Here is a 144,179-nt window from a genome sequence, read left to right on the forward strand (position 1 = left end):
AGCAAGGTGCCCACACAGGGGAGGGGGAAACCATACTCCAAAGCTCAGGTCAACAGAGCTCATCAAGAACCCTTTTCCTTTCTGTCCAAAAGTTCTGAATGGAAAAACATTCTCTGAAACACTGCTTCTGGCTGGATATTTCAAAGCAGAATGAAAAATTTTGTTTCAGCTTTAAAAGTTCTCTTTGAACTGCGATTTTGAGAGAACTTTTTCTTCTTGAAAACTGAGATTAAATAAACTCATCAACTGCAGAAAATTTTCAGTTGAGGAATCTAACAAAAAGTGCAAAATACTAGTTTGAAAAAATTCCCCTTTTGAGGGGAGAAAAAAACCCAAGATTTTTAACAGCTATGTTTTTCAAATGGAAATTTTTCTAGTCAGAAAATATCAAAATTGTGTTTCCTTCTGCTTGTTCACTTCTTTTTTTTCCCTTATTTGGGATATCCTGCAGCAACTAAGAATCCAGAAAGTTTTTTTTCACCAAAGGTTTGCAAACCTCCTTGATGTACAAGCTTCAGGCTCGTCATGAAACCTGAACCCAAGGAAGGTTTCCTGGCTTCAGCTTTCAGTCTGATGTTGCACATGGCTCTGGCTCAGAGGATTGCTTTGCTATTGGAGCAGGGATGGGAAATCCACTTGTGCAGAGGAAAAAAACATGGAAAATGTATGGCCTGCAGTGTGGAAAAGCCAGCTGCAGGACAGCCTCTCTGTCCCTGCTCCTAAGCCCCAGACTGGTGGTGTGCTGCAGTTCTCACCAGCTTTGGCAGCTGAGCTGGACTGCTGTGGACCACCTTAAATGTTTTCTATGCCAGCTGAGCACAGAAAGCTGCTGAAATGGGTCTCTGCTGTGTAGTGCTGCACTCTCTCTTCGCAGTGCCCTCATGGTGACTCAGTCCCATTCCCCACTTCTTTTAACCCACAGCAGGTCAAGAGTTTAACAAAGTGACTGGGGCTAGGAGCCAAGTCCCCAGAGTTGCAATCTGCAGCCAGCATGCCAGCATCTGGAAAGCGTTTGTGACCAATAAAAAATGAATGTGCAGACTCCGCCAAAGCAGCAATCATTTGGCATCTCAGGCCCAGATCTTTACAAGATGATTCTTCTGAGGCTTGGAAAGGCTTGCCTTAGTGTTTTCTAATAAAAACAGTTCTGGGCTGGGCCAATAGTCGGGTGAATAGTGCTATGCGTCGCCACATGGGAGACAGCCAGCCGGGAACGGGAAGACGTTGCTGGAGTCTAACCTCTCTGGCTGGCTGGGGCTGGATGCCTCATGTCAGCGGTGCTCTCGCTCAGGCGAGGGACAGGGCACTGTGGGTGCTACAGCAGCCGCCACTCAGAGCACACTCTGACCTTGGACTGTTTTATCTGGTGCCACAGGACTCCAGGGGAAGGACACATGGAGGAGCGCAGGGCAGAGAATTCCCTACCATTAGGGCATGGAGCTTTTGGTCAGTTTGATAGGAGCTGCCTTAGACTAAACCATGGACAAAGCAGTTTCCAGTATTCAGCAGTCACTTTTCCAGCTGGTACAGCTTAAACACGGCAGGCTGTCTCTGCAGGGTACAGTTGCATTCCCACCTTTTTGTCAGTTCCTGACTGCAAGAGATCAGTGGGATTGTAGGGAGCTGCTTCTCAGGTACAGGTAACAGCGTAGGTCCATGTCCAGCCTTGAAGAGACCAAAGAGAAGACGTATGCGCTTGGTACCTCGGAGTGGTACAAGCCTGCTAGGGGCATTCAAGAAGGGGGAAAGAGCTGCATAACATGTGTATGCTGCCATTGATTGTCCTTGCCAGCAGCTAGCTCATACTGCTGTTGTTGAGCACATCCAAGAGTCCTTCCATTGCTTCCAAGTTCTGTCCCAAAGGGTGCGCTAAACTCGCCACCCTGCTCCTCCTTGCAATGCTCAGTGGGATGGGTTTGTCCGTATGCATGTTCCTTCCTCAGCTGGATTCTTTCCTTTCTGTTGCTTTATCTCTCTTCTCTGGAGTGACCATGACTGGCAGTCGTGCACAAGCCATCTAGGGCTGTTTGGACTCCACCACCACATACCCTGACTTCCACTGTGAGGAAACAAACACAAATGAGTGGAAGCTTAGTAATTGTTTTGCAAGTTGCCAGAATAATTTTTGCTGGAACTAGATGGATGTTGTTCCTATGGTGTCATCCTTCTGACTGCAGAATCCGTACAGTGCCATGGCTCAAGCAGTGCAGCCAGGGTGCAAGAAACCCCACAGCTAAGCCTCAGTCTTAACTCTGAACACAGTGAAAAGACACTCATGGTTGTTTGTTCATCTGCGGAGGGAGTTCCACCACAGAAGAGGAAGCTGGCATCTCAACTGAGGGATTAGAGCACAGATACAATCCAGATTCCTCAGTTTCCTGCATTTGATCTTGCCTTTGAGGGGCATCAAAACTGATGATTGGGAGGATGTTTGGAGGATGAGAAATCATGAAAGCGAAGGAATTGTATTTTATGCATTCACATTTCAAACTGCAGATATTTGAAGTCAGGTCCTCTGAGACTCACAGAGTTGTGCATTAACACTGCCATTTCACTAAGTTTGGTTTTGACTCAGCACCATTTGTTCTCACCTGGGTCCTGCCTGCAATAGGAAAATGAGACAGTTAGCCAGTGCCCGCTACTGCATGTCAGTGTGCTTTTCCATATGTTTACAAAGGGTAGGTTCGGGTGGCTGACCCAGGGTAGGTAAAACCAGCATCGTTTGAAGAGATGTTACTGGTCTGGGTCAACCTACAGTATTGCTAGAATCTCCCCTTGTGTTCCTACTCTTGGCAGGATTAACAAAACAAACCACCACTACCCCCACCCCCAACACCTTTCGCTTTGAGTTTGTGTCACACGTGCAAAATCCTTCCAAAGGAAACTCTGCCAAATCCACTTTTATCTGCCCTGGTTTGGAAACTTTAGATTGGGCAAAGCTGGCTTTAAAAGCTGAGTGACTCTTGGCCAAAACCAGCCTGAGTTCAAATCTCAGAATAAAGAGAAATCCAGATGCATATTTAGTTCTGCTTTGGGACATTTCTTAGAACCCTAAAATTATTGTTACTTAATGCCTGTAGTCAGTTTAAAATCATTCCCTGGGAGATGGCTGGCTCATGTTGGCCGTGTTCTCCAGTAGTGCCAATTATTTTTCCTTTTGTTACTTTTCATGCTTTTTTTTTTTGTGAGAGGTGCCTTATGAGCCCCGGTAAGAGGTTATTTAGAGCTTGCAAAATACGTCTTATGACTACTCAGCATTTTCCATGCATCCCTGAACACTGCTTCTATTTCCTCTTGATGGAGACTGGCCGGTCTCTTTGCTTCTCTCACCACGAAGCAGTTTCCTCACAGCATTAAAAATGTTCCACTTCCTACATATGCTTAAATGTGCTGGACTGGGGTCGTGTTAACCCTAGCAGTGCTGCTGCACTGACAGGGCCTGTTGGGCCTCCCAGGGATAAGGAGATGCTTTGTTTACGCCCCGACTGCCCCTGGGATGTAGTGGGGCACTAGGCAGGCAGATCCACAATAAAGCAGCAAGGAGATACAGGGCTGTGGCATGTCCTGGGCACCTGGGCAGTGCAACTAGCACTGGTTTGGATGCTGCATCTGTAGGATGGCAGCTGTAAGGCTGGAGCCCTCTAGACGACAGTCTAGACAGCAGTGGGGTGCAGGATAGCCGTGCGGTAATGCAGAACATACATATCTCAGACAGTAGGTACTGCGCATGCTAGTGAGCAACAAGCAGACAGTGTGCGCAAATCACAAGGTGACAGTTCACAAATGAGTCAGTTCTTGCGATGATCCTGGGGCTGGAAATCTTTCACCATTTTAATTTCTGCTGGATTAATATCATTATCCCTCTTGCACATAGGCTGCTATCTGAGTGGTCACTGAATACTTCTGCTGTTTATCCTTAAACATATTCAAACAAAGGCTGCTGCGTTATATCTAAGCATTCTCCATGGTTGCTGCGCCGTTTTGCTCTTCCCTGCCTCTCTGACAGTGAAGGGTTAAATCTCCCTTTTCCATGTGCCTGCTGAAGAACTGTGAATATGCAGCTAGGACCTGTTTTCACGCATATGTCCCTTTCTGTAATCCAATCTTCTCCACTGTGGCACAAACCTGGAGGCTCTTCTGCAGCCTAATATGGAAGGTCTGCTGCCATGGGATAAGAAGCAGTAGATTGATTTACATAATCACATATGCAAATAAGCCGAATCAGGGTCCTTTCATTCAGCTTTGGTTTTAAGAGGACTCTGTCCATGGGCTGAGAGCAAAGAGATTTGAAAAGGTGGATTTCTTCTCTTGAGCGCTTGTGAAACAGAGCACACCCTCAGAAAAGTACTGCTGTTGCCAGACATGTAGAGCCCAATGGGCATTAATGATTAATTGTGCAAAAACACCTGATAACCCATCCCTTGCAAATGCACCCTTACCCTCTAGGCCTCTATCATCTGTTCTCTCTACTAGAAGTGTGGACTGCATCCTTATGCAGGAAATGAAAGAAACTCCATCTCCGAGGAACAAAGGGAATTCGTCTCTTCATCTTGTGGAACATTTAAAAGATGTTAAGAGTAGCAACAGCCTCACACCTGTGGCATACCAGATGAGTGCTAGCGGACACACGTGGGGAGGTCATTTCAATGTGTGCCCTTAAAAAGGCTACAGAGAATAAATCAGAGCACAGCGGTGTCTGTCAGCACTCGGAACGAGGACTCCAAACATTTGTGCTTCTACTTGGTTCAGTTTCTCTTAGTCCTGTGTATTAGCTCCGTCCTGCAGGGATGCTGGCCAGCCTGGTGTGGACTTCAGGAAAACTCTCAAAGCGCCAGAAGAGGAAGGTGTGAGCCATCCATGACAAATTCATTGATCAGTTCAGTGATCTTGTTTCCAGAAGTGACCTTTGTGGGGGTTCCCAAGGAAAACTCCAAAATCAATGAGGCTAACAAGGTACCTTGTAAGGCAGTAACTGCTCTTGACTTTTGAGGACAGGAGAGGTACCAGCAGCATTGCACGTTTTCGCCTGGCTGATGGAGTGCTCTAACAATCTAATGAACGAATGATCGAAAGATACTATCTTTAATAAAATTTCTTTAATCCTTAAAACCCCCAAATTTAGTAAGCTATTCAGTCCTCTCTTGCAAAGTGGGATTAGAGGTAAATTGGATGTGTTAATTAAACATGGAGTAAAAAATAATGACCTTTGTCAATTTTAAGCGTTTTGCCTTTGGAATTCCACTGACCCTAAGGGAATGTATATCTTGCTATGCTGTTCTGCCTGAGTGATCAGCTCTTGCTTGAACATACATGGAACTTTCCAATTTGCTTTAAAGCTTTAGATGAGGGAAAATATGGGCAGGTACCCTAGCTAAATGCCACAGATTAAGAAAAAAAAAACCAAACCCAAGAAATGCAGTAGCTGTGTGCTCTTGACTCTTTTGTCCGTTACAAATTCTGATGGCATGAAGCATAACAGTGGGCATTCACAGGTAGGTAAAGCTGTGTCTTTAGCTTTAGCCAGGCTCCTTAGTGAGGGAAATATATTTTGATTTAAGCCTGATAAGTAGCTTCTTCATCCTGGAATTTATAGCTGCAGATTCTTGGCTGCTCTAGGGGTGCAGTGCAGTGGCCCCTGTCATACCCTGCTACCCAGAGATTGGCAGAGCTCTGTATATAGCTACTGCCACATCCACTATGCCAAGGGCAGTCAGAGGGAATGAAAAAATGCCAAATGGATTGCTTTGGTGGTGTTAGGAGACTCCCTGACATCTGGTTAAGTCATCTCTGCAGTCTCTTTACCCCTGGAGCAATACAAAGTTACCCTAGATAGGATCAGAGTTGGCTCATGAGCAGTGTGTAAGCTGTTCTGCCCAACTGCCTTCCTTGCACGCTCATTGCACCCAGCAGGTCTCTCAGTTCATCTAATCAGTATCTACTGCAGACTACCAGCAGCACCATCTACACTAGCAGGACATCTCAGAAGAGCAAAGAAACAAAGATTTTGTGGTTCTTTAAGAATTAGCTAGTACTGAAGAGAAATACATCTTCTCTGCATTGCTGGGAATGTTGACAGAGACAGTAAGGAAGCTGTGTCCATCTTTTGCGACTAACTGTAATGCTCATCAGCAACTGTGTTGAGGGTATCGTGTGTTCTTTGAGGCTTACTCCCAAAATGAAGCTGAGCACAGTGTTACTGGTAGGAAACAGGGCTACCGTAGCACTTGATCTGAGTTCAGGTTCCGATGCCCAAGAGATACGTCCTTACTACTGAGATGTGTTGAGTTTATACAGCATTTTGCAGCACGAGTGCACACTGGGTAGAACTAGTTAAGTCAGGCAGTGACCTACTTGAATTGATGCATCACAGACAAGAAACTAGTACAAGCTCTCCTTGTCTGGAGTGGATAAATTCAGGTGGTAGCTACTGCAACCACTGCCTTTCTTTAGCAAGCCTGTTAGCAGCTGAGGCACGAAGAGTAGGGGATTAAAGCAGAACTGGTGGCTTGTTTCCTTGAACGGTGAGCTTTTGAAATCTAGGATGAGTTTGCATGTCAGGCAGAAGCTGTGGGTGCCTGACACAGCCTTTCCTGTGGTCTCATGGAGAGTCTGGGTCTGGAAAACTGGGCCTGCAGCTTTAAAAAGTGCTCATCCGTGTAATTTGATGATGTGTTTTGCTTCTACAGTCAGGAGGGATGTCTTTGCCATCTCTTGATCCTTATCCTAATGATAAGCCTGACCTGGACCACAGGTGTCACCCAGCATTCAGTTTCTCAGTTCTGACCGAATCCACGTTGGGTGGGATGACTGAACAGCTCTGCTTTTACATGCAGAAGTATTTGCCATGGCAGAGAATCTTGCGGGTGTGAGCGTGTGTATTTATAGGGAGGCAGATGTAAACCACATTTGTCCTGTGTTTCTGGCAAAGAGAGAGCGTGAAATATTTGTGACCCGAGTCATTGGCTTTCCTGCCATTTGTATAAAAATTTCCAGATGTGATTGTTGATGCCTCACCTGGGACCAATTAAAGAAAGAAGGAATATCCAGAACCAACTGTGTTCATGTGGATACTTGACTTGTTTGTGTGTGTGCGTGTGTGTGCGCATCTCTGTTGGATTGTGTGTGTTTTAAAGGAAAGCAGAATTTCAGTTCAAAGAACTTCTGTCCTTCCAGGGCCTTCCTTTTGTCTACGTTATTCTTTCCTCCTCAGATTGTCCCTGTCTCACAAAGCATTAGCAATTTGGATTTTTTAGACACTTTCTCTCCTCATATTCATCCTCACACCCTTTCTGTTATACATCCTAATAGCTGCTTGTGGCTCACCTCGATCCCAGGGCTCTTCCATGCAGGCACGGCGAGGTTACTGGAGAAGGTTTCTGAATGCTATAAACTTCTAGAAAGACAGTGTGAAATCCCTAGTAACACAACAGCAAGTAACCAGAACAGGGTGCAGCACAATGCTTGCACTGCTGACCACCAAGTGAGCCCTGATGTCCGGTCTGCCTCCTGCCCTCACTTTTCTCATCTATTACTTCAGCTGTCAGTCTACTACGTCCATATTAGACTGTGCCTGGACATTAACGTCCTGGCTCTCCCTTTCCAGGCTGTTTCCACAAAACTTTTCTCCTGATTGCCCGTTTTGTCTCCGTTTTCTTCACTGTGCTCATGACTGGAAACTTCTATCCCTCTTGCTTGTTTTCTGTTGAGTTTCTCTGTACTTTTTTGTCCCTACCCATGGTCCTCCCTGAGTATATTTACCAAACTACCTCCCTGCATTAGTCATACTCTGCTGGAAAGCAAATGTGAAGTCATCCAATCTTCTTTCCTTCTTTTGTTGTTGTTTTTGCAAGGGGAGTTCAAACAAATAAACACCACCACCACCCCCCCCACCACCACCACCCCCAACATCTGGTGCCTTTCAGGAGCCTTAAACTCATGGCCAGAATGAGCATGTGGAAGGATAGGATGGGATTCCAGCTAGCTTGCAAAAACTAGGCATGGACCCAAAGACACAGATGTATTCTAATTTAAAGTAACCAAGAACAAAATTAGTACTTTTCTGCTTATCAGTCATCCCCTTCAGCCATGATCAAACCCATTTTCTGTACTTCCCTCCATGCCTGCTGGTGTCACCCACTTTGTTGTGTGGGCACAAGGCCTTCCCTGTGCAAGCATTTATTCTAAAAAGGGAGGAATGCAGGGTCCTCTCTGCATCAGGATTCATTGAACAAAAGGTCTGGAACCAGAACAGTTGCTGGAGAGGCTGTTCCTGTGTAACCTCAAACCCAGCGTGGCAAGTATCAGGCCCAAAGTGAATTCTGCTTTCTTCTGTCTCATTTTTTAGTGTTCCCCAAGTGGAATTGGATATGTTTATGCTTCTTTTCAACACGGAGGATAATTAAAATACAATTGTGAATGTTAGTGTATGTTTTACACAGTCATTTGTTCATTAACAAGACATTTCCAGGGTAGTTATGTTTTAGCACTGGACTTTCAGGTAGGGTTTTTTTTCCTCTAGCAACAAATATTCATAGCTAGACTAGAATTGACAGTCTTATTAGATGACATGTTAAAACAGGACTATAGCTCAAGTGTAGATTTATCTTTTCTGTGTCTGTTGGGGAGATATATACACGTGCTCTAAACAGCTGATTATAGTATTTCTGAAAGGTTATTTTTGTTTCCATGGAATATAGTGAAGGGAAATTATTCAGCGTATTGTTGTTCCCTGGAAAGCGTCTTTAACAGTTAAAATTGTTCTGTCTCATTTTTTATGGTTTCAAAAGGGACAATCATTCAGAAAATAAGGACGTGGCATTTACACAGTGAAGCTTTTAGGTGTCTGTATGTATTTGAAGTGGTATTGTTCTCTTCTCAAAGTTCTAGCTGGCACGGGTGTAAACCTCTCAGACTTTGCCCATAGCTTTATGCTGGCACCCCAAACCCTTAACACAGTCAATTTTCTGCAGCATGGATAGCTGTATTTTAACTTCGTTGTGATACTGAGGGTGTCAGGCGCTCCAGCTGCGCAGTATTGAGTCTCTCACTCTCCTTCTGTGTTGAAATCAAGTAAAAAAATAAATGTGGTGCTATGTTATTACGCTATCTGCTCTGTTTCCTTGCACACATTCCGGCTGCCCTGGGCTTTATACCATGCTGTGCCATGGGGTGTGCTGCATACAGCTAGTCCTGGAGAGGAAGGGTAAAGATAAACTGGAGCAGTGAGTTTAGCAATGCATCAGCCAGGTTATCTCAGCTTCCTGCCTGGTGCCAAAGCTTCCCTGAGTTGGCTCTTTGATGCTTGGCCTCTTTGTCTAGGAAGACCAGAGTGGTGGTTTTCACCCTTCCATGTGCTATGAGCCATAGGCCTCTCAAAGGAGGGGGTGAGACGACAGGCCCAAAGGGCAAGTGTAGGAGGAATGAAGGTGGGCAGCTGGAAGGCAGGGGGATGGGACACCAGCGGCTCCTGGTGCAGTGAGCACTGTGATGGCCCTGAGGCAATGCAGGAAGACTGGGGTTAGAGTGAAACGGTCTAAAAAAGATCAAATGGAAGATAGAAGTGCATGAAGAAGATTCATGGCTATATTAGAGCAGCAGAGCAAAGTGCTAATACACTGGTAGCATGATCGGGTATCTGGCAGGGTTTGTTTGCAGTGAGGCCAAGCTGAATATTCTGCTGCAGAAATGATTCGTCGCTTTGCAGGGGAGTTTCTGCCAAGTCCCTTCCTCTTCTGGCTCCCAGGTCTGGGTGTCTTGCTCAAGTCGTGGGGCTTCCAACCAATTTCCTGGCCACTGCAGACTAAGGTGGTGCCAGTACTTCTAAAAACAGCCTGGGCGCTCTCCTCCTCCTCCTCCTCCTCTTCACTCTGGTGAATTCCTGCCTCCTCCCTTCCAAGCAATGCTTATTCAGCTTTCCTTGCTAGATTCTCGCCCGCTCTGGACCATGCTGAGCCCTGACCTGAGGAGTGGAGTAGGTAATGCAGGAGGGGCAATTTTAGGAAATATTCAGCCTTCCCTGCTATTACGAGACAGGTCTGACTACTTTGAGCTGCTTTCTACATTCAGCATTTGCTTGTTTGTGCCAGCAATGCTTAAATGAACTCTTTTAAAGCTTTGGTTTCTCCCCCTCCTCCATCTGAAGGGAAAATTGTATTGATCTGTTGAGGATCTGTCCCAGTTCCTGTGTACAGTCAACACTTGGCTGTGCTTTAAACTGGAAGGACTGGGGGGCAAAGACTCCCGCAGGTCCGTAGCACCCACTGATGGGTGCTGGTATGGAGGGTGCTAGGAAAAGGGAACCTCAATGGTGGCTGCAAGCTGGGAAGGGCTCATGCCCCACTGCAGCAGGGCCACAGGCAGCCTCTCTCCCCCCACGTGAGCAGAGCTATTGCACTGGTGCAGCAAAGGTCGCAGGAGCCCTCCAGGCTGGTGGGAGGAAGGGGCTTCGCTTCACCCTCCCGGGGCTGGGGGCTGCTGCGTGCCTGAACAGAGGTGGGTGCCGGCCAGGAGCAGGGCCCGGGGCCGGGCTGCCTTCGGAGGCAGGGATGGCGCCGTGCGGCTGGCGTGAGCTCTTCCAGCAAGGCGGCCCCCGTGTGGGTCGGGGGGAGGCCTGTGGGCGAGGAGGAGAGGCGAGGGGTGCCTAAGGCAAGCTGCTGTCCGCCTTGTCTTGTGTGTCAGACTTGATTAGATTTGGCTGTGGCGAAGGCCTCCGCGCTGCGAGGGGTGGGGTCTGGCTGGAGGGGCAGGCCCAGGCCCTCCTTTTATGTGCTGCTGAAAAGTGGCCTTTGTTGTGGGGTTTGCAGGCTTTGTCCCCTCCTGGAAGCAGTGCCCCTTTCTCCCGGCTTCAGCCCCCGGCAGAGGTGAGCCACCCTGTCTTTTTGTGTCAGAGCTGAGCTCTGCCTTGTGCCTTTGCTTGGGTGTCACACTGACCCCCCGGGGGCCGAGAGAAGCATTTTTCCTGCTAGTTTGGAGTTGTTAATTTGAAACTGTATTTGGCGAGGATCCAGCAAGGTGTTAAGCTACTTTCAGTCGGGACTTCCCCCCAAGTCCCTCCCCTGTTTCTTCAACCATTTGTGAAAGGTTTAGAAGAAAACTGGAGATAGAAACGCAAATCGAATGTGCTGGTCCGGGCCTTTCTACAAACATGTCCCCCTCAGCCTGAGTGATCTGCAGTCAGCAATTTCCCATAGGGGTTTCCATCTTGAGGTTTTGGTGTGATAGTATTAATTTTAAGCAACATAATAGACTGGGGTAAGCAGCCCTTAGTTGACTTTACAGATCCCTGAGCTCAGGGATGGGTAATTGTCCAGCCCCTACAAACTACCTAACAAAATCTTCCCATGTCAGACAACCGCAAGATATATACCCCACAAACCAGAGAGCTTGGTGAGCGGGAAGGCAAAAGGTGGGTGTTCCAGGGAGTGATTTTCAGACTGTGGGTCCCAAGGGTCTTGCCTCTCTGCTGTGGGATAGAGCTGGACTGGACATGCAGCTGTGTCCAAGGGCGGTGCAGTCCTGTTGCTGAACTGCTTCCCAGTACGGAAGGCTTGGGTTGCCCAGCTGTCCTTGTACCACTACAGTCCCCTTGCTGTAAGTCATCTGAGCTACATGTGAACTGCTTTTGGGGTGCGTGCTGCTCAGAAGTGCCACAGTTTACCTGCTTATGCTCCAGTGTATATGCTGCTGCGTGCTGTGGGTGCTTTATTTTCAAAGCTGTGTAGAAAATACGGCCCTTCAGATCACTTCCTGGACATAACCTGCATGATGGCTAACCAAACATTGGGTCTCAAGGCTGAAGCGGGGAACCCTTCCTCAGGCTCCCCACACTGGCCATCCATACTCACCAGGGCAACCCCAGAAGAGCTACTTCGGCTTCTGGAGAGGAGTGAGTAGGTTGCCATCTTCTTGCCCGTTGCACCTGCAACACATGGGTCCCTATTCTGTGCTCTTCAAAGGGTTTTCAAGCATTATTTTAGCTTGTCCAAGGCCAGGTAGCAGAAAGGCAACGAAACCATTTCAGATGACACTGGTTTTATGATATTTACTATGTGTTTTCATTACTTTGGTTAAAATAATTTTCAGAGTAGAGTAGCTGGAACGCTGGCTATCTGTCTTTAGGCAATGGATCTTTAATATGACACGTCCCTCCTGTGGTGCCTTTGGGAATGATGATTGACCTAAAGATTTCTTCTCTGCAGACTAATGCTCTTATTGCCCTGGGCATGCATAAAAGTTTGGCACTGCAGGGGTTAAATAGCTCAGGAAGGGTGGAGGATTCTTCAGCCAAACCCAAACTGATTGCACCTGGTTTGCTCAACCTGTGTGTAAATGACACCATGGTCTTCCCGCCCCCACCCCAGCAAATGCCACAGGGGCTGCCAAGGAATACGTGCAGGTAGGGCTGTGGGAGCAGGTGTGGGGCCTGCAGCGGTAGGAGGCTCCTCGCCCCGATGGGGAGCAGCCGTGCCAGTCACACGCACACAGGAGCTGTGTAAGCTGTAATCGCCATAAGCCACTGAAATGACAGCAAGCCAAAGTGAAAACTTCCCTTTGTTAAAATTTGCAGCCTCCTGTTAAACATACGTGTCAGTTACTGACAGGGTGCAGTAGGTCTGTTCCCCCTGAGCAGGCAAAGTGCACGTTTTGGAAAGCATAGGTCAGGCAGCCTGCTCAGCCCTTGGGTGGCTCTGTCGGGGCAGTGCATGTGGCTCCGAGACCCCCGCCAGGCTGGTCTATGGCAAGACCCGCTCCTGTCCCTCTGGGACAGCGCTAGCTGAATGTGCAGAGGAATTGGAAGCAGGGAGGTTGCTCATGCATGTGAGTTGCTTTGCTGTCCTTGGGGAGGTAATGAAGGGTTTGGGGCCATAGACTTGGGACTCAGAATTTAGAGTCTTTGGGACATCTAGAGTCTTTGGGAATTGCTAAGGAGGCAATGAATTTCTTGCAGGAAAGTTGTCTGGAAGTGTGTTCTGGGAAACTATGCTTCTTTTAGTGTGGGTGCCTCGTGCAGCTCTGAAAATTATCACTGTCATGCAGCAGAGAGGATGAAATTATTCACGTTTATTGTCTCTTCCTTCACCCAGACTTGAGGCAGTGCCGTTCATTCCTTTTCCAGTCCACGCACAGAGATGATCATCACTGGGTCATCCTGCTCTGCAGTAGCGCATGCTTTTTTACATGTCAAGCAAGATATTGTTAATTTCTTGCTTCTATGTCCACCATCAAGACCTAGCCTAAATCTGTGGGTGTAAACAATGCCGTTCTGCTGATTTCAGTAAAGTTCTACCCAGCTTCAGTGCAGGGAATTTGTCCCAGAGCTCCAAGGCTGACCTGCATATGGGTTTTCTTTGGCATTGTATAAAGGCTCTGAGGTGAGTGCTATGGGATGGGGAGGTTCCGTGTTGTGGCCCAGCTGGCGTGTGCAGCCACAAATAATAATTAATTGGCTCTTTAAGAAGTCTTGCAAACTCTTTTTTTTTTTTTTGTCTGTCTGTCTTAAGCTCCTTTTAATTAACTTCAGTCATGTCCCAACACATCATCTTGGCTGAATCATAGACCTCACTGTGCCAGTTTTTCACATTCCTGAAATACACAGGCCGCCAGTGTTGCGAATGCAGCTCGGAGGCAGCAGCTCTGAGGAAGTCAGGCAGCTCTCCTGGAACTCAGAAATTTTCAGGAACTGTTGTGAAATTGAGAGGCTAAGCAGACCAGCCTTTTTGCTTCAAACTCCCGTGCTGCCCAATTCCCAACAGTGTTGCTGTCTTGCACTTTACCACTGACTCCAGGAGCAGCAATTGTAGCAGGCACCTGTGTAAGAGCATCTTTGTTCCTTTAGAAAGCACCTTATTCGGGTTACAGTGCTTGGGGCATACAGCCTTTTTTTTCCCTATTCAAGAGCTTGTTTCTTTGTCACACTTCTTACTGCAAAGGGTCAGCTTTCGAGATGGTAGGGCATGTTAACAAGATACTCAGGCATACTTAGTCACCAAACAAAGTCTGTGTGGCAACAGGACAAACTTTTGTGTCTCTTCACTAGAAAGCTTCAAGCCTGGTCTAAGTACCATTGTCCTTCTTTAGAGGAATTTGGGGTTCAGGAGTGTCTGTATTGCATTATAACCTAGCTGTGCTCTCGCCAGTGCTGGTGGAAATAATCCCAGTGTTTCCATTGACTCGAAGATGTATCAACACTTATCCCTTGGTCGGTGTGTTTTGAGTTGGAGACTTTTGCATTTGATAACTCAGAATCAATTTTAGCACCCCATTTAGCAGTATGTTTAATGTACTGAAAAGAGGGGAGGTCTTATTGTAATCTCTTGTTTAGAGAGTGCAGCTTTGATAATGGAGTTGTCCAACTAGGTAAAAAAAAAAAAAAAGGTGTTAGTATTCAGTGGTTAAAAGCTGGAGCTCAGTAAATTTAGGTGAGAAAGAGGGTGCAGCATTACAATGGTGAGAATCTTCATCCATTTGAATATTGTACCACTATATTCTTCATTCCTAATCATTTTTGAAGTCAAGTTTGGAAATAGTCTCCAAAAGAAATTAACGTATTGGAGAAAAAAAAAAGGAATTTATTCAGGATACTTCTGTGCTGAGGAATAAAGGATTGCAGTTTACCTTCTGCCCTTAATGAGATAGGAAACAGGGCATTGGGATAGGAGCTTCAGGTGGCGTGCCTCCAGGCTGCAGGTGAGGAGCCCTGAGTTGCCCAGAAAACTCTTTTCCAGCAATGCTTGTGTTTCCATAGCAGCTCAGAGATTGTTGCTGTGACACAGTGGTGGCATGTTGGATTGCTATGGTGGTGAATTTCGAATAGGTGTGACGAAAACATATATGGTAGCTGAGGAAAAAGTGCCTCAGCCTTTTGGGAAAAGGGTAGGAAAACCAGGAAAGGTAATTACAAGCAAGCACCAGGTTGGAGCACGGGAGCAACACCTGGATTGCTGGGGACTGTACGGAAACTCTTAAGACATAGGGACATTTCAAATGGATAAGAAGCAGAAGCATGCCGGTTCTCCGAGTAGGGGCAAGGCTTCAGAAGATCACTGAGGAGCGTGCTTAAATCATATCGTGATGTAATATTTTCAGCTATGAATTTCTTTCAACAGACTGCTTTTGCCTAGGAAAACTTCAAGTGTTGATAGTAAGACTGTTTATTCTGAGGATCCGGTGTCATGCATCTGTTTATAAGCAAAAATATATGCACATTTGTCGCAGCTTTTACACTGCTCATCATTGCTTTTTTGAAGCGATACTACTTTTTCTAAGTGAAGGAGTTAATATAGCTCTCTTTCACACCAGGTGAAGACCCCATGCCTCTCAGTGATGCAGGAAGAGAAAAAGATCCTTGTGCAGAAGTTTGGGATTACATAATGTGAAAAGTAACCAGTGGTAGGGAAAAAAGAAAACAGCTCAGATAGCAGCACTCAGAACTGTGGTCTGCTGACTAGCCACTAGTTGCCTTGGAGAGCTGACAGGGCGGCTACAGGCTTGCTGACCTCTTCCAGTGAGCCTCTTCCATAAAAAAATTAGCTTTGCTTCCCTGTGTTTGCTATGGCTGTAGCTCCCGTAGGGATTCCCCAGCACTGTGTGTGCATGATGTGCTTCGCAGTACAAAGGCAGCTGGGAAGCTCTGCTTCCCAATGTTACTCTCTCTGCTTCCATCTCGGGAGGGTGGTTCTCAGATGTTCTGCATGATTGCGTATCAGGCTTTTTCAGCCTACGTTTCCAGTTCCAACAGATTTCAAAAGAGGAAGATACTCCCATTAATGTTTTGCATGATAACGAGTTAGGCAAGCATCATTTTTGGATGCAGTTGATGGAAGACTGGTTACTGCCCGTGCCAAGTGGGCGTCTTAGTTGAGACTATCAAATGATGTCTGTTGTATTAAATGCTTTGTTGGATTTCCTGCTTGGAAAGTGATGCATGTGCCAGCCAGACAGAGTTTTCTATTTTGGCATTAAAGCAATCTTGGCACCCAGTGCAAACTGTTTACTTTAAAAGCTTAATTTTAAATATAGTTTTGGAACACAATTGGAAATGTCTGCAAATCATCCGTAACAGAGAGGAAACTAGAGCATCATGTCCTTATCTCCTGTGTCTTTTTGAAATACCTTAGTCTACTCTGCTTTATGCGAGCCCCTTCTGGTTTGTGCATGATTTATTCACGCATTGTCTTGTGCTGAATTGGACAGTAGCTGAAAGACAGGTAGGAACTGAGAACACAAAAGAACATAATGCACAGCAACATTTAAAGTCCTTTTAGTATCGTTTAACCCTTTCTTGTGATTTACCACTGGTGGAAGGAGAACATACTCCATCTTGCTGAGCAGTCAACAGAAGTAGCCTGTGTTAGGATCTTGAAGGGCACTCTCCAGTCTGCTGCAAAGCCAGTGGACATGCTGACATGCAGTGCCATTAATTTCCACCAGAAAGGTTCTTTAGAGTGCCAAGCGTGACGCCAGAATACAAAACACTTCATTCATCAAAGCCGTAAGTAAGAAACTCTGTGTTTTTGGTTTTAGAAGTAACTTTTGTACATTTATGACTTTTTCCACATTAAACATCATTTATGGTTTGGAAATTGTTCAGGCAAGAGGCATGTGGTTTCTGCTCCTGAATATCGGCAGCAGTTTTGCTAGGTTTAGTCTCTATTTTATGTTGACATTTTTTTGGCTTTTCATTTATCTTTTGGGTGGACCTCTTTGGAGCAAGTTGCCTCAAGGAGAGCCCATAACCTTCTTTCTAAATGAAGACTAAGTGATCTGCTTAAGGTGAAGAAGATGACATTGGTATAGGGAATTTGGGTTTGGAGCCAGACTTCTGCATAGTACCTGGTGAAGAAATACCTTTACTGCAATGTTCCCTCATCAGAGCAATTGCTGGAACAAATTGAGAAATAGGAATTTCACACCTGGACTTTGAGACATGAGTTGATAGGTTTTTCCATAGGCAATGTGAGAAGTTATGGAGTAGCTGTTGAATTTTCAGTTAATTCTATTTGGGCTGAATAAATGGTAAAGGGCTGATGCAAGATCTTGGTTTATGACCTAGGAAATTTTACAAATTTTGCTGAGATTTCAAGAGCCTCCTTTTGCAGGCCTTTCTGTGCATAAGTGCCACATTTCAAGTGAGGGTGGATGGAATTGCATAAATATGTTCCCTGTGTGTATTGAAACAGAGGAGACTGTGTGGGTCAGATGTACTTTCGTTCCTGCAGCATTTTGGATTCTGGTGCTAATTCTTTCTTTAGCTGACCAGGCAGGACAGGATTTAGAAACGACCACTAGTTTTTGCCTTTCTATATTCAGTGCACTGTACAAGAGCAGCAACATTTCTTTCCCCTGTCTAAACGCTCTGCGAGGGCCCAGTTCTGCTCCATGCCGAGTCCAGTTACTCCACTGACTTACTCTTGACAAATAAATGCTATGGGGTGCTATGCCGCTCTAGTGGGCTGGTTCTGTCCAACCAAGGGGTTTGTCTCTGGCAGCGGTAGCAGGAGATGCTATTTCAAGCCTGGCCACTGTCAGGGCTACGGTCACCATAGACTCCCCAGACGGTGACTCACGTCTGCTTCTGTTGTCCTCTCCCTAGAATCTCTGCTTTGGAGCTCTGTGCCCCACCTGCTCCTGAGGATTAGAGCCCCCTTTTCTGTGAGGAAACCAGTGCCATTGTGTGGGATCCATCCTGCAGAACTAGCAGTGGTAGAGGGAATCCCTGCTGTCTCTCCTGAGGAGTGTTATCAAGAAAAATAGCACTGAATCTTATTTTCTTTCCCTGCTCCTGCCTGAATAGGGAATGAATAAAGACATGTCCTGGGATGTGTTAGGGGAGTTTCTTTCACTCTTTGCCCCTTTGCTTCACGGCCCAGCCACCTTTGGTGCTGGGTATCTCTGTCTGTCCTCTGGCAGAATGATCGTTGAGACTGGCATTTGCAAAAGTTCTCTCCGGCAATAGCCCATGTAAAGTTGCCTGGAGCACAGCAAATGGTGCCTAGCGCCTCTAGAATTTGGCATAGAAACCTGCTTGGAGGGGAAGGGTGTTGCAGCTATATTTTTACATTTGTTTCCTCTTTAAAGTTTGATTGTATTCTTCCATTATCTGACCATGTTTATCCATCTGTCTGTATTGAGGAAACAGCAGTGCTAAATTTCAAGGAGAGAAAACAAAATTTTTGTTTTGTTTCCCTCACTCGGCCAAAGTTTTTGTGTGCGCCTACTTTGTATGCCAGCTGTTTCTGCAAGTCTAACATGCCCCAATTTCTAAACCCAGTTTCTCCTTCCTGGTGCCCTGGGGTAGGGGCTTGGAGCGTTTATCTCTGGCCTTCCATAGCAGAACAGCCTATAACAGTGGAGTTCCATCCCTGTCCTCCCTGGGTCAGGACTACAAGCCTACACGTGGTGGTGCAAGCTCTCCTAGCTTAGTCTGCATCTTGATTTGTGATTGTTTCCCAATAATGGGAAGAGGTGATGAAAGCAAAGAAAGATGCACAGATGGAGAAAGATATCTCAGGGCTGCCAGGGCAGCTGATTGAGATCTCTGAATCAGATGGAGACAGCACTTCACCACCCTCAGCTTCCCCACCCTCAAACAAGCCATCTCCCATGTGTAAAAGCAAAACCAGCCCCACCCCAGCCGTGCCATTTTAGCTAATGGCCAAGTTAATAAATGGCAAGTTCCAAGGGTAATCCTGTCAAAGTCGTCCTGACATCCCCATTGACAATATTAACCACAAAGTGCTCCCCTGCTCATCTGATTAATAGCAGAAGAATTCTACTTGATTAGATCATTGCTGAGGGGAAATGTAGGAAGACAAATATTCCAGGGAAAAATCAGGCTTTAGACAAGGGGAAAGGTCACAAGTTCCGTAAAGTTTTTTCACCTGGTGGAGAGGGGAATGGTTTGTGATTGATTGTCTTCTGCCCTGTGACAGCCCTTGCAAGAGTACGTGTGTCCCAGCCTTTCTTCTTTGCCTGTAGCTTATTCATATCATGTTGATATAAGCCAAGCAAGTACATACATCTTTGAAGGGTTGGAGACTTTGAATGTAAAGTCCCAAGGGCAGAGACCTATGTAATTGTTACCTTGAAAAGTCTGGCAGGATCAAATTAGTGCAATTTGGGATCTTGTCATACCACTGAGAGGGGAGGGAGGAGCAGAGTTCTCTATCTCCACCCTACTGTACTCTTTCCCTGGAAAATCTGGGATAGTAGTTTGGAGGCTGGGTAAGAAATCCAGTATTTTACGAAAGATACTGGGCTGCTGCTCTCTTATCCTTTCTTATCCTTTCCGCACTGTGGTTCTTAGTTATCTTGAGATAAGTGACAGCTATTCATGCTTCTCAGGCTGCCTGCAGATTCAGGTAGGCATCACAAGATTCCTTACACATGGGCTTTTAAGTATTTATCACTTCGCAGACACAGGGAGTAGAGCAGTTCTTCATCCCTTTCTTCGATACCTATGGTGCCTGCATCCTTGTTTCTTCGTCACAAGGTTTGGTCATGTACATATGATCAGAACAGGAGCAGACAAACACTTGGGCACACCTGAGCGGTTGTTAGCAGTGTGTGTCACCCTGGCAGCTCCCTAAAACCGGAATCTGCTTTACTGACCAGAGCAAGTATTAATGGGAAAAAGATGTTTGGAGGAGAGAAAAGAGCAGGTGTTTGGAGTTGGGTATGATTAGTTGATGTGTATAAATACTTGATGGGAGGGAATAAAGAGGATGGAGCCAGACTCTTCTTAGTTATTTCTACTGTAAGGGTGTTTGAACATAGGAACAGGTTGTCCAGGGAGGCTGTGGAGTCTCCATCCTCAGAGATAATTCAAAAGCCAACTGGACATGTCCTGGGCAACCTGCTACACTTGACTCCACCTTGAGCAAGGGGGTTGGACTAGACGATCTCCAGAGGTGCCTCCAACCTCAGCGATTTTGTGATTCTGTAACTAAACTTGCAAAATACCCGTTAGAGGGTAGTTGTGATAAGCTGGCTTGGGAGGTGAAATTAGCTTCAGAAGTTCTCACAGATCCCTGGAAATATCCCAGTTAAAACCAGCTCTCCATATTTTTTTAAAAAGGTGGTTTTTTCCAGGCTGTGTTGGAACATAGCCTGCAGACTAATAGACAATCACAACTGGGGAAAGGGGTGAACTGTAGTACCGTAGCAAAGCCAGTGGAAAGAAGACATTTTTAAGCTGGCTCAATATTAGACAATCTGGTGTGTAGCTACACTTCAGTCCCTGCCCCCCAAGTGTGGGGCTGTGCCATTCTCTGCTAAGACAGCAAACTTGGCATTTGCCTTAAGGTATGAGAATAGGATCTAGGAGGTCTAGAAGAGGAGAGATGAGAGACCCTGCGGCTCGTAAACAAGAAGAATGGAGAAACGTGATAACATCATGAAGTAGTAAAGGGCTGAAGGGACAATACAAGTAATACAAGTAATACAAGGAGAATGGGTATAATTTGTTCTCCATATCTAGGGCACATAGGACAAAATGTCAGGGTTCTTAACTACAGCAAGACATTTTCCCACTCTGCTCAGTGCCTCTCAGGCCACACCTGGAACACTGTGCAGTTTTGGTTCCTGCTATACAAAAAAGATGTGGAGAGGCTGGAGAGAGCCTACAGAAGGGTCACAAAGATGATCAAAGGACTGGGAAGCCTGCCATATGAGGAAAGGCTGAGTGAACTAGGTTTATTCAGCCTTGAGAAAATAAGGCTTTGGGGAGACCTTATCACCGTGTTCCAGTGGCTACAAAGAAGATGGAGACTCCCTTTTTACAAGGAGTCACATGGAAAGACAAGGGGTAACAGGTATGAATTACTACTGGGGAGATTCCCATTGGACACAAGAGGAAAATTTTCACAATGAGATCAATCAGCCATTGAAATAATCTCTCCAGGGAAGTGGTGGATTCCCCAACATTGGACACTTTTAAGATTTGTCTGGACAGGGTGCTGGGCCATCTTGTCTAGATGTCTGTGCTTTTGTCAAGAAAGGTTGGACCAGATGATCCTTCAGCTCCCTTTCAAGCTGGTATTCTATGATTAGGAAAAAATCTTTATAGCACTAAAGCTAATGAAGCCCTGGAATAAAGTGCAGAGGTGGCTGCAGGGTCTATGAAGGAAATATTTAAAACATAGTGTACAAATTTCAGTTGAGGATGGTAGTCTGAGCTGACCTGCCTTGGAGAAAGCAGACAGATGGAGCAGAAGGGTCCTTTCTGTTCTCAGTTTCTGACTCCCTGGACAATGGGAGTTAATATGCATCTGGGAGCTTGTCTGTAGGAAGAGGCTCCTCTTACTTTCCCTCAATTAAACTAAAACTCACAGGGGAGAACAACAGGGATCCATTTTACTCTGTGGTTTAAGATTTACCCTTGGACCTTCTCAGAACGTGAGATGCACCAACTTGTGTGGCTTTTCACATTTGCTGATGTCACCAAGTTCAGAGGTAGTCATGAGTCCAGCTCCCCTCTTTGCAGAAAAGCTCAATACTAGAATTGGCCTTTTTGTTGTGCTGAGAGCTTTCCAGTCAATCGCCTTTCTAGAAGACCTGTGCACTGAATAGTTTAAAGACTAGCACTCATATAACTTGCTGCCAATGTCAATGTGTGTAAAAACGTCGTTATACCCTATGGTGGCGCCTAACATGGAGCAATTCCTTAGGAGAGGGAGTGTGGTGGAAAGGCAAGCAATCTAGCTGGACTGAGAGACAACGACCACTGCTTGTTAACTGATCTTGTCGGAGGAGGGGAAGTAAGCTGATAAAAATAATAAAAGGTCATAATGCACAGTAATTTGGCAATCAGTTCTTGTACAAGAAACATCTCTAATCCAGTGAAGGACCTTCAATTCTGATCTTACACATCCACAGGGAATTCCCCACCAAATACGTCTTATTCCCTTCTTACCTGCACCCTCCCACAGCCCGTCCCAGACCACAGAGAATGTTTTTTAGGCATGCTCTGAGTAAGCACAAGGGACTGGATCCCACTGGTAAAGCAGTCTGTTGGGGAGATGAAGTTTCTTGCTTTGAAACGTCTTCTCCAGAACCTTCCTGGCTTCAAAATTGGCGTTGGGAATTCACTGGCAGCCGAGCAGGGTTTTTCTGGCTTTCGCTGGGTTCTAAAGAAACTGAAATCCCTGAAGAAAAGAAGTGTCCAAGTCCCTCTGAGGCTCCAGTCATAGTACCTTTTCAGACTGTCTTCCATTTGTCCCTTCAGTGGAAGGCACTGGCCTCAGCTGTCTTCTGCTTTTTTGCAGCCTGTGCTTTAGAGGGGGCTTCTCAAGACAGCGTGGGTTAGGGTCACGCTGCCCTGAAGAGTGAAAAGCCTGTAACGTGCTGAGAGAGCACACTCTCCAGTCCTGGCATTTCTTTCTATTCCAGCTCACAGCCATTCCCTTTCTGAGAAACCTAACCACTTTGTCTCCTTTATTCCCTCCCTCTCAGCTCCCTGGACGCATCTACTGCCATGAGATGTCTCAGCCAAGGATTTTAAGCCAAGATATGAAGGAAATGGTTTAACCAGATGTGTACCCATGCCTGTGACATTGAACTTTGAGATGCTGATATTTAAAAAGCTTGCCATCTCCCCTGCCTCACAGCAGCAAGGTAAGTAATGGGTGGGACAGCAGCATATCCAGAAAAACACCTCTTTTTCAACGGGAAGGAGAGGAGGTTATAATTCGACTGTAAAAATTTGCTCCAGGCTGAAACCTTGGCAGACAAAAGCTTTAGGAGTGATTTAAAAGGAAACAACAGAAAAGCATAAAATAAATCAGGGCAGTCATTTTGGGTGGAGATGAGGGTCCAGAGCTTAAAGATCATTCTGTAGTGGGGGAGAAGGAATGGCTCAAGACAGAGTTGCATTTGGCTCTTAGCCCTACTATAACTAAGCTTTTCAAAGCCAGGAGAATAAACTGAATACATGTCCAGTCCCTTGCCTCTCCCTTCACCCATTTGTCAGAGGAAAGCAAGGCCCTATGTACTCTTTAAAGCAGAGTGGATGCAGTGGTGGCATTAGCTGAATTCCTCCTATTGCCGCTTTCTAAATACGGATTTCCGTGTACCTTAAATTGTAAAAGCACATAAAGTTCTCAGAACAGGCCTTCTTTGAAGGGCAGCACAGCTTAAACCCCTCTGGATTTTCTAACAGACTTCGTAGTTTGCTCGCACATATTTTTGTGTGTATTCACAGATCCTCCCTTCAAGCACCTCAAGGTTGTCTGAAGAACTTAGTGCTCTCCAGCAGCAGATAGTGCAAGGCTTTGCTTCATATAAAAGAAAAGCACTTTTAATTCTATCCTTTCTCCAGGGCTTAGCGAGACAGGTAGAACCAGCCAATACAGAAACTTTTAGGACTAGATCTTTCTGTTAAGAAGGCTTGGAGAAGCTTTGCTTTGTGCTTCTGGAACTGTTCTTGCAGTATTAAGAGATCTCTTACCTATATTGGTATACTGCATAATTTGAGATCAGGTTGTCAAAACATCACTTTTCTGAATATCTCAGTAGAGTCACCTCTACTGAGATGTGGAGGAGGGCTGTTCAAGAGATCTTGTTAAGGGGAAAGAAGCCCCGTCTTTTAGTCTGCTCTTATGTTTCAGTGCTCCCACTTTAGTGTATTGTATTTCTAGGGAAGACTGAAGCCACTGAGCATGGAATCCGGCCCATCTTCTATGTCCCCATGTGCAGTAAAACCATTTATGGACTGATCTTCTACAGCTCCTCTCAAGCACTAGAATTTCCAGGTGTATATGTTTTCAGGGCACAAGCAACCCCAGGAAAGCTGCTTTTCAAAAGGTATGTCATCTCTTGTTTAGACTAAAAAAACTGAAAAAGAAAAGGGGGAAAAAGAAATTTTAAAAAATTACCTTTGGCATCAAAACAAAGCAAGTCTTTCTTTTCCCTAAGCTTCTTTAACTGTGCCTCATACAAAAGAACACGAAACTGTAAAAATGACTTTACAAAGTGGGGTTGTCCTTACAGACAAGATACTGGCATTGGAGATAAAGTTAAATCAGAGGCCATCAGAAAAAGCATGGCAGTGGAAGAAGTTTAACAAGTTCATTTTATGTGCCACCGTGTCATGCTTCCCATTGTTGCTCAAGAATGTTGCTTCACTGGTTCCTAGGGTGTGAAGGGGCCATGCTTCTGGGAGGATGTGCCCCACAGACCATGCATCAGCCACTGTTGGGCTACCTGATGCTGACGGAAAGGGTGATCCATCTGAAAATTGTCGGTTTACTTGTATTACAGTTTTGCAATGGACCAGGAACTGGTCTGGACTTTGTGGTCAGAGGTCTTCTGTAGTATGATAGTTTGCAGAACAGTACTATGCAGGGCCAAAGTGTGAGAGTAGGCAGGCCCTCCAGCCAAATCAAGGGAAGTTAATATGTCTCTGCAGAAAGTATTCATAGTGGTCGGGAGGTTTGGAAGATGCCCATCGTTCAGGAGTTCGGGAGATTAAGCAAAATGCTCTCTAAAATAATGGAGATCCCCTCTCGCCTTTGCTGCCTTCAAAGCAAAGAGGCAGGACAAAGCACTCATAGACTGTGTTGTGTGTACACATATAAAGCAAAGCTCATGAGGAGCCTGACAGACCTTGTCGGGAAGGGTAGAGTACACTGTGAGTGTGTGACAAGCCCTGGCATATATACACCTCACCACTGCGGTCAGTGGCGTGAAGCCAGGCTCGGTCAGAGTTTACACCAAGGACTGACATCTCTCCCTCCTGCCTGTGTATGTACACATCCTAAACTGCTATTGCACAATCTGGTATGAGTGGCATGCTCTGCTCAGAAGAGACCTGAGACTGGAAGAGCAAGCTACATCTGTCTGTTGGGCAGGACTGCAATGCACTGCTAGGGACATCTGAGCCTGATTGCTTTCCTTCCTCTCCTCCAGTTCCCACTTGCACCCCCAGCCCTGGAACAAAGACTCCCACTAAAAGTGAAGAAGTAGCTATAGCAGAAGATTCCCTAGTTGCTGACCATGTGTCAACTGCTGCTGCAGGCTGCGGCTTGTGCGATGACAGCAATGATTCCGTTAAGTGATTTTTGAATCCTTCCTATTATGGCAGTAAGTCCTTTGTGTAGACACTCTTAAACCAGTTAGAGTGGCGAGGAACTGATCAAATGTAAATTTGTAAAAGAAAAGAAGGCAGAACTCTGACTCCTCTTTTTCTGTCTGTTGCCTCTCTCTACCTACATGCACAGCCAGGCAGTTTGGGGAGGGCGTCCTGCTGCTTTTCAGCTCTGCCCCTATGGGAGAAAAACCCAAACAGAAAAAGTGATCAGCCCCCTTCATTTCTTCTGCTCTTGGTGATCTCAAAGCCCGCTCTGGAGCACATCTTTGTGAGCTCCAAGGCCATTTATCATAACTGCCCCTTCTACCCATTCCAGCCTAAAAGACCATTTACAGGCCTTTGCTCTAAAGGACCACACTTCACACGTAAAGGACTCGGAAACGCCAAGGTATGACTCCTGTAACAGCTGTAACTCAGACCTTATTGCACACATACTATTTTATTTAATTTAGATGGTGTTAACATTAATGCCCGCATGCTTGAGGAAGCTAGCTAATTTCCAGGTTGATATGACCAGGGACCTGGCTAATTTCCAGTGTTTTGGGGTGAGAGCCAAGAAGTGCAATGCCAGGGTGTTTTTGGCTGCTGGTGTTCCTGAGTGGAGCACATCCGGGTCTGCACTTTATCCTGGGGTTCCACCCACTGTCTGCCACCCCACTGTCTGCCACCCCATCATCCTCTGCTTGCACTGTGGGCTGTGTGTCTTTAATGGCAGGGCTACAAGTTACTGAGCTGCAGCTGCGTGTCATGATACCATCAACCAAAACACCTGGAAGGGGACAAACTAGTAGCTTATTAACCTAGCCATACAAAACTGGTGGCTTAAGAAGAGACAGCCACATTGGTCTAGGGGTTTTGTGTAAGATACAGCAAAAAAGTGGCACCATCACCCGTGCACTCGCAGTTGTTACTGAAATGTGAATCTAACCAGGAAAAGACCGTGGCAAGTGGGCAGGAGAGGAAAAGGAAGGGGGGATTTCAAACACCACAGCCCAGAGAAAGAAATCCCTGCGTTTGTGCTTGCGTCAGTAGCCTGTCTGTGTGCTGACCCCAGGCTCACCTGAGCCTTGGCAAAGCTCCCCTTTGTTCTGTGTTGGCGTTCAGAATCCAGAGTTATCCCACAGCCACTTTGTGACCTGTTCCACCCAGACAGCCTGCCCATGATTGCTTCATAAAGCAAGACCCAGGAATCAAAACCAGGGCATGTTTCCTGAGCAGAGATGGAAAACAGCTGTGCTGGAAAAAAGGAGGGGTTTGCTGGCTGAGCAGTGGAAAATACAGATCAAGGCCTCGTAGTGCAATCTTCCCTGGCTGGCCTTTGGCTGCTATTGTGGCAAAGGGACTAGCTGGAGTTGGCAGGAGGCTGCTGCCAGGCTATGCCCTGGGTAGCAAGAGCCTCCGGTGACAAGGCTAGAAACCCAGAGCTTAGTTCTGTACGTTTTACAGATGCCTGGGAGGCTAAGTGACATCTGGCGCTGCTCCCTCTCCACTGTCCTGTGGTCAGATCTGTCCAGCCAGTTCGAGATGGCGTTTGAATGGCCAGGCTCATGACTGCGAAGGCACACAGATCTGTAGGACTACAGCATCATCTTGCCCATGTGTGGAGCCACGTTCCTGTCTAGTGCTCATAAAGTGCTTGCTGTGCGGCTGCAGCCAGGGGATGTGGTTGTGTAGTCTGGCCAGGTTCCTGCGTCTGAGTCCTCAGTGCCCGTACTGGGGAGTAGGTGCACACCCAACAACTAGGCAGCGCACGCATGTGCTGGGCAGGGAAGCTGACCAAAAAACCTCAGCATCTGCTCTGCCGCTGCTGTCCTCTGAAATCAAGGGAAGGCTATGTCATGTTTTTACTAGCCTTAAGTGCTGCTTGCTTCAGGTTGGGCTTCTGGACGAGTTCTTGATTTTTATACAATTCAAAATCTAAGCACTAAGTAAATGAACTGTCTGAGTCTGAATCCAGAGGCAAGGGGTGCAGGATTCTGTCTGTTCTTTTAAAATGTAATTATTGTGTACAAGGAGAGGATGGACAAGAACAGAGAGGGAGAATTAGGCCTCTGCTTCCGAGCCAAATTAGCAAAAAAAAGTACCCTCCCCTGCTGAGAGAGCCCCACAACATCTCTCCTCTCCCAGTGCTCTCGGTAACTAAGCAAGAAACTAAGGTAAGGGGCAAAATGGTGAGAAGGCAGAAAGCAAAGGAGGTAGGCAGGACCATCAATCACCTCCTAGGCTGATACATACCAGCTACGTTGGCCTCTCTTCTTAGCACCTGGAACAACAGAAGACAGTATGATGAATGTTTTTCACTCTATAGTATTGGAGCGATGGATGCACGGTAATTGCAGGGAGATTGTACTTTCTTATGACTGGCTCAGCGTACCAAGCTGAAACATATGGATTCAGACCTTGCTCTGCAGCAGCTTCCAATAGTGCTTATCACTAAGACAGCACAGCTGCAGAGAAAATACCCCAACAAACCCTGTCACTGATACAAAGCCCATGAAGGGAAAGCAGGAAGATGTGGTGTGGTGACCTGTTGGAGGGAGGAAACTGCAGAATTGAGGCAAGAGCAGCACCAACAAGAGTTGTACAGGGAAGCATTTTTGGTCTACATAGCAAACTCTCGAGTATTTTTGGCCCTCTGTGCCAGGTTTTGTAATCCAGGTACCTCAAGATGAGGGATAGGATGGGTGTCGGCTTCAGATGCTGGAAGAACAGTCTTAATGAAATTAACATCAAGAAACTATGTGTTACTAGCAGCACGGCCTGACCTGAGACAAACAGTAATATGCAGAGATGGATGAATGCAGCATTACGTTTGCAGTCTAGGGGCTAGGCTCCCAGCTGGATGCAACCAGGGCATTATTTGCATCTTAGGGAGTTTGTTTCCTGCTGTAAAGGATCCCATAGTCCTGAGTTGGGACCTGAAGAATATATATACACCACAGGGAAGGAGTGAAGAACTTAATGGCTCTGCTGACAGCAGCGTCTCCTGTGGGAACCCCTTCAGTGGGATTCTCAAGGTGCAGCTTCCGGGGGGGCTGCAGGAGGTGGCTCCCACTGCGCAAGAAAAGAACAGGACAAAGAACGATGAGTTTTGCTAAGGCAAATGCACTAGCTTTAGCTATTACTGGTTTAAGCCAGGTCACGCTGAACTTGATACACAGCAGGCTTTGCACAAGTGCACACAAAATCAGTTTGTTTAAACCCGGGCAACTTTATAGTGCATCCAGACAAAGAAACCCCAGATAGATGCACAAAATTAATAGCTGGTAACAGCGTCAGCATTCTTAGAGTTTTTGAAAATTTGGCATTACTTGCAGATAAAATCTCCAGTGCTTTGAAGTTTATTTTCAATACAAAACAGGATGAAGGCATATTTTAGAAATAATTTGCAAAGTGAGGTGCTTGTGTTTTGGCTTTTACTGACCTGATATATATATATTTTTTTAAAACTGTCCTGCCCTTTTAAGTTCTTAATGCGATATCAGTCATCAGAGTTCTCGTGAAACAAACAGACATTCTGCAACCGTGTCTACTATGCAGGGTCCAAATGGGACCTCAACAGTGGCTGAAACAAAATTTCATTTAAAAAAAATTACAAGTTTTGTTCCCATAGAAAAGTTCCAATTTTGATGAAATTATATTTCCTGCAGAAAAGCAAAAACCAAACCTGTCATTCAAAGGTTTGACCTGATGTCTGTTTGCCCCTCAAGAGGGAGAAGGGTAGTGGAGAAAAAGCAAGTGTGGTTTTGAGAGAAAAGAAGTTCTACCAATAAATGGGGGCAATGAAAGCAGAGGGAAGAAAATACAAATTCCCAAGCATTCCAGACATATCTGGTATCCTTTACATCCTGTGCTCGGCACTTCAGTTGTACATATTTCAGTGTTCCACCACAGAGGCAGCTGCGTTTCGGTTGTGAGTTATTATATGAAGAGTTTTGTATAGTTGTCACAGACTCTTAAGAGATAAAAAGGAGCTGACCACGACAAAGAAAGTAAAACAGAACGTGCAATCTATTAACTATGCTGGAAACCACTTATGCCACAGAGAAATGGGTGCCAGGAAGCAAAAACTTCCAGAAGAAATTAGAAATAAAGGGGAAAAAAAAAGGAAAAGTCAAGTCACCGGTAGCTAGGAGAAGAGTACAGGCTCATTAGCACATCTGAGCTGTTGAAACACAGCCTCTGGTTTTCTGTGGCTCTTCATCTGTTTTTCTGTTCATTTTTGTCCTTCTCTTTAACCTTGCTGGGTAAAACACATCTCCAAGGACAAATAAAAATTATTTTCTTACCAATGCTGCTGACTTAGCAACCTGTCAGAAAACTGACTAAACTTGAAGCTCCTTCAGTCAGTCACTTTAAAATATAGTCAGCATTGTGTTTAAAAAAAAAAAAAGGGGGAGAAGCAGAAGAAAAAAGAAATATATGAATTCAACGCCAGGATTACTCTGCTGCATATTAAGGCATTCCAGCAGGCTCTGGGAGAAACAACAAAACTGTGATGATGAGTAGTGGGAAGGGTTGCAAAATATTAGGCTTGGCTCTTGCATTATGGAGAAGATGCTTAATTTGTCTTCATTAAATAGGTATTTTATTGAAGGATCCTTAGATGCAAAAAGCTGGCCTGGGAACCAGGAAACACCATTAAGAACCCAGGCCAAGGGTATGTTAATTAGTTTTGCTAGGGTCACACTTCAACGGCCCAAGGAAAAATGTCTGGATCTTAACCTTTGAGAGGTTGAAATCTGCAGTGTGTGCTTTTGTCATTACAGCCATCTTCCCTGGAAGCATTTCTCCTTTTTACCTGCACCACAGGTGGATGGAGAACGATAATTTCTTTTAGGAAACTTTGCTCCTCAGAGATGTGCCCAAGGAGCCAGACTTAGAGCCCAAATAGACTGAAGGGATTTATGGATCAGCAGGTCCATCTACCATCTACTGTCTCTGACAAACACTGCTCTCAAACTGTGGTTAGGACAAAGCAGGGGTAACTTTCCAAAACCAGCCTCAATTTGCTCAGGGTGACAACAAAAAATGTGAAATTATGATTCCTCCATTATCCATTGCCTGCACGTTTACTGTATGCCACCCTGGCCCGTGCAATTCATCCTTTCTTATATTCTAACGAGCATCAGATCTTGGCTTATAAGCAAAGTGCATAGGGGCATAAAATGAGAAATTGTGTGTGGCTCTTCAGGCTGTGTGAGGGTCTGCTTCGTGAAGTAGCTGGTTCAGATGCCTGGGCAAGAGTAAAGGAAGGAGGAGAAAACATGGAGTCAGCCAGCTATAGAAAAAAGGTGAACTCTAGAGCAAGAGCTATAATTTTTCAATCAAGCTTTTAATGAAAAGATCATAAAATAACAGTTTCTCATCACTGTACATTAAGACTGCAAATTTCTGAATGCTGAGATCATATTATAATTTCTGTATCTTCTTATATGACACTTGAGTTGAAGCCACAACTATGTGTGGCTCTGACCTGAATTCAAGCTCTTCAAGGAAATGAACAGAACATTGCAGCAGGAATGTTGGCCTTTCCCTTGCCCTCCCCTCCTCTCCCCCTCCCCAGGAAACATCCAGGGCTCCTAGACTGACTGATAAGTTAAGGCTTAAAATTAAAAAAAAAAAAAAGAGAGATTCAATATCCCTTTTTCAGCTGTATTTAAAATACTAAAATAAAAAGGGGAAAAATACCCAGCCAGCCAGAACAAGATCCTCTGCTCATAGAAAAGTTATCCCCAGCCAGTCAAAGCTCCCATGGAAGTCAGAGCAACAGTCGTGCTAGGTGCTTCGATTGGTAACTTGTAAATGAGAAAGTTTAAAATCGTCCCACTCCTCAGGAAAGCAAGCGCTATGAAGTGTGTCCCCTAACTGCCAACGAATGTAGCATGAAGTATTCTGTTTTAGACCTTCCCTGTTGCATCCCACAGGGTCTGCTCTGGTCAAAAAACACTGATCCATCTATCCCTGCGTGTTCAACACTGGGCTTCAAATGCTTAGGAAAACTGGGGAAGGAGGGGAAGAAAAGGATGGTGATAGCCAACTGAGCAAAAAACGCATTTCTAGCTCTAAACTTATGTTTCAGTATTTTTGAGTCCAGTTAGTTACAACAAGGAAAGCAGAATAACTAGCAATTCTGCTGTGGCACAGAGATGAACTAGGGCTGAAATGAAGAAGCCTTTCTGACCAGGAAGTCCAGCTATGAGTCTTACAGCAGAGCTGGAACTGCCTCACAAGGGATCCCAAATCTTTTCCTTTTACAAGGAAGGCAGCAAATTTAGTGAGTCTAATGGCAAATCATCAAAGGTGAAACTTCTTACCCCACTCTGAAAAAATGCAAAATACGAGGAGTGGAAGGGGGCTGAGAATCAGCTACTGCTTGGCTGCTCTAAAATCCAGACAATAAAGTACCATGGAACTTAAAACATTGCAACAAGCTACTTACAGCTATTGAAAGCAATCCCCAAATTTTCTTTCTCAAGAAGATGGCCAGTTGTGGAGTGCAAGAGTAAGCTTATGAATAGAAAGGGAGAGTACTCTCTCCAATAGGGAGATTAGAATAGAAAGGGGGGTATCTCTCCAGTAAATGAAGAGATTTTGCTGATGTTGAGCAAATCGTTAAGTTTAAACACAAACTACAAAAAAATGCTGGAAGTCTATTTAATTGTTCCAGAATTACAGCTCAGAGCTCATTTAGATTTTAAACCCTTGCTTAAACAAATTTTTATTCAAACATGCCATCTCAGTGATGAGCATTTCTGCTGTTGGGGGTGAGCTAGATGTTTACTGTCTAGAGCCTCTCAAACCATTTAAAATGTAGGGAGGTTTTGTCTCTCTGGTTTTTATCCGCTTTTCCCTTAACTCCAGCACAGCTGATTGCAAAGCTTTCTAAATTTGGCAAATATCCAGAAATCAAGAAACATCCTTTCTTCATGCTAATTTTTAAGGCTGTAGTAGGTCCATAACTGCTAACGCCACCAATACTGGGACAAGAGGCTTTGTAACATACAGCTTTTCCCAGGGACTCAAACCAACTTACGCTATTGGGAATCTGATGCTTCAGTGGTTTGCAAGGCCCATCACAAGATGGCACAGAGGCTGTTGGGTTTGGCACAAAGCTCCCTCTGCCTGTCTCAGGCATCGTCTCCCCACTTCTGAGATCCTTATTGCTACCACAGTAAACGGTAATTGAGGGATGAGGGGGCTTTAGGAAAGGAGCTACATCCTGTCCTTCAGGCAGGGCAGTAGCCTTGTCTCAGTCACAAGCTGCAGTCGGAAGCACACAACCATTCCTCTGATGACTTTCACCTTCTCTGGATTTTGCCAGCAGTCACCTCAGAATTCGTTTTGTTTCACAGAGTGCGCTGGATGTTTCCCTGGTCAAGACCCATACTCCTGCTTTTCAGAACTGAAGCAACATGGTAAAATACTGCTAACCCAGACTTTGAACCTGCACTGTTTGAAAACAGTGCTTTCCACACACACGAGAGAGAGGAAAAAAAACACAAAAACCAAAACAGGAATCTTAAAAGAGTGACACTGTAAATGGAAACATTTAAATACAGCAAAACATAAATTCCTCTTCTATGCAAAGCTACAAAAGTCCAGTCTTTGTATTGTCTTCACAGGTTATGGTTTATGGCTATGCTGAGAGTCTCTGAGATTCTTTTTTTTTTTAATATATTTTTTTCATTTTTTTGAAATCCTGTAGAGAAGACCCTGCGGACACATCTTTGTGTTTGCAACTTTCTGAATTACATTGCAAAACTGTGCATACAGAATCTGAGAAATAAATACATTCATTACTGCACATACATATTGATACAAAAACAACACTGTCAAATAGTGTTTGCACCATCTTTGTTAGATATTAAGACCAGGCAAAATTAATATTTCATTTTCCATCAGCCCTCCCCTCAAATGTTTGAGGTGGCTTTGGTGTAGAAGGTAAAAGCTACAAAGGGGCAAGACCAATGATGGGGAGCTTTTTTAATTTTTTTTTTTTTTTTTTTGGCTTCAGCGGTATTTTAGCAAACCATCTTCATTGGTCATCTTTAGACTGTTCTAACATGCAAATCAAGCGTAGGTTTCCACCTAGAAAGCCGTAGGAGTTTTGGCTGGGCTCTTTGCACATGACTGTAAGGTCTGGAGTGACTCAGTCCAGCTGTTCAAATTAAAAGGTGGCTCAGTCGGCCCAAGCGGTGCAGCTCCGGCCGCAGCACAGCTCTGAGCAGGGGGAGGCAGCTGGGCGCCTGCGCTCTCGCCCCCACACCAGACCATTAAAGCCACCCGAGCAGCCCCTGCCCAGTGCAGAGGGGGTTCAGGGTTGTGCGTATTCGTCCACGTCAGCAGCCGCAAAGCCCCACAGAAGCTGCGTGTCAATAGCTCTTTGGTGTCTTCTGTGATCGTTGTGGCTCCTGCTAACTCCCCCAAATGCACAGAGCTAGGCTTTTGGTTTTCTTTTTTTTTTTTTTTTTGCCAGGCATTTGGTTTTGGAGGTTTTGCAGTAATGGACTGGAAAAGAGCTAGGCCCAGCTCCCCATGGCCAACGTTAAGGAGATGTGCTGGGTACAGCAGCTCCCACTGTCTGCTGACAACATTGTTTATCTCTAGAGCCTCTTGCATCTCTCTCATCCCTCTTGGTACCCTCAGACGCCTCTGAGGAAGAGGTAGGCTGAAATGCCTTTGCAATAGTGCCTAGGTCTCATTCCCAGCAACATCTCTCATGGGTTGAAGAATGAAAAATAAATCTACGTGCCATATTTCTAATTGCCCACTCTCTCCCCCCCACCCCTCAGCCCCGAGCAGAGCAGTGCTGGAATGCAGGCTGGGACACGGCTCTCCCCTCCCAAGCTGGGAAATGCTGTGTAGCCCTCAGAGACAAACCAATGGAAAAAGCAAAGATTAATTTTGACTGGCCCCTAGATCTGTTGAGGTCTGAAACTGTAAAGTTTATGTAAACAATGAGATAAATATATTAGTACTTTTCTGAGCCAAGTGAGGTTCCATACTCATTCAAATGTGCTTTGGTTTAAAAAATAGTTTTGTGAATTTGGGTATGAGCTTCTTTATTCTTTTATACAACTTTTGCTATTTTATCTTTTTTTTTTCCTGTTATTCCGAAAACATTCTGGAACTAAGTGACTAAAGCATATATTTAAGCTGCCTGGCCTCTTTTTTTTTTCTTTTTGTTTTTTTTTTATGTTTGTTTTTAAATTGTTTTATTCCTCTTGAGGCTCTTTGTGTATTAAAAAAAAAAAATTAAAATAAAAAAAACAAAACAAACTCCCTCCCCCCCACCCTAAAACTCTTAAAATCTTAAATATGAAACTAGTGTTTTGCTTTCTCATTAAAATACAGAAAAATGTTTGATACAATACTATGTCGTACAAATGCAGTTGAGTGTTTAGGCCCCAAGCAGGCCTGAAACAGTCCCTGAAGTTTTGAGTATTATTAGCTATTAATTATTACTGTCACAATTTGGAAAATGTTGTTTATACTCAATCTATGGAACACAACTTTACACAGCTACTTGAAAAAAAGAACAGACTTTCCTTTTGTACAATACTCTTGCTGTACACAGACTTTATGTCGTATTGTTTAAGTGCTGGGGAGGGGATAAAGTGGAAAAAAAAAAAAGCTCCAAAAAATTTTTTTAAAAAAGTAGCATTGGGTCCTGAAACTTCAACATGATTCTCAAGGCTTAAGAAGCAAATGAGTGGGGGTCTGGGGCGTGAGGCTACATCACCCACATACATGCTTGTAAAAATGGAATTAAGTGAGGGGGAGCAGGTTATTCGCCTGCTGAGGAGCTCACTGCTTCTGTGCGCTTTGGGCTGCTCCGTGGCTTGGCCAAGTCAGTCACAGCTTGAGCTGCTGTCCCCAGGGTGGCTTCTGCAGAGACACCCACCTGCTGTCCCCATCACCAGCTGGGAGCTACAGCGGTGCAGACCCATCTTGGCAAACAGCAGGGCCACAAATGAACAGGGGAAACCCGCATCCAAAACCCGCAGCAGGGGACAGGGCGAATCCCAGGATGTAGCCTTCTCACAAGGGAGCTAAAAATTGTTTTGAAAACGTGGACTTGACCGGTCCTTGGCCGGCCGGCAGCAAGGGGAGCCTGCTTTGGCTGCAGCCTGAGCCAGCCCGGGGTTCAGCTCGACTCTGGGATGGTCAGGGGGAAGGTAAAGGCAGGGTGGAAGTGCCTAGGACTGATCGTGCACAGCTGTCCCTGGGCCCTGCTGAGGCTTGCTCTGAGAAAAAGGTAGATGGCAAGGCCTTCCCTGTCCTCCCCAAAGACTATCTGGGGACATTCTCAGGGGGGTTGGCAAGGAATCAAGGAGAAACGAATTCAATATATCTGTTCAAAACGTGGAAGTGCTAAAGACACTAAAAACCCACTTAACCCCCCAAAAGAAAACAGCCCATCTCAGCACAATTAGAGAAGAGCAAAAGTCCACGCTCCCCTCTCACACTCCACAGCTCGCAGGTGTCTGGGAGCAAGCAGACAATAGCACTGGGAGAACTGGGAGAAGCACACTGGAGCGCTGGGGTGAGAGGGGCGAGCGTGTTCCCTGTAAGATGAGACACCTGGCCAAGGCTCAGCGCCTTTGGGTTGTCTATTGCTTGGAGCCTGGGTTCCAGTTTCCTCAGTTCATTCAATTGACCCAATAACTTCTTATGGACTAGTCTACCTTAACAAAAAAAAAACAAACCCAAAACAAACAAAAAACCCCCAACAGAAAACGAAGCTTATATTTCTTTGTTTTAGTCAAACATGCTCACTTTTTTCTTTTTTTTTCTTTTTTTGGTCAAAACTTAAAAAAATTGGTTTTGTTTTTTTTTAAAAAGACAAAATGTGAGGTTTGGTAAACCTTACACATAGAGCCTATACTGGTTTGAGGGGGGGGGGGGGGGGGGGAAAGAAAAAAAACAAGTGTAAACCTTACTCAATTCAGAAGGGATGATTCTACTGGCTGTGAATTTTTACCACCACAGTCACGGGAGGCTTGAAATAAGCCATAGCTTTCCACAAGGTCACGCCAACAAAGTCAAGGGGGCCAAGAATTGGTGGGCTAGGTTCTCTGTCTTCTCTCCTAAACCAATAGCAGCTGTTGGCTGTGATGTCTTATGCAGATGTTGCAAGAACATTTTGTTTCTTTTTCTTTTCATTTTTCTTTTTTTTTTTGTGTGTGCGTGTTTAAATTGTCTAAAAGGGAGGATATGAAACACTTTGGTTTGCTTTTTCCTCCTCTCCCCCACCTTATTGCACTCTGGATTCTAGTAAATTATAGGCTGCTATGCCCTCACCCTCTGTCCTGCCAGGTGTTTACAGACTGACCCAGATGTGCTGGGGGAGTGGAAGATGAGGGGGACATTTTCCCCTCCCCATAGTATCCAGATTCAATAAACAAAGCTGGAAAGGGCCCAAAAAGCTCAGAGAAGTTTTCTTCTTTTAGATAAAAGTGACTACAAACAGCCAAGAGACTGCAAATGAGCCAGTCCAAGCAGCCAGCACAGCCTGTGGCTCAGCGTATTTTTTTGCTTTGTCTTTGGCCAAGCTTTGCTTTAACATTTCTCTAGCTGACTTTCGATGGAAGGACGGGGTGGTAAAAATCCCTTAACTTTAATTTAGCTTCTACTTTTATACATTAATTACTTACAATAAGAGAAAAAAAAAAAGCCTAATTTCCACTAACCATCTTATTGTTCTCATGAATTCAAGAGGTAGCAAAGGTAACAAGTCTGTCCACACAGACTTGCTCTTTAGTGAGGGAGGAAAGCTAAAAACATACACACACACAAAAAATAAAATAAAAAAATAATAAAAAAGTACCTAAGGAACTTGTAGCAAGTCCAGCCTACATCAAAACCCCTCCCCACCCACCCACCCTAGAATTAACCTCAGACCTTCCAGTTCAAACATTCACATAAACGTTACAATGGTTTTTCCTTTAATAAAACAAGTACCTCTAAGCAAAGAATATTCATACGAAAACTACTAGAAAAGTAAAGACGACCCCCTGCTCACTGAAAGAAATTCCCAGGGCATCCAGTCCCTGTTCAGTCATGGGTAAGGCAGAAGAGGTTTGTATGTGTTGTGGGAAAAGGCGGCATGTAGTTATGCGTGGCAAGGACAAAGATCAAAACCAGAAGAGGGAGGGATGGTGAGGGAGGCATTGCCATTTCTTTAAGTGAAGAACTCAGGCTGGCGCACACCTAGGTAGACTGCTGTCCCCACCATCGCCAGCCCGGTCGAGGGTGGTGGGTTCCACCACCGCTCTGGCTTTCCCACAGTATCTGAAGGGGCTGCCAACCCTGCGAGATGGTCCACAGACAAAGCTTCTGCGCTTGTGAATGCAATGCTATGTTATTTCACAGCTCCTCAGGCCACTGAAAAGGTGTACTTTTTTTTCTTTTTAATGGCAAGAAATGCCCCTACTGAGTTTGGTTTTAAGAGACGAGGTGAGTAGGGTGACAGCAACACGAAGGAAAGAGGCAGGGAGGGCGGAGCCAGCAGAGGCTGAAAGTCCTCCGTTGGTCCCCCTCCCTGCTCCAGATAATCAATATGCAATGAAGCTGATGTGTGCAAAAAGAAGTGGTATTTCTTGCCAGATCACCAAGATTTGGAGGGAGAGTTGGACTAAATGCATCAGCTTGGCTGTGGACCTTTCTTTTTTTAAAAAAAGGGAAAAAAGGAACTTTTTTTTTAAAAATGTTAAAGCTACATTTGTTTAGGCCTCCCATGACTGAACAGAGTATGGGGAGTTGCCCCCTTTTTTGTTTGTTTTTTTCTTTTTTCTTTTTTTTTTTTTTAAGCAGCAAGTCTACAGAGAAAGGTAAATCACTGCGGATGGGCGTGAAGCTCATTCTGGAGTCTTTGGCTTATGTGGGAGAGGTATGCATTCGCAGGTGGCTGATCAGATTGCGCTGCTGGGTGAATTTCCCACCACACAGTTGACATTCGTAAGGTTTTTCTCCTGAGTGGACACGCATATGCTCTGTCAGTCGGTACTGCCGGGTAAAGCGCATCCCGCATTCCTCACAAGCAAAGGGCTTGAGCCCTAAGTGGCTGCGCATGTGCCGTGTCATGGTGCCCCGCTGTGTGAACATCTTGCCGCAGATGTTGCAAGGGAAGGGCCGCGTCAGCCAGTGAGTCTTCTCGTGCTGCCGCAGCGTGGCTGGATCCTTGTAGCTCTTCTCACACACTGAACACTTGAAGGGTCGGGACTCCGCGGCATAGGACTGGTTGGGGTTGGACAAATCCTCGGCTTCGTCCTTGCCGCCGTACGTGCCTTCTTCCTTGATGTAAAGGTCTTCCTCGGTATGCGTCTCCACATGGGCATTGAGCTGCTCGGAGCTGGGGAAGCCTTTGCCACAGGGGATACAGACATACAAGTTGTCACCATAGGCCACTGGCTCAAACCCCTCCTGCCGGTAGACATAGTTGGCACTAGTATGCCCGCCGCTCTCGCTCTCACCACTGTCATCACTGTTCTCCTTACCGTTTTCCACCTCCTCCTTACACGGGTAGGGTAGGTCTGTGCCGTAGGCCCCAGCCAGGCTCCGCTCCACAGACTTGGACAAGGGCCCCAGGAGGATACCGTTGGGTAGCCCTTCACCTTCGTCCCTGTCTTTGCCCCCCTCCTTTCGGTCAAAGGCATTGTCTTTCTTCATCCACTCTTTCTTGCGGGACGAGTGCCGGAGGCCCTTGCGCTGGCTGCTCTCTGTCAATGAGTGGTGGCACTCTTCGCTCAGATCCATCTCCATGGGGTCGCTGCTGTCTGCCATGCTGTGAGGGGCTCCGACTCCAGACTCGTCAAACGATGAGGCACTGTTGGCTGCGGGGGCTGAGGCAGATTGGGGAGAGCCATGCTGGCTTTCGCTGTGCTGCGTGTCATCATGGGAGGCTGCAACAGGGAGTGACGGGCTTTTTTTGGACAGGTCGAGCCCTAGCTCCTGGTCGCCAGTGCTCCCATTTGCACTGCTGCCCCCACCACCATTGTTACTGGCTCCCCTGCTTAAGGAATGACAATTCTCTTGGTTGGAGCTGCTGATGAAGACCTCGTCATCAGAGAGCTTTCCCTTTGACAGCTCCTTTGAGTGCGAGCCCTTCAACCCCTCATTTGACCCTGAATAGCGAGCTTGGATGACCGAAGCGGTGGAAAGTCTCTGACTCCTGGCAGATCTCCCAACACCAAGGCCACCGGCCTTGCCAGCAAAGGACTTGCTGTTCCGCTTCAGCTTCTTTCTGCAGAGAGCTGCCAGGTCGTGCAGTTGGAGGTAGCTTGCTGCGGTGAGGAGAGCATTAAAGTTCTGTTCACCGGGCTGGTCAGTCGTTAAGAGCTTACCAGTATAAATAAAGTCCAAGATCTGCCGGAACACGGTGGGGTTCACCATGTCCGTGTCTAGGTTAATCAGGTTGTCATGCAGGACAAGGGATTTGAAATACATGCTGCTGGCTGCCAGGATATTCTTATGGGCACGAAACAGGGCATTTTCTACCACAATGATCACATCACAGAGGAAACCTTTGGCTCGTTGCTGGTTCAGCTGCAGTAGCAGTTGTTTGGCATGATTTGGCAGTTCCATCTCCACCTTCTCTTCCTTTCACCTTCACCTTACCACCTGCAAAACAGGAGAACGAGAGATATGAACCTGCTGTTTCCACTCAAACGGTGGCTTAAAACAGTGCTAACAGGGTGCAGTCTGCGTTCAGCTTGACACTGACTAAGGAGCTCTGGGTCTATTCAGCCCTGCAAGCTGTGATCCTGCTTGGAGTACAGAGAGAAGTATTTCTCATGCTAAGATTTGAGTAAAGTCTTTAAAAAATCAGATTTGTAAGTATCTTTTTACAAAAGCAATCTTTGTTGGCTGGAATTACTATCCAAAAGATAACAGCAGGAAAACAACAGTTAAGTATAGGGGAAAGCCATTTTCCCTCTCGTGACAGAAATCTCTTCAGAGGAACAAGAATAAAAGGAAGAAAAAAGAGGCATCTACTTCACTGCCATTTGCATATCTGAGCATGTAAAATAATTAGCATAAGCTGCAGCTTCCCTACTTTAACATGTAGTTTGTTTCTTGGCTCTTACATGTTGAAATCTTACAACACCCGGCTGCTCTGGGGTTGAGAAAATGACATGTAGCAACTACATCCATTGAAGATGGAATTAATCACACTGAGGTGTGAACGGGAAATCTCCTTAAGACTATGAAAGGCTGCTTTAAAAACTGCCCCCCTGGCAATGTCCATATCCCAATTCATTGACATGAAGAGCTAGAATCAACCCTAAACTGGCCGAAATTCAGGATGCTGAGCTAGGTAAATGCCACCAAATGTCTTCAACAACCTGAAAGCGTTTTCTGAAGTTGATTCTGCCCTGCCTTTAGTTTTGAAGGATTTTTGTTTAAACTGAGAGAGTCAAGTAACCTATCTCAAGTCACAGTCTCTCTGCCCTGAAGTACTGGGAAGAGAGGAAAATTGTGGTTGCCTCTGTGTAGTTCATGTCTTTCAAAACCAGTATTCACTATATTTTTTAGTTTAGATATTTATATTGGCTTTCCCAGTAGTATGGACTGTACGAAATACCTAGTTTGAGGCATATCAAAACTAATTGCAATTGCACATTTGATAGATACTACAATGCATTAAAAAATGGAAATCAAATCTGGGGCTGCATTCAGGAATCCAAGATCAATTTTTAAACTTTTTTTTCCATGAGTTGTTTTTTGTTTGAAATTGCCAATGACTACTCATAATGGGCATTTATCTGTTAAGGTTGATTTAAAATAGTTTCTGAGGTTCAAATGATAGGAATTAAATACCAGCTACCTTTAGCCTTCCACTTCCTTTCTTCTTTTCCCAGTTCATCGTATTATTGAAACAGATTCCTCTTATTGAAGGAGCAAGCCATAAGTCCATAGGAATGAAGAGCTTAAATTTTCTCTTAAAATCACCATCAGTTAATGGTTAATGTTTTTATTGCTTGTAAGTCCCATTACCACATTCTGTCCCATCAAATTTCCAATGATGAAGCATTAGAATGCATTATCATTCCTCTGTGTAAAGTACGTGTACACAAGAAAATGAAATAAGGAGCGATACTGTCAATATTAAAAATAACTTCCGTCAAATCTGATTCTCACTAACTGGTGATAAATAGAAAGACTTAATTTGGCAGAAAGGTGGTAAGTTTACATCGTCCATTTCTGCACACCAAAAAGATTTTGCTTTATGAAAAAAGTTATCAAAAAATAGATGAATGCAATTTTTTCTCCAGTGTCTGACTAGTCTGGTGCTTTTACTTTTACCAATGGATCTGCCAAGTAAGTGCCTCCCTTCTTCCACAGGACGCATTTTTCGCTCAGTTAGCTGGTCAGCCTGGTACTTGGTTACACATTTGGTAGAATTTTGCAGCCCCTGTTCCGTGCACCAGCACCTAGTTCAGTATCTGCACAGACGTTAGTGGCTCCTCACCTTGGCCCACAGCTAAAACAGCTGCTCTACTTTTCTGTTCTATATTGTCTCAGCAACAGATGGGAACCCAAGAAGATGGTGGATTCACCGCTGTGCACACTAATGTTGTTCCCAAGGGTGGCTGGCTTTAGAGCGGATGGCAACCAAAAAGGGGAAATACAGGCTTGCCACCGTGGTGCTAGCCAGTTATTTCTTCTCCATCTATAGTGTTTCTCTTTCTGAAACTCGTGCTGCAGCATCACAAAAATGCGATAGAGACAGGGATTACCACCACTGAGCAGTGTTGAGCACTTTAAAAACAAAGTTTTGCTGTAATTAGTTACATCAGAGTTGCAGCATGCGGGCAACGCGTCTGGTTCTAGTGGCTTGCTTCCAGAATTGCTGATTAAGAGGAAGAAGCAACAGCACAGAGGCACCAAATACCCACTTTTATCTAGCCAGGCCAGTAAAAGCACTTACTTCTGGGTCACTGAGATACATTGATAGGGAAGGACAAAAACATGGCTTGCAACATAACACAGTGTTTATATATATAAAAATGCATCCTGCTCAAGAATAGCAAGAGACAGCCTACTACTACACTTATTTTCACTACAAACATAATGGTGCGGTGCTTTTCCATGCATATAACAAACAAAATCCCTGGATATGAATTTTAAGTGTTCCATAAAGGACAAATATGGGAAAGGAAAGGAAACAGCACAGACAATATTGTTTGTCTAAACAGACTAATTTAAAAAAAAAAAAAGCAAGCTTATTTCCCATTCATGTGGCACTTGAAGTAGAGGTCTAGAAATCTCTATATATGTGTTTGTCTAAGCCTTTGCAAAGAGTCAAGGCTTGCTGCGCTACCGAATGGAAATATTTTTAGATTTTCTTTCTTTCTTTTTTTTTTTTCTTTCTGCCTTAAATGATACTGAAGCCAGGTAATGAGCCTGCAGGGAAAGCCCTGGAAACGGGTACAATTATAGTTCTGCTTTCTACTGACCTTCATGAGGAAGATAGTATTATTATTAAACCTCAGTATGTTCTGCAGCATAAAAATTAGCATAGTACAAGTTGTTTAAATTACCCCTGTTTATCTCACATGTCGAATTTTACAGAAGTATTCATGTTCAGTAGGACATAAGTATGAGGTAGGTTCCTTTAGTAGATTTTAAAAGCAGTGGTCAGGTTTAAGCACTGTAACACTGCCTATCAAATCTGAGTTTGTTAGCTGAAGTCAACATGGATTTAGCAACCCCAACAGAATGAATGTTATGAAACAAGGCAGCAAAACCTTCAGGCAAGTTGAGAACCCCATGTTTAAAATTTTGCCAGAATTTCCCACCAAGGGCTTTTACCAGGACAGCAACATGGGTCAGAGAACACACTTCTGACTGACGTACCTTTGTTACCAAAAGCTTCACAGCATCAGCCTGGCTTGTGTATCTTGTGCAGTCCTGAACAAAAATAAGTCCATTCCAGATATTTTCCAGAGCTGACCAGTTGCAAACCCTTCTTTAGCAATGATGAATTTCAGATGTGGGGAAAAGAGGTTGGAAAAGTGTGTTGGAAAACTTGTTAGCCAAAGAGAAGCGGGCATTATTCCTTAATCTGTGGCATTCCTAAAATCTCACTTCTGTCTGAAAGCATGGGACCAAAGGCAACTACGCAGTTAAATCCAGTATAAAAGGTAGCAGATCTTCCCAAACAAATGGCAGGTGTAGCCTTAGGACGACCTTGCTATCCATTAGTTTGCAGAGACTGGCTCTTAACAATCCCTGAACATTTGGATAACATCACCACCACCACCACAACAAAAGCCCCAAAGCGCCCTGAAAAATTTTAAAAAAAAAAACCACCCCCCTGACCTCAGGAATATGTAGATGTCCATCTAGGGCCACAGTCTTTTATTGTTGAATTTGGTGTGCAAAATTTCACTTCTTTGCATTTAAAACAGGATCACAGAAGGCTTTGGACAGATAGCAGTAGAGATGGTCTTTTTTCAGATTCGGGTTGCTTTCTAGTCATTCAAGACAGACAGTTTTCAGAGCAATGAACCTGCTCAAATATTCTTGTGCAAGTAGGGAATGAAGCAAGACTGAGGATCCTCACTGCCTCCACCATATCCATGACACTGAGACACAGTACATGCAAAGACATGAAAAATACAGGGCACAAATCACAGAATACAGTAATGCTGCAAGCAGATGCCACACATCAAACAAAGGTTCGCAAGCCAAGAGCCGATAGCATCTTCCTAAGCAATACTGCCCGAGAGGCCAGGTAACTGCGAGCTGCTGTGCCCAGCCTGGGGCTCACCGTGATCCCGCGGGCAGACTGCAGAACACACAGGCTGCCCCAGGAGCTGTGCTGCTCTCGCTGCAAAGCAGGAAAAACATTTTTTTCTCAATTTCCACAAAGACTCTGGACATGACACAAAATTAGATTGCCAAAGTACAGGAGAACAGGAATTCCTTCACCCCTTTAAATAGTATAAAATCTAAATATTCATTACAGATTTAGTTCTCTTTAATATTACTAAGTCTCTTCCTAAAAGTAATTGCCGAATGAATGCTCAATGTGTTATCTTAGCAACCTCTGGCAGGAGATGCTGTTTTGTTTCATCTCTGAGTTACAGATGGCAGCGTATGAATATTGTTTACCTTTTAAGAAGCAACACCAGTGAAGCAAAGAATCAATCAAAAACAGATCTAAGGAATCACTCATTTCATGTAGAGGATTTGTGGATGGATGAGAAGCTAGACACCGAGCACCTGAACAGTGAACTAACAGTACTGCAGATAAAGACCAACAAATAGATTAGATGTGATGTATCAAATTAGATGCTGCTAAGCGTTATCCTACTGTGCATGTTATAATATACCTAGGAAAGACAGTGGCTTGCCTGCTTGCTTATTTCTCCATCTTTGCAAGCAGTTGTGCTGCACTGAGCAGACACTGCAGCAGTGAGCACGGGGAAGAACAAAATAAATCGTTTCCTACATTGCTCTCTGCCACCAATTTACTTCTGACATTAAAAATGCTGTGTCTAGCTGCTACTGGATCTGGGTGAAACTGAAACAGATGACTTCTGCACCCTTCAGTTTCAGATGAACTAACTTTTTTAGAGCACTTGAAGCCCCCACTGGGAAGAGAGCTTTCCTGTTGCTCACTGGCTTGTCTGATCTTCCTCTCCCCACATCCCAGCAGAACATATTTCCAGGACTCTTCTGAGGTACCAGTGAAGTGGACGTCATGGCCACTAACCTTCCCCCCAGGAGCTGCAGCTGGCAGGTCATTATCCCATGCCTTCTAAAGGTATTCACATTCCAGAGCAGCGGAGGCATAGGGAGGAATGCAGGAACTGTGTTAGCCTACATGGTTCCCTATCCCCAGCCCCCGTGAGCAGGCAAGACAGCAGAACTCGGAAGCAGAGGCAAGAACATGCATTTTCATCATTGGCAGCGGAGCAGCAAAAACTCTGTAAGATCATCTGAAGCAGAAAACAGGATACAGCACCCTTGTTTCTCTCACAGGAATACTTCCTACTTCAAAATAGGTGAGACCAACACGTCAGGGTACTCGGGGAAAGGTCTGCAGAGCTGGGGAAGAGAGAGAAAGCGACATGCAGGACAGAGCAGGATGTGCAGCTGATGTTGCAGGTGTGGACATGGAAAGGAGAAGGAGAATGGAGGATCATTTTGCAGAGGATACCGCCTCAGCAAACTTAAAGTGGCTCGTTTAGTTTGTTACATTCCAATTAGGGCCAGGCAGAACTGCCCTCTTGGCTCCCTGAAGCAGCTCTTGCAGGACCCCCGCAGAAATGGTATAGCTTTGCATATGGACACAAGCACCTGTTTGGTACCTCTGTACAGCAACATTTGGACATTAGGTATGTGGGCAATACATGCTCAGCTGCTACCAGCTCCTGGCCCAAAAAGGAGAGAAGAAAAAGAGTCAGATGATTTCCCAGTCCCTTCTGTTTCCTGTTCTTGAATACCAAGGAGAGCCTGACATGGCTCGGCCCTTCTCTACTGCATGGCAAACTGCCCAGGGAAGGGGAATCTCCATGGGTGAAAAGGGTAGGGGCCCTGTGTGCATGAAAGCACTAACATCAGGAGAGCAAAGTGATTTCTAGTTAGTGCAAGGCTGCAGCAAAGCAGGAACACTTTGCTATACAAGCTGAGACTACAAGCAGTAGAATGCAGATTAACCACTTGGTTGCCGCTTACCATGCCAGGTACATTGGGCTAAAGGCACCTCCATCCAGTGCTGCCCGACGTGCCAGGTACATCCCATGATGTTCCATTGAAATCACAACAGGCCATCAATAGAACGTGGCTGCACGGATGCAGAATGGAGAACCAGCAGGGACGCTGTTAAATGCAATTAAAAAACTGCAATCAAAATTGAAATGTACATTTTAAAACGGCCACCTGCCTTAAATATGTAACTACTAGAACAACCTCCCCTCCACCCATCTCCCCAGAACTGCGGCGGAAACAGAGCAGAAGGCCTCTGCAAGTTTCTTGATGACTCTGGCCACTTTCATTCAGGACTCCCAACGGCACTGAGCTTCAGGGGAACCAGTCCATATATATCGAAGAACAGCAGATCCCAGGATGTCTGCACCAGCCTCCTTCTGCCCAGAAATTCAGGCAACTAAATATCACCATTTAGAAACGCTTCTATGGCAAGAAAAGCCTGGTGCCAGAGATTCATGGTCTTGTTCCTCACACCATACAGGCAATGGAAGAAACACTTAAATGTTGATCCTCTGTGTTGTCCCCATTTCCCTGCCCCGCTTCCAAACCCTTTGAAATCCTGCGCTTGTAGAGATGTTATGGCATTGAGCCAGGGGGTCCTTTGGCTTTTGTTAAATCTGTGGTGCAAGATGGGAAACAAAAATACTGTATGCCCTCTCCTATTTATAATGACGCTTTACTGGTAATTTAATCTATGTTCTTGGAGACTGGAGATGAAGTTGATGCATGGTGAACTGCAGCTGGTACGAGAGTCGCCAAACTTAAGATCTATAATTGCACCCTTCCCTGCCCAAAGGAAAAAGCAATCGCATCTTTTCCATGTCAGGGAAAGGCATATTCCACAGATACAATCAGCTTGTCAAGCCTATGTGTATCCCCTGCAGTGCGTATCCTCCTTCCCCTAGAGTTCCTGTAATAAGCTCCAGCAGGATTATGAAGGAGGACAGCCTTAGGGTAGATGCTTAGCACAGGTCCCTCTCTACAAGTGGTGATGCTGCCCTAGTGGAGGGAAAAAAATCCAACCAAACAACAAAAAACAACCAAACCAAAAAACCCAGAAATAATCCTGCAGCCTTGCAGGGATTCAAAGTAGGTTTTTAGATCCTCATGGCGAAGTGAAACTTCTGCATAGCTCTTGTCACATTGATGGCTGCGTGTCTCCAGCTGTGCTGCTGGAGATAGAAATCTTACATTTAAAAAGTTAGACGAATACTGATTACCATTTCAACCTTGAAAGATAAAAGGCCCAATGAAAAAGACTTACAATAATTAATGTAGTTGGATCAGAGAGGAGGAGGAGGACACTAGCCTGGGAAATAGAAAATGTCTTCATGAAAAGGACACTGAATGTAAGGAGATAGTTCTTCGTTCTTCCTGGACATCTGCTGGACTCCGGCCCAGGATAGTGTTCCCATCATTCGCACTGTATTCATGTCCCCACAGTTCTGGAATTAAATCCCTTTCACACTGAACTAATAGGTCTTTTGTATTCAGATTGCCCTGTTTTGACTGCTATAGACTGAAGATGTTTAAATCTCAATACTAGGAAGAAGTGAAACACAAGTGTTTGCTTACTGACCTGGGCTGTGCTGAGCCAAGGGCATTTGCTGAACTAGTGTGAACTGACCACTGCCAACATGAACAGCCCAACCCACATTTAAATAGCATGAAACTTTAAGTATATCGGGCAAGAGCCCCAGGGATTTGGAGCTCCCCCCTCTCCGAGAGATCGCACACTCTAGACTGCGTACAAGCAGTACCACTACTGGCTGCATCTGCCAGCATCAGGACTCTGCAAAACACTCAGCAATACCAGCAATACTCAGCTTAAGAAAGGCTGAATGTTGCATAAAGGTATTTCTTGGACAGTAGCTCAAATGCAGATTTACACCCAGATTACAGCAATTTGCTCCTGTGAAGCAAGAAGCTCTTCTCCATAGTTGTATTTCCCCTCTAGGGCAGAGAGTAGCAGAGAACTGCCTAAACCAAAGCTGTTTCCTACTGTTAGAACATCACACTGCAGTCAGAAAAGAAGCTTCCTGCCAATTCCTGAACAGAGCCCTTGTATATTGTACATTTATTTTCAAAGCTGACATGAAGGACCCTAGGAATACCCAAACATTTTAGTGGGAGGAGAAGACGAGAGGCATGGACGTTGCAGATCTTGTCAAGCAGAGCCAGGCACTAAAAATTCCTGCATATCTTGCAGAGCACAGTTGATCTCAGGAACACAGCAGTGGCACAAAACAAACAAAGCCTCAGAAACTAGCGAGCAGCAATAGATGTTGGGCTGTTCTGCAGCCCTGCAACAACCCAGCAAGCTCAGTTCCAACTGTATCTGCATTGCAAGTAGTAAAGGCAGCTCTGATGTCCCATGCTAATCAAATGACTCCTCATTGCTCTAAAATACCCTATATTCAGTGGAGTAGCTCAGCCCACAAGAGAGGAAGGATACCCTCTACCCATCCACCAGTTAAGGCCGCTTTGGTATGCAAAATCCCTCTGTTTCCCAGCTACCTTTGAGCCTTGATGTACAGAATTCTCCCTTTACAATGCAAGAATTTAGGACATGACTAAAGGATTGTTGCTAATCCTAGAGTGTTAGGCAGAATCAACAACCCTATGAATTACATGGAGTGAGAAGACGCTCCTGGTCCTAGAAAGCTTGGTCCCTGTCCTTCGGTATGGTAGGCCACAGTTGGCGGGGAGTGCACAGAGCAGCAGCTTCGTGCTGAGCACTGCTCTGGGGGCAGGAGCACACAGCACGGTGGAGAAGGAACGTCATGACCCTTTTCCAGCCAAGACTGTCTTACGGCTCTGCTTTAGGGCTCTGAGTCACCACAGGTACAAGCTGATAGCCGAGTTGTGAAATGCAGCAATACTGGAGCAAATTCCTGGCCCTTTTAACTGTCCCTGCAACTGGGGAGGGATCTCCAGGACAGGCATGAGGCAGACAGCTGGGAGTGTTAAATCCACTAGTGACTGTGACGCAGACCCCTTCATTACAGGGTTTGTTAGAGCAAACAAGGCCTCGGAGTACTGGGAGAAACGGGAGAGCGTTTGATACAAAGATACTCCTAATTGGCCTGCTTATTTTTATTTCTTGCGTGGACTCGGCAAACTTTTCTGCAGAGAAGCACTCTGCACAGGAGCACCTGCATAGATTACTGCTAATACGAACTTGTTGCAATAGGTAACACTAAGCTCCATGCTGAGGGGTGCAGGAAGGACATGGGTAGTTGCCTTGGACCAGAATGTCATCTCTCTCACCACATAGCAGATACCAGCGAGCACAGAAAAAAACCTGCTGTCTCATTTTCTTCTATAAGACCAAATGTCATTCCCTTATCTCATCTGTACCTACAGATGCAGCACCAACAGTTCTCCTCAACATAAATAAACAATGCCTTAAGTACAGCACCTTTTGCACTTTCTCTACCTTTTTTTCCCCCGCGCCCCCAAGAACTGACCATGTACTCAGCCCTGTACTTCCCAGAGAAATCTTTGTCTCTGTGCTTCACTTCAGTGAAGTCTTTCAAGCAAACCACTGTTTAAGAACCGGTCCTGGCAGTATCAAGACTGTACTGCCTGCCAAAAATCCGTCCAAATCAGATGCTTAACTCATAATCCTGAACCCTCATATATTTGGTTCTTTGCAACCACCAAAAAGCGTTTCTGAAACTCTGAGCCTGGCAAATGAGAGGATGCCAGAAAGCCACTATTGCTTGTAGAAGCAGAAGGCCCAACGACTCAAAATTTTGCAAACTGTCTGCATTGTATCCAAATCTGAAGATAACCTGAGGGGAAGGCAGGGATTACTCATTTTCAGAATTCTTCGTTTCTTTGGCTGCCTCCACTAAATGACTTCTCATTTTCACTGTTTTATTCCCCTGCCTTCTTCGCTTGAGACTTCAGACATACTTTAAATTCAGCTCACAGGCTGCAAGGAGGTCACTCCACGTAGGCTTCCAAAACCCACCTCTTCCCAGCAAGGCTCCCATCTTGCCATCTTTATCCTGCAGCACTGCACAGCAGTGGTCCAGGGCTGCAGAAGTCTCATGCGCATTTGGCCAGCCTTCTCTGGCAGTTTCTCAGCTTTGGGGGTTACAGCCTGAGGCGCATTATGAAAGGCAGCCCAGCAAGGTCATGGGGTGTTGCAAACTTTGCTACAGCATCTTCCTCCTTTCCTTCCCAACACACTGTTCTTGTCAAGGTCAAGGATTTTTTTGGCAGTACTCAAAACACACAAGTTACAGGCTCTTGTCATGAGTCAAGATTTAAAGCATCTCTCCATTTAAAAAAAGCAGAAGGAGAAGAGCAAGGCAGAGAGGAAGGTACTTTTGCCCGAGGTTTGGTTTTGAAAGGGGATTGACAGCCTATGCATGTGCTTTACCCTCTAATCTGAAAGCTCCTCAGGACAGGACCCTTAGAAGCATTTTATACCAACATAACACCCCAGAGCCAAAGAGCCAGCGGCTCCCCGCATCCATTCCAGTCTGCTCAGCTTCTCCTAAATCAACACTGCCAGAAGGCAAGACAGCACTATAACAAATTAGCACCGCTCACAATTTGTTGAAGTTGCTGCTCCATTGTTTGTTTATTTAAATCACGCGTGTGCACACACACACACACACACACACACACACACAAACCTCCCAAGCTTGCTCTCTGCTGCCATCACCCAAACTCCAGATTTGTAGTCTCAGAGAGAGAGGCGAGCAAAGGCGGTGGATTAAACCCATGCAGAGCAACAGTCACTGCACTGGGACGCTGCTTGGGTTTTGCATTTTCACTACAGGCAGAACAAAAGAATGGCCACACTGTTCCAGCCTGGAAGATCAAGGTGTTAAAATTCTTATTTCGGCACTTGACTAGGAAAGTGTTGTTAAAGAAAAAGAAGAAAGAGCCACAGGCTTGAAAGGAGCCAGCACCAATAAAACTCTTAGTGCTAATACTATTTATGAACATCCAAGGGATAATCTGCACCCCTTATCAGCCCACAAGATTATAAGATCTTTAAAATAGGAAACATGTCTTACTTCATAAAGCACTGTATAAGTTTACAAAGGACAATATTAGTGGCAATAAATAATTGTCAAAGTCGAGCAAAGAGGGTGTCTGTAAAAGCTGAAACAGTACCACCCTTCCCATTTCATTCTGAGCTCTGGGGAGTAATACTGTAGGTTGACTGGTTGTTCTGAATGGGTTTACTCTTATGCACCAATCTGTTTTTACTCTAAGAGATTATTTGGGAAATGTGCTATGCTTTTATTTACACTGGAGAAATTAATGTTTTATCATGAGGTGATCACAACAAGGGTGATTTTAAAGAGCTGTAGTAGATTCTTATCCTTCCGCCAAATAGAGTCTAATTTGCCAGCATGCATCAGTGTGCCAGCAATGATTCCTTTACACAGCATTTCTATCCGTAGGCACTTACTGCGCACAGAGCACCCTGCTATCTGAGCAGTTGCTCAGCGGTTGCATCATGTAGCCTGTAGAGACAGCTTCTCTTTCATTTCTTTTGGTTTATATGACATTAAGCTCTGTGTTGCTGCAGGCATAGTTTAAAGGACAGTAAACTCAGCATCATCACCTCAAACCCTTATATGCTTTCATTTAGGTTTTGTTTTGTTTTGTTTTAGAGAAATTTTTCTGATTTATGAATGCTCTAAGTGTTTGCGTCTTCTGGCTGCTGTACCATGTGCTGAGAGATAGCTGCATCACCCAAAGCATCTCTACTAGCCTGGGTTGAGCACGGTTTTGGTTGCTAGAGAGGTGAACGCTAGATACCACAGTTACCTCCACCAGCCTAACATCAATTAAAGAAATTACTAGATTTTTATACTCAGATTGAGACCTTTGCATGGAATTCTGTGGGTGCCAAAAGAATTACAGTTTTATTCTTCAGATAATACATGGTTTATCAAATGTTTTAAATACTCAAGTATTTCAAAAGCTACTCGCTTTACATTTGTCACTGAAGGACATTGCTAAGCAATTTGTGTATTTATTTCCCATCAGAAAAAAGCCTCAAAGAGCACAGCAGAATGGATCACCCTCCTCCTTTCAGCACTATTAAAACCACCTCATTGGTAATTATTCTCCTCAGGATGGGTGTGAGGGAGTGAAAAGCTGGAGCAGATTCTATTTATAGAAGATAACCTTGGGAAAAACAGGAGGTACCAGAGAAACAGGCATGAGGGGTGAAGTTGTGACAGTACTGAAACTAGCAGGTGTACCAGGTGTCTGTGCCAGAGAGCTCTGGGAACACAAATGTGGCCGCGCCTCCTGCAAGATTTAGGCTTGGCTGGCAAGTTTCATAGGCACTCAGATGAGAATTCACAGAGACAATTCACGTATTTAAAAGCTTGAGCAAGAGTTAAAAAAAAACAACAAAAACCAACCCACACTAAAAGGCTATTTTAAAAGTTTGCTGGATCGCTTCCCTTAGAGCTCTCCCCTCTCAGCAAGGAAAGTGGTTGAAGAAGAAAACAAAACACCAACCAGAACCAAAACAGAAAAACCAAAACAGCCCGAGAGACTGAAACCTCCGTTACATAGATGAAACAACTCAGCGGTTTTATAGCTACATAAATAGGATCAGAATCTGGCCAAAGGAGTGATACATGTACAAACTACTGCTAACAGCCGCAGCAAACATTGATACTACTCCTTGGACTGGAAGGTAAAAAATAAAATTCTTACATCATTACCACTTCCAGCAGAGCCCACTCATGTAACAGCATCAGTAGACTCCCAGAGGATGCAAAAAGTATGTTTAGTGAGGATACGTGTGGACTAAAACCTCTCTGTCTTGGCATTGTGCATTCCCAAACACCTGTATCTAGCTGTTTTCAGTCCCTGGCCTTCGGCTCCACGTTCTTCAGCCACACGCAGTTCTGTCGTGGAGAAGGGCTGAATAAATTGTGGCGTTGTTATGCCACAGCGCAGGTGCTCCAGAACACGCACGTCCTGAGGCTCAAGAACTTGAGGAGAGATATGCCTCATCAGCCATAGCGATGTTCTGATGCCATCCAGCTTTCTCTGACCTATCAAGTCAGTCCATCTAGGGTTAATGTGCTTCCTTCTCCAGGCATTTTTCTTGGCAGGCACCACCTCACTCAAATAATATGTTTTAACAGCAGGAAAACTACCCCAAAATCCAAGCTCAAACAACAGTCAGCTCCTGTAAAGAACCTGAAAAAGTGGCATCATTCTTATCGTAAGGTATCCTCCATCATGGACGCTAACATGGCTTTCACACACGTTTCTCTGCTACCTCTGTGTAAGAAGCCTGATGATAATCCTAAATCCCCAGAGCCTTCCACAACCAGTCATTGCGCACACAGACCCATTCCAGACAATTAAAGTCTTATAACAGGGTATGTAATGTAAAAGCCCATTTAATCTTGTACAGGCAAGAAATAGCAGGGACTTGCCTGTAGAAAAATTAAAAGTATATAGTAATTCATCAAATTGATTTAATACAGCCAGCTGCATGTGAGAATGCTAGCCCAGGCAGAAATAGTCCCAATAGTATGCATTTGCTTACAAGTAAGCAAGGTGCTTTGGCACAGCTACTACATCCTTCGAAAAAGTTGGTTTTGACATGTTGGGAAAGGACTTGGATCTTCCAGCTGCTCTCTAAGCAGGAGGCAATTCAGCAAATGCACCCAAGACCTGCAGCAGACACCACTCTAAAATTTGTCTTCATTATGTTCTAATTTTCACATAACTTTCTATTATTTGCAACAGCCGGGAAAGAAGTACTGATTAAATTTTTCATGTTTCTAAAAACAGACGAAAGGTCAGGAAAGCACTGTTACGCATAATTTGTTCTTTCTCTAGCAGTAGCCATTGAGAGTGCTGGGCCGTGGTTTACGGTTCACATTTTCCCTGTTATTCTTGAGCCACCAAATCAAATAGACATGTCAAGTTTGGTAGCTTTCAAAACAAAAGGTGTACTGGAAGGGTGATTATTCCGTTTTGTAGTTTGTGTTTTTTGGTGTTTGTTTTTTTTTTTTTAAAGACACTTATTCATAACAAAGAGTGAAATTGCTGAGAAAATCAATTCTGCTTTGCCACTTTGCAAATATTACTTCTTCCCCCAGGAAGAGACTGGGTCCCTGAGATCTGCAAAACTTCAGATAGGACAAAAAACTGTGCTGAAATTTACTGAGGTGCCCAAAAATGACCAATGAGTTTGGGTCTTTTGACAGGATGAATGGCACAGTAGAAATTCTTAGTCATGCTAACTTTCTTCATATGTATTTTTTAATTATTATTTGTGTAAAACCTTCATTATAAAAGACAAAAGTATGGTTATTAGAAGACATGTAAAGCACACCAGAACTTCAGAGGGGAGCCCCAACTCTGTCTGCCTTTCATGTGAAAGAACGGATGATTATTACAATCCACTTTTTTCTTTAACTTAATTTTTATTTTTCTGAGAAGTGTGAAAAACCTTTTTTGTTCATTTGGTTTCTAGTTTATCATATTATTTAAAGGACTAAACAGGGAATCTAAAAATCCGCATGATAAGAGTTTGTTTCCAGGGGGAGGGGGGCGGGATTAGAAAGAGAAAAGCCTCATAAAAACAACCCCAGCCCCTCCAAACACAGGTTTTTTCCTCTGCTGCACACACTCACTAATGACCTTTTGCCTCCCCATGAGAGAAACAGATCCAAAAGCTCTGGCATAAAAGGCCTGGAAGACACTGCACTAAGTTGGACACATGGTGGAGTGATGCTGGGAAGCAAAGCAGCAGCTGCAATTATATGGGAATAACAACAACATTCACAGAAGTTCCCTTTGGATACATGTCAGCATGTGGGAATGATGGATTAAGATTGAGTATTTGCATTTCCCAGTCAGATGCCAAGATATCAAAGCTGGCACGCTAAGGTGTTCTGGCCTTCCTTGAAGGGAGTCTCCAGCCGTCAACACTGCATGTGTACAGAGCTCTTCTGCTTGCAAGTATTTCGCTCTCTTTCTCTCTCTCTCTAATAGTGCGTGCATTTTTAATTTTTTTAAATATGTGATCTAGGTTAGTGCTCATAAAAATGAAGGATTAACAGCTACGGCGTAGCACAGGCAGCTGGGCAAGCTCTGCTGACGGATCCCTGCCAACACAATCAACCCCCAATTAATCCTGCACTGTGCTTCCACCCACACACAGCAAGCAGGTAGTGCCACGGTGCCAACTTCTTCAGTCAACATGTAGAAGCAAAGAAGTGCCATGTTATTACCTCTTCTTCTAAAGGCCACTTTTTATTGATCTTTGCATACAATAGGCCCATAGACGTGTGAACAATTAAAAGTGCAGAACTGAATCCTCTGACAGACATGGTTTTTAAAATAAGATGTAGCACTTCTGCATCATTGCCCTCTACAACAGACTTCAGTGCTTTCGTGTTTCTGCCTTTTTTTTTTTTAAAGCCAGCATTAACATTGCCGGGGTACATTGTCTTCCCAGCTGGAAGAAAAAAAAAAAAAACCAAACAAAAAAAACCCCAAACAACAAACCAAACTAAACAAGAAACAAAAACAAAACAAAACAAAAAAAAAACCACAGAGAAATAGATCCATCATTACAGATGATGAGGCATCATGATCTGTTTTAACCCGTCCAAGTCAGGGCCACCAATGAAGAGACTAGGTCTTGCCCTCTTCCTGCATCAGCCCTGGTGTGGCTCAGCCTTAAAGCCTCATGGTCTTCAGGGGTAATGCAGCAGAGCAGGCAGGAAAGCACAGCCAAGGACCGGGAACACTCAGCAGCAACGCTCTCTGTGAAGCCAAATCCCATGTGTCAGAGGTCACAGTAGTAACTGAGGATTGTGCTTCAAACTCCTAAATATCCTCCAGTACCCAGGAAGGGCTGCTGGCAATAGGTGAAAGATGGTAGCGAGACAGAGGAATAATGAAGAAAATTAAGTTCTTGCAAATTATTGCTGGCACTGCATGGTGCGTGTGCAATGAGAAGATGGAGCAGAGCAGCACTTGGACCAGGAGGAGCTTCTCTCCCATAGAGGGAGGGACAGAGGGCAACACTCCTCCTGCCTTTGGGCCTGAAATCCTCATCTCCGACACCCCAGTTTGCGTAGTCACAAGAGAGATCAATGCCTAACTACACAAGATGCTGCCACTTGCAATGATCTTCATTTCTGGATGCTTAATAGTTGTTGACTTCCTCCCTTGGAATTTTGTAACAAACCAGCAAGAATGAAAGTTCAGAGGTCCTCCTGAAAGTCCCCAAAACACATCAGAAACTGGAATCTGCTGCAGGGCTGCAGTACATTGTCTTAGCAGATTCAGTCAGTAACAAGGTCTTCTAAAACAAAGCGTAGTAAGTGTTTCTGCCTGGACTTGCCAGAAGACCTTAATGAAAATACAACTCCAGGAAAATTAGGGTGGACTGTAGTGGCTGCCTCCCCCTCAGGGTTGTTTTTTTTTTCTTCAATCCTGATGAAATTCATTACAGTTGCATTTAAACTGAGGTTGTGATTTAAATTTTCCAAAGCAGGCAGGGCAGGTTTGAAAGCCTGATATATCAGAGTTTATGTGCTTCCTGAAGAACGAGGGTGGTTGCAGAACCCTCCCCAGGGGGTGCCTGGTTGGTCCCTCACCTCCTTGCCATGTTTGCTGTCACACAGGCCACTGGATTCCTGGCAGGTCGAGCAGGCTTGCGCCTTACAGCCGAGCAGCCTCCCATTCACGCATGCCAGTACTTTCCTTGAAGGTATTTACAGTTAGCTTTTTAGTGCTACTTTAAGTTCAAAGGGGCTAGTAAAGCCCCATTAAGCCATTTACATCAAACTGGTTAGTTAATTATCCTGTTGCAGGCTTTAAATTAGCAATTTATAACCCCTTCCCTAGAGATGCCAGTATTTGGAAACAACTCGGCCGGGACATTTTGCAGGGTGCAGTTATGGAACACCCCCCCCCCGCCCCAAATCCAACCACCCCCCTAGAAAACCCTGCAGAATAAATCTCCTCAGTTTTAGGTTGGGAATCGATTAACGCTGGGCGAAGCCAGTAGGGGCAGGGGTGGGAGAGCACCCACCATTACCAGCTAGCAAGGGCACTGAACCGTGTCTGCCTTACGCTGTACCTGTGCGGCAAAACGCAGTGACGTGCAGATACACAAAGCGAGCCTGGGAGGCACCACAGCTAGATGAGGGTGATGTGTCCCTCACAATGAGATATTCTGCTTCTTAGTGTCATAATCAAAGGTAGTTTCACATTCATACGTACCAAAATGTGTCTGCCCACAAGGAAGGAAGACAATTTGAGGCTTTGGGGCTGGTCAAGCTGTGAATGCTAGCACAGGGACTCAAGAGCACTGCGGGTTTTGGTGGGCGCCTCTGCTCACCCAAGGAGGCTCTTGCCACCCTGCAGCCATCTTTCAGGTTAGGCTTAACAAGACTCAGATTTATAACCCTTTGCCAAAAGGGTCAGAGACCTGCTCACAGTGAGCCTACCCGGTGAGACAGGTGAGGCTGGAGCCGAGGAGTCTCCGTGCCCAGATCCTCAGCAGCATTTCATTTCTGAGAAGGAGAATCTGTTGTCCCCTCAGGGTCTTCTTATTCTGGTCCACCCCATCAGAATTCAGAGCTGCTATAGAAGGGAATAATAACCACTTTCCCCCCCTAAATACCTAACTGCCCAAACCGACCAGGTCCTAGAGTAAAACATGCCTCTCACCCCTCTCTTCCTTATTTCCACCAGCCATTATTAGTTCTACAGATAGTTGGCATACTGTATATTTATTGTCAAATTCTATTTAAAATAAAGATGGGAGGGAAAGACTGTCCAGTTCTTACTATTTTCACACAACAATCTATCGGGTACGGGAGAAATCTTGGCCCCAGTCCTGGTAGCCATCGCAAACCAATAAGCACTTAAAACCTCACCGAGGGCAGGAATCCATGGAAAGATGGGGCATATGGAGTAAGACCAAGGCAAACTAGGAAATTCCACATTAACATAAAAAAAGGCACATAAAAAAGGAGTTTGAGAGAAAATTTCCATTCTACTTGAAAGACAAGACAGACAGACAGAATCAAGCCATATGACAGGCTGACATTTTTTTCCCTCCATCTTAATATATCCCCATTTCAATGGCAAAAAAATTTATCTTCTGCCAAACAAGTGTCAGATTACCTTAAAACAGAGATAAAAATCTTAGCAAGTTAATTTCCTTATACTATGCAACCACAAGATTTTGCATTTGTTTGCTTTTTCTTCCATATGGAAAGTAGCCATTTCACAACAATTTTTGGGATGGGGGGCAGATGGGAAAGAGAGGGAAATCCACTCAGAGATTTCAAACCAAAGGGACAAAATATTTTTGTACAAAATTTGGTAAGATGATACCACTTTTATGTAATTCACTGCCCCAAATTGCAAGACAGGGGCCTTATAATAAAAGTACAGGTAAACACAACATAAAATCTAAACTATCTAAAGGACTGAAAAACCCAGCCCCGCACATAGATGACATTCTCCGAATTCTCTGCCCTTTCTTGGGAGCAGTTACACCCAAACCATCACTCAGCCCAGAAGCTGTTCTCTCCTGCTAATCACTTTGGAATCACACGCTAAGGTAAAAAAAGTTCAAATGCAAACGCTAGCCTGGCCTTTGAAACAGCCCGGTGCTAGCAGGCCACAGGATTGCATAATATTAGGAAATTATAAAATAATGTGAATCCAGGGAGAAAGAAGAAAGCAAAGCCCTCCTGTGGATGAAATGGGAGTCTTTCCTGCTCCACAAAAACCTCCCATTTCCGAGGCATGCAGTACCCGGGGCTGTGCCCAGAACAGGTGTGTCTCCTTAAATACCTCGCATGTCACACTTGCGCCGCACGGACACAGTCCTGCGGGATTATATTAGTACCAGTGCAGGCCAGCTGTAGCTACCCCCAGCGGTATCCTGTAACTCCCTGGACGGGGGGAGCTGCTCTCCGCAGCGTGCGGAGCCCCTTGCCACATGGCTTTCTGGAGACAGACAGCCACCCTGCCACTGCAGGCTCCGAGCATTTGTGCTCCGGGGGCCGACTGAAGTCAGCACCGAGCAAAAGACTCCTCCAAGAGCAGGAACCAGGCGCTGCCAAGAGAAAGTGAATGAAGGGCTCCAATATTCCTTTCTTTCCCCCCTCTGCACTTACTACCAGCAAATTCTCAACTGATTTATGCCAAATAGACACTCTGAAGATCTCCTTTAAATAAAAAGAGATGCACAGCTAACAGAGCAAAGTCCACTCAGCCGTTCCCAAGCAGAAAACGCTGACAGGGCACAAGGCAGATATGGCTAGTGCAGGATGAAGGAAGGACAAAGGAGAGTGAGCCTCATACATCCCTAAGTCAGCGCAGGGAGAGAGACCCCTTGGCAATTTCAACCTAATTCTTCCCTGAGCCTTGGAGGATACTCCCTGCTGGCCTAAGCAGCTGAAAGAGACAACAAGAAATTTTTTAGGGCAGCAAATGCATTAACGGCATTTTCTGTGTCATATCTTCATGAGTGGCACAAATAATAAAAAGATAAGAGCTACTTGCTTGAGGTACACAAATAATAAAAAGAGAAGAGCTACTTGCTTGAGGTATAGTTCTGCATCACAACAGAAAGGTGCTCTTCAGCATGAATAAGAACTGCCCCCATGCCACCCATCTCATGAAAAGCATCCTGTAGAACTTAACCCGGAGCTGGAGCACCGACAGATGTGAGAAGCTGCCGACCAGCATGCATTGCCTCAGAGGTGGAGGACCACTGGGCCCTGTAGGATCCTCCCTTCTTATTCCTCCTTAACAGCACAAGTGCTCTCATTTTCCAGTGATCAGTCCTTCCATTCGGGCAACAGCTTTTAGGAGAGATTGTGCATGAGCAAGAATGCACGCACCGATCTTGATGAAAAGCCTGATTTATGAGGAATCCACCACATCCATAAGTTATTCCGCTGGTTAATTAATTCAGATTTCCGGGTTTGAGCACATACCAGGTTTGTCTGCTCATCCCTATGGCAGACGGCCCCAGGCATCATGAGCAGCACTCAGGGATGAAGGCAGTGCCAAGCTGAACTTCTGAAGCGGCACAGTTAGAACTTTTTCAGTCCACCTCTGCTTTATAGCCCCTTGAGGGCTGGGTGATGCAGTGAGTTCAATGAACCCAACTCATCGGTCCCATGCAGGTCGAAAGCAAAGCTAAATTCTCACACTTTACATCCCAGTCATCTCTTCATCTCACTGGCCATCTCTGTTCAAATGAATCCAGAATAGGGCCATTCCTTGATACTTCATTCTCAAAAAAATGACAGGACCGCAAAATCCATCTACCCCTAGAAACATGTACGCTTCTTACTACTGGTATTTCTCGTTTTCAAGAGGTCGCAGGTCCATAGCCATAAAAATCAGCATTAACTGCCAGGTGAACTCTCACTCTTTAACCAACTGGGTCTTTTGATTATTGGGCAAACATCTGTTGCAGATGCCACCCTATGTTCTCAGACACCAGGAGTTTAACTGTTAAGCAGTTTCCCATACCCAAGATTTAGCATCTCTATGTTTTCTTTATTCTTTGCCAGCTGCAGTGTTAGTGACTTCCTGGCCAGTTAGCCGTCAGCCTGGTAAGAGCACTTAACGTTACACATTTGTCATGAGATCGTAGAATATACACTGTCATGTCTTTCGTGAGCAACTTGAAACCAAATCACAAGAGCAGATCTGTGTCCCCAGCAGACAAATGGAGGCCCAGCTGTATTTCATAACTGTGAATGTGCACTTCCAGAAACCTTCATACCAAGTAATGCATCTAATGCAGAAACAATTGTTTAAGAAGCCATTAAAGAAAACCCCCACATTCAGTGTAGGAGTTCAATCATTCACTTCATTTTTCCACAAACAAAATTTTCAGACTTTGGGAAAACCAGGTCTCCTTACGAGCAACCTCTGCGTATACGCAGATGGAGTGGTGTGTTCCCATAGGGAGATAATGGCATGCGCATTTTCTTTGAAGACTCAGAAAGTCTGAATTTCTTGTCCATGAGCCTCTGTACAGGCCTCCATCCGAATGCTCAACTCCCATTTAATGCAGCAGAGGTTCTTCCAACCTACAGCTATTTTGTGACATGCCTGTCTTGGGACATAGAATCCTAGACAGCATCCCCTTAAACCAAATGCATTTGTTATATAATTGAAGTTTTGTGGGGGAAAATGGCAAAAATCCTACTGTTATTAAGAAGAAAATTAGTGATCTAGTGCATAGCAATGATTAACCAGCTAGCTGTCCTTTTTTATTGAGGAACCAGACTCATAACTAAGGTGTTTTTTTCTTAAGATAATAATATATAACAAATTATTGGAGAGTTTTGCACAATTTTAACCAGTAGAATTTCAGAGTTCAAATGAATTACAAGCTATTTCACTGTTGGACTGTATGCCTCTAAGGTCGTAATTCATTTTAGTTTTTGGACGTTACAATACCAAACATGTGACCAGGAGTAAAATAAGAAAGAACTCTTCAAGGTTCTCTTTCAGCTTGTATCAAACATACAGAAGACAGGAAAATGGGAAGCCAGGTGCACTTATCTTCAGAGGCACCTCACACACCCTAAAAAGTATGTAAAACATGACAAATTCATAATTCACTTGCCCATTTCAATTTTGGGGGAGGGTATTGGAGGTGAGAGACAGAGGACAGGGAGGAAAAAAAAAGCAAGTGTTACGTTAGTGACTTCATATATGAACACACAGAGGGAGTTTCCCTTGTCTGTGTATCACATCATAGAAAATACCATACCAAAAAAGCCATGGCAATGCCATGCCACCAGCTAAATGTGCTTTTACTTATTTATTTATTCTAATAGCAACGGTAGAGGAAGGGTGGATTTGAATGAAAGTAATTTAAAGCTACCAATTTTAATCTTGTTTTACATAAAGGATGATCAGTGGCTGCTAACTACTAAGCCATATTGATTTGCAACTAAATATAGTCTGCTCTGAATTTGGTATTATTTTTTGCTAAACAGAGAGCTGCACTATCCCCAGTTGAAACATTTATTCTATTTTACAGGTATTTATCCAGCTGACATTTTTCCTCCTTTTATTATTTTAATAAACAGCCAATTAGTTTCATTAGACATTTTATTTTTCTCGTTTGAATTTGCTGCCTGAAAATCTAAAAAGTAACCATCCATCGAGAATTTTCTGATTGCATTTTCTTATCAAGCATACTAGACATTTAAGTCCAACACGTTTAACATTTAAAACAAACCCTGTATTAAACAGAATGTTGTATTAAAGAGAATGCTGTAGCGCACTGACGGTTTAAAACTGAATTCTTCTTGCCTTGTCCTTAAAAATCTAGAGCTATCAGATATTTCCCTCAAGCTACGAGGTATTTGCCTCCTATTCTATCTCTTATTCACCAGCTTCGAAAAGGAAAACAAGCATCCTAAGATTCTTAAGCTTTCATTGTTTCTCAACCAAAATCCCTTACTGCATTAAATAAACTAAAAAAAAAAAAAAATTGCTGCAAAAGCAGCCTCAAGGTCTCCCTGCAAAAGCAACTACATCTGTCAAAAGCCCAGTACTTCCTTACAAACTCATGCTCCTCATACTTAGGGACAGACTTTCTGCAGTTCAGCGTTCTGTCTTTCCTTAAACCTTTGGCAGAAGACGAGTATTGCCAGAATAAAGACAGAGCCAATCTCACTAAGAACCATGAAAATTGTTTAAGGCAGCTATTGTAACTTCAAGCAAGTAATTTTTCCTACTTATTAAGAAGATTGTTCAGTTCAGTAGCTTTTAGCCACTACATCTACGATGCACTTGACTTTTGCTCAATATCCCACAAATTCCTAACATAAAGACTACTAAAACACAAACTGAAGTAAACAATGATGGGGAAAGAGAAACACTTGCACGCCATGAAAGCAAAAGGTACCTATCAATTTCCTGCAGTACGCATTGTGCTTCCCCTGGTGTGGCACACGTACCGAGAGGCTGTGATTCTGTCTGTCCACGTTTTGTTTAGCAATTTATGCTAGAGAGAAATCTTTTTCCCCAAAAAAATCTCAATACACATGCCAAATGTAAAAAGATAATGCTTAATTTGCTATCAGGAAGATGGCAGAGGAACAGGAGACAGACCTTCACCTGGATCAGCCACATTGTTATGTGAAAAGCGCAGAAGAAACAGGTATTCATGAAACACTCCCATGCTACTTACAAATTCGTGTGTGTCTTCACAATCCATGACATTTCGCAAACCATTTCTGCACTAAGTTCCTTATTTGTTTATTCCTTCCTAAGGTAGCACTTCCATTTATAAAATTCACACCTTCATCGCTAGCATAGACCTGCCTGCCTGTCAAGCTTAGGAAACCTGAAATGAAGTCTTTCCTTTTGCCTGCTGCGGCTCAGACCTGGGCAACCTGCTACTGCTTCTGCAGCCCCCGCAGAAGGTCCATGTTATTTCTTGAAAGCAAACACTTCATTAAGTGATGAGGCACAGCTATGAGCTCGCATGCTGCCTTCTTGCAATAATGTGTGTACACTTACATGAAAGAGTAAAAAGCAATAAAAAGTCAATACATTTACTGTGGCTGCATGAAGGTCAAAGCAAAATGAACCATTTGTTCTTAAAGTCAGGAGACGCTCATCCTGTGAGGAGGTCTGCCTAACAGTTTTCAGTACGTAAAACAAATGCAAATTTCACCTGATTATCCAATGGTTGCTAGCAGGCTAACGGTGACTCATATTGCCACCGACAGAACACACCTCAGTTACATTTAGAGCGAGACCTGTTGCGCTTCAGCCAATCTAACCGCAGTCTTAACCTGCAGGGGTGCACCATGCATGTAGCTACTGGTTTCTAAATGGTGGAGGATCCTCTTCAAGCTCAGCCATGACTGCTGGTTAACCATCCAGTAATCCGTCTGACGTGATTACAACGGGAGAAGTAGTAGTAGTGTATGTAGTATGTAGTATGTAGTAGTGTATGTAGTATGTAGTATGTAGTAGTATGAGACGCAGCGTCCTGGTCCTACGTCGTGCTGGACAACTTTCATATGTGTAACTTGGACATTGAGAGAATCTCCCTGGATAATTTACCAGTATTGGTGGATTTCAAGTTGTGGATAGATAGCAAACATGCAGAACGAATTGCTGCATTCTTACAGGTTTTTAAAAAAAGAAAGTCTGGATGCATTGAAGGGATAAAGCCAATAAAACCTTTTTGCTCCTTGCTATAAACATCAGTTGTTTTGCTGGTGTGAGGGGAGAAGCAAGTAGGGGAAGTACAACTACACCTCCCTCTTTTAAAAGGAAGATGACTTGGTACATCAGAAATAGCCTAATAATAACACTACTTCCCTTACCTAATAAAGTTCCTTGCCCAGTATTAGGACAGTAACCTTTCAGTAGCGTTTCAGCCACGTCAAAAGGCAATTTGAAAAAATAATGTAGGGTCTTGATGTTTAAACAAGCTTTTCCAGCAATTACTTGCTAATAGCATCCAGAGGCTCCAAGTAAGAAGCATGACCCATCATCCCAAGCAATTTATAGTAGCAATACGTAGAGCGAGGCAGAGGATTTGAAGGGAGGGAAAACACTGGGGGCAGGGAGAGGGAGAAGAGTTAAAAACCACAAGTAAGATTGCTAAGTATATCCAACATCTGAAAACTGGAATAAAAGCCAATGCCATGCAACCAAAGCTCTCTGGAATACAAACTTTAAAAAAAAAAAAAGAAAAAGAAAAAAGTCATTACGTCCTTGTTTGCCCAATCAGATCAGACCCCACAGCTTCCCTGCAGCCTGTGCTTTAGAGAGCTCCAGCCTTTTGCTACCCCTTTGGCAGCCTTGTGCCCTGGCGTGCTGAGGTGTGCCGTGCAATGACAGCTGACAGGCACAAGCTCATTTGCCCCAGGGCTGCCTGGCACATGAACTCAGAAGGGCTCTGAGCCGGAAATCTCCCAAGCGAAGAAGGAAACTCTCACTATTTTGCCTAGAAAACCCTCTTGTAGCCTTCCTCCAGGGAGCAGAGCCACGTTGTTTGTAAGGTGCGTTATTCGCACTTGTGCTGCAGCCCATGCTCCTCCTCAGGGCAGGGGAATGCCACGCTGCAGCGAGCGAGCTCCCAGGTTCACGTGGAAGCATTCCAAGCTACTCAGCTTCTGACAGCTCTCCAACTGCTCTTCCACACTGTATTGCTTTATGTTACATTGCTTTCCCTGCCAGGAGGCACTGCTGTATTACAGTACAATTGTCTAGCAAAACGTAAAACTGATTTTTTCACCTCCCAAATACCAACTGACTGTTGCAGTCACAACTATAAGCCCCGCTCTGTAGTAGACTTTCCTGCTTTTGTGGATATACAAGAGATTTTAGTATCTTGCCTCCTCTTCAGCCTCCTTCCCAAAGCTCTTCCCTCCCTCTCATCCTCCCCAGCCCTTTCCGTGGAGGGCAGCCACCCTCAGCTTCCAGCCCAAGGTGTCACTACTACTCAAATTAAAATGCCTAAGCCAGCTTGTTAGGTGCATTATCAGGCAACCTGACTGACTGCGGCCAAACACAGAAAGTGAGAAAAATAACTAGAAACATTGTAGTGACTCACAGCTTCATTAACAATCTCAGCTTTTTGTTAAGTCAGAATTTTAACAAAGAAAGAGGCATTTTATAACACATTTTTAAGGTATTAGGAGGCATTTGGCTTCTAATTCTCTTGATTTCAGTGTGCTTTACATTACTTGTGGGCTGCAAGGCAAAACTAGTTCCCTGCGCTGTAGCTAATTTCCTTTCTTTTTGAACTATAAAAATAGCTGTATTATAAAAGCAAAGGTCTAGCTCTCTGTCTGTTCTTCAGGAGTAGCCAGAATACGGAGGAAAAGCAGTGAAATAGAGTACAGTCTCACAGTCTTTTCCTTTCTTATACTCTTTGCAATTGTTAAAGATCTCCTGATCCAGAGGTTGCAACTAGGCCATCATTTTTAACAAGAACTTATCTGTCCTTCATCGATTTTTCAATCTGTTTAGACTTCTGCTATCCATAACACCATTCAGCAATGAGTTTCACATGGTAAGTGCTGCTCGACAGAGTGCCTCCTCTCTGCCTGCTTTGAGTCAATTTAGTTAACACAGGAACCATGAAGAATCACTCCCTACTCTGCTTCCACACCCCATTCATGACAGTACAAAACACCTGCAATTTTTGTAATAGTCATCTCTTCTCCACAGCAAAGAGAGCAATCATGTTGACTGAGACCCATCTTTGGTGGTCTTCTCTGGACCTTCCCTAGTCCTCCACTACCTTCAAAAGGTGGTAATCAGAACTGCACAGTGGTTAAGATACTGGCGCACCATGAATTTACATAGCAGCATACTGATGGTTTCTATTCGGTTTACCAGCTTGGGTAAACATCCAGAGAGTTTGCTGGTTCTTCAGGGAGCGTAGTGTTTCTTCCCAGTTGGCCATTAGTCTCTCTGCAAGAACTTTTTGGGGACTCACTTCAGATAGTGCTCTTAAGTAGTCTGCTGAGGCAACAGGTGAAATTTTTCCTCTCCCAACAACTGCTGCCACAGATCTCTCAATTTTTTTGACCCAATTCAAGGCAGTCAAACTCTCACGTTTCAAATCCCTGCCATTTCCACTCCCCCCTCCAAAGACTTCCCAAGAGCACGGCAGCTGGCAGCCGCTCAAAGCTGACGGACACTTCCTTTCACCCATACACCCAGTGAGAAGTCCCACAAACCAGAGAAGCAGAAAGTACATGATTCTCCCCAGCAAGACAGGAGAAGCATTATTGCATTAAAATCTATACCAACCAACCCAGAAAACTTTCTTAAGCCTACCCTGGCGAATATCCCAGTCTTAAGAAATATCCTAGACGTCCCCATGTGAGTGACTGTCCTGAAGGATCAGTCAGGCTCAGCACCGTGGTACACCATTCACTGCCTCATGAGCCCCTGCTAGTCCCAAGAGACACGCTTCACCAAATAGAGCTGCTCCATATAATTGCTTGGCTTGTCTCCCCTCTCTTAGCTGAGCTACCATGGTTCCAAAAGCCCTTAAAATAAGTGACAGGTATGCTTGCAGATTAAAATCCATCTACCTGGGTAATGCGATGTGCATCACTTGTCCAGCACTGCCAGTCACAGTGCTCAGATGCAGCTTCTTGATGCTTCTTAGCAGCCACTCAAATACTGCCGAATTAGCAAACGGTGGGAGAAACAGAAGTTTGATTGACCCCAATTTCAGAATTTCTGGGAAGCAGCTGTAACGCACCATAAGAAAGATAACACAAAAAAAAGTTATGAGCTGAAACACTATCTCGGCACACCTGACCAGAAAACTGAGCAGGCAATTTGGGCGCAGGCTCCTGTGAACATGCAGTTAACAAAAGTAGCTGAAGAGAGTTTACCAAAGTAATAGCACAGACACATTTCACTTCCATAGTTACAAGCCTCTGAATTTGAATGAGCAAACTATAGAAATAACAACCTTTGAACGTCAACAAAACTCTACTACTACCCATGAGCGTAAGATGGCATGCAAAAGCTGGACGAATAATGTAAGCCGGTTGAAAACCTAAAGCATATTGAAATCTAAACCTTCCTTCTGGATATCTCATTTTCTGAACATTTTTGCATACAGTGCCTGCAAAAATAACACTGGGTGTGTTAGGTACTGAGGAGAAGAGTCCCTTTCCTTCTGTTTCCTAAGGAAAATAACGTGGGATAGAATATCACTTTTACTCAATAGGATGAGAAATTCCACGAAATCCCTTGCTGGAGCTCTGACATAAAGGCAATTCAGAAAGTCAGCCAGAGACTTGTCCGCATCCATCGCCATTGCTTTCCAAGACTAGAATGAGAAAAAGTCGCGTTTAAATTCTGCACTCAGCCTCAAACGTTAGTCACCTCAATTCTCTCTTTTGAAATATACACACACTACGTACACACACACCACGTATTTATACACACACACACATAAATCACTTCTGGTGTTTCTTCTGAAATCCCTAGTCTGACTCTTCTTGAAGTGCTGCATCTAACAGATGGCTTCCGCAGTTATTTTACCCCCTGTATTGTAAAATCCTGCCCTCCAACGAGAGATCAGAACCAGCTAGGAGCTTGAATACAGAAAACACAACAGTCTGCTCACAATGAGCAGAAGAATTATCATTGTAACGCAGTTTACAAAAAGCATCTTAAACACTATTACAAGAAGGTGGCAGCCTGTACAGAGCTACGCCGGTCAGGAAAAAAGTTTGAGTCCCAGGGCTAGTTACGTGCTGCTCTCGGGGCGGGTGTGCGCACACAGGTATGGAAGCAGTTAGTATCTCTGCCACGCACTGGACTCCTGTCCAGGCCTTGTGCTACAAAAAGTCAACATGTACTGTTTGCTCACATCCCCTTTCTTTGGTAACCAATTGAGAACATGTTACTTAGCTTTAGCATGAGCCAAGAAAACGCATTTCTTCGTAGTCTAAAAACATCTAGTTCCAACTCAACTGGTTTCAGAGAAGATTTAGCCAAGAAGAATGAGAATGCCCTCCTCCAGATAGATGTTCTGGGCTCTTGTGGGCATAACTCTCCCAGCAGGACTTGACAATTGAGAATGTTATTGTAGAAAATGCATTTAAGCCCATTTCTGTTAATATGGTCCTCTCCCAGTTGAGACCAGAGGATCTTTGTACACGTGGTATCCTCGGCATTTATCCTGCCATCGTTCCAGAAGCAGAACTATTACTGCTGAGGAAATTTACCCGAAGTAAGGGAATGGGCTCTTCTTCTAAGCCACATAAAGAGGACAATGGGTGAATTTACTTTGCAATTTGAGAAGAGTACTTCTTATCATCTGGGACATTTGCATAAAACAGCTTCCTCAGTTTTTGGTTTAATGAATAAAGGAATCAGATCTTCCAGTGCATATTCCAAGTAACCACAAAGATTTGCAACGTGAAACAGCTATATCTGGTGCTCTCTCCATACCCGCCACCTACAATAAACATTTCTCAAGTGATCATCTGGGAGAGCTGAACGTGGGCAGAGCTCAATGCCTAGACAAGTTGACTCTTCAAGGAGAAATTCGGACAACACGGCGCTGAAAGTCTTGGAGATACTTTACAGTCACTTCACTATGTTCATTTTTTCCTCACACCAATGTTCTTAAGATTTTGCTAGCAAGCTGGTCATTTTTCTGCTGTATCAAATTTCTTGATACCTACCTTGGGAGAAAATTGAGTTGATACAATAACATTTGCATGGCACATTTCTTCGTGCTGTGCAAAAAGTCAAGTGAAGAAACTTGCCCCAAAGTCACAATGGCAGCTGCAGAGCTGAGGGGGGATCCCCATCTTCACGCCCATAACTCCTTGTCATTTTGCAACTAAAGAAAAGCACAGCCAACAGATGAATGACAAACCTGCACAGCAATCTGGCTTCAACCGCTTGACCTAAAGCTACTCCTTACAGTCAGTGGCAGAATCACGTCCATCTCCTCTGGGGTCAAGCCGAGAGCCACCCAGCATCATACCCTGGTGACAGCTACAACCCATGATCTATCCACGGCGTTAGGCAGAAAGTGGTATCCAAGGTACCTATCGTGGCAACATCTAAATGCAAGTATCAGAGCCCTTTACAGACAAAAAGGTCTTTGCCCCAGGCTGTTTAAAATTTGCATGTTCCTGTGTAGCACCGAAGATAGCAGCAATGGTGATTCATTAAGATAATGATTTAAGTAGGAGGCTTAAGAAAGTCAGGGTGGATTAACATCCAAAGGGCTGCAGTTGAAGCTTCTCCACGCCAGGATGGCACCTCCCCTGCCTCCAAAAATCTGGAGAACTATGAATTAACCACAACTATTACCGCAACTACAATGCATTAAAGCCCAAGAGCACCATCTCTACTCCAGCCCATCCTTCTTGGCAAGGCTGAGCACAAAATGTTATGCTGCGGGAAAATTTTCATGGCATTATAAATTATCGGCTATCCCTTTATTTGATTAGTTTGTTAGCGTAGGTTCTCCTCAAAAAAAGATTGTGCATAGTTATTTTCAACTAATTTTCTGTCCACCTTAGAAACAATACAAGTTTTCCTGCAACCAGTTGTCTTTTCCCACTATTGAATAATCGGATGGGTTTGATAAATTGATTGCTTCCCACGTAATAATCTAAATATACATATTGAAAAAAAGCACACAAGTCCTTTCCACACCCCAAGATTTAATCAAATTGTAATTAGTTACAAGTCGAAACATGCATTCTGTCCATAACACAGGGTTAATGCTCAGACAGTAACAGGCAGCTCATACTTCATCCCTGCTGAAAAAAAGAGGCCTTTGTATCGTGATTTTGATATAACACTCCGGCTGCCTGCACACCTCTAGAAGGCAACAGTTCTGCTATGCCTCTGCTCACTCATGACAGTTGCAGTAGGGCACCCCGGCGTATATCGCCCCACTGACCACTGGCTGCGCTTGGTCTGAACACGCTCTAGGCACTCTGTCCCATGCTGACTCAGTACAGAATAGCCTCCCGGAATGCAATGACAGAAAGGAAGGGTTTGTCTTGAAAAGGCATTATTCCAGAACAGCTATTCCTTCATAACTATTCCCAATCGCCTCTTTGTTAGGATGATGAAGTTAATTGGGAATAGCTCTTCCACTCAGATCTGTAACTCACCTTGGTCTGAATCAATGGCCCTGTTCAGATGAGCCCTTAGCACAGTGTCATACAATCATAGCAATAGCTTCATCAATAAAAACAGACGCATAGTTGCAATGAAAGTAGAGCTGCTGCATGGACACATCTCAGCCGAGTTTGTTGTAAGCTGGGCAGATAACAGGATCAAGAAATATGCAAAAAAACCCCAAACTCGTTCCTATAATGTTAGATGTTCTGAGTACTGCATGTGACATTTTGTACTTCGCAAGTCTCTGGATCTGCTTTGTTCAAACTTGGTTTATTCCTTAGATATATGGAGACCTTAACAGCAGGGAAATTTTGAGTTCTGTAGCTTCTTTGTTTATTAAGTTCTTAGCTTGCAAGATTTCTCATCCAAAAAGGGCTGAGAAAGTACCTGGCACATCTTGGATTCTTATTGAATACATTATATAAATCAAACGTTTTATGATAAAATTCCACTCCCCCACACCAAACAGATGTAGGTGCAAGTCAAAGAGCCTTGAAAAATTGCACTAAAATTGATTTTGCTCCAGTTTTCCCCAAAGGAAAAAAAACTGTGTGGGGGTTGAGATGAAAACATGGAAAGTTTCAGCTATCATGAACAACTGAAAAGAGAAATGGAGGAAAGACAGAAGCCAAAACTGAACTTCACATTCAGAGTGCATCATTTATATTCTCTACAGTGTTCTAGATTATGGGCATTCCTGGACTTGCACATACAGTGGAAGTCTTTTCCTTGGGCTCATCGCACTTCTAGAGAAAAATGCCAGGCAGCTTAATGCTGGAGCCTCCTCGCCTGCTCAGGGGAAACCACAGAGCAGAGGGAAGGTTCTTTGCTTCATTTCAGATTCCGAGAGGCTAGAAAAGATAGGACCCAACATAGCTGAGGACGTCTGTCACAAAAGTGGGGGGGAAAGTTACTTACAGACACTTATCAAGTCCCGCAGCACAAAAATGTGAGAAAAATCTTGAACACCTACAACTTAAACTATATACAAAGCCATCTCGTTTTGCATGTATTAGAGGGAGGGAACAGAAACAAACCATAGTTTAAGGTTGCTTCTAGGCTGTTAGAATATGGCTTGATCTGCTATACCCGACTCTTAAACATCATCATCTGCATGGTTTTCCACAGCTGAGGTCTGTGCCCAGGCAGCTGGGTTCTGGTGAGGGGCACAGGGCAGAGAGTTTCAGGGGACAGTTCGGTCATTTCCAAGGACGGTACTGGCGTCTCAGAGGAGCTCTCTGACAAAGACAGCACAGAACTCAGTATATTGGGGCAGCATTCAATGGCCAGACCCACAAGACCATTTCTTGTGTCCTTGCAATTCCTTATTCACACCACACCTCCCACGTTCACACTGACAAAGCTGGTCCATCCCGTGCACAGAGTGAATCAGGGATCCTGTGTCAGAAACAGCAGGTGATCCAGCTTGCCATTACCTGATCGCAGTATCTGTGTAACTATCGGTCTTCCTTTGCATATATAGCAATCTTAGTCCACGTATGTAATATTTTATAAGCAACTTCTTTGGGTTCTTTCCACCATAGGAGAGAAAGTTAAGAGAGACAAGACAGAAAGGGGAAAGGGCAATTATAAATATATGCAAGTCAAATAAGGCAAGAAAAATAAAAAAGAAACAAACCACTTCCAGTCTCTCTCTCCAACAAATTCCACACTCTCGTGGTCTCTGGCACCACTTCACAGTAACCCCAGATGTTCACCTGCTCCCACAGCACTAAGAAACAAACAGTGAAACAGGAACAAAGAAGCTCCCACCTAGGCTGACCAGCGTAATGCCCTGACAGTGCATCACGGAGGGAAAACCTTATCATTAAAGCAGAAGAAAAACAAACGAATGCACACACACACAGAGCTCTACTGCTGTGCGCTATTAGCATCTTCCCCATTTTCTATACGCATCTAATATCAGGAGATTTATATTCAGGCCAAAAGCTCATGCTGGCAGGAGAGGAAAGTACTTCGGAGAAGAGAGGGGAAGGAAAAAAAAAAGCCTACAGTTTCTTGGCTTGTGATCAGCAGGCTGGATGCATTCTGTGGAACTAGGCCAAAGTGTTAGTTATTATATTCAAGAGAACATCTGAATCCCAGCTCAAGGGAGCAGAGTTTGCGGCTCTCATTTATGCTGTATATCAATTGAATATCAAACCACATTTTCCGCCTTCTGAATAATAAAGCTTAATAGTTTGGGACTCCCATATGGTCTATTGTTAAAATATTTCCAAACACTGGCTGCTGTTTTATTTCTGAAGGAAAGATTCTCTTTCGTCTTCAAGCTTTACTTATTTAAAAGATGCTTGTAGCAAAAGCTAAATATATTCAACTTTTAAATATTTCCAGAGTTTTAAGAAGGGATGAAAAATGAGGGGATAAGGAAAAGCGAATAAATTTTGAAATTGGCTTTTTTTAATGTCACATGCAAATGTTTGTTCCAGGCAGAAGCAGCTGGTGCCACCAGGCTCTGCTGTTCAGAACAGGGGGTGCAGAAGCTTTCAGAAACCATGAGCTGCCCTAACAAAGGAGGACCACACAGACTCAAACCATTCACAAAAGGACTCAGGCCGATTATTTGACTATTACTTACAAGGAAGCTTGGCCAGTAACATAGGCAATAAATACTGGAGAAACCTGTTCTGCGCATAACACAGGTTTGTCTTTTCACAAGTCCTGCTCTCTAATTAGCTACTCATTCCTGGAGGGCATTGCTGATGGATGGAGTGTATCAATTTGGTATATTTAAAAAAAAAAAAGTTAAGAAACCTGTTAAATAATAAAAGCATCAGCATAATAAACAGTCACTAGCGCTCCTTCACAGTAAAACCAGAAAAGAGTATTCCTGTTCTTTCTACATTGAGACAAAGAGCTAGCGGCAGAGAGATTCTCTGCCTTGCTAGGGCTGCAGCGCCCTGCTCAAAGCCCGAGCAGGAACTGAGAAATGCTCCTCTTTTGGTCCTGCGTTCACCCCCGTCTGACCAGCACGGAAGGACCCAGCTGCTCAGCGAGCAGAAGTGAAACACACCGCGCTGCCCGGTTGTGCGCTGGTGTGAGCGTCGCCCGGCTCTTGCCCTCCCCATGAAGTGCTGCAGGCTCTGACAGCAGCCGGCTGCGGCACCAGCTCGGTCCCCTGGTCACGCCGAAAGCGGGAGGTGCTGAGCGAGGCGCAGCCACCAGCACAACACGGCACAGAAACGTAGCAGTTCCTACGGCCCAGGGAGCTGAGCAGAAGCTTCTGCTCTCTCCTCACTCTTCTGCTCTAGCCCTCACTGCTGCTTCCGATTCCCTCTCCTACCTCCCTCCTCCTGCCTGGGCGATCCCCTCCCCTCCATCACCCATCTGCCCCACCGTGGCCTGCTCTGCCCCAGCGTATAGGTTTTCAGAGTCAGCTCTCCTAACCCTGAAACTGGTTGCTCAAACTCATCAGATGCCTTCTCCCCAGAAAGGAAGAAATTCCAGTATTTCAACATTCACTTTCATCCCAATTCAGGGAGAAAAACTGAAATTGCAGACTCTTTGTAGAACGGAAGTTCACAAGTTTAAAAAAAAAAAAGAAAAGAGAACCCTATTTGTGAACACCAGTGCATTGTGTGTCATTTGAAATGGAATATTTTTACCTTACTGAAACCAAAGTTGGTTCATTTTGGTTTGGTGACCTGACCCGACAAATTTTGTTCTGAGTCAGTACAGTATTGAACTGACTTTATTCCCACAATGCTGCACTGCCGCAGACCCTGCAGTCTGGCAGCCTGATAACCCTGGTCTCGCTTCTGGGTCAGGCTCCTGGCTGGAAGGCAGTTCCCACAGCACGCACCGAGGCGTCCCATGGCACCGCACGGTCTCCAGGAGAGCTGTAGGGTCATATGGGAAGGCCAAGGCCCTTGGGGTCCAGCAGAAGAGGACGGGTACATCAGCCAACAGCTCTCTGAGCACCAAGGACTGCCCGGAACCCAAGACAATGTTTTGAAGCAATTCTGAGTGAAGCCTTTCAGACCAGTTAAAGAAAAGCAAAACAAAGAGGTATTCTCATTCAGATAATGTAGATGGGTTAATGTAATATTTCTGGTAAAAAGCTAGTTTATTAATTTTACAAGTGATCAGAAATCTAGAATTGGGCTTTTCTAGGAAAAAAAAAAGTCTCTATTTTAAAGAAACTGTATTCTTCCCTGAAAAAGCCACTCCAAAAAAAACCTCAAATCAGTCTCTTACTGACCACAGCAGCATTCTTACAAACTATCTTAAAAATAACACAGTGAACAAAGCTCACTCTTACAGAAAGTTCCCCAGCAGGGAACATGTAGCAATATTGTCACCCCTCTGCCTCCCACATAGCTGCTGCCGTGACCCAAGGACTGTAGAATTAAGGTCATCAGCCAAGTATAAGGACTAGTTTAGAGTCTGAAAGTACTGAACGAGGGGTTTTGCAACAGATGTCTGAATGGTCCGTCCCGCGCTGCTTCTGGCCGAGGCACCAACACAGCTTTTATGATAGTTGGGTAGAAGCAAGTGCTGGTGGAGCAGGTGAAGGCTCCACGTTCTGCCCCAAACATTAGGGATGCCACCAAATCATGCTGAGGAAACAGCTCTTAAAACAAGTAGAGAGGACGCAGTGGGAGGATTAGCGTGCATTCGCAGAAAGCTATTTTAGCAGTTTTCCTGTAGGCTCTATAATGCTTCTCTGGTAACGTGTATTCTTACCCGTAGGTCTGTGTATCTGAGAGAAGGTGGAGTGCATGTGCCTGTATGGTTTTGATTTACTTCAGAAAAAAAGAAAAAGGAGAAACACTTAGGCTGTAGTTTCAGTGTTGGAAACTGCAATAAACCTCTCTTTTTAAACCCCATAACCTTGTGACTGTTTTATAGTTATAAGGAATCATAACCAGAGAAAGATTTAGCCTAACAGTGATCTGCCCTCAAAAACATTAATCTGTCACGTCTAATAGAGGGGGAATAAGGAGACGAACCTTTCCTCTCAAGTAATTCAAACAGATGGCGCATGGCTTTGGTGGGAACTTAACTGTAAGTTGCCCCTGTAACAAGGGTAAATTTGGCAATGCTGCACACCCAAAGACGCTGTTTACGAGTCAGTGTGAAAAATATCTCTGCATGATTTCCTTGTGTTTTAAAACCTGAATTCTCTATGATCGTATCTCACCACTTTTGTGGTTGACACATCCAACCAGCTTTTCACCCGCTTTTTCACCCCCCTTATGCCAGTAAGATTCTTTCTTTTTGTTTGCTATTTTTTCCTCTTCTCAAAGTAATTCTTTACTTTTGAAGGATCAGCAGAAGATAATCAAGTGCATCATGCCAACATGTTAAAGCACAGGTTTCTATCAATATTTCAAATACAGCTTTGTTTGTCTGGGCTCCTAGTAGCTTCTTTCTTACCCCGAAAAGCAGACAGAAGTCTTCAGGTTAGTTTCTCTTTTCTTTCCTTCTCCTTGCCTTATATGGGAAATAAACGGTTTATTTTCTTTCCTTTCCTTCTCTCTTCTTCGTCTAAACCTCAATCCTCAACTTCTAGTTTTATCATGCAAGTTCTCTCCCTCCTTCTATTATCCACTGTGTTTCTCCAGACACACAGTAAAAAGCATTTCTGTATCGCCTTGCTCTGGATTCCTTCCTCTCCTCCAGAGAAGCAACAAATGGCTCCTGGGACACTTTGCTCCGTTTCCTCTCTTGGAAGAAAGCCAAAGCTTGCTCAACTCTCTTTTTCTCAGGTCTGCCATTCAGCCCACTAACCTATCCCCATCTTCCACCCACACTGAACAAGCCGTAAGGCTTCCAAACTTGTCTGAAGAGCTTAATCCTAAATTCAGCTTGATGTCCTATAAGAAACCAGACATGAAACCAATACCAATGCTTAAGAGTTCTCATGATATCCCAAAGCAGGTGAAGACCATTATTGTCGGATTCCTAGCGTGCATCAAGGCCGACAGGGAGCACTGAAAGATACGGGGCAGCAAGAGACCAAATTCACATGCAGTGGGAGTCCCAGCAGAGTACACTGAATTCAGAGGAGCAGTAAACTTAGACACTGGTTTTCCAGACCGGTCAGGGGAGGACTGGTATTAGAAGACCCGAGGGTAACCCCCAGATTACCCTTCAACACGCTCACAGGGAGCAAATGTCACTTTGCATGGTGAAGCACGCCAGCCAGAGAGCATGCTTTATGTTTCATGTTAATGAGTATTAGCATGGAACCCCACTTCCTTCCCCTCCCTGCTTTTGATATAATTAAGGACTAGAATGAGCATTTTGTTTCAGTCTACAACAGCAACAGACTGCAGCACAGCGGAATAACAGGGAAGGGAGAGAATGACAAAAAAAAATACCCAGGTGGCAGACACTTACTGCTCTGACCACTGCACGAAATGAAGGCTCGAGTGCACATTTTTGCCTGATTGCATAGCTGTCTCTGCTACCCATCTAATCTGCTTAGAAAACTGGTTTTGAAGGATATGGTTCAGACATACCACTCGCATGGGGGGGCGGTGGGGGGAGTGATGAGGGGGGAAAAAAGTGCTGCAGCTGCAAAAGATAAAATAGAGACAACTAATTTTCTCAGAGGTTGCAACACAACCTCTCCCCCTCCTCCACATGCAGTTACTGCACTGGCAGGATGAGCTGGAGATTCTCCAGCGTAAGCAAGAAGGCACAATGAGGTGTGCAGGCCCTTCTCCACCCCGATACCCACAGCCCTTGGGGGTACCACAGAGAGCAAAGGCTGACAGCCCAGCCGCTCGAAGGGCGGTGGTGACATTCCTCCGCCTGCTCATTTCAGTTGCATTACCACTTTTCAGAGGGGGACGTGAGAAACGCACATTGTTAGATGTCATGCGAAGACAATAATGAGCGTAAGGGAGTCGCAGACTCCTGCTGTACCAATTGGTGGCTGGTTTCTGAACTCTCATTGTGTGATCCGATTTCTCCTGTCATCCAAGCCGTTTTGCAAACTCCAAGCATACGTTCATTTAAGCCATGTGTCCCGAAATCTAAACAGCTGAAGGTGATGGGAGGGGTAGGGAGAGAGGAGAACCTCTGGATTTCTGGTGACAGTGGCTAAAATACGCATTTGCACAAGGAAGTCTCACTTTAGACAGTCACTTAGCAAAACAACTACAGCTGCTGACAGGCCAGAGGTACAGTTTCAAGTGACCATCAGACATAAAATAGGCCAAATAAATTACTGCAGTCTAAAGGGAGTAGGTGCGTGTGCTCCCACAAATGTAACAGACGTAACAAATGGATTACCAATGGGTGCCCCGACGTCAAGATTCCGAGTCCTCATTTCAGTTACGCCGTGGCAGGGACATTACCTAAGATCTAGCACAAGTCAAACGGAAATCAGAGTCTGACCCAGGACGTCAGGGCGGCAGCTGCTTTAGTTTTTTCATGCCTACAATTTCAACCCAGTTTGCTTTGTTTCAGGAGTCTAAGCTGCCTTTGGCAGAGGGGCTAGCAGCCTCTGCCAGCTGCCACGTGATCTGCAGGAATGTTTTCTAAATGGAAGTGGGGTTTTATTGAGGTGGTGATGGGGGAGAAGAGGTGGGGGTTGTTTGTGATGAAGGCAGACAGCACAAGAAGTATATTGGCATTTTTTTGTCCCTACCCTCAAAGGTGTATTTTCCTTTATTTCCATTCCCTGCCCACATGTACACTTACCCTCTCCTCTGTGCTCTCCTACACATAGACCCATCTCTTCTTTGAAATTATCAAGAATGCCAGTTCTGGTCTTTGTGGGGTCTTTGAGGAGACATTGCGCGAGTGCTTATTCCCCGACCGAAGTAAAACGCAAGGGTTTTTTACACGTATGTAAATAATTTTTAAGCTTTCCAAATATTAATTGCTTACGGAAATTAAACATCTGCTAACAATAAACTCCCCATACAAATGAGAAGACAGTTTCAGTCTGACTAAAATGCTTTCCCTTGCTAATTTCTAGGAATACTATTTTCTTGTCTTTTACAATGGCAATTTCATTAATTCTCCAATTATCAAAATATTTCAGTCCTTTCTCTTTCATGACAAAGGAGAAGGTCCAGTTCCCATCTCCAACTGAACCTTCAGGGTCCTGCAAGACCAAGTGAGAAACTGGCAGTTATGACCAGCCACGAGAAGTCCTCGGGCACAGACCGACTATGTGGGTTGCGGAGTCCACCTACAGACCTTCTCTCCCCCATGAGTCTGCCGAATTTCCACAAGTGTTATATTACAGAATACATCCGACTGTGGCAACTAGGTACTGCAAATGCAAAGAGGAGCTGAAATGCTGATAACGTGAGAATGCTTAGAATAACTTGATGCCACGGGGAGAGAAGGGGGCCACCGGCTGCATCTGCGTCACACAGGAGGTCAGTCGGTTGGGTAAAAGCCCCCATATGGCTGCTTGGGAGCACAGAGCTAAAAGGGCTTTCACTGCCTGGAGAACTGCGGATCTCCTCCAGCTTCTCATCTCACTCTGTGCAACTTGGTGCAGAAACATAATGAAAAAATTCCAAAACCCCACAGTATTTTATTATATAGGAAAAGCAACTAGTCCTTTGCATGAGTATGTTTTCTGCACTCAGCAATCTTAAAGCATATAGCTACAGTATTTGCCCTCTACCCACTTAAGGGCTGAAAGGCCAGGCCTAGCTCATTCTAGGTCAAATAGCAAGTTCAGCAGCAAAAGATGACCAGGACTTGGTTACATCCAAATCCCATTCAACCCTTCCACGCATTAGACTGAAGAGATGCTAAACACCCTCATGCCATCAAGAATGACTAACGCCCTCCCAGGTCAGCCCGCGATAGAGAACTGTGAACTCGCACATCTCCTTCCTCTGCCTCCCACTCCAGTGTTGTTCCAAAGCCCACTTGATGACATTTTCCTAATCGGCAATTAAACGGTTAATGCTTACATTACAGCAGATGGAACAGGAGTTGCTGCAGGGAAGGTATGCGGAGGGAAGCAGTAGAAAAGAGACAGCAAGGAGGAAAACGAAGGCAGAGAAACAATCCTGAAGGAAAGCAGTTTTCCCACTAAAAGGGGTGATTAGTTGACTAAACAACATAACCCTTAAGACTTTGTCTAGACTAGGATAAAATGCTATATTGTTGAAGGCGTTTGAGAGGCATAGTGTAGGTAAGGCTTGTGGCCTTTGAGCATGTGGTAGCCAAGGTAGAGACTAATTAGGACGTGTTTGCTAACGTGTCTTAATGTTCTACTTTCAAATCCTTGCCCAAGAACTCAAAGCTATGCAAAGCAAAGGTCTCTGATGGTTATAAAAGCAAAGCTACAACACAGTGCAAAGAAATCAGAATGTCGAGGAATCGCTGGAGTCTCACATCCAGCATTTTTCATGCGCTCATTGAATGCCTATGAACGTTTGCATCTTAAAATATTCACCAGCATTTTGCTGGACAACCTGCTATGACATTTTTCTTCTAAAAATCTAATCAAAGCTCCAGATGCCAATAGGCAAAGAGACTACAGGCTAACAGCCTACACTCTTGTGAAACTTTTCCTTTTGCTCCTGTGTTTGCTCAGGGAGATTTGGGAAGGAGGGGGTATGGGGAAAAGCCAAGAGGACGAAGAAAAGTGTGCCCAAGGCCGTAGCAACACCATCATTTTGATAATCCATTACCAGATTTGTAATTAAAATCAAGTCCCACCTCACTAGGCAGACAGATGCATCCACAGAGAACTTGTTCACAGAGTTGTTACAATAAATACCAGGAGAATTACGAATGTTGTAGCTTCTTCTTAACCCTTCCAGCAGTGTTTCAGAGAACTACCTGTCAATTTGGAAGACTGATCGTTTTGCTCTCAGCTTGTTGCAGGCTCTAGGTGTGCCCCTAACCAAATAGGCTTACCACTTAAAAGCTTAATTGCACCTGTGGCTTAAACCTTATCCCAGACAGCACTTGGGAGCATTTGGATTTGGGCGTTTCAGGTGTGGGACTGGGGCCTGCACTCACAAACAAAGCTCGGCGAGTCAGAGTAGGAGCCCCTGGTAAAGCAGACTCTCTATGCCAGGGAGCAAGGGATGAGGACGAAAGAAGTGCTTTTTCCATTTTGATCACATTTATCTGTATTTACATTTCCACAGTCAGGTTTGAGTAATGTCCACCTCCTTGTTTGTGACTAAGGGCAGGTTTCACAGTCTCAGATTTCTTTTCCACAACAAAAAGATCAAAGTTTGAGCCACTTGTGCAACTTAGGTGTTTACAGTGAACTGGTCTAATCGCATGGCAAGCCCTCCCTCCCGTTATCAGTCTCACACTGAGCGAACCTCCTTCATTCCATGTGCACCAGGAAGGGCCGAGAAGAAAGAGCCCACGTCTGGTATGGATTAGAACCCACCATCCCTTCTGTCTGCTCTTACGCAGAAACTAAAATACAGCATGCTAGGGAAGGGTTTGACATGTTCAAGCCAAGATTCATGCAGGCTCTTTTCTGCAGGGCTGACAAGATGTTTCCAGGTTGTATTTTTAAAGAGGCTTTCTAAAGAGCAAGCAAAGGCTGTGTGAAGAACCACAATGAAAGAGTAGGTTCCCTTCACTCATCTTCTCAGTACTGCCTAGGTAGTACGGGCTCATGGTGCATCTTATTGCCGAGGGAAATCTGTGCTGTCTTTCCAAAAGGTACTGGTGAAGGAAAGATAAAGAAATATGGCGTAATAGGAGTCCACGCCTGCAAGCTTCCACATTCCTAATCCCATTCTGTCTCATGCAAGGACACACAAACTTCCTCGGTCTCAGTTCTGTAAGCTATGAAGTGGAGCTAAATTTTAGGGTTTTGTGAAATTGTTTTAATTAATAATTGCAAAGGGCGCATCTTCAGATGGAAGGTATCATATAAATATTAATGAGCTCTGACTACTGGCAGTACGTGTGTCTCTAAGGAATCATAAGCACCACGGATGGATCAAAGAGGGCAGGTACCTCTAAGAGACAGAGTGGTGGGAGTTGGCTCTGTGTTTAACTATATTTTAAAGTAGATTCTCAAGACTGTTGTGGATATTCCCTATCAAGTTACAGCAGCTTTCAATTAAAACTACGCTTTTTCCTTAGGCAAAATTCCACAGTGTACCTTTTAATATTAGCCGGGCACATTTTCACACATGTAGATCTTTCTTCTACATACATGCATTACTAGATCTTCATAAACAGGGGCCAAACCAGCTGGGAAATAAGGATTTTCACTTCGTTCTCATCTAAATAAATGCCCCTTACCTAGTTACATTACCAAACAGCTTCCTGCTGTACTGGTGATGGCGTGGCAAGAAGTGGGACGAGGGCACAGCAGCTGTTTGCTTCGCCGTGGTCATAGGGCAGATGAGCCTGGCAGCACTTCAGACACGGAGCCATCCTTTGTCCTTTGAATGAATGCGGCAGAAAACGCCGCTTCCGTTTTCCCGAGCAGTCGTCTCCCGAGCGAGAGCAGCACAAAGCCTGGCCACGGAGAGGCCCGCGAGAGGCCGGGGGCCCCGCGGGCCGTGAGCGGGTGTCCAGGGCAGGGCAGGGGGCAGCTCCGCGGCCCCCGCAGCCCCCACCCCTCGGGAACGCGGGAGCGCTCCCAAAGAGGTGCTCACATTTGTTTCTCTGAGGGCCCAGCAAACCTGTGCTGCTTTGTTGTTGGGGGTGGTGTTGCTTTGTTGGGTGTTTTTAAAAAACATTAGAAGACGACAGGGGTCATGGACCAAAGGTTTTTTCTTTCCTTGAGGAAAACTCAGTCTCATCAGCTGCCTTCTTGCCTCTCTCAAGCTGTAATACCCCATGGACAGCTTTCTGCCCGTTCCTCGGTGCTTCGTGAGCCAGACGCGGGCCAGCCAGGGGGACCCCGGTGACCCAGCTCCTTCCTGGGGCTGCGTCGCGTTTCCTCAGCAGAGCCAGACTGACGGCCCTCTGTCCCGCTCACCTCAGGCACGGCTCCAGAAGCTCTGCTTTCTGCAGCTGCTGCCAAGGCAGCGCTGTAGCTGCCTCCGGCTTTGTCTGCACTGGGGCAACCAGGACCGATCGCTTAGCGCTGGCAGCAAGAGCAAAAATCCAATGGTGTAGGCATACTCAGTGCGGCCGCAATGGCATCTCTGAGCTGCTCGGAGGGAGTACAGCAAAGAGATGGCATTGAGAATCCTTACCACTTCTTTGTCAAAAGAGGAAGACATTTGGAAGACCTTGATAGCTAGGAAAAAAAATAATTTCCTCCTGGGGTGCCAATAAGAGAAGGGATGTTCACAACATATGGTGAGTGGTGGCCAAAACAATGGTCTAATAACTTGGATCTACTTGCTGTGTTCAGCGTTAAAAGCTTAAGACAGAAAACATGGCTTTGTTTTGATACTAAATAACATAAATCTGGCCACAGTGGCAACAATTTTTAGGCAAGGAACCATGAACCCAAACTAGAGGGACAGGAGGTTAATTTCTTCCCCCGGCCACACCAGGGAATTTTACACCTCTCTATGAATAATGTTTTTATAGCAAACCCAGGCATCAGTCCTAGCAAATACCTCTCTGTAAACTCTAGCCCAAAAGAATCACTTTGGAAAAGGTCATACCACCTCCTGTTCCCAGAATTAAGTTAATTAGCACTTCTCCCTCTCTGTATAAGGTCAGGGATCCTCCCACAAAGGAGGTACACAACCAGATTGTTAAAAGATGTATGTATGCCCTCTTAAGCAAACAGGCTTCTTTGTAGTATCACTAAGATTCCCTCTGGTCATCCCTGTAGAAGAACTCTCCATCGGAAGGGAAGCAGACGGGGAGATTAGCATAACCACTGCTTTGCCAGGTACAAGGCGACAGTACAGGTCAACAGGCGTGCTGGTATTTCAGTACCAGGTAGCGATCTCTCTCCATCTGGATGATTTTTATCAGGTTCAGCATCAGTCTTTCATGCAGAATGAAATATTTGTACTATGGAAATGTTTTCGTATTGAATTTGAAAGATTTGCAGTGCTTTTTCCCCTCTGACGCGCTTTGTTTCTTCTTATTCCATCCAGGCGTTTGTGCTACATGTATTATTGAAGTATTTCACTTCCCCTCCATGTGACCAGCTGCGCGCATTGAGAGAAAGTAAATCCAGGTAAGAGCTGCTATCAGTTACATCTAGGTGCAACTGAAGTTTGATCAGCAATGAAGGTCAACGTGCGGTTCTGTATTTTCTGTCTGCAAAAAAGTTACGCGGTTCACTTACTCAAAGAAGGAAGAAACAGCCTAGCCCATACAGGTCTTGGGCACAGAAACAGGTTGCCTGACACAGTACTTACTACTGGTTTACAACAGTAGTTTAAAAACAGAAACCCAAACCCAAGTGTTTAATTACAGACACGTCCATCCTAATCTAACTCTAACATAGCATAAACTCTGCCGGATGCTAAACCCTACTTCTTAAGCTAGGAGCCGTTCTGACAGCCAGCCGTGACGGCGTGCTCTGCGCACAGCCCTGAACCTGCTGAGCAAGAAAGGATTACACGGAGGAGGACAGGCTCCGGCTCCCCGGGCAGAACACTGCTTTGCAGGCCCATAAAAAAGGGTCCAGAGACTCTTTGTGTCAACTCCCTAAACCACAAACCACAGCTAGCCCTCCCTCTGAAGCACTTGCATGCTGCTCCTTGCAAAGCTGGAGCGAGATATTTTGGCATCCAGATCGCCGCCTTCAGGGGCCCACCCACCCCTTTTGGTCTCTCTCCATGCCTTATCACAGACTTGCAGACCCTCTCCCTGGGCAGCAGCAGAAACCGGGGCACATTTGCCTCCGGGTTCGGCACCCTCCTGTTTTACCGTCACCCTGTTCTTCTGACCCAGGGCGCAGCTTACCCACCCTTGCTGGATTACACTGATACCAAGAGTGGGGTAATATGTAGAGAATCCCACGTAAGAAATGCGAAATGGGCAACTCTGGCATTTGAAACAGAACGGGAATTCAGGATGCACTTGGCGTTTCAGTTTTAAACTTTAAAATAAACAAGGCAAAACTGAACTGTAGTAAAGGAATGGCTTATGGGCAGCTCAGACTTGTCCTAGACTTTCAAGCCAGTCATTTCCCATAAATACTCATAATTTTAAACATAAGAAAGGGGGAGAAGAGACAAAACTGAGTCAACTGTTTACTGCCTTTCTGATTCAGAGTCCTCAGCAGATGCAAGACAGAAAATTATTCTAGGAAAAAGTTCCTTTTTATGTATCTGGGACAGCCCCCAAAATTTTTACCAGAGGGGAAGAAGAGGACAAGAACTAAACTGCGAACTTGTCCGCACCCTAGCAGGAATTCACCCATTTTTCACCTCCCACAGGTATCATTAGCATGCTACTGAGAGCAGAAAAAAACGTAGCAAAGATCAAACACAAGCTAGTAACAAAGCTCTTCCTCTTGTGATCCTGTGATGGGCCAGAATTTCTGGCTGCAGCTAGTCCTTTACTGGAAGGCTGGGTTAGTTCAGAGTCCCTTTTAAAAGAAGTGCCACACTCCGAACGTGCTACAGCTGCGACACAGAGCGTGCAGAAGGCAGGAAGTCTGACGTTCACACCAACCTCAGCCCCTTCACTCACACCTCTTTTCAAATAGCTTTAGCACATGGAGCCCACATTTTCACATTCTCAGAACTAGCTTTATCTATCACACTGCAAGTTTAAGAGAATTTTTTGAAATTGTACAAGTCCCTCTTTCTACATTCAAAGACTCCCTCTGCTGAGAGTAATTTTTAAATTGTTTTTATGAACTGTTCTCCTCCGAGTTTCGCAATAAATTGCTGCGCTCCCTTTTAAAACAATCTATATAATTTTTAAAAACTAAAATACAGATTGAAACACCATACCAACTGTTGTCACAGTCCAGAAATGTCCGGATTTTCAAACTTAAATCCACCCCTGTATGAAAGGGCCACACACATGTAGGTGTCAATCAGAGTCGGTGGCAAAACAGAGGGACCCAGGCTGAGATTTCAGAATGGCACAGACTTTCCTGGACAGAAAGAAAATGCCAGTCCTCACCCATCTGGAATAATTTCTGCATTTTTCAATGCAGACTTTTGAAATTTGACCTCAAGAAGCCAGGTGCTTGATTTCTGCATCTCCTGCTTTCCAGTATTTGGTGATACAAGCAGGAAGAGAGGGAAACAAATAAAAATGTATAATTTATAAGGCTACACCATAATTATACCTCATGTTATCATTGCGACTGTTTTTGCAGGCAACTCAAGAAGTCTGTTCTGTGCCCAGAAATTCTGTAGCTGATCCTGTGCGTTTTTATTCCATTCTTTTAAAGAAACATTATCTCCAATTCCCTCCTCTCAGCACCAGGTTTAAAATAAAATAACATTCAAAGTATTTGTGGGAAATGGCAAACAAATGGTAGTAAAGCCTGGAGATTGCATGGCAGCAGAAAGCCACATGCAGAAATTAGCTATGGCAAGTAGCTGAGTGAGGACAACAAAACCCAGCATTGTCCAGCGTTTGGACGCTCAGCTGAAGAGTGATGACTGAGTGGAAAGAGCCAACGCCACATGATACTGCAAGGTCTCAAGTACTATTTCGAATGAGGAAAACTAGTATCTCCTGTACCTGTTCCAAAACACACAGTAATACATACTCTCTGTTCCTACTAAGTCTGCTGGCTGCTCAAAAAGTAGCATCTATCTTGGAGAAGATCTTGCATTTTCTACTGGTCTCTGAAAAAGGATCCCAAACAAGTGGCAGAGACACACCGTTTGGGAAGCCCTTGCACATTTATCTTTACTGATAAGCCTGCAATCTTTGCTGCGAGCACATCAGCATGTGTCTGCAGCAAAACCTTATTCCACTCAATGCCTGCCTTGGAACAGACTTCCTCAGAACTGGTCCATGTGTTTAACCCCTCAGCAGCCAATCTAAAGAGGCCTTGGTGTAGAAGACTTATTTTTCCTACTCAAAGACACATCATGTTTTCATACATCTTTAAAAAACAAGCAAGCAAGCAAGCCAGCCCTGCTTTAGACAGCAGCAGTGCAGATTATGTACCTAAACGGATACCGTCAGGGGATTTTACCCTAAGAGAGCTCCATCTCTCCAAGCAGCCTCTAGTTCTGTGCAGATCAAAAGTATTGTCCATTTAAAATAAAGGGATACAGCTACCTAAATTGCAGATTGAACGCATGAAAATTCATTAAGAGGACTTGTTGAAATTATTGGAGACTGTCAGCAGGAGCTATTTGGATTCCTGGAACTGGAGAATCAACCATAATTCCAAGATATCTGATCTTTTTTCTAGTAGGTTGACTAAACCTGCTCATGCAGCTTTGTTAATACTTGCATACTCAGTTCACGCACACATATGCATGCCAAGGGCAAATATCCAGAAAGTCACTAGGGATCTCCCAAAGCTGACATGCCAAGAGCTTGGACAGCCTGAAAATTACAAACAAGTGGCTTTTCTCTGACAGCACGTTCCACTTGCTCTTTCCCCATCTGCTTCCTACACCCCTGAGTCAACCTTCACCAGGCAAGTTTCAGTTAAGCCTGTGCTTTGCCAGAGGTGTTTTTAAATTATGTTTTTTAAAGCTTATTTATAGTACACATGCACAGTGCATGACGCTTTCAGGGCTTCTGAAGACTTCAGCATGTCAGACATGACTTTGCCAGGTGGAAGGAACATGAATGCCTCAACTGATCCACAGAAAACCCACCTCCCCTCTGTTTGCCTACCTCTGTACTCCAACTCAAAGTTGGAGCTTTCACTCCATAATTTTTGCTCGGTTATCTCCTACCCATTATTTATAACATGATCAAGGTACTGGAAATTCCAACTGAAAAATTTTAGAGGACGCCAACTGAACCTCCCCAACTGACTTTTTGGCAAAACCAGCAGCCCATGAGACAACACAACGATTCTATGAATAATTTCCCATTAGGACAAGAGTCAGAAATTGAGTCTAATAAACAGAACTGGGTGAAACTTGCAGTCAAAGTTCGCGTGGTCCAGCACTCCTTGCATGTGGCATGCAGCAAGTTTCATTAGGCCGTGTTTGTCCTAAATGGTTATACTTGACCCACGTGACCAGTTTCTCCTTTCAGAAGGAAAGTGTAACATGACCGTAAGATCATTTCCAAGCAGAAAAGCGTGTATTTCCAGAAGCAAATCTCTGAGCTTAAGTTCCAACCCAAAAGATAGTTGTGCTAATGGTTTGGCTTTTCTGTCTACATGCAACACAAGTCGGGTTTTATTACGTAAAACTTTGCTATTGTAGAGAGATCCCACGTCCTGCATCCTGCTCCACATCTGGCCTGGGCAGTGAACGTCCACTGGACAGGCCTTTCAAATCAAAGGGTATGTTCAGGGCTGGATTTAGGATGCGTTTTGACTTCCCTTGTTCTGAAATGATGTAAGTTGCTGAAATATTGTTTTCTTAGCTGCACAGCAAATAAAAACAAAGCAAGTACTCAAAGTAGTGGCTCAGAAACCTCAATATTAGAAGGTGGCATAGAGGCGTTCTGGGAGGAGAAGAAAAGGATGTGGTAGACAATTTGCTAATGCCCAGAAACTCTCTGAAAAAGCTAGCTGCATGCCAGAATGCCTCAGGACAGGGCTGAGTCCATTGCTCTTTCCACAAGAGCAGCTTTTTCTAAATGAAGAGGTCTTTACACGCAGGACTTGGGAAACTTGATTCAGATTAACTGAAGTTGTGAATTTAAAGTGAATTAGCTAAACCACATTATATTTCTGTACAGACACACTGATTCAGTATTAAAAGGGACTTTAATTTGGTTTATCTCATTTTACTGAATTAAGAGCATTTTAATTTGAAGAGTGCCCATGCAGGGATTAGTGAGTTGAACGACGGATGAAGTTACATGCTATGCTGGAGCTGAATGTGGCATAGTGTCCCCACTTCCATGCTAAAGAATGTTCATTTCCCCACTTAAAAATAAGCTAACTAAAATTAGAAATTAAATTTTTCTAAGTATCCATGCCTGCAAATCTCAAGCTGCATTTAAAAAACCCTACCCCTGGCTCTGCATTTGCCTTTTCTTTCAACCTACCGGAGCATATGTGTTGCTTAAGAATGAAAATATCAGAAGGAAAAAGGACATTGATATCATAAAAAATGGGAAAAGACAACAGCACATAAGAAGCATTCATGGCATTACTTCACATACAGAAAAGACAGACACCAGACCCCAGCAACATCTGCGCAACAGTCCGCTTATGGACCTGCATCTAGATTTGGCCTCCACCGTTTCCATGAGCTACTAGTCTCACCACCCACCAGAGAGGACAGTTCTCAAGTTTTAGAAGCGAGATGGTTGTGCTGTTTGTAAGCAGCTGGGTGTGTTTCCAGCTCACCTAAGCAGTACAGACCTCTTAGGGCTTCGTCAAGGGCCATACAGCACCACGATTCAGCTAGTTGCACAGACAACGTTTTTTCATCAAAAGGGCTCAGCAAAAGTAATTTCACAGAGGAGAAATGGCAAGTAATGGTAAATTTCTAGCTGCTGTTCAGGAAAAGAGACTTAACCTCTTTGCTTCGGTTTGCCTAGGGTTGCTGGGAAAAACTTGCTGCAAATCAGAACCATAGACTATAGAAGTCCAGTGAGCACAAGGGAGACCGACCAACTGATTGAAGTGAGAGTGGTCTAGTAACTGTGGTTACTAAATAGACTGAACCCAAAAGATCTTCCCCCACGGAATACATGCTACTTTCCATGCCACTGCTTTTTGAGTAGGAGAGGAAGGAAAAAAAGGACAAAGAATTTTTATTATAGATACTAAGTAAACAACACTCTGACACCATTGCAATCTTCCACAAGAAGGAAAACCAACTTCTCAAGCAAGTCAAGATTGTTAAACAGGAGACAGATGAAAGCATTGCCTCAGAATGCAAGGAAATCCCAGGCTGGCTGGCTGGGAAAGAATTAGCAATACATAATTAAAAAAGCACTCTCGCCTTCCTTGTCCCCAAGGTGAACACAGGTCCTGCATAATATCGACTTCTACATCAGCACCAGAGAATGAAGCTATCGCTTCAGGTCTGTCTTATTTCCAGCCAGGCCTCTCTCCCTCTTGTTTTCAGTTGCTGGAGGCTATTTCACAGCAGTTACCAGCGCTGTTCCTATGCAGTAGGACATGCTGTTCCTACGTGCAGCTTGTGATGAAAGATTTAGCCACTGGAGAACACCAGGAGGGAAGGAACTAGATAGTAGTTCTTGACTCGCAATAGAGTTTCAGTGGTCCGTTACTGGTGGCCTTGATTGAGCACCAATGGAGCCAACCCTTCTGCTCTTGTGTTTAGAAGGGAGGAGTAGGGAAGAGCTCAGATCATACTTTACTGAACAGATTAAATCCTGTCATTTGGTAATATCGCCTGAACACAGTCTTCCAGGATCCTCTCCAGCAAGAGCTACTGGAAGACCAGGAACGTCTAGTATATTCATCAGGCCTAACACACAAGTAAGACTTGAGACGCCGCACAAAGCCGTATACAGCGTAGAAAGACTTCTGTACAGGTAGAGGTAGAAGGGACCAAGAGCAGAGGATAGAGGCATGCAAAACGGAGCACTACAGAAAAAGCACACAGGCAAACACAATTCATGCCTTTAGCACAAGAGGCAGGGGCTGCTGACAACAGGCAATCGAGAAAAGCCAGCAGACAATCAAAACTAGCAAATAAAACAGAGAGATGTGAATGACAGCTGCCCAGAGTGATCGCTGGTCTACAGGCAACGGTACCAGTGACACACGACGGAGCAATATCACACCTTGCTATCCCTGTGCCTCCGAAAGTTCGAGCCTGGGGACCACTCAAACACAGCGTGCAGTGGTGCAGCTGACCTGTGGGTCCCCAATTCAAAGAGGCAGCGAGTCGGCAAGTGCAAGTATGTTGTATGTGATGGAGAATGCCCAGCTACACCGAACACTCCTGTAAAGGCTAGAAACTCTCTTGCCTTAGGGCATAAGCCAACCACTAACTTCCTCTATAGGCAAGTTATTCCATAGTTGTTTGTTTTAAGGAGTTCTTGCACCTTTCCCTCAAGCATCCGGTGTTTGCCTCTCTTGGAGAAAGGATGCCAGACTAGACAGACAGATCATGGCTTCTTTCTGGTACGGCAATTACTGCATTCCACCCTGGAAGGGGGAGAACACACCGGGGAAAGCGAGGAATGTTAGATGGCAAGTTCCCGTAACACATGGCCTTCTGTCTATATCTGGCCCTGCACAGTCATGCCAGCAGCACGCCAGGAACACACAGCAGCACAACGTGGCCCTGTGCATTCTCAGAGGGTCCTGTGTTCCACTGCAGAATTTGGGAACGAAGCTGAGCAGGGCTCTACTCTCACCCTGCAAGTCCTCACGCGTTCAAGAAACGAGATGTTCCCGTGCAAGTAAACGTGTTACAAAACCAGGGGACAGAGCAGAATGGTGGTCAGCAGCTCAATTTAATACAAAATGCAATATTAAAAAAAATCCAAACAGATCTCAATAGATCCCTCAGCATCAGGCTAAATCAGTCATTGTCCTATAGGACCTGTGCCTCCAAGAGCTAAAAGAAACCAAAACGCATCAAAGTCTACCTAAAAAACCAATTCTCTGCAACCTTTCAGTAAGTCAACCCACTTCCAGCAGGATAGTAAATACCTGTATCAGCCTATGAACTAGGGGCTTGGGATAGCGTTTATACTTGAAATGGGCATTCGGCAAGGCCTCTTTCCTTCTTCTCTGTAGCCAAACAGCTCCCAAGCTCCCCAAGACAACTCTAATCTGGGGAAACTTAGACCTGCCTTTCTACCTGAGAATTCTTCTCTCTGTTGACTTTGGCTTTGTGCCAGTTTAGCCTTCAATGCCAAGTCTCCCAATCTGTGTGTCAGCAGAAATTGCTAGTAGATATCCATCCAGATTAGCCACTCAGACACCATTGTGACCTGCTTCATGGACACCCTTCTTGGAAGCAGCTGCCACTGCTGCATTTATCCACTGGAGCCCTCATTTCCTTACGGCCCATCTGCTGCAGGGGAGGCAGAGCCACGCAGACAAGACACAAATGACTGACAGGGAAGACCCTGCCACACCAAACAATAAAAGCCAGGAAATCCAAAGCCTACACCTACCTCGTGTGTTTGTGCTGGTTTCTAAAAGCAGCAGAATAATGTGGATAAGCAAACACAGATACAGTTGAATGACTTCTCTAAGTTTAGACAAGCAGTATCCAAATAACGCTGTTTTAACTTATTACTGTAAAAAATACAAGAATTGATTTGTTGGCTTTGTACGGTAGAGGTCTGCATCAACGGACCAAGACACTAATTCTATTACCTTATCAAATCAGTGTATAATAATAGAACTTTTCCATGCATTGATGGAAGTAGGCTTAGCTCTGCATCGGAAAATAAACCGTGAAAGACAGTCAATGAGACAGTATAGAGCAGGAACTCCCTGTGACTGGGTACACAGTTGTTATTTTCTTTCCTTTTCAAAATATTACTCAGTATTATCCTCAAGGTATTGCATGACAAGAAATTTCCTCTGATAATCTTTTATTGCTTGTTATTTAATCTCCCTCTATCTTTCTGAGAGGTAGTCAGTATAATTCTCCAAAAGACTTAAGTAAAAGGGAAAGAACTACTGGTGCATATGTAGATCCATTAATTGTAAGCCTACAATAAAGCTTTTTCCATCAAGGTACAAGCAAAATGACTTGCTGACATTAACTGGCAAGTATTTTGCATTCGTATGGTATCTTTCATCTACAGACTTCAAAGCATCTGACAGGAGGCAGGCAAGCGTTTCTTCGTCCATCCAAGGAAGAGACTGAAGCACAAAGTGGCAAGGTGTCCCAGAGAAGGTAAAACCATTAGCAGAAATCTAAATTAACTGATTCTCAGTCCTTAAAAATGAACTAATTTGCTGCCGGTGCAAATTACATGTGCACCAGAGAGCAGAACCACCGCTCATCCACACCCCTCTGAGACTTGCTAGGGATTCTTTAAGAATTTAAATTTCATTCATGAGAAACTAAACAAACATAGAACACAAGAATACTCTTCTACACACAGGGAAATGATGTGGATCTGAAACCAATCCAAATCTTAAGTCTGTAGTGCTCTGAGGAGGAGCGCTCCTTGAGCGAACCTGCAGAAGCACAGGTCTTCATTCATGAGGAGCGGAAGGGAAATCCTGCTACATAATCTAGCAAGTGTTTAAATAAACCTGTTCAGACGAAGATCTCTCCTCTCCATAGAAAAACTAGGACTGTAAGGAAGGTTATGGAAATAATTTTTAAAATTCCATCTTAAAGAGAGTAAGCCTTGTTTCCAGTCTTCACCTTGTTCTTACAGCTGAAGACATGCTGACTGCCTAGAGCACTCAAATGGTCAGCAGAAACTCCTTTTAAACATAAATAGGGGAAGAAGATGCCTTCACAATTCTATTTTAAAAGAAACATATGGATTCTTGTAAGTTTGAAAACAACAAACAAAAAATGATGCTGAGGCAATCTCTGGAGCAAACAGTCTTTCAGCATTAGTCAAAAACACTGCAATAGAAACATCTGAAAGTGCACTCTCTAGTTATGAGATATCTCACGGCCTGTGGAGGCGGATAATATTAGAGGCCACTAACTCCTAAAGTTTATTTTTCTTAAAGTTTTCACTTCAAATAAAGCTTTGTTTTAAAATGTATGGGGCCAACTGTTAGAGCATTGAAGTCCTGGTTATTAGCCAGCTAGAGCCCATGAATTATGTTTAGTGAGAAGTTTATTGGCTCAGTAAACACCGTTCCAGTTCCCCTCACCCCTGAACTGTGGAGGCCAAACCAAGAGATATTCAATGCCATGTTACCGCCAGCACCAGAGCAACCATTATCTGATTACAGGCATTTTATTTTTTATAAGGAATTTGCTATTGCATCATTTAATACACGGAAGTCTTTAAATTTACCAAGGCAACACACAAAGAGTAAGTAACTGTTTGGTCCTGTTTACCATCTTCTTGAGCAGGAATATTTGTTTCCATCTCGGAGCTTTCTGAGTCCAAGCGCTACAGAAATACAGTCCCTCAAACTCTGAGTAAGGCAAGCTAACGAGACTAGAGTGGGCAACCACAGAGCTTTCTGATAAAACCATCCTATGGAGCCGGGGCAGAGTACAGCGCAGTAAGAAGTTGCATTCGTTTCCTCTTACTGCCACTTTGTCTTAAGGAGACTCATAAAAATGGAGTCCGTTCTGTGTTCCGAGAGTAGGTGGCCAGAGGTCAGACTAAGTCTGGTCGGATTTGGATGCTGTTCTTTTAAAGTTACACAGTCAAGAGCAACTCACACCATTATGACCTAATGGGAGAGCCGGATACAGCTCGGACACGGTCCAGGTAAGATGCACGTGCCCAAAACGGCGCAGAATGACGTGGCACTAGCACTGCCCAGCCTCACGCCGCCTGTGCACAGCGCCAGGAACCCAGAGAGCGAAAGAGAAGGTGGGCATCTCCAGAGCTAGCAAGACTGATGTGTAGCTGTGCAAATCCAGAAGCGACTTCTGCCTGTGTGTCTGGTTTTGTCCTGTGCACAAAGGTGTTTCATCTGTTACCTCTCACTGCCATGAGCTAAAGCCTCACATACAGAGTGAGGCAATGATCAGTCAGTGGGCAGTAACTTGTTTGTGTGCTTCTTGTTCCAATTCTCTGCAAGAGCTAAAATACACCAGAAGACCATACAGGAACTGTGTCAGTGCTCGAGGCAAGGAAAGTTAATTTAGTTGGAAGAGTAAGGATGCAAAAAAGAGTGCTATAATAACAGTAGTCTGTTCTGGTAGCAAAGTAAACTGGAACTGAAGGAATTTAGGTTCTCCTCCTAGTTCTCTCCATCCGTCACACCACCTTGGCTGAATAATGCTTCTCTTCGTGTCTCTGCTTCCTTTCTCACCTTTTGCCTGTGCTGTCCATTTAGATGGTGACATTCCTCAGGGAAGAGATTGTGCTTGTCCAGAACGCAGTGACAGCCTTAGGGCTCTGCAGTCCCTAAGCCAAACAATGCTTTTGTATAAGGACTTTGCTATAGACCAATTTACATAACATCAACTATGAAATCTCTTATTCTCATGTAAATGCTTCTTCTGATTCCTGAGAATCACAATGCCAGAATCTGGCCATACAACAAGGAAGAACCTTGGCAGTACGGATCCTTAATGTCCAGTCTATCCCACAAGGACGTGCCAAGGCCATATCATCACACCCATAACAAAGCACCTCTAGGGAGCAAGCACAGTTAAAATCTTTCCACCCCAGTAGTGGTGAAAGACAAGATACCCTTTTCTTTAAACTTAACCCTCTCCCTTCCAAAGAATGCCTGGAATTTCTACTATTTCCCAGCAGAGACTGGAAGGCAAAGACTTGGCATGGGGCAAGCCAGATAAGAGCAGTTGCCTTCTCTAGGTTTTGTTAACTCCGCATAATTGCTTAGGGCATGTGATGGTTAGAGAGAGAGACACACACACGTCTGTCAGAGACAGACTACAAATCACTAGCATAATTCCAAGCAAACAAAATCTAGTTTACAATGTGGCTGCGGTATATAAAACACCTCTGTAAAACTACAGTATAATTCAACTGCTGCAGGTTTAATTTACAAAGTAATGATATAGTTTTCCCTCTCAAAGACTGCTATTTAGGGTCACTAAGACGTTGAATAAAGTCTTCGCTGTCTTCTGGGACACATGGCGAAGGCTGATTGTTGTTGAAAGCCTCTCTAAGCAAGCTACATTTAAATACCATGTTTTGCAAAAGGGCCCATATTATCTTGCATGCGAATTCCAGTTCCTTTACCAGTTTAAAATCTGGGTCAGAGCAATTTGCTTACATTTGGAGTCCTTTTCCAAAATTAATGGTATGTGGGATTTAGAGTTGTAGATATAAGACAACCAGATAAACTGCTATTATCTGCTCTGCATCATGCACGTACCATCTACGGTTTTCCTGCTAAGCTTTGTTCACATCTACGACCCACTTCTTCAGCAGTTGCACATTCAGCATACTAATGATATTATTCTTGGCCATCCTGTTAAACTCACAGTGTAAGTTAAATGCACAGTAGGGGGCCCTGCTGGATTCTCAACAGTTTTTAGATGGCTACAGATTATAGCTGGCCAAGGGTGGAAGTTTTGATAAGCAGTCATGAAGCTGAGAGCTTTTCTATTCAAATAGGATGTTGACTAGTGCTGACTCCCTCTCTGCCACTTCTCTGGCGATAACTAGATTACCCGAATGTACTGCGCTTCGGGCTACATCAGACCACCACTTGGAAGCTCCAGTTAGTGCTCCATACAGCTGCCAAATTGCTGAGCTAAATCTCACACAGGGATCACACAGAACAACTGTGACGGCTAATGTCCTGTTTGTTTCACATTGCCATTCAAGGGGGTACTTTTGGATTACTAATACCTTGTATGACTTGGGTGCTGGCTATTTGAGAGATTATTTATTTCATTGTGTCCTGACGGGCGGTTGTTAGCCGGAAGCCAAGCCCTCTGCACACATGTTTAAGTCTCTCTGATCTGGAAATTTGGGTGGCATAATATCTGCTCAGGAGTCCCACCCAGAGCTAGGATCCTGCCCACATTTATTTTGGTGCTTCTTGAAAGAAGACAGACAGAAAGGAAGGAAAAAAGAAAGAAGCCCAAAACCACAACACAAGTTTGCAAGTTAAACTTACTGACAGAACTGACCTGCGAAGTGCAAAACAATAACAGAGAATTATGACATTCACAGTTTCCCATAATATTCCTCCAGGTATGGAATATTGTATTTTCTTAATGCAAGCCACTTTGGAGTGACAGTCAACGAAAGAACATTAAGTGCAATAAAAATACTGGGTTTAGGATAAAAATGTGGTTCCCACCTATGGGCTTGTAAAGGAAAACTCGGCAGTCTTACACTTCTCACAGGTAAATTCTGAATTTTCATCCCCTTGTTCATGAGCCAGGCAGAATAAAAATATCCACCTACACTAAACCAAAGGGAGCCACTCGTAACCCAGACACAACCACAACAGACATTCTCGACAGTCCTTGGCTTAATAGAACACTGCTTTGTGGTTATACCCACCACTAGGATTTCAGCTTGCAAGTTCCAGCACGTTTAATTTATTCCAGGTCATACATCAAATATAATATTAAAATTTAAGATGGCATTTGAGATTGAGACTTTCTTTTGCAGTGTGAGTAGAAAGAACACGGTTGGGACTGCGGGCACATGAGCATATTAATACATAAACACAAACTCGTAGCCATCACTCAACAAAAACAATCAGTCTTTAAGAGGGGAAAAAAAGTTGTAAAAAGAATCAATTCCATTAAATAGCTCTATAAATCAATTCCACCAAAAATCAATGGGAAACTACATCCACAAGGTGCCAAGTAACTCCCACACATCAGGTGCAAGTGTCCGTGCCGGTGGCCATGCAGCAGCTCTGCCTGCCGGGTGTTCAGACAGCCAAGGGCTGGGGCAAGAACCCCTTCGGTGCCCACGCTGCCCTCCAGCTCCCTCCTACAGTGCTTTCTGCCCGCTCGCTCAGGGCAAGCCGCATGCTGAGGCCTCCAGGGAAAGCAGAAACATCACTCCCTTCCAAAGCTTGCGTATCTGCACGGTGGAGCCAAAACCAGGAGCAGACTCCGGCTGCTCCTCACACAGGCCGCGCAGACCCTTGCCTCCAGGCAGTCCCTCTTAAAAGACAGCAGAGGAAAACTCGCGTAACTTGTGTGAGCCAGGCATCCCACATGCCCACGTCTGAAATGAAGCATGACTTTGGGATTTTCTGGCAGGCTTTGTGCCACATCAGGTGTCCTTCCCCTCCCAAAGGGGAGCTGACTTATGCACAGAAACAGAGAAGGTGGTAGAGGAACATTCGGGATGTGGGGCCCAGCAGCCACCAGCATGCAGTAAGTCACATACTGTTTAAACTAATTACCTGTTTGGGCACAAGTTCACGAGTTCCACATTGTGTCAGTCTTGACTGTTCAGTGACTCCCCAGTGACAGTGCCAGGCCACTGTCCTCTTACTTTCAAAGTGCAGCTCAGTTGCATTTTCACATTTATAGGCTGTGGATGCCCCTTCGATGACTGGATAAACCCTTGGGGCTTTCATTTTGTGCTGGCAGCTCTCAGATGACTTTAGAAACAAATGCCCTGGGGCTTTTGTTCTGTGTGGCAGAGGAGAGAGAGGGCACAGAAGATTCTGGCTTTGTTAAAACCTGCAGAAAAATTCATGTCCTGTGTCTTCCCCTTCATGTGCTCCACATGTGCTGTCGTGTCTCTGGGCCTATTATAGACACACACTATTTAAGAAATTCAGACACAGCATTTTTGCAACAGAAAAACTTTATGAGTTGGCCTCTGCTATTCAGCACTAAGTACCAAACCCCATTTTTTCCTATTGTAACTGAACGCCAAGTGTAACTGAATTCAGTTATTCCACACAGGAACGCTCATGTCTGGTATTATTCACATATATTTAAATTAGAGAAAGAGTGCATATGTGTGTGTGTATAATAAATAATGATCGATTTAATGACAAGGCTCAAGACCTTCTCAAGTCCATGGCGGGGAATGAGACTATCTACTGCTTCCCTCCAAGGCTCTGTGACCCAACTGCAGGAGGAATTTGATCTGCAAATTGCATCTTAGCTGCTGGGCCTGATCTTAGCGATGAGCACCTTCAACCTACTGATTTCAACAGGATTTGAGAGCATTTGATAGCAAACCTTCCACCAGTCACAAGTTTTCCCTAGACATAGGGGCATGCAGTTCTGCAAAGCAAGACTTTGACATAGGCTGGAGGTTTGAGGTTAAGAACAAGTGGGAATTGTACAACCAGAGGCTTCAATCTAACCACTGGTATCTAGCAAGACAAAGCAGCAACACATTCAAGCTTGTCTCTTTTGGAATATTCCTTAGAACTTTATCATATGACTCTTCTGCTCCAGAAGAATTAACCAAACATTAAGAAGTATACTAAGGGAAGCAGAAGAACATTGTCAGTAGAACAGCCAGAAGATTTTCCTGCAAGTCACAGTAGATGTTCCTCTTTTTCCCTGTCCCTAAAAGCAGCCACAATGATACTTTCTTATTTACTGGGATATCAGTTCATACAAGTCAGGGGAAAAACAGATTTGTGCCAAGTGATCTTCAACTATTGTAATAGGAAGGACGTTTGCAGAGAGTTTTGAAACACAGATCTTACTCTAAAAAGAGTCTTCATGCACAAACAAATGCTACACCAACACTTGCATGGAAGTAACCCTATTCGGTGACTCTCTGAAGTTCCTGAGTAGCTTGAAGTGAAGAAATTACTCTTACATTGGTGCAGGACAGCCCAAAACATGGTGCGAAGTTTGTGCGGAAGGAGACAGAGAAAACAGATAGGAATAAGTACAGCCCAGAGAATGAAGAGACTACAGCGATAGGGTAGATATGTAGAAATGGTTGGAAAAGGCAAGTATGTGCACAACGGAGGATTCTGGAGGAAGCAGAACCCAACAGCTTAGATAACCAAAGCATAAATAAGCAGACACTACGGACCAAGAGTTGAAGCCAGCACAGGGATCTGAAGTGTCAGTTTGCATTTAAAGACTATTGCAGTTAAAATCATACACCAATAATAGACAAATGAGATTAACTGAAAAATTAGTCTGTGGAAATAGACTCAGAGAGAGGATTGCAAGGATTATTTTTTTTTTAAATCCTGCTCCTAAACTCTTCTATACTCAAGAAAAAAAATGTTAAATCCCATTTCGTGACACTGTAGGACTAAAAACTTAACACCATATTTCATAGTGGTTAACATGAAACAGGATTACTGTGTTGACTTGTTCTTAAAGAGCAAATACATTCTAAAAACTAGATTGAGAATGAGGTATTTTTCTTTCTGCCAAATCCTCTGACAAGTAGGAGGAGGAGGGAGAAAATGTATTTTTCTTTAAGACTTCTGGGGATGAACAGAATTAAAAAGTCTGTTGCCCTCAGCAGAACTGATGTACTCTTCCAGTTGGACTTTTTTTGTTCAGTCATTCACTGTAGAGGCTGACTTCATATGAATAATCGTGCTTTTCTTTCCTTCCGTGCTTTTCAGATGAAGCGCTTACACTCTTTTCAACGAAAGCAAAAGAAACGCTTTGTTTATCCCTTAAGATAAGACCAGACCCATAAGACCCCTAAGACCAGAAAGGTCTTATGAAGAAGATCCGATGACCCATGAGAAGGAATAACTTCTTAATCTCAGCCAATGAACTGCCTCCTAAGAAAAAGAAAGATGGAACACCCTGCCCACGCAGACATCCCAACCAGAGCCTTCTCTGGCACGGTGGTGCCACAGTCTGTCTGGGACTTCACCGTGTTACAGCCTTTTGCACGGAGAGCACCGCGGCAGTGAGCACCTGACACACATCCAGCGAGACTCGTAATGCCTTGCCTGTTTTCTCTTGAGCCTCTGAACTGCGACCTCAAAGCAAATGAATCTGAGAAGAAAATACATTAATCAGGCATTCACTCAGCCAGGCTCAGGATTTTAAAACCAGGGATCTGAATCAGCTCTATCACCTCCCACTTCTTTCCTGACACAATTAGTCAGCATCTGCCCCAGCAGCCAACCCACTGCCTCTCAGAGCGGGGACAAGCAGCTGCAACTCCCTTGCCCGCTGCCTGCCTCCTAACGGGCTGCAGAACGCGGGGAATGGCTTACGGAACTCTGCCCAGTGAAGGTCAGCATCCCTCCCCTGCGCTCAGAGGAATGAGAGGAGCTGGGAACAGCTACCGCTCACAGCCTCTTCGATTCCGCGCTGCAGCCCAAGCACGGGTTCAGACGTGTCCCAGACACACCTCTCCCCACCTTGGACCAAGGCCGTGCCAGCTCCACACACCTGTTGGAGGCTTCCCCACATTTTGAGGGAATCCCCAGAAGGGGATTTGCAGGTGCTCCGCTCCCTTCAAAGAGTTCAGGCAACAGATCAGCCTGGGAAATTGGACCCGTAGGATTGGATGTGGTCCTCTGAACTTTTCCAAGGTGTTCTGAGCCCACCAGGCTGGCAGGACTGAACTTCATAGCTAAGCATTTTGAAAAAAGCATGTGCTTTTACATTCCGGTTGAATTTTTGCTAGGGAAACTTTGCAAAGGCATCACTAGCGTATCCACAGGAGTTTTGCAATTCTAGGTTACAGGTGATTACAGCAAATAAACAAGCATGCAAGTCGGGGTCGGAAGTGGGCTTTTACTTAAGGCCTGACTCACCAGGCACTTGAAAAATAAATAAAACCCCCGAGCAGTTCTGCTTTACCCAACAGCCACAAGGCCCCAGCCCCACTCCTCGGGCTGGATTGTGAAAGCTCTTACCCCAGCAGTCACACCGAGTTCAAGCAAAGCGCCTGAGTAAGCGTTTGCAGAATCTGACCCCCCCCAGTCGGTTCTCTACACTGCACCTATTTGTGCCTTGCATTGCAAGCTCCTTAGCAAGGGACATGGTCTGGAAGTATATTGTCAGCTGCAATGTGCTTTATCTCTATGTATGGCATTAAATCTAATTTTTTGTGCCAAGTGCAGCATTACCCTTACAATGACACCTATTAGAGACAGTTTCCTCTGAAGACTGTGATCTGACCAACAACCAGTTAGCGCTGTTCATTTTTTTCTTTTATTGCAAAACCACCGTGTTCATAGTGCCTCTCCACTTTAATTTCAAGCTTTTTGTTAAAAAATAGTAAGACAGGCACTGAATTACAGAAACCCAACATCCTGGCATTACACTGACTTCTCTTGAGATGCTGCCATCCTTTCTTCCCTGAAGATTTAAAAAACTGGGAACCGAAAACAAAATTAAAGCAACAAACTTGACTGATTGGTCTCCAGCAATGTGTAAGCTGAGCGGAGGCAGATTTGCTTTCCCTGTGCCAGTGCGAGCGTTCCTGATGGGCACCCAGCCCCTTCCCCGTCCCGAGGCACAGAAGAGGGAGGGGTGGGACTGCAACATGGCACAGCACGGAGCAGTTCTTACGGAAAAAAAACCTGCAGGTTCCCCTGAAATGCCGCGTCCCGCATGCCACAAAGGACAGCTGCTACCTTCTCACTTACAAAAACGTGACCCCAGCCGGTCAACGGACACAGCTAATGCTGTCAGATGCCCTCCCACTCACCACTTTTGATGGTCAAAGCCATTGTAACAAAGCAGCTTCTCCCCCATCTCAAAAGGGGACGTGCTTTGCTTTTGCTCCCAGAAGGCTAGGGGGGCTGTGTGGGTGTGCTTTGGGGTTGTTTTTTTGCTTTTTGGTGGGTGTGCAACCCACAGTGTTTTATACAAACACAGAGGTAGCATGGGTCCATGAGTAACCGCAGAGGAAGCAAGCACAAATAGGCAAATATTCTGAGTAATGGCAGAGTGAATAATGCACATGGAAACTTGCCTGGACTCACCAGGACTCCTTTCCCCCTTTCTTGTCCAACCAGTTCACGGATGGGGAACATCCCAAGCCTCTGGCATTCGGTATTAGCTGCTCTGGGTATTAGGTAGAAAACTACTGATAAGTCTTTTGAAACGGTACAGCTGGCGTCATGTAGTCCAGGTCCCATTTCATATGAACCTCTCAAAATTTGGAAGGGAGAGGGAGATTTTGTTTATTTATTACAAGTGAAAGAGAGAAACTGGGATGCTTAATCAGTCATTTGCATCTGCTGGGAGTTGAAGCTGGTCTGTTTGGCCATGGCCATGGGTTCTGTTTGTTAGGGAAAAACCCTTGTGCAGCTTTCAGAAAACCATAGAAACATCTCAAAAAAGGCTATATGAAGATGCCAGAGACACAGCTGTAAGTCACAGATTACTAATTATTAAAGCATTTTGAGATCCTTGGGTGGAAAGGATCTCTGCTGGATAGGCAAATATTTTAATTCCGTACTCCAATGATCATTGTTCCAGCAGGACCCTTAAAATATATGTTGCTTCCATGACTGTCCTCTGTAGTTACATCTCCATGCAGCTTTAAATAACAGCATGATTTCCAGCACTACAGCACTACCCAATGTACTGGTTTTCTCTGCATTTGGTTCCACTTAGAAGACACTGAATTATTAGTACAGCGTTCAGTTTGAAATCTTTTTGCACCATTAACAGAGTGAAGTATTAGACAATAGTGGCTACTACTGTTATTTATTGTTCATTAAACGCTAATGGAAATTCAGCCCATCTTCAAAATGTCATGCCCTTACACACGTAGAGATAGAGAGGTACAAGCAGATTACAGGATTCTTCCAGCATCAAACAACAAATTGGTGGCAAACAAATTCTCATACTCAACTCTTTGTTCTAGCCACCAAAATAGAGACTGTCATTAGGATAATGGCTTATAGTCCTCTCTCCACACTCAGGTCACTTTTTCCCTCACTCGGGAGCTAAGGAATATCACTACAGCAATTAAACCCATCAGTTAGGAGTAGCAACCCGAAACTGGGAGACCCAGCACAACTGGGATAAGCCAGCTGACTACAACTGCTAAAAAGAGGTCCACGCTTGGGGAAATACTCGAGACATTCCTTCTCCAGAGGTGCCACCCATAACAACAGACCAGCGGTCTCAAACACCTCTGCATCTCGGATGGGTATGCAGAACCGCATACATTAAACTACTTTTCTTGGAGTTCAGTTACAAATGCTGCCAGCTTGTAAACAGCAGAGTCAGTTTTGCTGCCAACACGGTTTTTACCTGGAGCAAACGGAAGTGCTTTTCCAAGAATTTCCAAGACTGTTGTGTCATGCGCTACGCTGGCACCGCACCACGCAGCCCAGGGAGGAAAGGGCAAAAAATACAAGCTGCTGCTCTGCGCATCCTGAAAGGGATTATTTAAAGGCATTTATTTATTCCCGGGAAGAGACTGGCAGTGCAAAACAGACCTTCCAAAAAACGCCAGTGTTCACTGCAGGGGAATATAGTCTTGTTAATATTTTCAGTGCTGTAGCAAAAAGTGAATAATTTTTATAGCTGGCATGTTTCAATTTTTGTTACAATTTTGAAAGCTTTGTTTGATAAAGTACAGTGGAGACCAAGAAACGTAACATTTCTGAAGGAGTGGAGAGCAATCTTCTCTAGTCTTCCTCCCCCGCCGTGGGTTTTGCATAACGCTATAGCGTTAGTCCTTTGGCAACTTTACCATTTTGAAGCTTTACTAGAATTATGTGTCTGATGACAGCATTTACAGGCCCCTGTTAAGGTCAGGGTCCCATTGAGCAAACATTTAAATATGATGAGCATTTATAAGATAAATACACAAGATAAACCAAGGACATTGTATTCTCCACACACTAAAGACGAAGAAAACTTAAGTTGCTTCACTTCCTTCATGACCCTAGCATGGAAAACTTAAATCAGCAACAGCAACTGAACCTGGACTTCCCTAGACGGCGAGCTCATCCAGAAGAACTGAGTGCATGCATACACTCGACCACTGCACCAGTTCGTAAGAGTAAGCACTTCCAACCGAGTTTTCTGGGTAAAACTTTTTGAGTTTTAAGCTGCGTTTCTTTTAAAACACGCTCAGCCAAACATCCGTCTGCTGGCATCTGAAGAATTACAAGACAACTCTCACTCTCATGCCAGAACTTCCTTTACTGAGCATGTTGGTACTACAGTTCTGGCTATGTACACTTCATAGATGTGCACGCACATTTATTGATTTTAGTGGATTCCCTGCCATCTACAACTTTGGTAGACCTTTTTCCTGCCTAGGAGGACACCCACATTTTTCTTTGCAGACTGGGCATAATCGTGTCACTAATATCACATTATCAAAGAGCATCTGAACAGCCTAGAAAATGAACAAAGAGCCTTTTTCAAGGACCCAGGATGTGCAAAAAGTTCCACACGAGGACCATTCTGAACACTTTATGGGGGTAAACAGAAACTAGGAATAACAAAGCACCTCACCCTTCCTGGTGTAGGGGAAACAACATTAAATAAAACCAGCACAACTTCAAGTCTCACTATACACTGGCATAATTGCGAAGCCTCTTTTAAATAGGTCTTTTTTAAAAAAAAAAAATCAGTCTTCAATTGTATGTGTTTGCTAGTGAAGTCCCTAAACAGAGAAAGCCTCTACTTTATTGTTTCATCCAGTCCTGGGCAGTTAACTAACATTCTGCATCAGGAGCCTCTTGTAAAGGGACAGAGGATGTTTTTTTCAGTTTTAGTTCGATAACTAGTTCTTTCAGACTGGAGAAAGCAATTCAGATTTGGAGAGAAGCAGAAGGGCAGGAAAGCTTACTTCCCTCCAAATTAAACCTAGGTGTTAAAGACTAATATCTACCAGTTCTGAACTCATAAAAGAGCAGCGTAACTAGAAAATAATCTATTCTCTTTTGCCCAAAGAACATTTCCTTTGCTTTGCATTTAAAATGGAGCTGAATAAGATTCACAGAGTAAGTCACACTGGAAGGGACCTCAGGAGGTCATCAGAAAGTATTTTGATAAGAAAATATTTTCCAAATATTTTTATTTAACACTTCAAAATACTCAGGTTTAGCATTTCGTTGAATTTAAGTTTATTTAAGAAGCTGTCTGATACATTTCTCAGAAACAGTAACATAGCAAATTAATTTTGTTTCTGATTTGCATGTTAAATCATAGCTTGAATGTGTTAAACCCTGTCCGCCTGCCTAAGAGAAAATAATACCAAACCTACTTTAAAGTTATTTTTAGTTGCACATCAGCATGTTCTAATAGGTACAAACCAGTGAGATCCAGTCTTTCCACTGGAGAGTTACTACCACACAGACAAACAAGCAAGCTTTAAAATAAGCTTTCTTGTCGGCTGATTTCAATTCTCAGTTAAAATTGGCAATGCAAATTACTCTGTTCTGTTCTTTATCGGACAAGAGAAAAGATTTCCAAACTGTCAAACTGGCTGGTGGCATCTTGACAGCAGACGGAATCGCAGTAAGTGGAGTCCTACATGGCAGCGTCTTTATGGGACTCCTGGAAAACTGAATCCGCACGCTGAATGGCCCTTTATACAACGGGAAACGAGCACACATTTGGGGGAAGGAATCTGCTGTACACCCCTGTCATCGTAAACCCGTCCAGGAATGAATGGGACCAGCCCAGCACGAGGAGCGGAGCAAGGTTGTTTACCACATGAGGCTGCCCCCCCGGCCAGTCAGGCGTGTATCTCTCTTAAAACTCATGGCAAAAGACTGATGTGAAGACGATTTTATCTTGCGTAGTGTTTGGTTCAGTGGGGGGAGGGAGTGGATAGGGCAGACTGATGTATTATTGAAAGCAACCCCCTCTTCCTTGGCCCAAGAGACAGAAGGACGGCGAATGCCTCAGGCCAGCGTACTGACGTGGAACGCCCTCCGCCTGCCCCCCAGACCCCGGGCCAGGACAACATCGCAAGTTCTCCATCCAGTAGCTAAAGCTGGAAGAACAAGAGGGAGTTGGTTCCTTGTTCCTGCATCCATCTCTCAGAACATTTAGCAACAGAGGCAAGAAAACACCCTGTTTTCAGGGCCATTTTTACTGGGACAACAGCCCCTGATGACAGTTTTGAGCAGGAGACTCCCTGCACTTCTCTAAACTCTTCAGCAGACTATGACCCTTCCTCTCCCGGCTTAGCTGTCAGTGTGTCAAAGCGTGTCTTCGGACACTTTCTGGAGGAGAACGGGGCGGTTTTGTCTTTTCTACATGAGCAAGAGAGCCAGCGCTGAAGGAAGTTTCCCACAACAGGTCCATTTCCAAACACCTGCTGGAGGTTTTCAGTTTAAAAGATCTCTCTTCAGCCCCTCTAAATCTGCATCGTGCGCATCAGAATATGTGATACAGTACACATGTAATCCTGGATAAACTAGATTCCCCACCCCTTTCCATTAAGTAAAATCAGTAACTACAATCCCTGTTTGGGATTTGTGATTACAAGGATCACCCTCCGCCCTGCCCCGGTCAAACAATACGGGCTCTAGGACAGCATGAGAGCCATCGCGTCAATAATGCAAAACCCTGTTGCTTCCACTCCAGAACAGCTGACCTGAAGTGCACGCTAGGCTGTGCTTATTAACAAAATGAGAAACCTGATATATAGAAAGAAAACACTATGTGAGGATTAATCCTGGATTGCAGTTTGTGGCCAGCGCTGGGCTGTCATCCAAACAGAGATGAAAAAGAACAAAATTTCTCCCACCTGTCACTTACAGCAGGTACAGCTCTTGCAGTGTCGTCGTCTCCTCCTTGCAATCCCTTTTATATCAGCTTAAAATTCAGGACTGACCTCACTGTTTCATTTCTTCCTTGTTTTGTGGGAGCCAGCACCAGAGGGTGAATTTTCTTTCCAGGAATTACAAACAAGAATCGTGAGTAACTTACAAGTTTGGACAGCTAGCTTGTAATACGTGTGCACTTCAAGGAACGAAACCCAGCTTAAAATTGGCGTCCTGTTGGAACCTGGAGATGCTAACTGAACAAAAAAATACAACTCTCAGGAGCACTTTTTTTTAATGTTGCTTCATCTGCTTTTGAGAGGGGTAAGCACACCGTCACAGCTGATTAAAAAACCCTCAACAAACCGATGCAGTTGCTTTGCCAATGAGCTACAGCACAGCAGACTGAACTCTGCATTGCAATGTATTGTCCGTGCTTTCGATACTACAGCAAGATAAAAACCAATTTAAGCAGCCCTACTGGTTTAATCGCTGGTGTTCAATCCACGCCAGGCCAAAGGAGAAGTCATCTTTATTTTTTAAAAGATATTCTCCTGCTTATGGCTGGGTCGACACTCTGATGTTGCAGTCCCACAGCTGAGCCCTGTTAATTTTTCTCCCAGCCCAGCAGGGCAGGCATGTCCGCTGATGCTGAAACGGTCCCCCTTCCCATGGAGCTTTGCCTGTCACAACACAGCCAATGGCACGGCTATGTCGCAGATGCGATTTCTGCCTTCTCCCATTCCGAGACCACATCTGCTGCTGCACTGAAATGCCACTTCTGGCAACGTTCTTCCCCGGATGCTGTCAGAAACTGCAGTTTTGTTCATACACTTTATCAGTCAAATTTGCTTAGGGGATGGGAAACTTGGTGTTCTGTAGAGAAGACGTGACAAGCCCGTCATACCAATACCTTCTGCCTATCAAGCTCCAGTACGTTCACCAGACTGGACAAGAGGGTAAAACGCTGCAGTCAGCACAAACAGGAGTTCTGATATGAAGGCAAAAGCACCTCCATTTTCAAACATTATCCTATTTCCCTACAGCTACCATCAAAGAAGGTGGCAGGAGCTCAAAGAACAGCCACGTACTATTTTCTGTACAAGGTCAAAGGAATGCACAACATACAGTTTATGTCTGACAGTTCTTCATTACTGCGGGCTGTAAAGATGCTAGAAAATGAGAACTTCCATTGCAAGGTTTGCTGTTCACAACTTCAGATTTCATGCTGTGACCACCAATTTTGGGATGTGGTGGCTGTTTCAGGGAGTTTCAATCCATTACGCTGCCAAGGGGATTAGCATTAGGTTGTGTTCTAGTTGCTTTAAATGACTAATCAACACAAATGGAACACGTACCCTCCTGGAATAAGGCCTCTAACCTCCTCTTTCTCTCCCTCTCTCTCCCCCACCCCTTGTCACACATTGGCTTCTGCCAAACAATTCCGCACTGACACCACAGCGTATCATGTGAGAGCAAGTGCTTCAAGCATCTTGCGATACTTATTACTATCTACACATGCATAAGTCATTCTGCCCAGCAACGTATGTGAATACTAACGTGAGCTATTTCTTTATGCATTAAAGATTTAGAGCTCTCCCAGATCCGTCCTTGGAAGAGGCTTTTCCCCCAAACACTGAAAAATCATCCCTTTTATGTATATGCATCTCGTCTGCATTTCACGAAGATTAGGACGCATGACATAAGAAAAACCTGCTATATCCACGGATTCTCCCCTTCCTCCTGCTTACACCCCTGCGGCCACACGAGTCTGCCATGATCAGGCAATGGATTTTAGCCGCAAAAGAACAAGGCACGTATGCGGGGTTTCCTTACCCATGTTAGAATGGAAAGTAACAAATGTAAGAGGTTGCTTATTCTTAATCCTGATCTCCTCCAGAGCTAAAACGATATGTCAGTAGCAGGTGGCAAGTTTGAAGACCCCTCCTGTTTTTTTTTTATTTAAAATAAATATAACAGAGGGCACGCAGATTTGACCTAACGGGTCAACCACCAAAAGTTAAACTGATTTAAATAATTAGACCTAGAATGTGAGGCACCACTGCAAACAATTGCTCCTAATGCTTTTAGGATTAGATTGCTAATGAAAAGGAGCAAAAAGAAGGCCACTTGCAGTTGTGGAAACAAATCAATTTTCTTTCCACGTGCCATTTTCTCCATGTAGATTTGCTGTGAAATCCTAAGGAGTCATTTACACCTTTCTCTCCAGAGCTGCTGTAGTAGATACAATAGTTCTAAGTCGTAAAAAATAGTAATAAGTCATCTTGAAATACTTCTTGTTTATACATTGTATTTATCAAGCACAGCAAACATCTGCTCATAGTTCTGACATTTTCCAATGAAAGTGACTATTGCATATTGTTTCCCCCTTTAATTTGTGGAAAAACATGGGAGCCATTCAAATATAAACAGCATTCCGCAACAAATTTAAACCAGTTTTGGTCAAAGGACAGTTTATTAGCAGAATGTAATTTTGATGCTCTTCCTAACTGGTTTCTGTCTGCTCTCTCGGATTTATTCTAGCAGCTGAGTAGCATCCAGGGTGATTTCGGTAACACCGGCTTTCGCATCGAACTCACCCATTCGGCTGAAGGTGGCCCCCCGCCCGCTGCCCGCACCGGCCCGGCTTCGCGGAGGCGGAAAGTTGGGAGCCGCGGGCGGCCGGCGCGGACACGCGGGCGCGGGGCCGGGCGGAGCGCGGCTGGCGGCCGCGATAACGGGGGCGGGGGGGGGACGCCGGGAGCCCCGGGCCGGGCCGGGCCGGCTGAAGTCAATAATTGACTTCTCCCGCGGCTCCCGCCCCGTACAAAAGGGGCCGGGAGCGGGCAGGGCGCTGCGGGCACGGCACCGCACCGCGCGGGGGGCCGCGCACACCGCCCACCCCCCCTCCCCCGCCGGCTCGGCTTTTAAATGCAACCAGATAAACAAAAAAGCCCGGCTGCCCCCGCCGCCCGGCCGGCACCGGCACCGTCGCGCCTGGGGACGAGGAGCCCGGCCCGGCTCGGCGGCGCCGCTCGCCCGGCACCGGGAGCCGCGGGCGGCGATCAGCCCCGCCGGCTCCCGGCGCTGCAGCGGTGCGCGGCTCGGCGGCAGCGCTGCCAGCCGGCACGGACAACCGCGTTATTTCTTTTTTCGGCGGGTGGACAGCTCTGCGCCGGGCGGCGCGGCCGGGGAGCGCGCGTTTCCTGCGGGGGCACAAAGCCGGGCGGGCAGGGTCCGGCGAGCCCCCGGCCGCGGGAGGGGGCGCGATCCTGCGCTCCCTCCATCGCATCCCAGACCGTGCCGTAACAAAAGCCAGAGCCCCGCGGCGACGGGCAGGGCGAGCGGAGCCGGCGGGTCCTTCCCTCCGCCATCCCGAACGGCCGAGGGGGGCGGCGGGGACCGGGGCGGCGGGGGAGGCCCGGGGCAAAAGTTCACCGCGGTCCCGGTAGGGCAGGGGGTGCCCGGTGGGGCAGGGGCCGGCGCTGGGGCGGGGGGATGCCGGCCTGGCTCGTCGCCTTGCAGCCCCGCGGATGGACTGCGGGGGGCAAGGAGGCGATGCACGTCCCGGGAGCCCCTTCCCTGCCCGCTCCTCCACAATGCGGCCGGATCCCCTGCACGAACACGCCCCCCCGGCACCCCGAGGCTCCGCTCCCTCCTTTCGGGGGAGAAAAAAGAAATATAAAAAAAATTCGTCTGACTTGCAGGGGCGAGCGGGGACGGGGAGAAGGCTGCTGCGCCGGGGCTGCCCGCCCGCCCCGCCGGTCGCCACCACGCCGCCGGCCCCGGCGGCAGCAGCTGCGGCCCCCGGCCCGACCCCGCCGCCGCCGGGAAGGGGCACGCACAGCCCCGGCGCACGCAAACGGCACGGGAGGAGGGGGAAAGTTTCCAGCCGCTTCAACCAAATAGCCAACGTCTGCAATCCCCAGGCAGGCACGGTGGCGAATGCACCCTGTGCACGCCCCGGCCCCGAAGGCAAGGGGGCAGCGCGCCGGGCGAGCGAGGGGAGGGGGCCCGGGGCACGGAGAGAGGGGGGCAAGAGGGAAAAGAAAACGATCCCTGTTTTTTTCAATGGAACCGCCGCCGGTGCCGGGCACGGCTGCCCAGGGCAGGGAACAAGGGGACACCCCCGCCCCCCCGGCGGCTCTGCCGAGCGGACCCGCACCGAGGGGCAGATGACCGGGGCTGCGCATAAAGAGCGGGGCAGCGGGGTGGGCTCCCGGCAGCGCCCGGCCGCCCCGCGGGACCCGCGCCCCCGCCCGCGCCGCGTTACCTTCTTAGTGCATCTGGAGCAGCAGCTTTTCTTCCCCTTCCCCTCTCCTCCTCTCCCTCTCCTGTCCTCTCGGTTTATACCAGCCTGTTCCTCATCTCACAGCCTTCCTCCCAGCGCCATCTTGCAAGCTTGTGACGTTGGGAGCCGCTCACCCCTGACCCACATTTGAATAGAAGCCAAAATGAAAAAAAGAAGAGGCGAGAGAGGGAGAGAGGAGAGAAAGAGGGGGAAGAAGAAGAAGAAAGAGCGGAACAAGGAGAGGCAGGCGAAGCCGCAGCTAAGCAAGTGCTGTGCCAGTGTGGAACAGCATCGGCTCCCGCTCCCTTGCCAGCTAGTTTAGTAATAAGCAATTTCCTGCTTTTGCAATAAATGTTGCCGCGGCGGGGCTGGGAGAGGGACGGGGAGCTGGGTAATTCCCACCGAGGGACCAGGGCTTCCCCCACCCCCAGCCGCCCCCCCTCCCCTCCCACCCACACCCCGAAACCCGGCCCGGAGCCCGACCACCGCCTCCGGCCACCCCGGCGCTGCTGCTCCCCCCCGGGGTGGGCAAGGAAAAGGGCGTTCGAGAGGATTGTTTCTCCCATCGCTGGTGAGGTCTCAAGCGTGTGCTGAGGGAAATTATATAGATTATAGCTCGTACGCGTATTGGAATCCGAAATGAGCTTTATACGCAAATTAAGAAAACATCCTCGTGTATAATGCAATTTGCATATTAGCTTGTTATCACTCCTGTCTGTTTTTTAAAGACAGACACCGCATTTTGCGCCATCAAAGGCAGATGGAGACATGGCCTTTGTAGAAATCTGAAGTTTAGTTTTGTGCAATTTTTTTTTTTTTAGTTATTTACCTACTGGAAGTATATCGAGGGGAAAAGTTATTTGTGTTTTGCATCCCGGGTCCTGCAAAGACTTTCATGCATGCTTAACTTTAAGCACATCAGTAATCACACTGAGCAAGCAGGGGCTATTCAGATTCTTACACTAAGCATGTGCACAGTCTGCAAGCTCAAGCTATTATTTTGTGAAATGTTACGTGGACTGATATCATCTTAATTTTGCTGACCATTGCCACAAAGCACAACTGTGCAGAAATCTGAATTATACCTTTGTAGCACTTTCTCCCTTCGGTAGCTAATTAATCTGTAATAACAGGAGCAATGCATATAAACATTTTTATTGTAATCGTGCAGGGGAGTTCTTCCACTATCCCAAGTAGGAATCACTGTATTAGCTGCAAGTGTGAGATGACATTTTCTTTTCTTCTATGCTCTCAAAGACACCCATAACCAAAACTCTCTGTAGCCCGAGCGAGGCGATTCATTAGTGAAGCTGAGTCTACCATTTAACCCATCTCTACGAATTCCCGAACAGCCTCAACACCAGCCACTCTCTCAGCAGCTTCCTGCGCAGGTCCCTGCCGTTCGCATGCGCTTCAGCTGGAGCCCAGCTGCAGCCTAAGCCCTTCTTCCCTGATAATAAAGGTATTTTCTAGTTGCTCATCCAGAGTTCAAAGTTTCTGCAGGAGATGGTTTCTTCAGCCCTACCAAAGTGGCTTGAGGAGCAAATAAAGATAAGACAAATCACAACAGCCATATCAGAAAGGTCCGGACTGGTGGTTTGTTCACAGTACACCCAGTAAAGAGCAGAACACTTCAGCAGTGGTGAGAACAGCAAACCTGACTGTCAGCACAAGACCCAGTGAAGTAGATAAGGATCAATTCAAGACTCTTCCCCCACCGGGAAGGTTAATTTAAGATTGGTGGTGCTGCTCTTAGCTGTATTTTAAAACTAAGTGGCCTTGCAAATCGCCAGGGAGGTGTAGGTAGCCATTTGCTTCATGCTGTGCCAGAGGAATTGGTAGGCAAATACACAGAAATTCTTGTGCTATGTTATCTAAACAGGGGAAAAATGCATCCTGGAGTTATTTCAGGGAGGTTTAGACATTTGGGTTTAGAAAGACCCGCTTTCGTGAATTGCCGTGTGGCATCTCAAGACCTCAACAATGCCACCGTCTGCCCTCAATCTTCCTTCCTTCCGCTGGAGCTTACCGCCCCAGAAGCGGTCGGAAGAACCGTCTGTCTGCCCCTGCCGGTTCACAGACAAGCATCTTCCTTCAAACCCGCTTTTCCTCAGACATTTGACCAAAGGTGCCAGGCTTCGCACAGGAATGGCTTGAAGCACGAGCATTTCAGTCTGTCTGCCAACTTTGCTAGGCAGAGTGAAGGGAGTGAAGGAGGTTGGGAAGACGGGGAGAAACATCCCAAAAGGCCACCACAAGATTTAGTCTGCAAAAAGCTTTACTTATATTTGAATCTTCTCCAGGTTTGGGGACAATCAGTTCCGAGCATCCCTAAGGAAATGGAGAGAGAGACACATTCTCAGTGGAGACAAAAAAAGATAGAAATTAGGTGTCTGGCACCTAGAAATGATATGGTAGGATGTAACACTGCATGCAGCTTCATATATACATGATAATTATAAGGTTGAAAGAGAATTAATGAGAAAGCTAGACCTGGTGCTGTCACTACAACCATGGACATCTGTGGAGAATCTGATGAGCCAAGAAGAAGTATGACCACACCTACCTGGGAAACATCTACAGGCATGCAAGGCAGATACCACGATACCCATAATGTCTCCAAGCAACCACAACCGGAGAACTTGCCATCCAAACAGAGGGTACACCCTCAAGTTCCAAGAAATCACACCCACTGTGGGCACGTCTGTCACTGGGTGAAACGTGTCCACGTACGAGAAAAGCAAATGCATTTCTGAGGCACAGAGCACAGCGTTCTCAGGTGAAAGGCTGGACTGGAAGGGTGATGGTGGCACTCTCCTTACAAAAGCTGTGGCACAATGAGCATATTCTGAGGGATGGTTTGGGCTAGTGGATGCTTTGAAGAAAGAGGCTCTTCTATTTCCAGCCAGATACTTGTGGTTAAGTTTGTTTTCTAGTTTTGTTTGACTGTGGGGTTTTAAAGATTTATTTTGAAAAGCGCACATGCAGGACAGCAGACGTGGATTGTGCTGGGTGCTTTGCAGACACAAATGAAAGCTTCAACTTCATCCTCAGTGTGGTGATGAATACATTGAATACAACCCATCCAAGGTAGCTGTGACAAACAGATTTTTGTCCCAACAGTACACAAACAATTCAGAACAGAATTCAAACAACAAGCAGATTTGATACCATCCTTGTATAATAACCCTTAGTATCTATTCACCGATAGCTCTGTAATGTTGCTTTCAGGCAGTAAAGTTTAATTAATTGTATCCCCCTGAAATTAAAGATATTGTTTGCCAAATACTTAGACTCACATCAAGTCAGTGGCTGAAACCCACTGGAATTTCAGGGCTTCAGTTTGTTTTCAGTCGTTTTCGGTGGGTTCAGAAGCAGCTCCAGTGCTTTGTAGTGGTGCTAATGGTAAGGTTATACTCATCGTAAAGCAGGAAGAGGACATGGGTAGAATTGTTATAGTGGCAAACCAGTGCTGCGGGTGAGCAATGAAGTAATCTGAGCAAAGAAAATGCCATTGCAGAAAGTAAATAGAGTAACGACCAAAGGGTGGCCATGTGCCCTTGCAGCTCTTCAGTGCCACCTGCCTTCAGGCCCGGCGCTAGCGGGTGTCCAGTGCCACCTAGCAGGCAAACCAGTTGTTTACAGTAGTAAACTGATGGATAAAGCTGGGCGGAAAAGTTGAAGCGAGAAGCAAAAACCTGTCATTCGAGCAACCAAGCCAAACATACAGGGCCGAGAACGCCAGTGTAGGGCGTATGTCTGAACGCAAAGTGAATGCGAGGGCTAGCCAGCCTGCTTCTCCAGAATCAATACGGGTTTAGCCCTGAGAACACGGGCAGTTCCTCAACAGAGGTCTGCAGCCATCGCCCCTCCGGTGGGGTAGTCCTGTCAGTGCCACGAAAAACGCTGAGGACCAGAACATCAGACTGGAGCCGAAACGGGCACCCTCTGAGGCATTGCAGCGACCCAGGGAAATCGTGCCTGAGTGGTGGCACAACAGCCGGCAATAGCTCAGGAAATTAAAGAGTTATTTTACTGTCCCCTTGATAGACGTATCCCTCTACAGTCAGACATATGCGTCTGGAAGGTCTTTTCCAACAGACTTGGAAGTGTTCATGGAGGAGACACCAATTTTATACTGAGATGGGTTTTGAAAATCCTTTCTCTCTCAGCTGCAAATGCTCGATGTAGGAATATAGTGTTCTTGGTAAAGCTCCTTTGTAATTCTCTGGATTAGTTGGTTTCCCCACTGCTGTCTCTGGTCTTTTGCCTGCAGTTGGTGGATGGACACAAAGAGCGTTACGTTTTGACCTTTGTATAACGATACTTTAATTCCTCATATGCATTCCTATTTTTGCTAATTCAAAAGAGCTTCTGCAAATAATTTTTCCACAGCTTAAAAGGAAAATACAGTCTTTTAGGAAACTCATATGTAATCTAGGAAAATCAGAAACTGTAAATGTAATCTGAATTTTTAGTATCAAAAGTAGCCACAAGGGCCACCAGTTCGAAGCTAGTTTTATGCTGCAGCTGGTCACAGACTCACTCAGCTCTTCCTTGGTTTGCGTTGTAAGGGTTCTGTGCAAAATCATGGGCTCAGAAACCCAATTCAAGACAAACCCCAAACCAGCAGAAGGCAGCAGTTTGAAAAATCAGGCTAGTCGTTTAGTGCTCGTACAAGGTACTGTTTTGTACGCTTCTGCTTCCATTGTATTCTTAGTGATAGAAAGTTTTAATTTCCTTGGAAGAGAAGAAACATACAATATTTTTATTGCTACAAGCTGAAGCTTTTTGCTAGGCATTCTGGCACACGCAGGGCTGATGCAAGGGGTTTTGTGACTCTCATCAGATAAAAACATTGCTTCCATTATAACAAGATCTTTGATTTCTGTTGGCCTGTGAATTTCATTGCTAATATGTTCGCTCTGTACCTATCTACAAAACATCTGTGTTTAACTATGTCTGCCCTGTTAGTTAATATAGTCTGTGCAATGGCATAATTTCACTGGACTATGGCAGAGCAATAAAAAGTAAGGAAAACAACTGATGAACAAAACCACTACCTATGTGTGTTAATAATAAAATGAAATTTGCTGGAAATAACTATGAAATAGATGTCAGAAGGAAATTAAAACAAAAGGGAAACATTTCTTCAGCCACGTAAATAAACAGGGAACAAGAAGAGAACTGGTGCTACTAGGAACAAGTACCAGACTGATGGCAAGAATTTGAAATAAATTGTTGAGTTGAAGGTTGTTCTTGCATTATTTAAAAACAGTAGATGTAATACTTTTATTTTTAAAATCATTTAGAAGTTATCTAAGTAGCCACCGAGCTCATTGACTTTGAGACCATTTCAGGCTTTCAGAAGAGTTTTAAATAAAAATACAATTAATGCCAAAAAAAAGAGAGAGAGCGAAAAAGAAGATAAATGTGATAAAATGCATCCGTAACACTGATTTTGATGAGTATCCCGAGCTATTTCTTTGCTGAGATGACTGATTTTCTAAGCAAGGGGAAATGTAGTAGATCTAATCTATATGGATTTTAGTCAAGCATTTGATATGATGCCACGTGGGAAGTTATTAATTAAGATGGAGAAGATGAGGATTAGTACAAGAACAGTAAAATGCGTAGGGAATTGTCTGAAGGAGAGGTGCCAATAGATTACTATTGGGATAGAGAGATTACTGGTGAATCAAGACTGAACGTGTTTCATATTCGCTATAATGATCTATTGTCACTTAAGCTGGGGTCTGCTAAAAAAATTCTGATGAAACAATCAAGAGGCACTGTCATGAACAGGATCCGAGTATCACGGCTGGCAAGCTGGAAGACAGTGAAAGCGATGAGCAATGGAAGTGGGATTTGATTCCATGCAAAAGCCGCATACATTTGGGATGTGCTTCACCATTAGCTGTGGAAAATGAGATGTTTTCTTCAAGCTGATCATCAGGGCTTCTTCTGCAGGCAATGGAAACAGGAAGGTACCTCCGTAATGGACATCTATCCTGCCTCTTTTGGATTCTTAATTTAGGATAAGAGGAACTGCTCTGTGGATGCGTGTGTCTCTCTATTAACTATACAGAACCCTGTGCAGAAGGATGAAGAAAAAGAAATTCTCTTGAAGGACGAAAACTGACTACAACAACAACAAACCTCCCAAACCTGGATGCACTAGTCTGTCAGTGAAAGGCTGTGAACTGTCAAAACAAGAGGCAGTAACAGGAATGACAGACGTGATCCTCGACGAGGTTGTTCCAGTAACACGAGGAACGCCCTGCTGGACTCTGTGCCTGCGTTGTGCAGGGTCTCGTCACAGCTATTAGGAGGGGTATTAGTCTACCAGGATGCCCAGGGCAGTCGTAAGAGACACTGGCTTTCCAAAAAGAGCAGAGAGATGAAAACTCCAACTGCTTTAGAGACAAATGCTGACCCATGGCTATGAGATGGACGATATGTCGCTGGTAGTGGCTGGGAATTTCTGAGGTTCCAGGATCTCTGCCAGTCTTACGTTTCCTAATGTTACAGATAGAAAAGTGTTAATCACCAGCAGCATGTGTATACGTTGACTAGGTTTTTTGGGTTCTGTTTTTATTTTTTTGATTGCATGTAAGTACATACGTGTGTGTACACAAACACACACATCCATCCATCCATAAATGCACTTTTAAGTGAAGTTTTGCTTCTATTGCTTATTGGGTAGCATAGAGATACTGAGCTCTATTGGGTACTGTCTGTAACAGCACACAGAGCCAGCCAGGATTCGTTAAAATGCTACATTTCTGGGAATTTGTGGTGTTGACTTTCAAGTTATAGGAAACATAAAAGTCTCCTCTTCCCCTCAGATTAGGTAAAAACAATATGAAAAAGCCCAGCAAATTCAGCTGCGCATAAAATCCTTTTGCTGCCTTTGTGTATGCATACTTTGAGTGGCGGTGTGTACAGTATGCATAAGTAATTAATGTTGCAAGCTGAAAGAATGAATTATTGTCAGATGGAGGTAAAGCACACAATATGGCGAAGTAAGCAGTTCCAATAATAGCTGTGCTTATAGAAGCAGAATGTAATAGAGGGCAAACTCTACAGGTTGCCAGATCGGTGTCGATGTGGAGCTTTGCTGCCAGTTGGTGACCGGGGGACAGCAGAAGGATTGGTTTTAGCTGAATGCTTTTAAGCTTACGTGTTTACCACACGTAATGAGATTGCTTCTCAGGCAGTGGCACCGAGGCAAAGGGCATAGGCAACTTTAGCTTGATTTAGTTGGTGGAGGTCTAACTAAAAGCCACCTTTTCTGCCCTCCCCCGCTTGGCATTTTCTCAGTGAGTTACACGTAGGTGAATGGGAGCCTGCACTGGCGTCGCTGGGACGTGCCTTTCCAGCTGGGAACTTCGCTGAAAAGAATGGAACTGTGGCAGAGCAACTGGGCTACGCAAACTGCCCAAAGCTGTCCCTGCCCTGGGTGCAGTACAGACCGAGGGAGTACTACAGGTTTGGTCAGGTTACGGCAGTGGTTTTAATTGACGTGTCAGAGAAGGTAATCACAAGATACAAGGACAATAAAAAGGCTCATTTCCATACAGAGTGGACACCAGAATATTGGGGTGTGTTGTAGCCTAGTTGAAAACTGCCCTTTAAAGCCAATGGCCGTGCAAATATCAGGGTTTATACCGTGTAAGAGAAAGAAAGTGCAGTTCCCACGATTACGTGCACCTACATAGGTGTCTCTTAACTGAGTATCAGTGGCCCCAGAATCAGTGTCATGCCCGGGGGCACGGGCACAGCACGCACGCACAGACCGGGGGCACAGTGCCGCCGGGGTTTCTGCCTACCCTGCCTGCCTCTTCCCAAACAAGCAGGTTCATCCTCAAACCGCCCAGGATACAAAGCAGATAAAGACTGGCATGGAAGCGCCCAGGGGCAGCTCGGCAGTCCTCTGCAGTTGCTGGTATCAAAGGTCACTGAATGCTAAAAAATAAATATGTTCCAGTGCCAGCAGGGCACTGGTGATCAAAGATAAATGTTTCTCTACCGCCAGAGAGAGACATTTTCTTGTGTGGTACCAACATGGACTGTATTTACCGTGATTTTTCAAGTCCTAGGGAAAATATATGGGTGTGAAACATGTTTTGCTTTAAGCTGTCAGGGGATCTGCCGCAAATGCCAGCCTCTCTCGCTCCAGCATACGCTATGCTGTTTTCATGGAAAGTGGGTTTTGTGTGCACCTGAGCTGCAAAGAAAAGAGGTTCACTGGGTTCTGATACTTTTCATTCTTTTTATTTTTCAAAAATGATGTTGTTTTTTCCTGTCCTAAAAGTGCCTTTCTGTTTGAGTCTGACTTCACTGGTGCTGGTGTAAACCCAAAATGACTACACCGGAGCCACTGGCATGACCTGGGCGAAGGGAGAGGAGACTCCAGCCCAGCGCCTGACGTTGTTAAACAGGGTTATAAACACCACTGGTCAGTTCATATTCATCTTCCGTGACTCATGCCAATGACAATGGGAAGCCTGCCTAGTCATTTCATGCCATGCAATGCAAGGTGACTATAGTTCAGAAGACAAAGAACAAGAAATTGGGATTTTTTTCAGGAGCAGACAGAGGACTAGTTGTGAGTGTTTGGGGCAATTTAGTTTCATTGTTTTCTCTGTCAGCACCGAGGGCCGAGTGGTGCTTTCTTGCAGATTTCTAGATGTAGTACCAGTTTAGGGGTTATCCATGGCAATGTAGACTCTCTGCTTCTCCTGCCTCTTTTTTATATTTGCATTCTTCTTTTCCTTTTGTTTCTCTGGAGGCACAACATCTCTGGCAATGTCCTCACACTGTTATATCTTAAGGACGATGCACGTAAAAAGCAACATATTAGAAACCCAGATGCTGGTCCCTGGTGCTCTTCTATTGCCCCTGGGCCAGAGCAGGGGCATTTATGGCAGCTTTTAGGCTGCTTTGAGCAATGATGGGTGTCAGGGTAGTGCAGGGACAGGGAACTACAGATGTCATTGAACACCAAAGACACCACAGTGGCCACCCGGTACCACACAGGTAGTGTTCGCAGGCTAAAGAGGTCCATAGCAGGACTCTGGGCCACATCGCAGCAAAATATTTCCAACCTTTGCTTCACTTCTGATGAGAAATTTGATGTTCTAAATTGTGATGTTAGCCCTATTCCTTGATGTAACATTTGCAAACAGTGACGTGTTGCCAGGTAATAGTCTACTTATCCAAAATGTCTACTAAAGGTAGAACTTGATAATATTTATCATCAACAATATTTGCTGAAAAATACCTTAGCTTGCCAGCAAAAATGCAGCTTTTAGGAGATTACATTTTTCAGTTGCTTTACAAACACTAGAGAAGGATACAGAGCAGTAAATTTTACACTCGTAATTGTGCAAATAGAGAAATGAAGAGGCAAATCTTTCTGTCTTTCAAGTGCTCAGGCAAGCAAGGTCCAAAGGAAAATTCTGTAGTAGTGAAGGACCAGAAGTATGTGGTTGTGAGAGGTGAACGTCATCGCTGCCCTTTTCATCCAGCACAACAGATAACGCTGCATCTGCTCTGCCAGAGGCGGGAGGCAAAGGATGGCTCCTGAAGAAAATCGTCGCACCTTCTTCACATCGAGCAGCTCGGCAGTGCTTGCTCGGAGGGGCTGGATGGGGGGAGCTGGATACACAGAAGGAAGGGGAGCTGGAGTGGAAGAGCCGGGCACTTCTGCAAGCTCTCCTCGTTCTCCCGGAACCTTTAACAGCACATCTAAAAATGCTCGGGATTTGCTTTAGGAATTGAGAACTTGCCCAGAGGCTGAGAAACAAGATGACGTGCCTTGGGCTGCAGGAGTCCGTGTCAGAAACTGGTTAGAGCACAAGCTTTTCTGCATCCCACTCCTCTGCTTAGATGAGCAACCCACGCCTCTGTAAATCGCCCAGGAGGGACTCGTGTTACTGGGCTGTACGTGCATGCGGTAAATCGCAGAGGCTGCAGGGGGTGAGACCCATCCGCCTGCCGGCCGCCGCGGACACGGAGGCAGTGCTGACTCTGGCGGTGGTGGCTGAGTTGCCACCGTGCCCTTACTGTATTTTTAAATAGGGCACAGAGTCTCCTGGTGCAAAAAAAGCGTTGCTTCTTCCTCATCTGTTCTTAAACGTGCATTCCAGCTATCATTCGATCTGTGATGAAACACTTGTCTTAGGATAAGATCACTGAGGAAGCTGTGGCAAGACAATCCTGACAATTTCTGGATGCTGCAGATCTTCTTGGCACTTATCTCTTTGATTACGGTCCTGAATATGCAATAGAAACTACATTTTCCCACTCCTCTATAGTTCCTGCAGTTTCCTTGGTGAGTGTTCCCAGCCCCTGAAACTCCTGTCTCCTTCATTATCAAACTTATTCCGAAGTGCTGCTGACTGCTCTGTTCTTTATCTTCCCCGTCCCAGTCTCTTTGCAGGGCCACAGTGGTCTGTATCCAGAAACAGCTTATTGTTGCCATATAAGACACTGCAAAACTTTTTGATGCCCTCGGTTCTCTACAGGGCAGTCAGGTGAGATGTGACTTGTGGTGGCTTCAGTAAGGGGTGAGACCCCATTTTTGGCAGTAATGCTGTTTGTGTGAATCAAGTCAATCTATTTCCTGAGTGAAGCATCTCACAAGAAATTGATCCCACTGCCTTCCACTTGGCTTGGAACAGAGAATATTGGCTTTGTTCTCTGTAACCACGACCGCTTTGAGACTTGCCTAACTGAGACGCTGTATCTCCTCTTCTGTGAGGATTTCGGCAAAAGAGATCAACAGAGGCAATCTTGAATTAAAGCGGGCGTATTGTTGTCTCTCCACTTTGGAAATTACTTTGCCCAAAAGGGCCAAGACTTGTTGGCTCTCAGAACGTGAAACCGTGAGCCGTGGGAGAGGTCTCGGGGGGAGAGCCAGGCATTTGCTTGTTTTGTTACTGTGATCGTGTGCCTGGATTTTTATGAGTTGTGATGTCTTTCCTGGCTCTCCGTAGAACTAAGTGTGAATGGTAGGGACAAGAATGCTTCCGGGGCAGTGGAGAGCCACGTTTATGGCCGTCTTAAAATTATAATAAACGTAAATAATCTATTACTTTTATTTTTCTGCTAAAAAAGCAAGAATGGGATAAAATATTAAAGCAGAAAAAGTTGTTTTTTTTAAGATGGGCTGAAAACCTGTTAAAAATATGTGGATGTATATTGTTGCTGCTGCTTTCGCTGCTTTAAACAAGAGGCTATATTTTATTCTTAATTAAGAATTAAAGGGTTTCTATGCACGTGTCTACAGTGGAGACCCCCGCGTGGTTCCGAGATGAGGGTAAACTGGAGGCGTTTTTCAGCTAGTCAGATTGAAATGACTTCCCACTTGAAGAGCATCTGCAACAGTGTAAGGCACGGAAGCAATTTTTCTTTTGTAAGAAGATGAAAAAGAAATAAAAAAGGAGTCAAAGAGTAAGCAGGCTGAATGGGCCATTAGCACCAAACTCTAAAGATGTAGAAGTCAAATGGGATAGAAAGGCCCCATAAATTTTTACAACTCCTCGGAGAAAAACACTGTGATTATTAAAACATGAAACCTTGCTTTCCTAAAATGCTTAAAAGATTAATATAGAAATGTCATACTGTGGCTGCTGGAGGGATTATCCTTAATGGGAATGTTAGAAGTTATTTTAATGTAAAGCAAACATAGCCACCGAAGAAAGATCAAAAGTGGAACAAATTCAAGGCTCTTAGTTTCAGGAAAATGAAGTTTGTCAAGAAACTGTTTCTACTCTGCTAATTAGAATGAGCAAATTCTCCATAAATACTGTACATATATGACATAGAAAGTGATGACCTCATCTAATTAGTCATTACCTAATCCAATCATTAGCACAAGAGCAAGGCTTAGGTCTCTTTTTTGAAAAATTTTGTTCGCTTTTTGGCTTGAGAAAAAGTATATTTTTGCTATTGCACATTTTTGTGAGGTCATGTGCGTTTGTCCAAATAGTTCTGACGATAATCCACCATCCACGGGCAGGGGAAGGTCGGTCACATGGGGCAGCGGCAAAGGCTCCCAGAGCTTGTGGTCTTTTCCATGCAAGAGCAAATTCCCTGACTTTTTGTTTTCTTTTCAATCTAGCATTGTTACTTTTTTAAATGTAAGCTGACCACAGAGCGACGTGCTGCTTCGGTCTCTATGTAAGCCTTTGAAGTCTGAATAAAATCTTCAGTGTTGCTGATTTAGAGCAAAAATGTAGCATTTTCTTTGCTGTTCGGGGCAGCGCTTGGTTTGCTGTGAGTCCTTGTTTGGCGGGTGCCGCAGTCAGACACCGGATTCCGTCAGAGCCCCAGTTCGCAGCTCGGCACCGCCAGCTCCAGAAGCGGTAATTGGTTTACAAATTGTACTGCTGTCAACTTGTTTTCTCCGCCAACGTGAGGCACAAAACCACACTACGCCATGTAGCGGTCCTCACACATTGCTGTCCTTGTTTCCCGATGAAAGGGGTGGACTTACAGAACACAGGTTCTTTTAACATTTATTTCTAAAAAGATCCATCATGCCAGTACTGAGCCTGAGTCTCCTGGTTTTGCTAAAAAACTTTCCCAGAAAGTAAGAAAGTGCTAAATCGTTCTACCCAGTGAGAAAATTCACTTATTCAAATGTTTAGTGTCATACATGACAGCAAGATATTACTGGGTAATGAGAATACTTTTCTTTAAAATAATTGCAAATATTTATAGGCAAGTTTTGTCCAGCTGTCCGAATCTGCTGCCTCTGTCCCTTGTCTTCTCCTGGACACAGCAATAAACTTAACTGAAATTAATGTCATTTCCTACCTGCTTGCAGCCCTGCGAGTAGTCAGCTCTCCGTTTTCGGTTCAGACAAGGCACCATCACCATGTAGTTACCAGTCACCAGACATTTTGCTTCAAGCTGGAATCCATTATTTAAGAGCTCCGCAAGCAAACGCCCGTCCTGACGACAAGGTAGAGCGGTGCCTGAGATGTGCAGCACGACGCGCCGGGGACTCGGCCCAGTGGAAGGAAGGTCTTAGTTGAAATAGAGGAATTTAGTTAGTTGCCAGGATTATTAAGATTTAATCTTTATTCCTTGGGTCTGTAAAAAAATTTAAATTTACCAAACTCCAGGCAGTTTTTTTGGAAGAATCTAAAACATATCCCAGAACATAAACTGCAGACCTGGCGAACTGAGGGTATTTAAAGAATAAAATACTTCATTTATAGCAGAAAACAAATCCACATTAGATTATGCTCCAGAACTGTACCTGGCAATCCTTGTTAGCCGTATGTTACTTTCTTACAATTCTTTCTAAAATACAAGAGAATGCCAGTTGGTATCTAGCAACTTTTCTCCGTGTTGTTCTGGGAGAAGCACCGTTGAGATAAAACGCAAGTGCCATAGTTTCCTGACGTACACTTACTCTAAGATGCCAGACACATTAGTGTGTTCTTCACCAGTCTGGTGTCACAATGCCGAAACCAATGCCGTCCGTTTTTTTTGTTATGAGCCATGGGCTACAAAGCAAATCAGAGCAATGAAGTGGCTGTGACAAAGCAGTCAGGCAAGCGTGTGCCACCCCTGAATCAGGCAGAGGGCTGCAGTTCTTGCTTCCCTGCTGTCCCTTTAATTTGCAGTAGTATAGAATAACACAAGAAAAAGAATGTGCATGCTCTACTCCCTCATTAAAATATGATTATTTGATTATGGTATCAAATGCAGGCTAAGAGCCATTGCACAGAAGCTCAGAATTCACAGCCTTGTCCTGCAGAGCTTGTATTCCTTCTTACACCTGTGCTCAGCCCAGAATCCATCGCTACTGTAGCAGGTTGAGCAGAGAACGTGATTTACAGGGTTGTAGGGTCGTACCTGTAAACATCCTCCTTCCCCTTCCCCACTTGCATTCAGTGCTCATCACTCATTAATTTCCTGCCTTCTCTCATCCCCATGCTGTATTTCCAAAGGAACTCATTTTCATAACTGACGTGCTGGCTGGTCACTAGGTCGACGGAGCTGAAAACAGAAATTTTCTAGTTACAAGGTGCCGAATGCAGAGTGACAATGCAAGTGTCCAGGGCTGCTCCACAACGAGCTTCAGGCTGACAGAGAGGGCAAGCGTGTGGGGGACAGGACGGTTCAGGTTGTGTGCTCAGAAAGAATCATAATGCTGTTGAAATAAATCCTAGGAGTGGAGCTCTGCGAGTGGCAGCCACGGAGCCTGTGTGTCACCCTTCTTACCTGCTTAATCCTCGTTCAACCTGCTGACGCTGACAGAAAGACGAGGTACCATCTGTGCTTGTATTTTGTTTGAACATAAACTCGGTGGTTTTCATGTCATTTCACATAGCGACTCAAAATCTGTGGGATGAAAATGTCCAGTCGCTAGCGGACCGAACGTTGCAGGGTCCAGTGCGTACCCTGGATGCCAGCCCAGTGCTTTGCCGGCGGGAACCTGCTCTGTTTCTGCACCACCACCACATCCCGGCAGCGACCCTTCCTGAAACTGGAGCGAGACGGGCTGGTCTGTCTGTTCTATTTCTTGATGTTGCTCTGGCAAATTAGCTGTCACCCTAATGATGTTAATACTCCTCATTTTTCTCTAGTGTCTTCTGATTTTCTTAGACCTGAGCATGACACCCAAGACCTCTGCGTGCAGATGCCAATTAACATCAGAAGAGAGACTTCACTGCATCTGTCCGGTGCCCAGCAGCTCAAGGACTAGGACACAGGAGCAAGATAGGATGGTTGAACAGGATGGAGTACCTGCTCGACCAGAGCTGCTAGCCCAGAGACTCAGAAAACTGTTTTTCATATTTTAATAACAGTAGCAGACAATTGCAGTGTTTTCTAAATCTTTTTACACCACCTTGAAAAAGTAACCCAAAAAGCAGTTGTATGACGCGGGTGATGTAATGTTGAGGCAAAGGTCAGCCCCTCGCTGCACAGACCCCTCACAGAACAGCGGGTCTCAGGAAGGGTGGCAGCACGCGGCACATTTGCCTTCACAGCAGTTTCCAGGCACTCGGTGCCCCTCACTCGGCCTTTCGCGGCACCGCGGTGCTGCCGCCTGACGCAGCCCAGCAGGTCTCACTGAGATAGCCTGGGGTGAGGTGCTGTGACCGCTTGGGAGAGCAGACACAACATATACCCGAAAGTATCTTAAAACTGAAATAGTGTAAAGCAATTGAGCTTGTGCAGCATTTTCCATATAGGTAGATACACTTTAGAGTGTGCAAAAATAAGGGACTGGCTCTTCCCTGCAGGTCAGTGGCGCGTGTTTCTGTTTGCCCCTGCAGGCAGAGAGGGATCAGAGTCACCCGTTCAGAGGAGAGATGGTATGAAAATAACAACGAAGTAAAGAACTGGGCCCCGAAATTCCCACTTTGGTTTGTACATGGTGCAGATCTTGGCCACACATATCCTCTGCTTACACCAGTTTTGCACTTGGAAAAAATTACTTCTCCATAAAAGAGTTTCATTCTGCAAGTACAGGCAAGTAAGTGGCAGCGTGTCGGTGTGAGAGGGAGAGGGATGCAGCAGGTTTCCTTGGGACACCGTTTTGGTTTTGGTCTGACAGCAGCAACGAAATGGGAGCCACTTGGACAGGGCTCCACCGACCCATCAGACTGGATCCGAAAAAGTATTTTACAGACCAGACTGGGTCTGAAGAAATATTTTAAGGTGCCGTTTCCCAGCAATCATGCACACCCCAAATCCCACCTGCTGGAACTGAACCGCGTGGAGCAGCCATTGCTGCTTCAGAAACATGCACAGCTGTGCTCTGGCTGCTCGACCTGCAAAAACCAGCACGGGGTGTACTTTAAGTGTGGGAAGAGGGTTTATTCCACCAGCAGGTTCCTGCAGGATTTGTGCATGGCACACGGTTAGCGTCTGGCAATTAGAGCATGCGCTAGAGAGTGCATGCAGTGAAATGCATCTTATAAACATCCCTTATGTTAAAGATATAACACAATGTGTTTGGATGCAAGTCTGGGCACAGTTCTGTGTAAGATCTTGTTTACCCTTTTATCATGAGTGTTCTTGCGAACGGCTTTTTTCTCACATATGACTAGTTTTCAGTTTTACACTGGGGGGAGTGAGTGTAAGGTGGGTTTCTGAAAAGAAGGAGGTGAATCAGTGACCTCATAGTATGCTGTAACTGCCAAGGACCCTGTGGAGAATACAAACACAATTAGCCAGATGAAGTGAGATATAATAGAATAAGCTGCATGTAGATATACAGCAAGGGAGCTAGCAAGCTGTAAAATAGGGACTTGGGAAAAGCTATCAAAAGGGAGAGAATTCTTCCTTTTCTCGCTCACACCTTTTCATCAAGAAGTGTAGGGGCACGGGAAGGAGGCAGGACAGCACAGCGCAGAGGTGAGCCTGAAAGGTGATGGCACCGCAGCAGCAGCAGAGCAGTATCGCAGCACCGCAGCATCACAGCAGCGTCACAGCAGCATCACAGCACCGCAGCAGCAGAGCCGTATCGCAGCAGCATCGCAGCACCGCAGCATCACAGCACCAGAGCAGTATCACAGCAGCATCACAGCACCGCAGCAGCAGAGCAGTGTCGCAGCACCACAGCATCACAGCAGCATCACAGCAGCATCACAGCAGCATCGCAGCACCGCAGCATCACAGCAGCATCGCAGCACCGCAGCAGCAGAGCAGCATCACAGCACCGCAGCATCACAGCATCACAGCAGCATCACAGCACCGCGACAGCACCGCAGCAGCACCGCAGCAGTCTCCTGACATCTTGTGGCTCCGCTGCAGAGCACAGCGATCCCTCCCCGCAGCCCGCGGTGTCAGCGGGACTGACCTTGGCATTAACCGCAGGGGCTGCAGAGCCTGGTGTACAGCCACCTTCCTCTCACAAAAGCAAGGCCACTTCTTTTTCCCTCCTGTGCCAGAATGAATGTGCTTGGGTGAGCCTGTGTTTCCACAAGCGCTTGTGTATGAGGTTTACTCTGATTTACACCAAAGAGGCACCTAAATCTGCGTTGAATATAGATGAATTCTGCCCAAACTGGATCCCAGATTCTGCATCTGTCACCCTCCCTTTAACTGGGGGAACAAAACCCAGATCCAAATATCCTACGTTTGCTATAATCCCCCCCAGTCCCACCAGCTCACTGATGCTCAGATTGGGGTCTGCTGATCGGGATTGGCCATTTCTTTTGGTTGCAGTGGCCCAGCTTTGATGCTAATCATGCATGATCTCTAGAGGAAAGGACAAAAATTTTAAGTATTTAATAAGGTGTATTTATTTTTAAACACTGATTTCATTTTTAATAATCATGGCTATTAAGAATGATAAATTTATACACATACAGAAATCCAAGCAATGCAGTCCTAACCGCTGTCATCTAAAAGTGTTTGAAATATTTGTGGAAGAGTCTTGTCTCCTTTAAGTAGCTGAGACTGACTCTGGTATTTGCCTCAGTTACTCAGTTTCAGAATTGGGAAAATGATGAACTACACTGAATTTTGTAAGCAGAGAAACCAAGTCATTTTCCTGCTGTTGGGTCCTGTTGAATCTCCCCCGCGCAGCTCCTCACTCCAGGCTCCTGCTCTGGGCTGAGTTTGCAGTAGGAGGGCAGAGGACAGTCAGGGCTGGAGCCGGAGCCTTCAAACGCCGTGGCTGGGGCTGGCGAGAGCTCAGGCTGAAGTTCTAGAGGTGCTGAGTGATGAGGAAAGAGGAAATGAGCCGCTTGTCCGTTATTTTTTGCAAGTGCATTTCACACCCGATGTTCCACAGATTGGCAAAATATGGTGCCAAGGAAAAGACACGCAGCCAGCAGTGACCATTCGTCCGCTGGCAGCCGTGGACCTCCACACCCCGCTCCTTCCCTCTTCGGGAAGAGTGGTTCAAAGGGAGAGGAAATGAGGTGGAAAAGGGGGAGAGGGGGCTCACTGACCGATGGGGAGCGGTTCCCTGAGGGGAAAGCTGCGGCCAGCGTTCGGGCTAGAGAGAGATTATCACTGTTTAAGCTTAGCAGGAAATACATGGAGAAAGTCATATGATCAGTTTGTAAGAGTTCATCACATTCCCATTTTCCTCCCGTTCTTTCACAGCCTGGAAGTTCACCTCTGAGGAGACTGTGCTGCAGGGATGGCAGCGGAAGGAGGCGGAGCAGAGCGGCTGGGAAGCCCTTTGGGGAGCTGAAATTTCGTTTTTCTTCATGTCTGTGGGAATCCCAGCAGATCTGCATGGCAGGGAGGTGGGCAAACTGCTTCGGTTACCGCTGGGCCCTTCCGCTTCCCCGTTCGGGTGCTCGCATCGCCAACAAGGGCTGCTATGGGAAATTCAAAGTATAAAACAATCCAGCTGGGCAGTTTTTGTTTGAAAAAGTATGGAATGGATGAAGTGGCACTAACACATGAGAGGTTTCTCACAGTCCTCACTATTTTTCAATGCACTTAAAGCTTGTAATTTAAGAAACATGCAAAGGAGCAAACTTTCACACACTTCATACGATGTCTTTGAATTTGTCATGGTCTTGGCTGAAAATAGAAGTGGAGCTAATGGATAGATGCTGTATTCTGTGATGAAACTTGCAATAAGGTTTTATGAGATAAATTGGCCCCGACTGCGTTACCAAAATGACGGTTGTGGCTGCTGCAGCAGTGACTGCAGCACAGAGGTACCATTTCCAGTTCAGCTCTGTCAGTCCCTTTGTTAAAGTCTGCTGCAAGTAGACAATTGACTGTTTGTGGCTTGTGGCTACTCTCTCAAGAGAAGTTATAAACTGAAAGTGATACCAAGTGTTATACAAGGGGGAAACAAGGCACAAAACGGAAGGCATTAAAAACCTAAAAAATCCCCTTTTAAATACATGTAATTATATATAAATGTGTGTGTAAACACACCCATCCACATGCAGAACCACACATATGCGCAAAATGTTTCATTTAACAAAAGAAATGATGTTTTTTAAAACACATAATCAATATTTTGTTGTTGCTGCAAACCAAAGTCATCTGTTTGTCTTGAATGCTAAGGAGGGTGAAGGCAGCTGCAATTTGAGCTTCTCTGCACCGGCAGCTGGTAGCGTACAGCCAGCAAACGGGGAGGGGGCGGCGAATCATCCCCACTGGTTGGTCTTAGAAGTGGTCGCTGTGCAGGATGGCTTTGGAATCACAAGGGTTATGATTCACATAGATATTTTCTTAAGACAGACCGGTGGCTGGAAGCTCAGCATCAGGTAACCTCCAGCACCGCACACTGACTGAGGGCACCTGCACGGAAACCAACGCATCCCTCACCTTTTCCGTGCTTCCCGTTTGTTTCTTTCAGTTGTCTGTGAGTCACTGTCAAGATGCTGTAAGTGGTATTCACTTACAAACACCAGGAGCGCATCATTGTTAGAAACTGGAAATATCAAGCAGGTCAGGTCCAACTCATAGCGCCAGGTGTCTTTAGCAGGCGCCCTACGCTCGATGTGTACGTGGAAGAGAGGACGTTACCTTGCTTCGGCAGCTGCGCGTGGACTGGCATGATGGCATGTAAAGGGCTCATTTGAATGGGTAACAAGGAAGAGAAGGGAGAGGGGAACGTGATTTATATCCATTTCATTATTTCCAGCGAGGAAATGCTGCATATAAGCTGGCTACGGCTGGATTTCTGGAGTGATCCCAAACCCCAGTGCCTGCAGCTGCAGGACTGCCACCTGCGATACCTGTGTGCGAGCCCTCACACGTCGGTGCGCTTCCAGAGCGACGTGCGGCCCGTTTGTCACCACCCCCACTTGGCTGCGATTTCTGTATTCGTCCTTTCTCTGCACCCAGATTTGGTGATTTCCAAGCCACAAGGTAAAAGCTGTACGGCTCTTAACCAGCCATGTGGAAGAGCAATGTTGAATATATACGCATGCGGCGTGCCTGGAAGCATTGCCATATTTTTCTCTGAAGAATTTGTTTAGGTTACATAAAAGAAACAGGCAGGAACCCGTGGGCTTTCATTTGGTGGTTCTCCCTCTGTTCTGCTTGGCTTCTCAGCTTTCAATAGAGCCCAAGGTCAGGCCGTTATTTGTTGCTAGGCCAAAGTGGCAACCTCCCACCCTAACAATGCTGCGATCTTCATATCATCTGAGCTACAGGGGCCGCGTCGTGATGCTTTGGCAGGGTTGCTAGGGAGGTTGCTAGGTTAGATTGATGTCACTATGTGGGTTATAAATTGCCTTTACCCTGCTGGCCCTAACTTGGCCCCTAACACAATGATCTAGTAGATGGCATCGAAGTGTTCAAATGATACAGAGGAGCAGCATCTTCGCACCCTGAACTTGGCAGCGAACGCACGCCGTAGCCATTCAGCAAAGGAACGCACTCGTAACCTAGAGAAGAAAATAAACAATTGCATAAAATGCATTCTCTTGTGTCCAGAAATTAACAAAACTGATGAAAAACACCTAGTTTCTGACCCACACGCATGCACTAAGACCAAGGCTTTCCCTTAACAGAGACTGCGTGTCCTCTATGTACCTGCGGCTGAGAAAAGGAAGTTTTCTAAAAGAAAAGCGAGAGCTGAGGAAACAAGGTGGGTCAACTGAGCGTTTCCCAGCTTTGAGTACTGCGTGTCACAGTCTCACCGCTACTGAAATATACCGCCAAGGCCTTTATTATCACACCCGTTTATTCTAGCACAAAAGTGCCATTCCGCATAGTCAAATTATTTGCATGTTTCTGGTTTGCGATCCCAGGGGACATTTTAATCTTGCCTGTTGCATAAAATAATAATGGCTGAAGAATCTTTTTAATTGATTTTTCAATATATTCATATTTCAAAATTTAGAAATTCTGTCTTGTACAGAATGCTACGGCGTGTGTGCGTGTGCGCACGCATGTGTGCATTTAATTTCTTTTGAAAGGAATAAATAAAAACAGATAAACACGCATGCCCTTCAGAGGTGTTCTGGTTTAACAAGTAAATACAGCATTAGACAGGCTTCTCCTTATGCATGATGTCTTGATATGCAGGGCTTTAGCTGCACACCTCTCATTAGCGCTAATGAAATTTATGTGGCTAAATCCCCGTGCATTGTGTTGAATGAACACCTTAGTATATTTGTAATTATTTTTTAAAGACTGCCTTCATTTTAAGGCAGACCAGAACACAGCTCCTACAGTGCCGTGTGAATCCATTGGGTGTATACATATTTATAAATGTTTTTAAAATGCATATTATATTTCGCCCACAGAGCGTAACATCTCTGCTGGCTGGAAACATGTATTAAAGGAGGTAACAAAAATCCAGAGGAAATGTCTTTGAAAAAATAGTTAATACACATGGGCTACAGCTGCCTTTTAAAGATTAATTTCTTGGCCATTTACAATGTGGTTTTTATTATCAAAAGCCAATGGACCATATTACAGAAAATCTTGCTTTGTAAATTCCTTCTGCGCTTCTTGGGCCTGATTCTGTTACACAGAATTCAGGGCTTTTCTTTGCAGATTCGCACTATTGTGTGCTCGAAACTGGGCCCGGGTTGTCCCAGGGTGGCCACTTCTCCTCCTCAGCTGCCGCGGGAGCTGCACAAGCAGCGCTCCCTGCGCACGCACGAGTACAACTAAAGGAAGGTAAAAGATGGAGGCGGGAGTCCTCGTTCAAAATGTGGTTTGCAATGCATAATTTTGCAAAGGTAAGCCGTACGCATGGGTGTAGGTATTTGCATGCATTAAATATGTGGAAGAGTTTACAGAGCTGGAATCATGTTTTTAAAAATGTGGTCTTATTGAAGCTGCACTAGTTCTGACTGGATTATTTATAATTCCTTTCAGTAGTCGTTTTCCTGTAGCACTTGAAAATGAACTAAAGACTGTCTTGATGACACTTACAGCTGTCCTGTATCCCATTTTTCCCCCTCCTGGCCTTTCCCTTTCTTTTTTCCTCAAGACATACAGGGTTCAGCCTAGTGCCGTGTACCCCTCCGTTTCAATACGGGACCGGACAAAACACAAGCGCACACCCCGCTGCCCGCGCAGCAAATCCTGGCCTGTTTCTGTCTGTAAGCAGCAGAACTTCTGATAGGCAGAGGGTTTGGGGAGCCCCCGCGTGAGCTCTCCGGGCTTCCCCAGGGCAAACCCCAGACATTTCAGGCTCCTCTCAAACCCCTCAAGGGTGGGGGTGGAAGTCGGGGGGAGGCTGGAGCTGGTGCCTGTCAAACCTGCCAAGCAGCAGCCCAGGGAACACGAAGAAACTGCAGGCTCGGAGCTGTATTAAGAGCAATAAATTGCTGTTACTCCTCATGGAGCCATGAGGGGATGGAGAATCTGCTGGGGTGGATCCCAGCCATGGGAAGTGCCTCTCCTGGCGCAGCCCTGTCCTCTGCGACCTTGGGCAAATCATTTAACCTCTCTCCGTATCGCTCTTCTGTTTCTGAAATGAAAATAAACGACAGTAATGCGCCAGAAAAGCTAAATGCTCTGGTGATTATGAGGGGCTCAGATGAGGATGAAGGTGAGATAAATATTTTAGACAGATAAAAATAATCCTTCCCCCAATCTTGTGAAACTTTCATATATTAAACTCAGCTTCTTGGTACAAGAAACAGGATGTATCCCTCAATAAACAGGATGGCTTGCATTGTAATTATTGCAGTATAAGTAGATGAGCTTTTTTCAGGGGACTTCTGTGGTTATTCCCGCGTTAGCACCCGGAGTGGTGTGTCCATGTGTGCCGCGCTGGAGTGCAGGATGCCCCAAGGTGACATGTCAGCAGAGGACTCACATTCCGACCGGAGCCATTGGTTTAGGTCTTTGTCTGTATGAACAGAGAAATGTTCGTTTCTTGGAAAGTGTTAAAATCTAATACGTAAATGTTGATTTTTTTTAATGTGCTCCTGGGGCTTTTTCATCTATGCCAGAATTAAGTGCAAAGGGAATTTTTACAGCCGACTTGTAAATTCCTGACAAGAGGAGTTTATAATAGAAGTGTTGACATAACCTTAACTACAGTGACAACTGAAGCTGGTTTGTTAGGAAAGCAGCAAATAATTTTCTTGCAGGAAGGCAGGAGTTGGGCAAAGAAGGTGAGGCAGCTAAATTTTTTTCCCTGAGAATCCCCGGAGGCTATTGTGTGAGACAGCACGTGAAATGAAGCTGAAGCAAATCACATAGCAGGCAGAAGAAGAAAAGCTCTGGAATTTGCTCATTTTCATGAAGGAGAAGGTGCAGTTATCCTCTTATATTTTTTTTTACAAGCTGCATGTCTCCCCTCAGAAGTAATCACAAGGGTCTGACAGCAAGTCAGTGCTCGCTTTCGGCCTTACAGCTGGCTCTTACTTCGTTCTTTGTCCCTGAAAACCTAAAGCAGTCAGGAGCGAACTCTGGTGCCTCAACTCCACGCCCTCAACAGGAGAAGGAACCAGCACTTTTTTTGCAGTCCGTCTGTGTCTCTTACAGGCAATAATTTTTTTAAAAGTCACTAGATCAGATTTATTTCTTTGAGTAACCCGCAAGAATTCAAAGCCTGAGAACGTAAAACACCCAGCAATAGTGGAGAAGCCTTTGCGCAGCGAGGCTGAGCCACAGTCTGAGCTACTGGCCCAACAGACATCGCTGGCACTTCAACAAGAACCAAATCTGTTGATAGAAAGAAGTGGTTTTAACTGAAATCGGAAGCCAAAGGAGTGTATGTAGAGCTGATTTTTCATACCTTTCTTTGCCCCAGGTTTGTTCCCTACCTGTCACTTCTCTTTCATGGGCGAGGGGAAGGGAAGTTTTTCAGCTCTTCTTGCAGCCACGGGATCACTAAGGGGGAATGGAGACGGCAGCTGCGGCCCCATCCCGCAGCACAGCCCCATCCCGCAGCACGGCCCCATCCCGCAGCACAGCCCCATCCCGCAGCACGGCCCCACACGGGCGCCAGGACGCCCCTGCTCAGGCTGGGCTCCAGGGGAACTGCCGTCCCGCACCCCCTCCCCTCTACCGGCTCCAGCTCCCCGCACCTTTGGCATGAACTTCTAAATGGCACCCTATTTCCCAAAACGTTTAACAAAGTCTTTCTTACGTGTCTGTTGCGGTGTTTGCGTGCAGGCAGACAGTTGGCCCGTTGGCAGGCAGCGGGAAGATTTATTGTGAGGGGCATGCGGCGGAGCCAGGGGTGCGGCGCCCGACGTCCCCCTGCCCCAGCAGGTTTGGCACAACCCCGAAGCAACTGTCCTGGGAAGGCGGAAGGTCCAGGGGCTGAGTATTCAGCAAAAACAAAATAGTGTTGAACGCGGAGGAGAGGACAGCTCTGACATGGGGAAGCCAGAACTAAATCCCCTCAGTACCTCCTCATTATTTAGGGGCAGCCGTGGCCCACGGAGCTTGCAATCAAAGTGCACAAGCTATCGATGGGGGACAGCGAGAGTGACTGAGCAGCACTGCTGAATGCTTTCTGCGAGCGCTGATGGGCTTTTAAACCTCCTTCGCACGGTTGTGGTGTGAGTGGGAGGACAGAATGGGCTGGTCTGGCAGGACGGCGGAGCGGGGAAGACCAACCAGTAAGTCACCAGTTTGCACAGAAATGTAAAGGAAAGCAAAGGCTGATTTGGCTTCTCCGTTCCCATTAAATCAAGACTTTTTACCCTTCCCTATATTCTTTCTTTTTAATAAATATTGAAATACAGTCCCTGGCTCTCAGGTCCTGCCAGCAAACCTGGGAGAAGTAATGCAGCGGGAGCCACGGCCACGACCTGGAGGATGTGGCAAACTGTCACTTTTTCCCCTGGCAAACCAAACACACACCGGGGGAGCAGCGTGCCAGTGAATGTCACTGCCTTTTTCCCAGAAAGCTCATCTTCTGTCACGATTTCCTCTCTCGCGGAATGCCCCTGCCTGAGCGGAAAGCCAGCGGGACGGTCTGAACTGCAAAGCGCCAGAGCGAGATCCCAGCCCGGCTGCTCCCCGGCCGCCCAGGACACCTTCTCCTGGCGCTTGCAGAGGAGTTCCCAGGGGAGCCGGGAGCCACGGCTGCCTTAGCGGCACTGGAGCTGCTGCACAGCTCCGTCAGCCCGCTGCCGCACGCCGAGGCCGCCGCAGGCTGGAGTGCCTTTGTGCTCTGCGCACCATTATGCTCTTCGCAGGGCTGTTAATGGAGATGGCATTTGGCTGCGTGCTCTTATCTCGCTGCGCTTCAAAATGGAGTAACGCCGCCTCGCTCAGATTCAAGGCTAAGGGATGCGTCTCAGTGGTATTTATATACATTTAGCCCCAGGTCCCTGCCTCTCACAGGATATGCCATGTAGAGTAGATTTATACCAAAAATGAAATGACACAAGGAGCAGAGGCCACTGGAGATAAGTAGGTATTAGGACTGTGTTTTCCATCTCGTGTTCCTAAACGAGGATGCTGACACAAAGCATTGTCAGCAACAAATTGGCAACCTCCAGCACTGCTGTGTTTTGATCTGTGCTTATGGGGCTATTGGGACTGGCTTCTCCAAATAGTCTTTTAAATTTTGAGAGGGTCTGCCTTTACAGACAGCTGCTGGGTTTTGAAGCCGTTGTCTCGGGATACAGAGCTGATAGCCAGCATTGTTACTCAGAAGTATTTTCCTTTTTCTATTTCCTTTTAAGCTTCTTTGTTTACGTTTCTCTAAAACTGACTTCCACACCAAGCTGCCGTGGCAGCAGCGTGCGAGGAAGGCAAAGGCTTAGGGCAGCTCCAGGTTTGCCAGCGGCTGCCGAGGCACCCCCTTGCTAGAGGTTTTCAGGAACAGGTTCAGACTCAAAATTCATTCACTGAGGAAAATGCAGATACATTTGAGTCTAACTCAGAGCAGGATGGGCCACCACACGTCCTCTTCCAGGTCTTTGTTATGAGGCGTAGGGACTTCTTATGGCAAAAGCTTTCATGTTCTGTCCAGACATTCACGTTCATGAAACATGTGGGAACTTAATAACTTTGAAGAAGCGTTCGTTGAAACTGGCCATCCAGTTCAAACGTTACTGGGACAGGGATCAGGCAGACAGCACGACTGCACCACCCTCCTTTTCTTTGGAAGCCAAATACCGAGGGGTCATTGCAGGTTTGATTAACAGAAGGAAGGAAACTCTGCAGTCTCGTGGCTGAGAGGGCGTCATGTGCCCTGGCATGTTATACCTGCTGGCGGCAGGGAGGAGGGAGTCTGAATGTTCTGGACGTTTCCTGGTAATTCTCTGTTAAATCCTGCCATGAGCCTTCTCACAAACTTCAGTTTATGCTCCAGTTTACAGTAAGGCCAGCACAGCCCGGGTCCCCTTCTTCAGTCCGTTCTCTCTTCCCATAAGCCAGACCTGTCTCCGGTTCCTCTCCCCACCTCCACACACGTGTTCACTCCTGTGATCCCCGGAGCCGTTGGGGAGGACATGATGGGAACACTGACCTGGAGAACGGAGCTGCGGGGGCCCAAGAAGGCGTGCGGGTGATGCTGTGGGTACGTGAAGGGATGGAAGTAAGAAAGAGGTGGGAAGGAGGAAGGCGGGTGAAGGGATGTTAAAGAAAATCACAAAAGCAATTGTTTGTGGATTTGACATTTGATTGGAAGGATCAGGCACCACATCTGTAGAGAACATAGCTGGGTGGGGTAGATCTGACAGCTGAGCGGGTCCGTCGGAGGCCGCGCTCTTTGGTTGCACAGTGGAAAACAAGAAGTCTGATTTCTGCTTAGACCCGATCACTGATCCCTGGTTTGATTCTTGGTGAGCTGCTTCAGCTTCCCTACGGCACCACTGCCTCGTGTAGCATGAAGACAGTGCAACTACATGGAGAGGAATGGGAGCACGGACTTTTCCAGACCGATGACAAGTCATAGAACTGTAAGGCTGGCAGAGACCTTGGGAGGTTGCCTAGTCTGGCAGTCATCAATTTTTTTAAATCAAAGGACTGCCCTGGAATTTTTTAAAAATCCTGTTCCATTGCACAGTGCCAGCACAACGGTTTGAATCTAACAGTAACCAAAAACTGTGTTTTATTCTTTAAATTGGAGAAAAGCCCATGCTGAGCAAAAGCATTCAAAATAATTAAAGCCAGATCTACTTATGCTGTAAAATAGGCATAAGTCCCTTTGTTCTGATTAGTTTTATCCTGACATCACTTGTTTTCATAGATGCTTATAAACATTTCCTTTGCCAGTTAGTCCCACTCTGTTGAAACATAGCGGAATCAACGTGTGAAGCAGAATCGCCACATGCCGTGTGTCTCCCGGGCTGCAGGAGCCGTGCTGCAGCGGGGTCATCTCCCAGCGGCAATACCAACGCCATCCTGATTCCAAACGTCGCTTCCTTTATTAATCACCCAAAATATCATGATGTTAGCATCATTTTTTGTTCCGTTTATTTGGAAGGTCATGCAAAGTTCATCCATCTGACCAACACTGCAGTGCAAATAACAATAGCAATTATTGCTCCGTACTTAAAATCATACTGTTATTGGGAGGAGCAGTCGGAAAGAAGTTCTTCTAAGTGAGGCATATAATTACAGAAGAAAATACCAATCGGAGATTGGTAATCTTTTCATAATTAGCTCCTATGTGCCTGAGCAGAGGATTGCGTTCATCTCCCTGCCTTTGGCTCCGTGTGTTGAAATGTGCAGTAACACACGGCCACAGCTGCTCCGCAGGCAGCAGAATGCGAATGCAGCTGCGTAATGATGCTGCTATGTGGTCATCTTCTTCACATTAACCGATTCATATCCTGTACATCCAGGAAGCGCCGAGCATTTTATTAGAGCTGATGAATGTATATTGACCACTCAGCCACAGTCTCTTCACAAATGCCTGCGTTACTGTGCCTTCACTCTGCTTAAGAGATCCGAGGAAGGCCAAGGGGTAAATAGACTGTATCTCCTGCACGTAGGCAGTTTGTGCCACCCTGGATTCTGGTAAAAGATCCGTCTTTAAAACAGTAAATAACTACAGCTTTCTTTTGAATAGAAAAAGACTGGATCCTCCTGTGGGAAAAAAATTAAAAGTTTTATGAATATCAGTTTGTCAAGTGAGCAAGTACTTAATCAAGTTACCAAGTGGTTGTTAATGTTCGGGATTCTAATCTATATTTTAGTCCCACCAAAACTTGAATTTGGTAGTCTGGGAATGACCAAGAGAAGACTGAAAAAAGTGTCAGATAGTTCTGACTTATAGAACGTAAAAATAAACCTGAGTTGTTACTTCGTTTTTATCCTGAGCTTCCCTGATGTACCTCTGTTTACCATAGCTGATAGGGCCACACTTCTTGCAAAATGTGACTCCTCGGTATGTTCAATTTGTGACGCGAAGGGAGAGGATTCTCTATAGCTGTTTATATTACAAAGGTGATAAGATACTCTGCCTCTGGAAACAAATAGAAAAAAGTCCTTGCGCTTTCAGCTTTGCAGGATTGAGTCTTACTGACAAGTAGGATACTGCCGTACCTGGAATAACTCCAGTGATTTAAGTCTGTTACAGCAAAAGGGGAGGACGAGTTTTAAGTGGCAGGTGACATTCCTATGATTCATAAATTCACATTTTATCAAGGATTAATAGAAGCTGAGAGGAGTTACTGAAATAATGGTACACGTTTATGGATATGCTCTATTTGCACGTTTCCCCCCTGTTTCCCCATCGAGCAGTGGAAGGCACATCTTCATTGTGGAAACCACTCGTGCGTTTACCTGGGCTTATCCCCATGTAAAGTACAAGATCCAAAGCCCTGAAGAAGGTGATGGATTGTGAATTGTCTCCCATTTCTGTGCTGCACATGGAAGTTGGGGTGAGTTTCCTTCTCCACAGATCAGTTGCCAGGGAGAAGAGCGGGCTGGAAGGAGAAATCATGAGTTAGTGGGAAGCTGAGCGATCCTTGTATCCCACATGCCAAAATTCTGAACCTCATCAGGTTACGCAGGAAAATCAGTTTCTGACTATACTTCTATAATGACTATTTTTTTCTCCTTGAAATGTACATCTGATCCCCCCACCATCCCCTCTAATTGTATATTGCAAAGAGAGGAAAGCAATAATGTTTTGTCCATACAGACCAGCCACCAATTCCTTCTTGAAAGCTCCAGTTAAGGATGAAGTAGCCTGAGTGCTTCTTAAATCCACTGCCCTAGGTCAAAAAAGATTTACACAAAGATTCATGGATATAATTTATCTGGAAAAAAATATTAAAAGCCTAAACACATCAAACGTGCATGTAAGCAAAGCTTCCCTTTGTGTGCTGTCAGAGGGTTTATCCCCCCAACACACGCACACATGCACACGCACCCCCCCGCTGCAAGAGATCCATTTTATAGATTCAAGGACAGCTCTCTCCAAGAGAAGAAGAGACGTTGCCAAGATACCAGATGCGGTTCCATTCAAGACCACTCATAGGAGCAATTCAAGATGAAATCAAATTAGATGTGTTGGTTATACACAGCGCAGCCTGCTCGGGATACTAAATGACAGAGTTTGCCAATAATTAAGTGAAATCTCAGAGATGATGAGTCCCCAGAGCTCTCTAGGTTATGTCGGTCTAATTCTAAGTGTCATCGTTATAGCAGCAGAGCAAAATACTCTGCATAGGCCACAGAGCTGGAATTTTTACTGTGGATATTAGCTTTCCATAGCCAGTGCTACAGGGCAGTGCTGAGCTTCATTACACGTCTTCTGCTATTACACTTGCTTAACCTTTCCCTGTTATAAAGCTCCTGAAACCTGACTCCCACTTAATAATTGATAGTTAGCACTTACTATCCATAGCAGTATTCACATTCAAAGCACTTCACAAAGAGCTTATTAATTTCTTTGAGCCCCCTTCCCCTTGGGGTGTCCAGCACAATTGCCCTAATTTTGCAGAGAAGGAAACTGAGGCAGAAAGGTTGTGACTTAGCCAGGAGCTGCAGGACAGTGTTACAGCTGTCACTAGTGCTCCAGTGTCTCTTTATGGGGGAGACGAACTTCTCTGGTGGTAGGAAGCAGATTGTTCTGACATTCGACGTGGGGACGGAGTTGCCAGGAGCCTCCTCCCGCCCCGCAGAAGCAGCGCAGGGAGATGCTGAGCCCTCCCGTTCCCGCAGGCGGCCAGCAGCCGCCCAGTGCTGCAGCCCGAGCCCGCTGGGGTCTGCCCGCGGGGGTCTGGCAGGGGTCCGGCGCTGGGAGCCGGCTGGAAGTGCCCTGAACAGCTGAAAAATGTGCTGCCGCCTCCTGTGTTCTCCTGCAACTTGGGCTTCCCTGGCGGCCTTACTGGAGACCGCCAGGACAGACCGACTCAACACTGCTCGTGTCTTTGCCTAACTTCCCTCCTTACAGGTGGGGCGAGCAGATCTGCCCGGGGAGCGCAGTGGATCCACTTTGCATGAGACAGGCCCGGATCAGACCCAAACGTTTCCTAAACGTGCCCCCGAGGAGGCCACCCTACACAGCAGGACTGAGCCCTGATGCAATCGGGTTTCCAGGAGTTCCAGTGTTTTAATGGTGCCCAGGCCATTATTGCCCCTTGCTGTGCTCCCAGAAAACGAAACGCCACAGCCATGTTCAGAGAGGTAACGACTGCTTCCAGCTTTGCAAGCATTCATTTCAGATCACTTGGAGTTGAAAATGTTGCACAGAATTTTTGATTTTGGGAGATCACTGTCTGAACAGAAACCCTCCTGAAATGCAGGGCCTGATTTTAAAAAGACATAACCTAAATATTAAAAATAAAGAAGTTAACGGAGGGCAGATATTAAATAAAGTCAGTCCGAAGCTAAGACTTCCAGGAAGGGCTTTCTCAAAGTTTAACACATTTATGTGCGAAGAGAGGGAAAGTCTTGGAGCCTGTGGCACCGACGTTGCTGTCACCCCCAGCAGCGCACAGGAAGGCGACGTCTGTGCTCTGTCAGCCCCGGGCTGTAGCACCCAGGGTGGCAGGGGCAGGACCAAGTCCTGATTCAGCAGCTGGCCGCGGTTGCAGACACTTGTCCCATCTCCAGCCGAGCGGCGTCTGCAGCCCTGGCCGCCCTCCCGCTGGCGTGGGGCTGGTGCTCGAGAGGGTCTGCAGAGCTCGGCCGCCATCAGCAACAGAGAGCGACTGTGCGGAGGGATGGCTCTGTGCGCCATGGAGAACAGCATCTTCAAGATAACTGGGAGGAGGTTATAAAATTTATAGAAGGTTCTGATAAAGATCTTGGATAGATATGTTCATATTGCTAAAAGTTTCAAACCGAAGGGGCTTTTAATTAAAGACTGGGGCACTCAGAGCTGTCTTACCAAAGAGGTAATAAAATTATTGACCAAATCACTAAAAAAGGCAACTGAAGCAAGGAGTTTAAATGATTTCCAGAGACTGTTCTCCAAGTGAAGGTTATAGTGAGAGAGCCAGCAGTGCAATTAAACCAAATGAGGTCAAGCATGTTGGGCCTTAAGGCCTCTGCCTGCTCCTCAGATTTCTTTTGTTCTTATAATTCAATTATAAAGACCCCCCCTCAAGAATCATTTAACTGTCTCGTAAACCAGTTTGTAAACTTTTTTATTTTTCTGTAAATTGTCTCCTAAAAGTGGCTTTCAGCGTTTCAGGCAGTGTGGAGCGTACGTGAGCTTCCCGGTGCCTTTTGTTCCCATCTGTGCGTGGCGTGCGCATGGCTGCTGTCAGGGGCCAGAGCGCTGCCGGAGCATCCTCACCCCGCACGAAACACCGTGCCTGGGGGCGGCAGCTGGTAAAAGCTGTGACAGAGAGCTGGAACAACTGTGACCGTTCCGTCTCTCGCTCTCCTTGCTCCCAAGTTGCCTTGGTCCCGTTTCTATGTGAGGCAGAAAGAGGGAAACTTGTGTGTGTGCCTAATTTCCTGCCCACGAGGTCATGTATCCCAACCCTCAGCATCATAAACGAGCAGCAAAGTCTGCTGGCCAGCAGATGCCTATGTAGATCCCTTTATACATAATTACACACTTTTATGGTATAGGAATTCCCCCACACACATTTTTTTTAAAGAAATATATTTGTAAAACATGATGAGGCAGAACTTAGGGAGCTTCCAAACACAAAACGTTGGCGGACGGCCGTCCTGCTGTTCACAATGTCCACTGACCGCGAGGCAAACCCCCATAATTTGGAGAAGTTGGGAGACTGGGTCGCATGGTGCAATTTTTGCTGTGTAAAGAGGCAAAAACCAGTTATTTACTCCTTTCAAGAAAGAGAGCGTTTGAAGATTGAAACCATTCCTGATTCACAGTGGCGTTTAAGTACCTATGGGAAGAGGATAGAAGTCCAGAAGGGATTAAAAAAAATTCTAAGCAGTTTAAGCAGAAAACTCCTGTTCGGATCATGACTTTAGAGGCTTAAATGACTCAAGGGTCTTGGATTTCTGTCTGCATCAGGAGGGGCTTTGACACTCTTGTAAATCAGCGCGAAGGTGGCTGTCTTCAAATGAGCCAGGCGCGAGAGTCTAAGCCCCATACCTGGAAATGTTCCCTTTCAAAAATGGAGACCCACAAGTGGCAGCGTCCTTTCTGTCCCAGGGAGTTCCAAGTGACAGATCTCTGCTCGGAGATGAATCGAATGCTGGAAGCAAGCGTTGTAGCAGGAAGAGAAATTTTTCTTCTTCTTCTCTATTTCTATTTAATTACAGCTAAGACAATTTGGTTGAGACGTTGGGAGCAGGACTGATCCTCTGCCGTCTCGGGAGGAAAAGGGAAAGCTCTCTCCTTCCCTGGAGACAGCAATATTCACCCTGCGGTAGCAGCGCTGACACGATCGCGGCTGTTGGAGATGCATCAGAACTCACTCTGCCGGGGATCCCTCTCACAAGGTTAACGTCGTCTTTCTCAGTTCGTTAAAATCTTGTGCCTCCTTCCCCAAAGGGAAGAAATGTCAATGCCTGAAAGAGGAAGATAAGTTAATGCAACATTCAGGTTGCAGAGCCAGAGATTTTGGAAACGCTGAGGTAAGATGCCTGTATCAGCGCTAACTCAGCCACATCGCACACAGACAGTATAGCAGCCTTGTTTCACTGGTCACATGCACAGATTAGTGTAATTACCTCTATTAAAATATATCCCACAGTGTTGCCTGTTGCTAATCGGTCACGTTCTAGGTGTGGTCGATGACTGTACCATGGTGGCACGTATAAGGAGTCATGTAGCAGAACGCCCAGGACTGCCGTTCTCTCCGGCCATGGGACCTATAGATTTACTCGTATGCGTCCAGACTAGCTGCGAGCCCAGTGGCACTTGCTGAATGGCAAAGGAGATTTTAGCTGAGAAGGTGCTTTTATTACTGTAAAAAATTAATGCAAAATGTCAA

At 45.3% G+C, this 144,179-nt stretch overlaps 1 protein-coding gene across 6 annotated transcripts; it reads right to left on the minus strand.

Moving 5' to 3' along the window:
• Positions 1-36,983: 36,983 nt before the first annotated feature.
• On the minus strand, positions 36,984-111,067 carry HIC2 (HIC ZBTB transcriptional repressor 2). Of its 6 annotated transcripts, none has more exons than XM_063351467.1 (4): positions 110,947-111,067; positions 45,779-45,922; positions 42,950-43,058; positions 36,984-39,709 (listed from the first exon to the last, which is right to left on the minus strand). In XM_063351467.1, the coding sequence occupies exon 4, from the start codon at positions 39,671-39,673 to the stop codon at positions 37,967-37,969; it is 1,707 nt and encodes a 568-aa protein (XP_063207537.1). In that variant the 5' UTR covers positions 39,674-39,709; positions 42,950-43,058; positions 45,779-45,922; positions 110,947-111,067; the 3' UTR covers positions 36,984-37,966. The 6 variants fall into 6 exon arrangements, with proteins under 6 accessions (XP_063207537.1, XP_063207536.1, XP_063207533.1 ...); XM_063351466.1 differs by having other exon boundaries at positions 42,950-43,061; XM_063351463.1 differs by lacking the exon at positions 42,950-43,058.
• Between the last annotated feature and the right edge of the window lie 33,112 nt (positions 111,068-144,179).

Source organism: Chroicocephalus ridibundus, chromosome 13 (genome assembly GCF_963924245.1).
Source record: "Chroicocephalus ridibundus chromosome 13, bChrRid1.1, whole genome shotgun sequence".
In the NCBI taxonomy this organism is placed as follows: domain Eukaryota; kingdom Metazoa; phylum Chordata; class Aves; order Charadriiformes; family Laridae; genus Chroicocephalus; species Chroicocephalus ridibundus.

Bases quoted from the DNA above. Each gene is read 5' to 3' on its own strand.
- HIC2 (XM_063351463.1), bottom strand. From the start codon at position 39,673: ATGGAACTGCCAAATCATGCCAAACAACTGCTACTGCAGCTGAACCAG.